This window comes from Pseudochaenichthys georgianus, chromosome 12 (assembly GCF_902827115.2).
Source record: "Pseudochaenichthys georgianus chromosome 12, fPseGeo1.2, whole genome shotgun sequence".
NCBI classification, from domain to species: domain Eukaryota; kingdom Metazoa; phylum Chordata; class Actinopteri; order Perciformes; family Channichthyidae; genus Pseudochaenichthys; species Pseudochaenichthys georgianus.
This window is the reverse complement of record NC_047514.1, coordinates 12,029,368-12,173,546: the sequence shown is the minus strand read 5'-3', so window position 1 is coordinate 12,173,546 and position 144,179 is coordinate 12,029,368. Positions and strand designations below refer to the sequence as shown.

General features: G+C 40.3%; 4 protein-coding genes and 2 long non-coding RNA genes across 7 annotated transcripts in view; 2 read left to right on the top strand and 4 right to left on the bottom strand.

Moving 5' to 3' along the window:
* The window catches only part of LOC117456554 (papilin-like), an 18,257-nt gene extending 1,108 nt beyond the window's left edge, over positions 1–17,149 (bottom strand). The window contains exons 1-7 of the mRNA XM_071205081.1: positions 16,910–17,149; positions 16,597–16,693; positions 16,250–16,449; positions 11,108–11,224; positions 10,831–10,894; positions 10,495–10,650; positions 2,044–2,549 (exon numbers count right to left, since the gene is read on the bottom strand). Of these exons, the coding sequence (XP_071061182.1) occupies positions 2,044–2,549; positions 10,495–10,650; positions 10,831–10,894; positions 11,108–11,224; positions 16,250–16,449; positions 16,597–16,693; positions 16,910–16,996 (1,227 nt within the window). The 5' untranslated portion in view covers positions 16,997–17,149. The remainder of the gene's footprint in view (positions 1–2,043; positions 2,550–10,494; positions 10,651–10,830; positions 10,895–11,107; positions 11,225–16,249; positions 16,450–16,596; positions 16,694–16,909) is intronic.
* A 15,136-nt stretch (positions 17,150–32,285) lies between these two features.
* Positions 32,286–33,359, bottom strand: LOC117456619 (kunitz-type serine protease inhibitor PPTI-like). Its single transcript, XM_034096553.2, has 3 exons — positions 33,064–33,359; positions 32,787–32,850; positions 32,286–32,606 (listed from the first exon to the last, which is right to left on the bottom strand). Exons 1-3 carry the CDS (start codon positions 33,151–33,153, stop codon positions 32,440–32,442), a joined length of 321 nt encoding a protein of 106 aa, XP_033952444.1. The 5' UTR covers positions 33,154–33,359; the 3' UTR covers positions 32,286–32,439.
* Positions 33,360–36,725: 3,366 nt separating this feature from the next.
* LOC117456618 (uncharacterized) lies at positions 36,726–37,546 on the bottom strand. The gene is made up of 3 exons (XR_011644187.1): positions 37,277–37,546; positions 36,997–37,060; positions 36,726–36,814 (listed from the first exon to the last, which is right to left on the bottom strand). It is a non-coding gene; the product is annotated as an uncharacterized lncRNA (long non-coding RNA).
* A 3,434-nt stretch (positions 37,547–40,980) lies between these two features.
* Positions 40,981–41,751, bottom strand: LOC117456617 (uncharacterized). The gene is made up of 3 exons (XR_011644186.1): positions 41,493–41,751; positions 41,213–41,276; positions 40,981–41,030 (listed from the first exon to the last, which is right to left on the bottom strand). It is a non-coding gene; the product is annotated as an uncharacterized lncRNA (long non-coding RNA).
* Positions 41,752–66,485: 24,734 nt separating this feature from the next.
* exd3 (exonuclease 3'-5' domain containing 3) lies at positions 66,486–128,576 on the top strand. 2 transcript variants are annotated; one of them, XM_034096349.2, is made up of 21 exons: positions 66,486–66,781; positions 67,875–67,933; positions 72,307–72,371; positions 74,517–74,678; positions 77,346–77,531; positions 77,624–77,677; positions 77,831–77,970; positions 79,077–79,183; positions 79,273–79,346; positions 80,191–80,229; positions 80,545–80,711; positions 80,913–81,060; positions 83,485–83,683; positions 83,772–83,881; positions 84,892–85,075; positions 85,229–85,383; positions 86,541–86,654; positions 87,114–87,167; positions 87,274–87,405; positions 127,015–127,081; positions 127,519–128,576. In XM_034096349.2, exons 2-21 carry the CDS (start codon positions 67,906–67,908, stop codon positions 127,854–127,856), a joined length of 2,523 nt encoding a protein of 840 aa, XP_033952240.1. In that variant the 5' UTR covers positions 66,486–66,781; positions 67,875–67,905; the 3' UTR covers positions 127,857–128,576. The 2 variants fall into 2 exon arrangements, with proteins under 2 accessions (XP_033952240.1, XP_033952238.1); XM_034096347.2 differs by having other exon boundaries at positions 86,436–86,654.
* Positions 128,577–134,501: 5,925 nt separating this feature from the next.
* On the top strand, positions 134,502–138,983 carry nrarpa (NOTCH regulated ankyrin repeat protein a). Its single transcript, XM_034096068.2, has 2 exons — positions 134,502–135,055; positions 135,236–138,983. The coding sequence occupies exon 2, from the start codon at positions 135,697–135,699 to the stop codon at positions 136,033–136,035; it is 339 nt and encodes a 112-aa protein (XP_033951959.1). The 5' UTR covers positions 134,502–135,055; positions 135,236–135,696; the 3' UTR covers positions 136,036–138,983.
* The last annotated feature ends 5,196 nt before the right edge of the window (positions 138,984–144,179 follow it).

The following is a 144,179-nucleotide window of genomic DNA, read 5'->3' as shown; positions in this document are numbered from 1 at the left end:
ATGTCAACAGAATGTTTCAGGGAAAATGTGTTTTTGAGGCCACCCAGTTAGCCAACTATCACCGTCACTGGAAACGCACCTTAAGTGCACGTTTTATTGGCTTGTTTTAACAATTTGTTCGCATTATTCGTTCTGATATTTTTGCAGATCTGCTGTGAGCTAGCTATCTAGCGAAGCTAACCTATTCACTTCAGATATGACAAAAACACTTCCATTTATTACAAAACAGACTTTCTCTGCCAACATTGACAGTTGGCCAACTTTATAATCCCCAAAGTCATCAAGCGCTCTGGTCCCAGATGTGTGTGTCACTTTTTAGTGTCCCCGTATCTGTTGTGTTATAAGTTTCTTTTTTATTTGCAGCATTTTGTAATTGAAAATGTCTTCTTAATACTGCACGTGTTGTCAAGTTAGTGAAGAAGTCCTCATTTGGATGTATTTTGGTCATTTGTGTTTTTAATAGTTTTTCAATTGCAGCAGGTTTCTCCTAATGGAAGTGATTTGGGCCGTTTTTAGCTCGTCGGCCACCGCATCTCACTCTCAACAACAGGGTTCTTTAGAATAACTTCCATATAATGTTAACTCATTCAACTTAGAGCTGTTTATTTATCCACATTTTCTACAGCTATCGTGAAGATATTGTTACCATGAATTTGTTTGGCAATGATGATATTCAGTGAACCTGATACTGTGATAGCCCTGAGGTACAATAAGACACAATCATGCAGGATTAACAGTAATTTACATGTTACTGATTAGCTACTCTTTCGTCTGACTCAATATTAGTCTAATGTTATGTGGGGGGGAGGCTCTGTGTGGAGGGTGGGGGGGGGCTATAATGTGTGAGGCCCTAAGTAACTTCTCCATTATCTGTATCATATCGGAGCAGAGACACACGTTCATTTAGCCGAAAAACTATATCCGGTCACACAGATCTGCTATTTTAAAATAAAGTCAACACATATAGACCTTAAATATATAGTCTAAATTAAGAACGAGAAAAGTTTTAACATGTCGTTTTTTGTAAACATTTGGCAAATGTGCGTATGTGTGTACAGCCAAGTCAAAGGTTGGGCAGAACTTATCTTATCTGCTAAAGAAGTAACATAAGGACATGCGGGGGAACCACAAAACAAACAAGTTACACGTCAATGCCTTATTTGGGCGTAAATTAGGGTATAAGAAACAGAGGCAACAAGAAAGATGTATTGCCTTTGATTCAGACATTTTACAAACAGGCTAACACAACATATTGTTAAGATGGAGAAAGCAATGATTCTGATTTCTGTGCTGCTGCTGGGATGGACCTGGACCCTCCAGGGTGTCCCTGTTGATATGGATCAGGTGAGCTTAACTTAACATCTGTCCATAGAGGATTTTCAATCATTCTTTCTTTTCTTTTTTAACTGTCCCTTGAGGTTTGGCTTTTTTGTTTTATGTTGACACATAGCATCAGTGAAATAACATATTTGTGATGCTGCTAACCACATTGGAGAACGAGTTTGAGGCAATCTTGAAGCAGATTCCACTGAATGTTATGTTTTTCATTGTGACGGAGCGGATCACATGAGTGACTGACTCCGCCACTGACAGCCGACACACACACGCACACACAGTCACACACCAAACATGTCCTGCTCTCTTCCTAAAAAGGAACCATGCAATGTATTATTTATTCTGTGTTTGTTAATTTGTTAAATGATTATGTTAACCTGTTTATGTTTGGGTCGGATTGTTATATTGAAATGTGGTTTGGAGTGTAATTGTTGTCACCTGTTGACGGTAAGCCTGGTGGGAGGGGCTACGGGTTAATAAGGGACGGGGTTGGCCCTGGAAGGGGAACTCAGGGAATGTTGCAGAGAAGGCAACAGCTGGGACGTGTTCGAGAGATCGTTGCAGAGAAGGCAACAGCGGAACACGTTTACTCTCCGGGAGTGATGGACGTTTGATTTGGACATTTATTTATTATGTTTAAGTTGTGCTGGTTCGTTATTTTATTTGTTTGCTGCTGTTATTAAAATGTTGGAACTCAACCCAACCGACAAGGCCAGTGTTTTCATACGGACAATAGAACCCCGTCACATATGGTGTCAGAAGTGGGATGGCTAGTCGGAGGAAGCTGGGCGGCGTTGCTGGGCGGTGCTGCGGAGCGGCGCACGGGACTACGATTCCGGCGTCAGCAGCAGGAGGAGAGCGTGGCTGCCGGGTCGGAGCGGGCATGGGAGACGGAGGACGATGATGAGGACGGGTCCTGGGTGGGCCCAGCGGCTCCTGCGGCTTCGGGATCGGCCAGTGAACCAGGGCGAGAGGAGTTCCTGTTGGCGGAGCTCCGGGACCTACAGACTTCGGTTCCGGTTGGTGGTCCGTTTCCTCAATCGGACTCCGGTGGCCAGCCTGATCGGCCGGCGCCTGGGTGGAGGCACTGTGCGGTGCGGAGATTCCACAGTACCAGAGCGGTGAGGACATGTGAACTGTTTGGTGCTGTTTGGACGCATTGCCAAAGCGTGAAGGTGGCTGTTTGCCTTTCAAGGTTGCCGCACATCGCCAACCTTGGGGAGGGAGAGGATAATGTGACGGAGCGGATCACATGAGTGACTCCGCCACTGACAGCCGACACACACGCACACAGGGTGACCAGATGTCCCGCTTTGCGCGGGACTGCACAGCATTTTCACGACTTTTGGTGCGTCCCGCAAATTGAGACGATGTCCCGCATATTTCATTTTGATTGGCTAAAACGCTTTTCTTTAAAATCAGATTCATCCAATGGCTGTTGAGAAAGCAGGGAAGGCTATCATCAGGGGGCTGTGTTTGCTGTCAATCAAACTGTAACACACGGCAGGTGCTTGCCAAGTGTTAACCAATGAGTAACTCACTCACACACACACCCCTCACCCCGCCAAACAACAACAACGAACGCAAGCGACGCAGCAGGTTATGGAAAATGGAGGAAACTGAAACTACAGCTAAGGCTGCGGCCCCACGAGGACGAAAACGGCTAAACGCATAGGATTAACGCAAACGCAATCGCAAACGGCTTCCGTCCACATGCAATAATTATCCGGATAGTGTCTGCCCACACGAGACCGCTCCGTTTAGCTCCAACCGATGGAGAAGCTGCAGTACATATGCAGGAGCCTCTACGTGGCGCTGTAACTTCCTCCACAAAAGCAGCGAAGAAGCATGGTTGTCATGGTTGCCCTTCTGTTTATTCTCCGCGGTGGGGGCCGAGGGAACCGGGCAGAGTTTTTCGCCAGTCAGTGTATTAAAGTTGAAATCTTCCGGACAAAATTATAAAAGTGCCGGTCAAAGGTCTTCTTTGTTATTTATTGAGCTTTAAAACAAATGAATAACGACTCTATATAATATAATGATAAAATACACGGAGCCTCTCTTTTTCCTCCCTCTCTTCGGACAGCGCCAGTGTCTGTCTCATGCAGCAGCTCATCCAGTAATCAGTGACCCGGCCGACTGTAAAAATAAACATATTTATAACTAGTTTAGGGAGTTTGAGAGGTAATTAAAATAGCTAAGGGTGATGATCTGACTTGGTGTGTGTTTTGCTGCAGCGGGAGGAGCTTCAGGTGAGCAGAGCTGCGTGTCTCCGTCCTGTCAGATTAGACTTCACTCGCGAGAGAAAGATAAATAATCTGAATTCAGGGTGCAGTTTACTTTGACGTGGGGGTGAGCAGTAGAGGCGGGGCTATTGCCTCATCATTATTGCTGTAGATGTTGCACAAACAACTGTAGCATGGTCAATAGCGTCCGGAGCACGATAGCAACTCTGCGATCCACCATTGTTGTTGTTGTTGGTGGCGAAACACTTCAGCACTGGCGCGGGGTAAACGGAGGTGAGCAAAAGAGGTGGGGAGAGGCGGGGCTATTGCGCAATCACTATCAGTGATCTGAAAATGTCCGTATAGGGCGCACACACGGAGCTGTTTGACCCCCCAGAGAGTGGCGTATGCATTTCTATCCACCTTGGGACCCGTTGTCCTTTCCTCAGTCGTTTAGTGCCATATTCGGTCGTCCTCGTGTGGCTGAACGGTCTATATGACACTAAACGGTAACGCAAACGACCGAATTCGTCCTCGTGGGGCCGCAGCCTAAGAAGATGCACATACAACAAAGACTGGGAAGACACTTACCCGTGGGTGAAGCCAGTGCAGGGTGACTCTCAGAGATTTTGTTGCAATCTTTGCAAGAGTAATTTTTAAATTTCACATGGCGGTGAATACGACGTCAAAAGACACAGAGAATGCGATTCTCACAAGAAACGTGTCGCTCAAAAAGAGACATCCCACTCTATGGAGACATTCCTACTCAAACCAACAAATGATGGCCACTCAGACAAGGTAACAGCAGCAGAAATAACCAGTGTTTACCATACGGTGCAACACTCCCATTCATACCGGTCAAATGACTGGTAACAAGCTAGCGCCGACCATTTTTCCAGACTCTGAGATAGTAAAGAAAATGTCATGTGGTCGTACAAAAGCAGCGTCCATAATAACAGATGTGCTTGCCCCTGCCTCTGTGGAGAGTTGTTTGACTGAGTCAAAGACACCAGTGGTTCTAGGTGACAAAATAGCCCACACACTGTGTGGGGGCCCACCTTCTGTTGCTGTGATGGACAAAACTGAAAGCTATTTTATTTGATGTATTATTATGTTTCTGTTCCCTCCTGGCCAGTGTTGGTTTTATTTTATCTATTAATTTATGTTGTGCCTACTTGTACAGGTAATACACTAGTTGAATTAAGAAGATGCATTTCTAAACACTTGAAGTGAATAATGCCTGCTACCTTGGTTAGCCTTAGTTTACTTTTCTTTATTAAAAAACTGCATTTTGACTTCACTTCCTGCTCTGTTGTTATATATTTGTTGTTACGTTTTTTTTTCTTCTGGGGGTTGGGGGGTGCTGTTGAGAGGGTGTCCCACATTGTCCCACACAACCATACTCCTTGTCCCACATTTGGTTTGTTGGGATCTGGTCACCCTAGCTGTGACTGTGTGTGTGCTCAGGGTGAGTTTGGCTGTGTTTCGCTGTGTATCGCTCGACAAGGAAATCACACCTCCACGGAGCTCAGCGCGATTCACAACGTCCCGACTGGTCCCGACCAATCGGAGCACACTGTTCTCACAGGGAGGGGGGGGGCCAGGCCAAGAGCTGCAAGAGCCGTTTAGTGGAGAGAGTGAATACACATACTTTACAGAGATGCTGTATGCGAAACCAATGTGAGTTTGGAAAGTTGCACAGTATAAATCTATTCTAGTAGACCTCAACAATGGAATTCTGATCAGTGGAAATGGCCATGACATGGGACCTTTAAAGTCTACAGCACATTAGAGTAGACAACCCTGTCTCCTAAAAATTGCGTTCCCACAGAACTAAACTGCATTCTCAATTACGTTTAGCTAGAAACGTATTTTCTCCCACGTTACGTTTCTTATGAACGTATCTTAAATACGTTTATTTTCTACATATCTTCTAGAAACATATTTTCTCCCACATCACATTTCTTATGAACGTATCTTAAATACGTTTATTTTCTACATATCTTTGCCATTTATTGTCTTGCTTATAATAATGATAATAGTCATTTATAAATATCATTTTAGAGCACACATTTGAAATCAGTAGGCGAGGCCGTAATTTCGCCAGCTGTTACTCTCATGAGCGAGACAGAAAATAATAGTTTTAACATGCCAAAAAGCTGCTGTGTCGTTTATTGCACCTCAAACATTAAAACAAATCCAGAGTTACGTGTTTCTGTACTTCTTCTAAGAAGAAAGGACAGTAACAGAAGATTTCTGTGACTTCAGGCTTGATCGCCGTTCAAATGACTGCGTTGGTTTCCCCAAAAGGGGGCGGGGCTGTAAAGTGACGTAGATTTTACTCTCATATATTATTCAAAACCATTCTATTTATTCTAACGTAAATTACATGCCAGTGTTTTATCTTTTTATTTATTTGTTTTTATTTTAAATCGTATAATGTCAGACTTTTTTTTCCCGTCTGTGAGGAAAAGAAATGGGGCTTAGAGCCTCAAAATACTGAAATCTGTATTTTGAAAATCTTTTTTTCCTTCTAATTTGTTATTCTTTTCTAAGTAACACACTGTTATTTACTCAACAATAACACACAATTATCCTTGTTTTTATTTATTCGTTTCATTCTATAATCTTGGGCTTTTTAGCATGCTTTCTAGCCATAAATAAAGTCACCGGAAACAGACGTATAGGCCTATAAGGGACATTTCGAACGATACACACCACCAGCGCCATATAGATAGATTATATATTAGATTATATGGCTCTGCACAACACAAACCCACTGAACAGATTACCCAAAATCCTCAGCTTGAAGCTCGTTGATTGGATGTTTTAGCCGCAATGCATGTTGGGATATGATGTTAATGTGATATGTTATCCGAAATCATTTAAAAAAAAAAAAATAATACTTTATTTCGAGTGTTCTTGCTTTTCTATTTGGAAGTCATCACATAACGGCATTGTAATACACGGTTCGGCTGCATTAAATATTACACATCTGCCGTAGTTCTTTATTTAAAGAGCCCTGATGAGAAGACTTCTGGACAAACTTGAAGAACTGCCGCCAAAACTGAATGTGTGACGTGGATCATAAATATATCAACAATTAAACAAACATCTTGCATTTCTTTTCACAAAATACGTCTCCTTGCAGTATCAATAGTAATTTGGCTGACTTATATATTTGATCCAATTGGTAGATAGGTTATATTTACACCATAACGGTACACAGTTTAGAGAAAAGGACTTGTAGTTTTTAAAGATACTGATTTTCTTTGAATATAAGAATGTAAATACTGAGTTGAGAGAATAGTCAGGGGATTTGGGTGATGGGAGACACATCTATGGAATCACAATTTCAATAGCATACCATTAAATGACGGATATACCTTTCTGTCTGTGATGTTTTACAAATCAGATATTAATGTGTAGAAGTAAAACATGAGAAATAGTATACAGTAGCAATATCCTCTAAAATTATGTAAAAACATGAATAAAACTAGTAAACTACACATCTTCAGATGTTATACATACATAAGTGTCCTACATAATACAAAGTTATTATTAGTATGCAGTGTGTACCTTGTGTGCACCGCCTAGTGGTTAAAGCACGTTATTGAATTATTTTTGTTGAATAATGTTATTTTTGTTGAATAATGTTATTTGATGAAAAAAATATTAAGAGTACATACTTTTAGGGGAAAGTAGAAGGTCAATGATAGAAATATAGAATATAAAAAATCAAGAAGATACTGTAAGTGATCTCTACAATAAAACAGTTTAGTGCTGGATGTACAAATATATTAATATGAAGATGTGCAAAACAGACAAACTAATTAACCTTTATTAACACATTAAAGAATACTTTAGGTTAAGGTCTTCTTTCAAATAAGAAAAAAGCTTTGGGTTATCTATCTACAGATAAATATTAAGCCTGACAAAGTACTTAACATCTAATATATTTATTTCCTGCAATGTTAACTATGTTGAAGCACTTTTAACTGATATTATACACATTAATTATACTCTTATGTATGTAGATAGTATAAGAAATGTGCAGAATTTGACAGTTTAATGGTGGAGGTATACACACATATTGATAGATTGTAATGCACTGTTGAGGAACCTGTGACCCAAGTTTTTCATTCATTGCATAACTACACCGTAGTTGTGTATATGATATGTCAATAAACCTTAGAAAATCTTGAAAGGGATGTGCAAAATAGCAATTATATACAGTTTTTAATTAACTATTAGTAGAGAATAACGAGTAATGAATATACTTTATAAAGATCTGCAGATAAATGTCTAGTCTTCTCAAGTGCCAAATATCTCTCCTGATTGTTGGCACTTGTCCTTTCCCTGAATTTTACTCAGGTGTAACTAAAGTCTGCTTTAAGGGTTGTTTATATTTCACATCATTAATCAGAATCTGCAAAGTAACTAAAATAAATGTAGTGGAGTAAAAATACCAGGTTAACCTCTGAATTGTAGTGGAGTAGAATTACAAAGTAACAATGAGCTGTCATGTGATTGGCTTAGAATTGAGGAGACATCTGATTGGCTATAGATAGAAATAATTACAAGTACGAATCGGCTGACCGTCAGGGGAGTCTCAAAAAACCCACACACGAATGCACAGTGATCCGTGCACAGAAAGCTGTTTGTGTTTGCAGGTTCAGGGGTTTTAAACGGAAAACAAATATGTGAGGATCAAAAATACACATGTAAAACTTTTTTCTGTATTTGGATTTTATTTACATGTATATGAAACGGAATACATTTGTGTGTGCATTGAAAAACACCGGAAATACAAGTTTGAATCCTTTTGCGGATCATGAAATACAAGTGTGAATCCTTCTGTGCGCATGTGTGTATTAAGAGACTGTTCTGAGCCATAAATAAACGACACAGCTGCTTTTTGGCATGTTAAAACTATTATGTTCTGTCTCGCTCATGAGAGTAACAGCTGGCGAAATTACAGCCTCGCCTACTGATTTCAAATGTATGCTCTAAAATGATATTTATAAATGACTATCATCATTATTATAAGAAAGACAATAAATGGCAAAGATATGTAGAAAATAAACGTATTTAAGATACGTTCATAAGAAACGTAACGTGGGAGAAAATATGTTTCTAGAAGATATGTAGGAAATAAACGTATTTGAGATACGTTCATAAGAAACGTAGCGTGGGAGAAAATATGTTTCTAGAAGATATGTAGAAAATAAACGTATTTGAGATACGTTCATAACGAACGTAACGTGGGAGAAAATATGTTTCTAGCTAAACGTAATTGAGAATATAGTTTAGTTCTGAGGGAACGTAATTTTTAGGAGACAGGGTTGCATTGGAATATGCGTATTTGAAATAATACGTAGTATTTTTTTATAAATAAATCAATAGGGAAGAGTTAGCTCTGTCGCCAGTTGTTTACTGGTTCACCAGTTTTCACCCCAAATAAGTAGGCTTCTGTACACCAGTGCTGAAATAAGTTCTCAGATCCTTTAAAAAAGTAAAAGGGGCTACGGGTGGGGGGAATATTTCATCTTTTAATTATTGTTACCATCAATTTGTAAAAGACACATCACAAACGTTTGGTTTTTTTCTCAAAAATGTAATCCATTAATATGATTTTGTTATTTGAATTAAGTCCTTCAAGATGTACATTTAGCCAGCCTTTCTTTTGCAAAAGAAAGAAGAAAGAGTTGTGATACACAAATCGGAAGGCCTATGTTTTTGTGGACTTACAAAATGGTAGGTCTTGTGAAAAAAGCCTAAATATTTCCATTGACCAGAGGATGGCAGTAGTGCACTTTCAGCCTGCAAAGACAGCTTCCGCTGAAAACAAGCAGTAGAGTAGAGCAAGAACTTCCAAAGGGTTACCTCAGAGACATATATTATATATATATACAATAACTGTATTGATCACAAACACTTTCATATGGTAATTTAATCACATTACACCGTTCCATATTATCAGTTTCTGCCCAACAGTGGAAGTTATATTATAGCAGACCTCCAATAAAAACAATGGATGACTGTTAGTTGTTTCTTGTTTGTTACTGTTATCTGCTGAGGTAGTGCTTCTTTGCTTTTTGAACAAATCTAAAATTATTTCCCAGCTCCTTATTTCAGATAGACGGTATGGTACAGTCAAGTTAAGTTATTTGTATTCATATAGCCCTATATCACAGAAAGGACTTTTTGAAAGACTCGTTACTCCTAATGTTTGATGTGTGGTGTTGTGTCCCAGTAATCAGATCAAGTAGTATATAACATGTTCTCATTCTGTATGTGTTTTATATATTCTGATATTCGAGTATTTTCACGTAAATATTTTAGGTTTACAATATTTACTGTCAGTAGCAGCAGATGTATACAGTTGTACAGTTTCATGTTTTATTGCAGCTACAATTAAGAACACGTTGCTTCCTGCTTCCACTCATCAAACACACACGATTGAGGAAAGTTTACCATTACTCACTTTTTCACAGTTAACTTTTTTGACATTGATGTTTAAACATATGAAACCCTACTTGTGAAGGACACATTTGTTTTTTGGTTTGTTTCATGAAGCAGGACCATTCTTGACCAATTTTTAAAAATGGTCTTTTGATAGGCTGCCACACTGGTTCTTTATAGCAATGCCAAATATGTTTATTGATTCAGGCCGTTCCCTGATTAAATACTATTTTGTAAAGCATTTTAATGATGTTACTGATCCAGGTTAAATAAATTAAAATACTTAAAAAACAGCAAACAGCACAAGTAAAATATTAAACTTTAATATTGTTATACAGACAGTCAAAACGCTGAGACAGATAACATTCACACAGTGTTTAACACTTGGCAGCTGCAGACTAAATTGGTGTGTGTTTTCAAAGCAACATGGGACAATTAATCAGAGCCATTTTGTGTCATCCTCATCTTCTGCAGTGTGACATACACTTTGCCTTATCTTCAAAGTTGTTCAGGTTGCCCAGACACCCTCCATAGATGAAGATCTCACAGGTCATTGAGGAGGGGTTGTAGAAGTACCTTTCCATGTATGCCTCACAAGGACCTGTTTCTGGTGCTTTTTTACAGACCTCTGCAGGGAGAGAGAGAACAGGAAGGGGAAGACAACATTAGTTAGTATTTTAACATCAGATTCAGGATCTCTAATGTACTACCATACAGCACTCAGTTAGCCTCACTGCACATCAAGTGTACCGGGGTAAGTACACTAATCTATTACCGATTGCATTGAACAAGGTTATATTGGGCATACTTGAAACAGGATTGAAGTCTTCCACGTGTGCAGGATCCACAGTCGTATTCACAGGTTTCTCCACCTGTTTCCGAGCCAAACAGTCAGACAAGACATTTGAAAACTTTTATACAAATATTCCACTAAACATTCAATTCAACATGTTTCAAGATAAGGGTAAACATGAACTAAATGTTTGCACAGCAGATCATTAATATAAAGAACCAACAGCAATACAATATTCCACAGAAATGTACATGTAACCAACATAATGTTTAGTAAGAGGTCAGCCAGTCACCTCATCCTCATCAACGTCTGCCTGGATGGTCCACGTGCACCCCAGCAGCAGCAGTAGCACAGCAAACACAATCGGTTTTTTCTCCATCATGTCTGTCTGTATGTCCAGCTGTCTCTTCTAGAATTGATGGAAATATAGCCCCCTTGTATTCTTATTCTCCTTATTTCAGCCCAGGCAGTGCATTGACCAATGACTACCCTGCTTAGACCAGCTTAAGATGGTTGCTGGTTTTAGCTGGTGTTAGGCTGGTTTAGTTGGTTTACCAGGCTGGACAAGCTTGCCAGGCTTGTCATGCTGGTTCAAGACCAGCCTGGCCAGCTAAACCAGCATAGAACCGCTCTGACAGCTCTGTCTACTGGGAAAAGCGCTAAAAGTCAACACTGCACAATTCCACCCAATCCGTGTCTTAAAACAAGAAAATGCAAATAGTGTAAATATGCCACATTTTAGCTTGGAGCTAATTTCCATCCGCAGTCCCTCACATAAAACATTTAAGAACATGACAATTATACACATAGCAAAGACAAATACATGATATGCAAAAAGTGCAAAATAGCAAGAGCAGCACACACAAGTATTTATGACATGGTAATACAATATAGCAGCAACGAGAGAAGATAAAAGAGATACATAAAGTGCAAGAGGAGAAACCCCAGTTTTAAAGTGCATTTAGCGGTGATTGCACGTCTGTTATTGTCACGGTGTGTGTAGGAAGCAGGACCCAAATGCAGATAACTCTGATAAACCTTTATTTCAAGGATAATGAAACTAACATAGTCAAAACAGAACACTCACCGGTGAACTCAGTCACCAACAAAAGACGAACCAACACTGAACACAGGAAGAGACAAGACTAAATACAGGGAGGGGTGAAACAGCCGGGCAGGGGAGGAGAAACACAAGGACAACAGGTGAACACAATCAGACAACTAGACACACCAGGGAAACTAACGACAGGAGGAAAAACACAGGGAAAAGGACCAGACAATAACCCAGGAGGAAAACATGACCGCAAACACCCAAACATACAAAACTACAAACGTGACATAACATGAGAATCGTGACAGTTTGTTTCTCAACCATTCTTTTAGTTGACCTTTAAAACTATTGAGAGTGGGATAATCTCGTATCTCAGTTGGGAGGCTATTCCACAATGAGCTGCCTTTAATGGAGAGAGTACATTTAGTCCAAAAGTGGTCCGTCTACGGTGGACCTCACAATCTCCTCTGGTTTCTTAGTGCAGCGTCCTGTGTGTTTTTTGTGGATTAATTCCCCTAAGGGAGGGGGGGGGGGGGCAGTCCATGTAAACATTTATAAATAAAACACATACTTTTAAAAGACTTACAATCGTCAAAACTCAAGAAATTGTGTTTTTCAAGGAAGGTACAGTGGTGGTATGAATAAGGCTTTCTGTCAAAAACCTTGATAGCTCTCTTGTACAGCTGTTCTATTGGTTTCAGGTTTGTGGCACAAGCAAACGACCAGTTTGTAAAACAGTATTCAATGTGGGATAGAATCATACAGTGGAGGTATGACTTTGCAGCATTGACAGTTAAGAAGGGTCTGATTTGTTGTTTGTAACATTTTGCAAGTTACGTTTAACTGTAAGCAAATGTTTTTCAGCCAGTGTTGAACCTTGTCCAATGCATTAGAGAGACAAGATGAGATCATTTCAGTGTTTTTCCCGTGTATAAAGATGTCCGCATCATCGGCATACATTTGCACATTCAACTCAGGACATACATTAGGCAAGTCATTAATGTACAGTGAAAAAAGTAACGGTCCAAGAATGGAACCTTGTGGATCCCCAACAGGGTTGACAAGGTAGGGCGATTTCGCACCGTTGACCAGAACACACTGTTTTCTGTTCGATAAGTAGGACTTTAGCCAATGTATAGAAACTGCAGAAAAATTGAAATAGGTCAGCTTTGTAAGGACTAAGCACTTGGTGGTCAACTGTGTCAAATGCCTTCCTGAGATCAAGGAAGACAGCACCTACATCTGGGCTCGTAGCCCATTCTAAGGGCTCTTAGATTGTTTATAATTTCTTTGTCTCTTAACATTCCTATAATATTTTGTTTTTTTATTGTTGGTATTGTTTTGCTCTTTATTGTTGTTGTGAGAATCACTTTGCAATTGTGTAAGTGCTATATAAATAGTTATACTAATATTAGTGTTGTTACCATCATTACTATTATTAAAGATGTTTTCTTTGTTTTTTTAATTTATCGCTGCAGAAAGGATCATGCCAGCCCACATCAAACACCTGATCAAGAAGTTGTGAATCTTCAGGCAGAAAAGATGAAAACACCTGTTCAAAGTTCCAGTTTCCTGTACATCGAACCATGCCTGTCTGGGACTCTGATCCACATGTCTTCAGTCAGTTCTGGACCCCATGACTCGGGACACTAGTTCTACCAAGGCTCATTAGAGGTAAGAGCGGTAGGAGAGGAGTGGAGTTATCTTTTTATTTAGGCTGCAAGTCGACAAAGGTGATCAAATGCTGATGCTAATAATGATCCGATTCATTTGATATTGATTGTCTGCCAATACCGAATCCTGATCCGATTCTTCTATTTCCCAGATGATACAGCTGCACTGTGTACATTAGCTCTATTTGTTTTTGCCATTGTAATTCACCATAAGCAATTGTTGACTGTAACGTCTATGCCAACCAACTGTAATTTGTAATGTATTTTACCATACTTTAACGGTCAAGTTCTGGCAACCCCAGCAGCCCAAATGTTAACGTAAATGTCAAGTTTTCTTTTTGCAGTGTACTTATATCTGTACATTTCTTTTCAGTTTTCTTCAAAAAAGGCTGGACGCTACACAACGGGAAACATTATGGACATGAACACAAGGAAAAACAAAAAACACTTTCTTTGTTGCCTTTTTCTTATCATATGTGTTACTGTTTTTGTTACAATTTAAATATTGAATTATATTTATTACTTTTATTTTAAATCAAATGCACCTGTTTTAGATCATATATGTATTTGTTGATGTATAGGTTGATTTGCAGGTTGGTTTTTTATTTGTATAATTATTATATTGTTACTGTGTATTTTATTACATTAACTAGCTATTTATTGCTATTTATTCAATTAAAAATACTGTTATGAACACTTTACAATGTCTTTATTTTGGTAGATACCAGAATACATGACACAATCAATCTTTGTAATACATTTATGTTATCTGGTTTGAATAATCAAATGAAATCAAATCAAGTTTTATTTATATAGCACATTTATAAACGATTTTTGGTCAAGCCAAAGTGCTGTACATATAATAAAAATAGCCTACAGTAGAGACACTTTACAGCAAATACAACAGCACAGATTGTTCAGAATATCAGTATGAGAAAAACGACACCCTCTATCCTTAGATAATAAATCCTTGAATAATCACCAGTATTTAAACAAAGTATGCTGGTCACTTGGAATCCTGGTAAGCTTCCAGCATGGTATATTTAATTATTAAACATAAGCTGGTGATAGATGGATGCTGGTGGTGACCAGCCCAGCATACCAGCATACTATGCTGGTCTATGCTGTTTTTTTTAGCTGGCCAGGATGGCTGGTTTAGCTGGTGGCCGGTTAAAGTGTCCAAAACCCCTCTAAACCAGCCATCCTTTCCAGACTAATATCTACTGGCTGCTCAGGCTGGTCAATTGGTCTATGTGTGTTTTATATATATTCTGATATTTGAGCATTTTCACGTTTACATTATTTACTGTCAGTAGCAGCAGATGTATACAGTTGTAAAGTTTCATGTTTTATTGCAGCTACAATTAAGAACACGTTGCTTCCTGCTTCCACTCATCACACACACACGATTGAGGAAAGTTTACCGTTACTCACTTTTTCACGGTTTACTTTTTTGACATTGATGTTTATTCATGTGTTTAAACTAGGGCTGTCAGTCGATTAAAATATTTAATCGCATGATTGTCCATAGTTAATCGCGATTAATCGCAAATTAATCGCACATTTGTCATCTGTTCTAAATGTACCTTAGAGGAATATTTTTCAAGTTTTTAATACTCTTATCAACATATGAGTGGACAAATATGCTTTATGCTAATGTTTATTATCATTTGAACAATGACATTCTCATGAATATTAAACACAACAACCTCTGAACATTACAAATATTCGCCTCAATTCAACCTGGAACCTCTCTCATACAATACAAATGGTGTGTGCGTGTGCGCGTGCGCGTGTTGGATCGTTGGAGCTATGTGCAACTCAAGGCATATGCTCGAACGGGAGCTGCCTGGACGCTGCGATCATGTTGCTGCAATCATGAGTGTGCCGACTTCTCCTACAATGTCCCGCTTTCTGCTTCCTGCATAAAGTCAAGTGCTCGGTGCAGTTGTGTGGATAGAGCGCTCCTCTGTTTTCATTTAAACAGCTCCTTATATCCGCTAGCGCAGCTAGCTAGCACCCGATGCTAACAACAACAATGCACGTACGGTCTCTCTCTTGCTCACTCGCGCCACACAAACACACACCCTCCCGGTCCTCCCGATGGCCAGTCGGTGCCTGCCGGTGAGCGTGGAAGTGTGGTCTGCCACAAGCGGGCGGCAGGAGCGGGGCTGTCAGCAGCATCAGTTTGTAGATGGTATTTTAAACTCGATGCGCTCTGAAACTACGGGGCGGCCGAGGAAAAAAAATACACATGCGTTAATCGCGTTAAAATAATTAGTGGCGCGTTATTAACGCGTTAACTTGACAGCCCTAGTTTAAACATATGAAGCCCTACTTGTGAAGGACACATTTGTTATTTGGTTTGTTTCATGAAGCAGGACCATTCTTGACCATTTTTAAAAAAAAGGGTCTTATGATAGGCTGCCACACTGGTTCTTTCGAGCAATGCCAAATATGTTCATTGATTCAGGCCGTTCCCTGATTAAATAATATTTTGTAAAGCATTTTAATGCCGTTACTGATCCAGGTTAAATAAATAAATATACTTAAAAAACAGAAAACAGCACAAGTAAAATGTTAAACTTTATTATCATGATACAGACAGTCAAAACGCTGAGACAGATAACATTCACACAGTGTTTAACACTTGGCAGCTGCAGTCTAAATTGGTGTGTGTTTTCAAAGCAACATGGGACAATTAATCAGACCCATTTTTTGTATCATCCTCATCTTCTGCAGTGTGACAGCTCTCCATACACTTTGCCTTATCTTCAAAGTTGTTCAGGTTGCCCCCACACCCGCCATAGGAGAAGATCTCACAGGTCATTGAGGAGGGGTTGTAGAAGTACCTTTCAATGATTAACAATGGCCGACAAGGCCCGTGTTCTGGTGCTTTTTTACAGTCCTCTGCAGGGAGCGAGAGAACACGAAGGGGAAGACAACATTTGTTAGTACTTTAACATCAGATTCAGGATCTCTAATGTACTACCATACAGCACTCAGTTAGCCTCACTGCACATCAAGTGTACCGGGGTAAATAAACTAATCCATTACCTATTGCATTGAACAAGGTTATATTGGGCATACTTGAAAAGGGATTGAAGTCTTCCACGTGTGCAGGATCCACAGTCGTATTCACAGGTTTCTCCACCTGTTTCCGAGCCAAAGACAGTCAGACAAGACATTTGAACACCTTTATACAAATATTCCTCTAAACATTCAATTCAACATGTTTCAAGATAAGGGTAAAACACGTTCTAAATGTTTGCACAGCAGATCATTAATATAAAGAACCAACAGCCATACAATATTCCACAGAAATGTACATGTAACCAACATAATGTTTAGTAAGAGGTCAGCCAGTCACCTCATCCTCATCAACGTCTGCCTGGATGGTCCACGTGCACCCCAGCAGCAGCAGTAGCACAGCAAACACAATCGTTTTTTTCTCCATAATGTCTGTCTTTATGTCCAGCTGTCTCTTCTAGAATTGATGGAAATATAGCCCCCTTGTATTCTTATTCTCCTTATTGTAAGGTTTTAGCGCTAGGATCCTGTTAGCTGTTGTGTTTGTCTATCTGTCTTATGAGGTTAATTACTCTACACTCTCTCTCCAGGTGTCGGCACTTCCTGTCCGTGTGGCACCTGCTAGACTGATTGTTGTTCCCGCCCCTGATTGTGTCCACCTGTGCCCCATTACCTAATGTGTATATAGTCCTTCTCTCTCTTTGTCTTGTGTTGGTTCATCCAACCCTGTCTCCTAAAAATTACGTTCCCACAGAACTAAACTGCATTCTCAATTACGTTTAGCTAGAAACGTATTTTCTCCCACGTTACGTTAGTTATGAACGTATCTCAAATACGTTTATTTTCTACATATCTTCTAGAAGCATATTTTCTTCCACGTTACGTTAGTTATGAATGTAACTTAAATACGTTTATTTTCTACATATCTTTGCCATTTATTGTCTTGCTTATAATAATGATAATTAGTTATTTATAAATATCATTTTAGAGCACACCTTTGAAATCGACAATCGGGCTCGATATATGGTTAAATTAAAATCAGTAGGCGAGGCTGTAATTTCGCCAGCTGTTACTCTCATGAGCGAGGCAGAACATAATAGTTTTAACATGCCAAAAAGCTGCTGTGTCGTTTATTGCACCTCAAACATTAAATCAAATCCAGAGTTACGTGTTTCTGTACTTCCTCTAAGAAGAAAGGACAGTAACAGAAGAGCTCTGTGGCTTCAGGCTTGATCGCCGTTCAAATGACAGCGCTGGTTTCCCCAAAAGTGGGCGGGGCTGTAAAGTGAAGTAGATTTACTCTCATCTATTATTCAAAACCATTCTATTTATTCTAACGTAAATTACATGCCAGTGTTTTATCTTTTATTTATTTGTTTTTATTTTAAATCGTATAATGTCGGACTTTTTTTCCGTCTGTGAGGAAAAGAAATGGGGCTCAGAGCCTCAAAATACTGAAATCTGTATTTTTTAAAATCTTTTCCTTCTAATTTATTATTCCTTTCTAAATAACACACTGTTATTTACTCAACAATAACACACAATTATCCTTGTTTTTATTTATTCATTTAATTCTATAATCTTGGGCTTTTTAGCCGTAAATAAAGTCACCGGAAACAGACGGGACATTTTGAGCGATACACACCACAAACCCACTAAACTGATTACCCAAGATCCTCAGCTTGAAGCTTGTTGATTGGATGTTTTAGCCGCAATGCACGCTGGGATATGGTGTTGATATGATAAGGAGATATGATAGCCGACAACGAAAAATAAAATAATACCTAATTCAGAGTGTGCTTGCTTTTCTCTTTGGAAGTCATCACATAACGGCATTGTAATACACGGTTCGGCTGCATTAAATATTACACATCTGCCGTAATTCTTTATTTATAGAGAGAGACAAACAGGAGAACTGCTGCCAAAACTGAATACTTGATGTGGATCATAAATATATCAACAATTAAACAACATCTTCAATTTCTTTTCACAAAATACATCTCCTTGCAGTATCAATAGTAATTCGGCTGACTTTTATATTTGATCCAATTGGTATATAGGTTATATTTACACCATAACGGTGCACAGCTGATCGAAAAGGACTTGTAGTTTTTAAAGATATTACTGATTTTCTTTGAATATAAGAATCTAAATACTGAGTTGAGAGAATAGTCAGGGGATTTGGGTGATGGGAGACACATCTATGGAATCACAATTTCAATAGCTTACTATTAAATGAAGGATAGCCTATGCCTTTCTGTCTGTGATGTTTTACAAATCAGATATTAATGTGTAGAAGTAAAACAAGAGAAATAGTATAGCAATATCCTGTAAAATTATGTAAAAACATGAATACAATTACACATCTTCAGAGGTTATACATAAGTGTCTACACTAATAATACAAAGTTATTATTAGTATGCTGTGTGTACCTTGTGTGCACCGCCTAGTGGTTAAAGCATGTTATTGAATTATTTTTGTTGAATAATCTTATATGATTAAAACAATATTAAGAGTACATACTTTCATAGGGGGAAAGTAGAAGGTCAATGATAGAAATATAGAATATAAAAAGTCAAGAAGATACTAAGTGATCTCTACAATAAAACAGTTTAGTGCTGTATGTACAAAGATATTAATAGGAGGATGTGCAAAACAGAAAAACGAATTAACCTTTATTAACACATTAAAAAATACTTTAGGTTAAGGTCTTCTTTTAAACAAGAAAAAAGCTCTGGGGGTATCTATCTACAGATGAATATTAAGCCTGACAAAGTACTTAACGTCTAAAATATTGCTTTCCTGCAATGTTAACTATGTTGAAACACTTATTTTAAATGATATTATACACATTAATTATACTCTTATGTATGTAGATAGAATAAGAAATGTGCAGAATATGACAGTTTAATGGTGGAGGTATACAGTACACACATATTGATAGATGTCTGTTGAGGAACCTGCGACCCAAGTTGTGTATAAGATCAATACACCTTAGAAAACCTTGAAATCTTGAAAGGGATATGCAAAATAGCCATTATACAGTTTTTAATGAACTATTAGTAGAGAATAACGAGTAATGAATATACTTTATAAAGATCTGCAGATAAATGTTTAGTCTTCTCAAGCACCAACTATCAAATATCTCTCCTGATTGTTGGCACTTGACAATTACCTTCCCTGAATTGTATTCAGGTGTAACTAAAGTCTGCTTTAAGGGTTGTTTATATTCCACATCATTAATCAGAATCTGCAAAGTAGCTAAACTAAATGTAGTGGAGTAAAAATACCAGGTTAACCTCTGAATTGTAGTGGAGTAGAATAACAAAGTAACAATGAGCTGTCGTGTGGGTATATATTAATGCTGCCCATTATGGATACAAGCGATTTTCACCCATTTAGTAATTAGATGTTTTAAATGTGTACACACCAATGTGTTTCCTATCGCCTAAACCTCCAGGGCTGTACACAGTTTAATACTGTCAACTTCTACATTTGGGAAAAACGTCTTTTAAAACTACAATTCCCAGTAGAGACGTGCCATAGAGAACATGTTGCGAAACACAATAGCCAGCATGTGTAGTTCTGGTGGGGCGTTCGAGTCCAGTTTTGAATAGTCTGCCGTGGTTTCGTTCCATTTCAAAGAGCTTGACGCTCGGCGTAACCTTGGCGCAACATCACGGGGTTTGTCAACGGGACTGTAGTCCCAAACGATAGCTGGGGATTATGGGTAGTGTAGTGTCTTGGGCCATCCTAAATCTCGAAATGTCCCGTCTGTTTCTGGTGACTTTATTTACGGCTAAAAAGCATGCTAAAATGCCCAAGATTATAGAATTAAACGAATAAATAAAAACAAGGATAATTGTGTGCTATTGTTGAGTAAATAACAGTGTGTTATTTAGAAAAGAATAACAAATTAGAAGGAAGAGATTTTAAAAAATACAGATTTCAGTATTTTGAATCTCTAAACCCCATTTCTTTTCCTCAAAGACGACAAAAAAAGTCCGACATTATACGATTTAAAATAAAAACAAATAAATAAAAAGATAAAACACTGGCATGTAATACGTTAGAATAAATAGAATGGTTTTGAATAATAGATGACAGTAAAATCTACTTCACTTTACAGCCCCGCCCACTTTTGGGGAAACCAACGCTGTCATTTGAACGGCGATCAAGCCTGAAGCCACAGAGCTCTTCTGTTACTGTCCTTTCTTCTTAGAGGAAGTACAGAAACACGTAACTCTGGATTTGTTTTAATGTTTGAGGTGCAATAAACGACACAGCAGCTTTTTGGCATGTTAAAACTATTATGTTCTGCCTCGCACATGAGAGTAACAGCTGGCGAAATTACAGCCTCGCCTACTGATTTTAATGTAACCATATATCGAGCCCGATTGTCGATTTCAAAGGTGTGCTCTAAAATGATATTTATAAATGACTATTATCATTATTATAAGCAAGACAATAAATGGCAAAGATATGTAGAAAATAAACGTATTTCAGATACGTTCATAAGGAACGTAACCTGGGAGAAAACATGTTTCTAGAAGATATGTAGAAAATACACGTATTTGAGATACGTTCATAACAAACGTAACGTGGGAGTAAATACGTTTCTAGCTAAACGTAATTGAGAATGCAGTTTAGTTCTGTGGGAACGTAATTTTTAGGAGACAGGGTTGGTTCATCTTGTGTTGTCGTTATATCCATGCCTGTTTGCCAGAGATCTATGTTACATTACCCAGTAGGAGAGTAGAGCCTAGAAGTAATTATTGATGGCTTTGGTTTCTTTACAATAAAGAATATTACCAAGCAACGGAATCGAGCATCTGAGTTCTTACGAGCCCATCGTATCACTTATTTCAGCAGGCAGTGCATTGACCAATGACTACCCTGCTTAGACCAGCTTAAGATGGTTGCTGGTTTTAGCTGGTGTTAGGCTGGTTTAGTTGGTTTACCAGGCTGGACAAGCTTGCCATGCTTGTCATGCTGGTTCAAGACCAGCCTGGCCAGCTAAACCAGCATAGAACCGCTCTGACAGCTCTGTCTACTGGGAAAAGCGCTAAAAGTCAACACTTTCACCCAGTCTGAGAGTAAAAGCTTTCTTGAAGGTTCGTTTTGCTTTCTTACAACGTTACGTTAACATTAACTTAACCTTAATTTTGTTAGGAGGCTATTGTTACTTCCCTAGCTCTAATTGTAAAACACATCTTAATTGTAAAACACATCTTAACATCCATAGTAGTTGACATCCTCGTGGATTCATCTTCTTATTACAGACACATGCATTTCCTAACTATTGGACTACCTATGCTGTAAAATGTATTATCTCTTCGATTTACACACGGCATCTATTGTACGTCTGTCCGTCCTGGGAGAGGGATCCCTCCTCTGTTGCTCTCCCTGAGGTTTCTCCCATTTGTTCCCTCTAAACTGTGGGTTTTTCTCCGGAAGTTTTTCCTTGTACGATGTGAGGGTCTAAGGATAGAGGGTGTCGTTTTTTCTCATACTGATATTCTGAACAATCTGTGCTGTTGTATTAGCTGTAAAGTGTCTCTACTGTAGGCTATTTTTATTATATGTACAGCACTTTGGCTCGACCAAAAATCGTTTATAAATGTGCTATATAAATAAAACTTGATTTGATTTGATCCATCAGCAATCAATAAAACAAATCATCCAACACAAAATAGAAGAATTCTGGACCTATTCTATTTCTTTTTATACAACAACATCTATTGGGACTGCTCATTGATGTCATCAAGAGCCATTGAGTCTACCTTTTGTAGTCGGTCTCTTTTTTTTTGTTATCGTTTATTCAGCAGGGACAATGCACATTAATGAACACTTAAAACAAGAAAATGCAAATAGTGTAAATATGCCGGATTTTAGCTTGGAGCTCATTTCCATCTGCATAAAACATTTAAGAACATGACAATTATACACATAGCAAAGACAAATACATGATATGCAAAAAGTGCAAAAGATCAAGAGCAGCACAAACAAGTATTTATGACATGGTAATACAATATAGCAGCAACGACATATAAAGTGCAAAGTCAACACATATCGACCTTATATATAAATAATGATCCGATTCATTTGATATTGATTGTCTGCCAATACCGAATCCTGATCCGATTCTTCTATTTCCCAGATGATACAGCTGCACTGTGTACATTAGCTCTATTTGTTTTTGCCATTGTAATTCACCATAAGCAATTGTTGACTGTAACGTCTATGCCAACCAACTGTAATTTGTAATGTATTTTACCATACTTTAACGGTCAAGTTCTGGCAACCACAGCAGCCCAAATGTTAACGTAAATGTCAAGTTTTCTTTTTGCAGTGTACTTATATCAGTACATTTCTTTTCAGTTTTCTTCAAGAAGTGGTTTCAACAGACAGAAATGCAGGCCAGATTGGGAAAGGCTGGACACTACACAACGGGAAACATTATGGACATGAACACAAGGAAAAACAAAAAACACTTTCTTTGTTGCCTTTTTCTTATCATATGTGTTACTGTTTTTGTTACCATTTAAATATTGAATTATATTTATTACTTTTATTTTAAATCAAATGCACCTGTTTTAGATCATATATGTATTTGTTGATGTATAGGTTGATTCGCAGGTTGGTTGTTATTTGTATAATTATTGTATTGTTACTGTGTATTTTATTACATTAACTAGCTATTTATTGCTATTTATTCAATTAAGAATACTGTTATGAACACTTTACAATGTCTTTATTTTGGTAGATACCAGAATACATGACACAATCAATCTTTGTAATACATTTATGTTCTCTGGTTTAAATAATCATACCAGTATTTAAACAATGTATGCTTGTCACTTGGAATCCTGGTAAGCTTCCAGCATGGTATATTTAATTATTAAACATAAGCTGGTGATAGATGGATGCTGGTGACCAGCCCAGCATACCAGCATACTATGCAGGTCTATGATGTTTTTTTTAGCTGGCCAGGATGGCTGGTTTAGTTGGTTTAGCTGGTGCACCAGCTAAACCAGCTAAACCGGCCAGCTGTGTCCAAAACCCCTCTAAACCAGCCAACCATTCCAGACTAATATCTACAGGCTGCTCAGGCTGGTCAATTGGTCTATGCTGTTCTTTTTCGCAGAGTAATGGCAAAATAAACTGTTTGAGGCCCCTAAGTAACTGCTCCATTATCTGTATCATATCGGATCAGAGACACACGTTCACTAAGCCGAAAAACTATATCCGGTCACACAGATCTGCTATTTTAAAATAAAGTCAACACATATCGACCTTAAATATAGTCTATATTAAGAACGAGAAAAGTTTTAACATATCGTTTTTTGTAAACATTTGACAAATGTGCGAGAGTGATGACGTCAGAGCACACTGGCCCAATTTAACCCCTGGTTATGTGTACAGCCAAGTCAAAGGTTGGGCAGAACTTATCTTTGCTGAAGAAGTAACATAAGGACATGCGGGGGAACCACAAAACAAACAAGTTACACGTCAATGCCTTATTTGGGCAGAAATTAGGGTATAAGAAAGAGGAAGAGGCAACAAGAAAGATGTATTGCCTTTGATTCAGACATTTTACAAACAGGCTAAGACAACATATTGTTAAGATGGAGAAAGCAATGATTCTGGTTTCTGTGCTGCTGCTGGGATGGACCTGGACCCTCCAGGGTGTCCCTGTTGATATGGATCAGGTGAGTGGCTTAACTTAACATCTGTCCTTAGAGGATTTTCAATCATTCTTTCTTTTCTTTTTTAACTGTCCCTTGAGGTTTGGCTTTTTTGTTTTATGTTGATACATATCATCAGTGAAATAACATATTGTGATGCTGCAAACCATATTGGAAAACGAGTTTGAGGCAATCTTGAACCAGGTTCCACTGAATGTTATGTTTTTCATCTATAAGAGTTTTTAAATGTCTTGTCTGGCTAAGTCTGTCTGTGGCTGTGATGCAGGTGGATCGCCGGAGGGCGCCGGAGGGCGCCGGAGGGCGCGCAGGATGGGGCCGGAGGGCGCGCTGGATGGGGCCGGAGGGCGCGCTGGATGGGGGAGGGCGTTCTCTCAATAATACTCGAAATACTCAATAATATCTTTATTTTTCAAGGTTATGCACGCAAGATATATATTCTTGTTAAACAATATATACTTAGCCTCTTGGTATCGTCAATTGATGAATGAACTCTGAATATATAAGCTTAGGTGTTTCATTGTGTTTTGTCATATAGGCCTATTCCCAAAACACTGCTGTTTTTGGGGCTGTTTTGGGTGTTTCGACGGACTGCTGGAAGAGACCACTGGAGACCCCCCAAACAAAAATCAAAGGTCCGTCCGTTTTTTTTTACATATAATTGTAAAGCAATACATGATTGTCACTAAAAGCCTTGTCTCTACATTACAATAAAATATAAAAAATAATAGATTAATAAGGGCAAAGAGGCGGAGCCGAGGCGGGACCTGCTGCCTCCGAACTGGAAGTAAACAGAGCTAGCTCAGGCTAAGAAGCTAAGCTAACACGAAATACATGCATACCAAGTTACTGCTAACAGTGTAATTCCCCTATATAAACATTACATTCATAATCAAATGAGACAATCTGCAAGAGAATTAGCTATATTTTGTTATTCTTAATGCTTGTCATTCACACGTTGAGAAAAGACGGACTCCACCGCCCGGACCTAACGGAGCCGCAGTGGGCTAGCTCCGGGACGCCGGCTGGAGCTAGCCCCCTGCGGCTCCGTTAGCTCCGGCGGCCACCACTGGGATAATTGGGTCCCCTATTAACATTTGCTCCCGTTTAGCATTATGGGCGTCATAGCCATAGACTATAAAAGTATTACCCAAGGCTGAATCATAAACTAAAATGTATATGTATGCATAAAGGTTTACGTCCTTAGCTGGCTAATAAGTAACAAACTAAGGCTAAGCTACCAAGCACACAAACACCTGCGAACGGGGTTAACATATATAATATTATCATTTTAGAACTACTTGGAAGTTCTGTTAGTACATTCAAGCGCACAGCACGACATTTTAATTGTCTGGTATTTGTAACAATATTCCCTAAAAGGCACAATCACCACGAACACGGCTAAAGCTAAAGGGTCAAGTACAGTACTATGACTAACTAACGTTGTAGCCTCTATGGTTGTAGCCAGAGCCATATAATAGAAGAGTTATGACATCTCCGTTCACTCCAATGGACCACTTTTTTACAGCAATGGCGGATCGTGGAGCCTCTCAATCGTTCCCCGGAAGTTAGCGCCAAGGCTAGTAGAGCTGTAGAGTTGCAGCATAATAGACCGTTCGTGACGGACTTTTAAAGGTAAGAAGAAGTTTAAAGATTTATATTGCGGATATTATCAGTACATCTTATTCAAATTAACATGTGTATTAAAGGATGTCAGTGGATTATCCCTAAATTAGTAGATTTAGGGAACGTTTACAGATAACAGATCAAGCTAGGATACCGAAGCAAGTTAGCAACACACGTTGAACAGCCTTTCAATTGTAAATTCCGTTCTCTTAATGTCATTTGGTCCAACGTTGTTGAATTATAGAAGAGGGTTTTCTAAACGGGATTGTATGCGGGGGTGGAGGGAGTTAAATATTAGATAAATATAACTTTGGTGCGTGTAAGAGTGAGTGTTTTTAGCAGAGCCATATTGTGTCCTTGTGATTATGTTGATTATTACCTGTCTGTATAATGTTGCAGTATAATGTTGTCTGTATAATTTTGAAACTCCACATCAGAATGTCCTATTCTTTTCTGGGTGAGTAGATGGGGTGTCCTTCTATCACCCTGCAGTGAGATGAGTCTTGCATCAGGGAGAGATTTCGTTTTATTCTTATCTAAACACAGGGCTGATAGCTCATATATGGGATTTCAAAGGTCTTTTATTTTGAAACTCCACATCAGAATGTCCTGATTTTTTCTGGGTGAGTAGATGGGGTGTCCTTCTATCACCCTGCAGTGAGATGAGTCTTGGATCAGGGAGAGATTGTGTTTTATTCTTATCTAAACACAGGGCTGATAGCTCATATATGAGATTTCAATATGAGATTTCAAAGGACTTTTATTTTGAAACTCCTTACATTTTACATTTACTCGTGGTAGTTATACGTAGTTTGTTTTAAATAATTATTGATCACATTATATAGTACATATTTCTTAATTTAATATGTGTGGTTTGTTTTTATAGGTGCTTTTGTTATTGACCGAGTAAGCGCTGGGATTTTACCGTAATGCTTCTAATATTCGCGCACCCCAATATCACGTGCGGGCTGGCTTGACTGTGTTTTCCCAAGTGGAGGCTGGCTTGACCGCAGTGACTATACTGTATGTGTGATCTCCTTTTACATCTCGTTGTGTCATTTGAGTTTATTTGCTGTGTGTAGATTCAAGGGTTTTGGTTATCTTGTCAATTTGTTTGGTTATCCAGGCACAGCTGTGTGTGACTCCCTCGGGTACACTGGTATGTGTTTTCCTAATGTAGAGAGCATTGATTAATTAATAAACTACACACTGAGTCTAGATCCTAACCAAATCCTTTTTTATTGTTGATCAAATGTTTTTCAAAAATGTATTCATACACATTTAGAAAAATACAATGTACAATCACAACCAGTACAACACACATTACAAAAAATACAGAAAAAACAAACAATAACAACAATCAGACAAAACTATGGAAAAATAACCCCTCCCACCCCCATATCCGGACCAAGAGCTGCAACGAGCCGTTTAGTGGAGAGAGTGAATACACATACTTTACAGAGATGCTGTATGCGAAACCAATGTGAGTTTGGAAAGTTGCACAGTATAAATCTATTCTAGTAGACCTCAACAATGGAATTCTGATCAGTGGAAATGGCCATGACATGGGACCTTTAAAGTCTACAGCACATTAGAGTAGACAACCCTGTCTCCTAAAAATTGCGTTCCCACAGAACTAAACTGCATTCTCAATTACGTTTAGCTAGAAACGTATTTTCTCCCACGTTACGTTTCTTATGAACGTATCTTAAATACGTTTATTTTCTACATATCTTCTAGAAACATATTTTCTCCCACATCACATTTCTTATGAACGTATCTTAAATACGTTTATTTTCTACATATCTTTGCCATTTATTGTCTTGCTTATAATAATGATAATAGTCATTTATAAATATCATTTTAGAGCACACATTTGAAATCAGTAGGCGAGGCCGTAATTTCGCCAGCTGTTACTCTCATGAGCGAGACAGAAAATAATAGTTTTAACATGCCAAAAAGCTGCTGTGTCGTTTATTGCACCTCAAACATTAAAACAAATCCAGAGTTACGTGTTTCTGTACTTCCTCTAAGAAGAAAGGACAGTAACAGAAGATTTCTGTGACTTCAGGCTTGATCGCCGTTCAAATGACTGCGTTGGTTTCCCCAAAAGGGGGCGGGGCTGTAAAGTGACGTAGATTTACTCTCATATATTATTCAAAACCATTCTATTTATTCTAACGTAAATTACATGCCAGTGTTTTATCTTTTTATTTATTTGTTTTTATTTTAAATCGTATAATGTCAGACTTTTTTTCCCGTCTGTGAGGAAAAGAAATGGGGCTTAGAGCCTCAAAATACTGAAATCTGTATTTTTGAAAATCTTTTTTTCCTTCTAATTTGTTATTCTTTTCTAAGTAACACACTGTTATTTACTCAACAATAACACACAATTATCCTTGTTTTTATTTATTCGTTTCATTCTATAATCTTGGGCTTTTTAGCATGCTTTCTAGCCATAAATAAAGTCACCGGAAACAGACGTATAGGCCTATAAGGGACATTTCGAACGATACACACCACCAGCGCCATATAGATAGATTATATATTAGATTATATGGCTCTGCACAACACAAACCCACTGAACAGATTACCCAAAATCCTCAGCTTGAAGCTCGTTGATTGGATGTTTTAGCCGCAATGCATGTTGGGATATGATGTTAATGTGATGTGTTATCCGAAATCATTTAAAAAAAATAAAATAATACTTTATTTCGAGTGTTCTTGCTTTTCTCTTTGGAAGTCATCACATAACGGCATTGTAATACACGGTTCGGCTGCATTAAATATTACACATCTGCCGTAGTTCTTTATTTATAGAGCCCTGATGAGAAGACTTCTGGACAAACTTGAAGAACTGCCGCCAAAACTGAATGTGTGACGTGGATCATAAATATATCAACAATTAAACAAACATCTTGCATTTCTTTTCACAAAATACGTCTCCTTGCAGTATCAATAATAATTTGGCTGACTTATATATTTGATCCAATTGGTAGATAGGTTATATTTACACCATAACGGTACACAGTTTAGAGAAAAGGACTTGTAGTTTTTAAAGATACTGATTTTCTTTGAATATAAGAATGTAAATACTGAGTTGAGAGAATAGTCAGGGGATTTGGGTGATGGGAGACACATCTATGGAATCACAATTTCAATAGCATACCATTAAATGACGGATATACCTTTCTGTCTGTGATGTTTTACAAATCAGATATTAATGTGTAGAAGTAAAACATGAGAAATAGTATACAGTAGCAATATCCTCTAAAATTATGTAAAAACATGAATAAAACTAGTAAACTACACATCTTCAGATGTTATACATACATAAGTGTCCTACATAATACAAAGTTATTATTAGTATGCAGTGTGTACCTTGTGTGCACCGCCTAGTGGTTAAAGCACGTTATTGAATTATTTTTGTTGAATAATGTTATAAAATATTAAGAGTACATACTTTCAGGGGAAAGTAGAAGGTCAATGATAGAAATATAGAATATAAAAAATCAAGAAGATACTGTAAGTGATCTCTACAATAAAACAGTTTAGTGCTGGATGTACAAATATATTAATATGAGGATGTGCAAAACAGACAAACTAATTAACCTTTATTAACACATTAAAGAATACTTTAGGTTAAGGTCTTCTTTCAAATAAGAAAAAAGCTTTGGGTTATCTATCTACAGATAAATATTAAGCCTGACAAAGTACTTAACATCTAATATATTTATTTCCTGCAATGTTAACTATGTTGAAGCACTTTTAACTGATATTATACACATTAATTATACTCTTATGTATGTAGATAGTATAAGAAATGTGCAGAATTTGACAGTTTAATGGTGGAGGTATACACACATATTGATAGATTGTAATGCACTGTTGAGGAACCTGTGACCCAAGTTGTTCATTCATTGCATAACTACACCGTAGTTGTGTATATGATATGTCAATAAACCTTAGAAAATCTTGAAAGGGATGTGCAAAATAGCAATTATATACAGTTTTTAATTAACTATTAGTAGAGAATAACGAGTAATGAATATACTTTATAAAGATCTGCAGATAAATGTCTAGTCTTCTCAAGTGCCAAATATCTCTCCTGATTGTTGGCACTTGTCCTTTCCCTGAATTTTACTCAGGTGTAACTAAAGTCTGCTTTAAGGGTTGTTTATATTTCACATCATTAATCAGAATCTGCAAAGTAACTAAAATAAATGTAGTGGAGTAAAAATACCAGGTTAACTTCTGAATTGTAGTGGAGTAGAATTACAAAGTAACAATGAGCTGTCATGTGATTGGCTTAGAATTGAGGAGACATCTGATTGGCTATAGATAGAAATAATTACAAGTACGAATCGGCTGACCGTCAGGGGAGTCTCAAAAAACCCACACACGAATGCACAGCGATCCGTGCACAGAAAGCTGTTTGTGTTTGCAGGTTCAGGAGTTTTAAACGGAAAACAAATATGTGAGGATCAAAAATACACATGTAAAACTTTTTTCTGTATTTGGATTTTATTTACATGTATATGAAACGGAATACATTTGTGTGTGCATTGAAAACACCGGAAATACAAGTTTGAATCCTTTTGCGGATCATGAAATACAAGTGTGAATCCTTCTGTGCGCATGTGTGTATTAAGAGACTGTTCTGAGCCATAAATAAACGACACAGCTGCTTTTTGGCATGTTAAAACTATTATGTTCTGTCTCGCTCATGAGAGTAACAGCTGGCGAAATTACAGCCTCGCCTACTGATTTCAAATGTATGCTCTAAAATGATATTTATAAATGACTATCATCATTATTATAAGAAAGACAATAAATGGCAAAGATATGTAGAAAATAAACGTATTTAAGATACGTTCATAAGAAACGTAACGTGGGAGAAAATATGTTTCTAGAAGATATGTAGGAAATAAACGTATTTGAGATACGTTCATAAGAAACGTAGCGTGGGAGAAAATATGTTTCTAGAAGATATGTAGAAAATAAACGTATTTGAGATACGTTCATAACGAACGTAACGTGGGAGAAAATACGTTTCTAGCTAAACGTAATTGAGAATATAGTTTAGTTCTGAGGGAACGTAATTTTTAGGAGACAGGGTTGCATTGGAATATGCGTATTTGAAATAATACGTAGTATTTTTTTATAAATAAATCAATAGGGAAGAGTTAGCTCTGTCGCCAGTTGTTTACTGGTTCACCAGTTTTCACCCCAAATAAGTAGGCTTCTGTACACCAGTGCTGAAATAAGTTCTCAGATCCTTTAAAAAAGTAAAAGGGGCTACGGGTGGGGGGAATATTTCATCTTTTAATTATTGTTACCATCAATTTGTAAAAGACACATCACAAACGTTTGTTTTTTTTCTCAAAAATGTAATCCATTAATATGATTTTGTTATTTGAATTAAGTCCTTCAAGATGTACATTTAGCCAGCCTTTCTTTTGCAAAAGAAAGAAGAAAGAGTTGTGATACACAAATCGGAAGGCCTATGTTTTTGTGGACTTTTCATTTTGTAGGTCTTGTGAAAAAAGCCTAAATATTTCCATTGACCAGAGGATGGCAGTAGTGCACTTTCAGCCTGCAAAGACAGCTTCCGCTGAAAACAAGCAGTAGAGTAGAGCAATAACTTCCAAAGGGTTACCTCAGAGACATATATTATATATATATACAATAACTGTATTGATCACAAACACTTTCATATGGTAATTTAATCACATTACACCGTTCCATATTATCAGTTTCTGCCCAACAGTGGAAGTTATATTATAGCAGACCTCCAATAAAAACAATGGATGACTGTTAGTTGTTTCTTGTTTGTTACTGTTATCTGCTGAGGTAGTGCTTCTTTGCTTTTTGAACAAATCTAAAATTATTTCCCAGCTCCTTATTTCAGATAGACGGTATGGTACAGTCAAGTTAAGTTATTTGTATTCATATAGCCCTATATCACAGAAAGGACTTTTTGAAAGACTCGTTACTCCTAATGTTTGATGTGTGGTGTTGTGTCCCAGTAATCAGATCAAGTAGTATATAACATGTTCTCATTCTGTATGTGTTTTATATATTCTGATATTCGAGTATTTTCACGTAAATATTTTAGGTTTACAATATTTACTGTCAGTAGCAGCAGATGTATACAGTTGTACAGTTTCATGTTTTATTGCAGCTACAATTAAGAACACGTTGCTTCCTGCTTCCACTCATCAAACACACACGATTGAGGAAAGTTTACCATTACTCACTTTTTCACGGTTAACTTTTTTGACATTGATGTTTAAACATATGAAACCCTACTTGTGAAGGACACATTTGTTTTTTGGTTTGTTTCATGAAGCAGGACCATTCCAAAACAGCAAACAGCACAAGTAAAATATTAAACTTTAATATTGTTATACAGACAGTCAAAACGCTGAGACAGATAACATTCACACAGTGTTTAACACTTGGCAGCTGCAGACTAAATTGGTGTGTGTTTTCAAAGCAACATGGGACAATTAATCAGAGCCATTTTGTGTCATCCTCATCTTCTGCAGTGTGACATACACTTTGCCTTATCTTCAAAGTTGTTCAGGTTGCCCAGACACCCTCCATAGATGAAGATCTCACAGGTCATTGAAGAGGGGTTGTAGAAGTACCTTTCCATGTATGCCTCACAAGGACCTGTTTCTGGTGCTTTTTTACAGACCTCTGCAGGGAGAGAGAGAACAGGAAGGGGAAGACAACATTAGTTAGTATTTTAACATCAGATTCAGGATCTCTAATGTACTACCATACAGCACTCAGTTAGCCTCACTGCACATCAAGTGTACCGGGGTAAGTACACTAATCTATTACCGATTGCATTGAACAAGGTTATATTGGGCATACTTGAAACAGGATTGAAGTCTTCCACGTGTGCAGGATCCACAGTCGTATTCACAGGTTTCTCCACCTGTTTCCGAGCCAAACAGTCAGACAAGACATTTGAAAACTTTTATACAAATATTCCACTAAACATTCAATTCAACATGTTTCAAGATAAGGGTAAACATGAACTAAATGTTTGCACAGCAGATCATTAATATAAAGAACCAACAGCCATACAATATTCCACAGAAATGTACATGTAACCAACATAATGTTTAGTAAGAGGTCAGCCAGTCACCTCATCCTCATCAACGTCTGCCTGGATGGTCCACGTGCACCCCAGCAGCAGCAGTAGCACAGAAAACACAATCGGTTTTTTCTCCATCATGTCTGTCTGTATGTCCAGCTGTCTCTTCTAGAATTGATGGAAATATAGCCCCCTTGTATTCTTATTCTCCTTATTGTAAGGTTTTAGCGCTAGGATCCTGTTAGCTGTTGTGTTTGTCTATCTGTCTTATGAGGTTAATTACTCTACACTCTCTCTCCAGGTGTCGGCACTTCCTGTCCGTGTGGCACCTGCTAGACTGATTGTTGTTCCCGCCCCTGATTGTGTCCACCTGTGCCCCATTACCTAATGTGTATATAGTCCTTCTCTCTCTTTGTGTTGTGTTGGTTCATCTTGTGTTGTCGTTATATCCATGCCTGTTTGCCAGAGATCTATGTTACATTACCCAGTAGGAGAGTAGAGCCTAGAAGTAATTATTGATGGCTTTGGTTTCTTTACAATAAAGAATATTACCAAGCAACGGAATCGAGCATCTGAGTTCTTACCAGCCCATCGTATCACTTATTTCAGCAGGCAGTGCATTGACCAATGACTACCCTGCTTAGACCAGTTTAAGATGGTTGCTGGTTTTAGCTGGTGTTAGGCTGGTTTAGTTGGTTTACCAGGCTGGACAAGCTTGCCAGGCTTGTCATGCTGGTTCAAGACCAGCCTGGCCAGCTAAACCAGCATAGAACCGCTCTGACAGCTCTGTCTACTGGGAAAAGCGCTAAAAGTCAACACTTTCACCCAGTCTGAGAGTAAAAGCTTTCTTGAAGGTTCGTTTTGCTTTCTTACAACGTTACGTTAACATTAACTTAACCTTAATTTTGTTAGGAGGCTATTGTTACTTCCCTAGCTCTAATTGTAAAACACATCTTAATTGTAAAACACATCTTAACATCCATAGTAGTTGACATCCTCGTGGATTCATCTTCTTATTACAGACACATGCATTTCCTAACTATTGGACTACCTATGCTGTAAAATGTATTATCTCTTTGATTTACACACGGCATCTATTGTTCGTCTGTCCGTCCTGGGAGAGGGATCCCTCCTCTGTTGCTCTCCCTGAGGTTTCTCCCATTTGTTCCCTCTAAACTGTGGGTTTTTCTCCGGAAGTTTTTCCTTGTACGATGTGAGGGTCTAAGGATAGAGGGTGTCGTTTTTTCTCATACTGATATTCTGAACAATCTGTGCTGTTGTATTAGCTGTAAAGTGTCTCTACTGTAGGCTATTTTTATTATATTTACAGCACTTTGGCTCGACCAAAAATCGTTTATAAATGTGCTATATAAATAAAACTTGATTTGATTTGATCCATCAGCAATCAATAAAACAAATCATCCAACACAAAATAGAAGAATTCTGGACCTATTCTATTTCTTTTTATACAACAACATCTATTGGGACTGCTCATTGATGTCATCAAGAGCCATTGAGTCTACCTTTTGTAGTCGGTCTCTTTTTTTTTGTTATCGTTTATTCAGCAGGGACAATGCACATTAATGAACACTTAAAACAAGAAAATGCAAATAGTGTAAATATGCCGGATTTTAGCTTGGAGCTCATTTCCATCCGCATAAAACATTTAAGAACATGACAATTATACACATAGCAAAGACAAATACATGATATGCAAAAAGTGCAAAAGATCAAGAGCAGCACAAACAAGTATTTATGACATGGTAATACAATATAGCAGCAACGACATATAAAGTGCAAAGTCAACACATATCGACCTTATATATAAATAATGATCCGATTCATTTGATATTGATTGTCTGCCAATACCGAATCCTGATCCGATTCTTCTATTTCCCAGATGATACAGCTGCACTGTGTACATTAGCTCTATTTGTTTTTGCCATTGTAATTCACCATAAGCAATTGTTGACTGTAACGTCTATGCCAACCAACTGTAATTTGTAATGTATTTTACCATACTTTAACGGTCAAGTTCTGGCAACCCCAGCAGCCCAAATGTTAACGTAAATGTCAAGTTTTCTTTTTGCAGTGTACTTATATCTGTACATTTCTTTTCAGTTTTCTTCAAAAAAGGCTGGACGCTACACAACGGGAAACATTATGGACATGAACACAAGTAAAAACAAAAAACACTTTCTTTGTTGCCTTTTTCTTATCATATGTGTTACTGTTTTTGTAACCATTTAAATATTGAATTATATTTATTACTTTTATTTTAAATCAAATGCACCTGTTTTAGATCATATATGTATTTGTTGATGTATAGGTTGATTCGCAGGTTGGTTGTTATTTGTATAATTATTGTATTGTTACTGTGTATTTTATTACATTAACTAGCTATTTATTGCTATTTATTCAATTAAAAATACTGTTATGAACACTTTACAATGTCTTTATTTTGGTAGATACCAGAATACATGACACAATCAGTCTTTGTAATACATTTATGTTATCTGGTTTGAATAATCAAATCAAATCAAGTTTTATTTATATAGCACATTTATAAACGATTTTTGGTCGAGCCAAAGTGCTGTACATATAATAAAAATAGCCTACAGTAGAGACACTTTACAGCAAATACAACAGCACAGATTGTTCAGAATATCAGTATGAGAAAAACGACACCCTCTATCCTTAGATAATAAACCCTTGAATAATCACCAGTATTTAAACAATGTATGCTGGTCACTTGGAATCCTGGTAAGCTTCCAGCATGGTATATTTGATTAAACATAAGCTGGTGATAGATGGATGCTGGTGACCAGCCCAGCATACCAGCATACTATGCTGGTCTATGCTGTTTTTTTTAGCTGGCCAGGATGGCTGGTTTAGCTGGTGGCCGGTTAAAGTGTCCAAAACCCCTCTAAACCAGCCATCCTTTCCAGACTAATATCTACTGGCTGCTCAGGCTGGTCAATTGGTCTATGTGTGTTTTATATATATTCTGATATTTGAGCATTTTCACGTTTACATTATTTACTGTCAGTAGCAGCAGATGTATACAGTTGTAAAGTTTCATGTTTTATTGCAGCTACAATTAAGAACACGTTGCTTCCTGCTTCCACTCATCACACACACACGATTGAGGAAAGTTTACCGTTACTCACTTTTTCACGGTTGACTTTTTTGACATTGATGTTTATTCATGTGTTTAAACATATGAAGCCCTACTTGTGAAGGACACATTTGTTATTTGGTTTGTTTCATGAAGCAGGACCATTCTTGACCATTTTTAAAAAATGGTCTTTTGATAGGCTGCCACACTGGTTCTTTATAGCAATGCCAAATATGTTCATTGATTCAGGCCGTTCCCTGATTAAATAATATTTTGTAAAGCATTTTAATGCTGTTACTGATCCAGGTTAAATAAATAAATATACTTAAAAAACAGAAAACAGCACAAGTAAAATGTTAAACTTTATTATCGTGATACAGACAGTCAAAACGCTGAGACAGATAACATTCACACAGTGTTTAACACTTGGCAGCTGCAGTCTAAATTGGTGTGTGTTTTCAAAGCAACATTGGACAATTAATCAGACCCATTTTTTGTATCATCCTCATCTTCTGCAGTGTGACAGCTCTCCATACACTTTGCCTTATCTTCAAAGTTGTTCAGGTTGCCCCCACACCCACCATAGGAGAAGATCTCACAGGTCATTGAGGAGGGGTTGTAGAAGTACCTTTCAATGATTAACAATGGCCGACAAGGCCCGTGTTCTGGTGCTTTTTTACAGTCCTTTGCAGGGAGAGAGAGAACACGAAGGGGAAGACAACATTTGTTAGTACTTTAACATCAGATTCAGGATCTCTAATGTACTACCATACAGCACTCAGTTAGCCTCACTGCACATCAAGTGTACCGGGGTAAATAAACTAATCTATTACCTATTGCATTGAACAAGGTTATATTGGGCATACTTGAAAAGGGATTGAAGTTTTCCACGTGTGCAGGATCCACAGTCGTATTCATAGGTTTCTCCACCTGTTTCCGAGCCAAAGACAGTCAGACAAGACATTTGAAAACTTTTATACAAATATTCCACTAAACATTCAATTCAACATGTTTCAAGATAAGGGTAAAACACGTTCTAAATGTTTGCACAGCAGATCATTAATATAAAGAACCAACAGCCATACAATATTCCACAGAAATGTACATGTAACCAACATAATGTTTAGTAAGAGGTCAGCCAGTCACCTCATCCTCATCAACGTCTGCCTGGATGGTCCACGTGCACCCCAGCAGCAGCAGTAGCACAGCAAACACAATCGTTTTTTTCTCCATAATGTCTGTCTTTATGTCCAGCTGTCTCTTCTAGAATTGATGGAAATATAGCCCCCTTGTATTCTTATTCTCCTTATTGTAAGGTTTTAGCGCTAGGATCCTGTTAGCTGTTGTGTTTGTCTATCTGTCTTATGAGGTTAATTACTCTACTCTCTCTCTCCAGGTGTCGGCACTTCCTGTCCGTGTGGCACCTGCTAGACTGATTGTTGTTCCCGCCCCTGATTGTGTCCACCTGTGCCCCATTACCAAATGTGTATATAGTCCTTCTCTCCCTTTGTCTTGTGTTGGTTCATCTTGTGTTGTCGTTATATCTATGCCTGTTTGCCAGAGATCTATGTTACATTACCCAGTAGGAGAGTAGAGCCTAGAAGTAATTATTGATGGCTTTGGTTTCTTTACAATAAAGAATATTACCAAGCAACGGAATCGAGCATCTGAGTTCTTACCAGCCCATCGTATCACTTATTTCAGCAGGCAGTGCATTGACCAATGACTACCCTGCTTAGACCAGCTTAAGATGGTTGCTGGTTTTAGCTGGTGTTAGGCTGGTTTAGTTGGTTTACCAGGCTGGACAAGCTTGCCAGGCTTGTCATGCTGGTTCAAGACCAGCCTGGCCAGCTAAACCAGCATAGAACAGCTCTGACAGCTCTGTCTACTGGGAAAAGCGCTAAAAGTCAACACTTTCACCCAGTCTGAGAGTAAAAGCTTTCTTGAAGGTTCGTTTTGCTTTCTTACAACGTTACGTTAACATTAACTTAACCTTAATTTTGTTAGGAGGCTATTGTTACTTCCCTAGCTCTAATTGTAAAACACATCTTAATTGTAAAACACATCTTAACATCCATAGTAGTTGACATCCTCGTGGATTCATCTTCTTATTACAGACACATGCATTTCCTAACTATTGGACTACCTATGCTGTAAAATGTATTATCTCTTCGATTTACACACGGCATCTATTGTTCGTCTGTCCGTCCTGGGAGAGGGATCCCTCCTCTGTTGCTCTCCCTGAGGTTTCTCCCATTTGTTCCCTCTAAACTGTGGGTTTTTCTCCGGAAGTTTTTCCTTGTACGATGTGAGGGTCTAAGGACAGAGGGTGTCGTTTTTTCTCATACTGATATTCTGAACAATCTGTGCTGTTGTATTAGCTGTAAAGTGTCTCTACTGTAGGATATTTTTATTATATTTACAGCACTTTGGCTCGACCAAAAATCGTTTATAAATGTGCTATATAAATAAAACTTGATTTGATTTGATCCATCAGCAATCAATAAAACAAATCATCCAACACAAAATAGAAGAATTCTGGACCTATTCTATTTCTTTTTATACAACAACATCTATTGGGACTGCTCATTGATGTCATCAAGAGCCATTGAGTCTACCTTTTGTAGTCGGTCTCTTTTTTTTTGTTATCGTTTATTCAGCAGGGACAATGCACATTAATGAACACTTAAAACAAGAAAATGCAAATAGTGTAAATATGCCGGATTTTAGCTTGGAGCTCATTTCCATCCGCATAAAACATTTAAGAACATGACAATTATACACATAGCAAAGACAAATACATGATATGCAAAAAGTGCAAAAGATCAAGAGCAGCACAAACAAGTATTTATGACATGGTAATACAATATAGCAGCAACGACATATAAAGTGCAAAGTCAACACATATCGACCTTATATATAAATAATGATCCGATTCATTTGATATTGATTGTCTGCCAATACCGAATCCTGATCCGATTCTTCTATTTCCCAGATGATACAGCTGCACTGTGTACATTAGCTCTATTTGTTTTTGCCATTGTAATTCACCATAAGCAATTGTTGACTGTAACGTCTATGCCAACCAACTGTAATTTGTAATGTATTTTACCATACTTTAACGGTCAAGTTCTGGCAACCCCAGCAGCCCAAATGTTAACGTAAATGTCAAGTTTTCTTTTTGCAGTGTACTTATATCTGTACATTTCTTTTCAGTTTTCTTCAAAAAAGGCTGGACGCTACACAACGGGAAACATTATGGACATGAACACAAGGAAAAACAAAAAACACTTTCTTTGTTGCCTTTTTCTTATCATATGTGTTACTGTTTTTGTAACCATTTAAATATTGAATTATATTTATTACTTTTATTTTAAATCAAATGCACCTGTTTTAGATCATATATGTATTTGTTGATGTATAGGTTGATTCGCAGGTTGGTTGTTATTTGTATAATTATTGTATTGTTACTGTGTATTTTATTACATTAACTAGCTATTTATTGCTATTTATTCAATTAAAAATACTGTTATGAACACTTTACAATGTCTTTATTTTGGTAGATACCAGAATACATGACACAATCAGTCTTTGTAATACATTTATGTTATCTGGTTTGAATAATCAAATCAAATCAAGTTTTATTTATATAGCACATTTATAAACGATTTTTGGTCGAGCCAAAGTGCTGTACATATAATAAAAATAGCCTACAGTAGAGACACTTTACAGCAAATACAACAGCACAGATTGTTCAGAATATCAGTATGAGAAAAAACGACACCCTCTATCCTTAGATAATAAACCCTTGAATAATCACCAGTATTTAAACAATGTATGCTGGTCACTTGGAATCCTGGTAAGCTTCCAGCATGGTATATTTGATTAAACATAAGCTGGTGATAGATGGATGCTGGTGACCAGCCCAGCATACCAGCATACTATGCTGGTCTATGCTGTTTTTTTTAGCTGGCCAGGATGGCTGGTTTAGCTGGTGGCCGGTTAAAGTGTCCAAAACCCCTCTAAACCAGCCATCCTTTCCAGACTAATATCTACTGGCTGCTCAGGCTGGTCAATTGGTCTATGTGTGTTTTATATATATTCTGATATTTGAGCATTTTCACGTTTACATTATTTACTGTCAGTAGCAGCAGATGTATACAGTTGTAAAGTTTCATGTTTTATTGCAGCTACAATTAAGAACACGTTGCTTCCTGCTTCCACTCATCACACACACACGATTGAGGAAAGTTTACCGTTACTCACTTTTTCACGGTTGACTTTTTTGACATTGATGTTTATTCATGTGTTTAAACATATGAAGCCCTACTTGTGAAGGACACATTTGTTATTTGGTTTGTTTCATGAAGCAGGACCATTCTTGACCATTTTTAAAAAAAATGGTCTTTTGATAGGCTGCCACACTGGTTCTTTATAGCAATGCCAAATATGTTCATTGATTCAGGCCGTTCCCTGATTAAATAATATTTTGTAAAGCATTTTAATGCTGTTACTGATCCAGGTTAAATAAATAAATATACTTAAAAAACAGAAAACAGCACAAGTAAAATGTTAAACTTTATTATCGTGATACAGACAGTCAAAACGCTGAGACAGATAACATTCACACAGTGTTTAACACTTGGCAGCTGCAGTCTAAATTGGTGTGTGTTTTCAAAGCAACATTGGACAATTAATCAGACCCATTTTTTGTATCATCCTCATCTTCTGCAGTGTGACAGCTCTCCATACACTTTGCCTTATCTTCAAAGTTGTTCAGGTTGCCCCCACACCCGCCATAGGAGAAGATCTCACAGGTCATTGAGGAGGGGTTGTAGAAGTACCTTTCAATGATTAACAATGGCCGACAAGGCCCGTGTTCTGGTGCTTTTTTACAGTCCTTTGCAGGGAGCGAGAGAACACGAAGGGGAAGACAACATTTGTTAGTACTTTAACATCAGATTCAGGATCTCTAATGTACTACCATACAGCACTCAGTTAGCCTCACTGCACATCAAGTGTACCGGGGTAAATAAACTAATCTATTACCTATTGCATTGAACAAGGTTATATTGGGCATACTTGAAAAGGGATTGAAGTTTTCCACGTGTGCAGGATCCACAGTCGTATTCACAGGTTTCTCCACCTGTTTCCGAGCCAAAGACAGTCAGACAAGACATTTGAAAACTTTTATACAAATATTCCACTAAACATTCAATTCAACATGTTTCAAGATAAGGGTAAAACACGTTCTAAATGTTTGCACAGCAGATCATTAATATAAAGAACCAACAGCCATACAATATTCCACAGAAATGTACATGTAACCAACATAATGTTTAGTAAGAGGTCAGCCAGTCACCTCATCCTCATCAACGTCTGCCTGGATGGTCCACGTGCACCCCAGCAGCAGCAGTAGCACAGCAAACACAATCGTTTTTTTCTCCATAATGTCTGTCTTTATGTCCAGCTGTCTCTTCTAGAATTGATGGAAATATAGCCCCCTTGTATTCTTATTCTCCTTATTGTAAGGTTTTAGCGCTAGGATCCTGTTAGCTGTTGTGTTTGTCTATCTGTCTTATGAGGTTAATTACTCTACTCTCTCTCTCCAGGTGTCGGCACTTCCTGTCCGTGTGGCACCTGCTAGACTGATTGTTGTTCCCGCCCCTGATTGTGTCCACCTGTGCCCCATTACCAAATGTGTATATAGTCCTTCTCTCCCTTTGTCTTGTGTTGGTTCATCTTGTGTTGTCGTTATAGCCATGCCTGTTTGCCAGAGATCTATGTTACATTACCCAGTAGGAGAGTAGAGCCTAGAAGTAATTATTGATGGCTTTGGTTTCTTTACAATAAAGAATATTACCAAGCAACGGAATCGAGCATCTGAGTTCTTACCAGCCCATCGTATCACTTATTTCAGCAGGCAGTGCATTGACCAATGACTACCCTGCTTAGACCAGCTTAAGATGGTTGCTGGTTTTAGCTGGTGTTAGGCTGGTTTAGTTGGTTTACCAGGCTGGACAAGCTTGCCATGCTTGTCATGCTGGTTCAAGACCAGCCTGGCCAGCTAAACCAGCATAGAACAGCTCTGACAGCTCTGTCTACTGGGAAAAGCGCTAAAAGTCAACACTTTCACCCAGTCTGAGAGTAAAAGCTTTCTTGAAGGTTCGTTTTGCTTTCTTACAACGTTACGTTAACATTAACTTAACCTTAATTTTGTTAGGAGGCTATTGTTACTTCCTTAGCTCTAATTGTAAAACACATCTTAATTGTAAAACACATCTTAACATCCATAGTAGTTGACATCCTCGTGGATTCATCTTCTTATTACAGACACATGCATTTCCTAACTATTGGACTACCTATGCTGTAAAATGTATTATCTCTTCGATTTACACACGGCATCTATTGTTACGTCTGTCCGTCCTGGGAGAGGGATCCCTCCTCTGTTGCTCTCCCTGAGGTTTCTCCCATTTGTTCCCTCTAAACTGTGGGTTTTTCTCCGGAAGTTTTTCCTTGTACGATGTGAGGGTCTAAGGACAGAGGGTGTCGTTTTTTTCTCATACTGATATTCTGAACAATCTGTGCTGTTGTATTAGCTGTAAAGTGTCTCTACTGTAGGATATTTTTATTATATTTACAGCACTTTGGCTCGACCAAAAATCGTTTATAAATGTGCTATATAAATAAAACTTGATTTGATTTGATCCATCAGCAATCAATAAAACAAATCATCCAACACAAAATAGAAGAATTCTGGACCTATTCTATTTCTTTTTATACAACAACATCTATTGGGACTGCTCATTGATGTCATCAAGAGCCATTGAGTCTACCTTTTGTAGTCGGTCTCTTTTTTTTTGTTATCGTTTATTCAGCAGGGACAATGTACATTAATGAACACTTAAAACAAGAAATGCAAATAGTGTAAATATGCCGGATTTTAGCTTGGAGCTCATTTCCATCCGCATAAAACATTTAAGAACATGACAATTATACACATAGCAAAGACAAATACATGATATGCAAAAAGTGCAAAAGCGCAAGAGCAGCACAAACAAGTATTTATGACATGGTAATACAATATAGCAGCAACGACATATAAAGTGCAAGAGAAGATAAAAGAGATACATAAAGTGCAAGAGGAGAAACCCCAGTTTTAAAGTGCATTTAGCGGTGATTGCACATCTGTTTGTTTCTCAACCATTCTTTTAGTTGACCTTTAAAACTATTGAGAGTGGGACAATCCCGTATCTCAGTTGGGAGGCTATTCCACAATGAGCTGCCTTTAATGGAGAGGACATTTTGTCCAAACGTGGTCCGTCTACGGTGGACCTCACAGTCTCCTCTGGTTTCTTACCTAGTGCAGCGTCCAGTGTGTTTTTTGTGGATGAATTCCCCTCTTTTTATTTATGCTGCAAGTCGACAAAGGTGATCAAATGCTGATGCTAATAATGATCCGAATTAATTTGATATTGATTGTCTGCCAATACCGAATCCTGATCCGATTCTTCTATTTCCCAGATGATACAGCTGCATGATACAGTGTACTAGCTCTATTTGTTTTTGCCATTGTAATTCACCATAAGCAATTGTTGACTTTAACGTCTATGCCAACCAACTGTAATTTGTAATGTATTTTACCATACTTTAACGGTCAAGTTCTGGCAACCACAGCAGCCCAAATGTTAACGTAAATGTCAAGTTTTCTTTTTGCAGTGTACTTATATCAGTACATTTCTTTTCAGTTTGCTTCAAGAAGTGGTTTCAACAGACAGAAATGCAGGCCAGATTGGGAAAGGCTTGACGCTACACAACGGGAAACATTATGGACATGAACACAAGGAAAAACAAAAAACACTTTCTTTGTTGCATTTTTCTTATCATACATGTTACTGTTTGTGTTACCATTTAAATATTGAATTATATTTATTACTTTTATTTTTAAATCAAATGCACCTGTTTTAGATCATATATTTATTTTTTGATGTATAGGTTGATTTGCAGGTTGGTTTTTTATTTGTATAATTATTATATTGTTACTGTGTATTTTATTACATTAACTAGCTATTTATTGCTATTTATTCAATTAAAAATACTGTTATGAACACTTTACAATGTCTTTATTTTGGTAGATACCAGAATACATGACACAATCAATCTTTGTAATATATTTATGTTCTCTGGTTTAAATAATCATACCAGTATTTAAACAATGTATGCTTGTCACTTGGAATCCTGGTAAGCTTCCAGCATGGTATATTTAATTATTAAACATAAGCTGGTGATAGATGGATGCTGGTGACCAGCCCAGCATACCAGCATACTATGCTGGTCTATGATGTTTTTTTTAGCTGGCCAGGATGGCTGGTTTAGTTGGTTTAGCTGGTGCACCAGCTAAACCAGCTAAACCGGCCAGCTGTGTCCAAAACCCCTCTAAACCAGCCAACCATTCCAGACTAATATCTACAGGCTGCTCAGGCTGGTCAATTGGTCTATGCTGTTCTTTTTCGCAGAATAATGGCAAAATAAACTGTTTGAGGCCCCTAAGTAACTGCTCCATTATCTGTATCATATCGGATCAGAGACACACGTTCACTAAGCCGAACAACTATATCCGGTCACACAGATCTACTATTTTAAAATAAAGTCAACACATATCGACCTTAAATATAGTCTATATTAAGAACGAGAAAAGTTTTAACATATCGTTTTTTGTAAACATTTGACAAATGTGCGAGAGTGATGACGTCAGAGCACACTGGCCCAATTTAACCCCTGGTTATGTGTACAGCCAAGTCAAAGGTTGGGCAGAACTTATCTTTGCTGAAGAAGTAACATAAGGACATGCGGGGGAACCACAAAACAAACAAGTTACACGTCAATGCCTTATTTGGGCAGAAATTAGGGTATAAGAAACAGAGGCAACAAGAAAGATGTATTGCCTTTGATTCAGATATTTTACAAACAGGCTAAGACAACATATTGTTAAGATGGAGAAAGCAATGATTCTGGTTTCTGTGCTGCTGCTGGGATGGACCTGGACCCTCCAGGGTGTCCCTGTTGATATGGATCAGGTGAGTGGCTTAACTTAACATCTGTCCTTAGAGGATTTTCAATCATTCTTTCTTTTCTTTTTTAACTGTCCCTTGAGGTTTGGCTTTTTTGTTTTATGTTGATACATATCATCAGTGAAATAGCATATTGTGATGCTGCAAACCATATTGGAAAACGAGTTTGAGGCAATCTTGAACCAGGTTCCACTGAATGTTATGTTTTTCATCTATAAGAGTTTTTAAATGTCTTGTCTGGCTAAGTCTGTCTGTGGCTGTGATGCAGGTGGATCGCCGGAGGGCGCCGGAGGGCGCCGGAGGGCGCCGGAGGGCGCGCAGGATGGGGCCGGAGGGCGCGCTGGATGGGGCCGGAGGGCGCGCTGGATGGGGGAGGGCGTTCTCTCAATAATACTCGAAATACTCAATAATATCTTTATTTTTCAAGGTTATGCACGCAAGATATATATTCTTGTTAAACAATATATACTTAGCCTCTTGGTATCGTCAATTGATGAATGAACTCTGAATATATAAGCTTAGGTGTTTCATTGTGTTTTGTCATATAGGCCTATTCCCAAAACACTGCTGTTTTTGGGGCTGTTTTGGGTGTTTCGACGGACTGCTGGAAGAGACCACTGGAGACCCCCCAAACAAAAATCAAAGGTCCGTCCGTTTTTTTTTTACATATAATTGTAAAGCAATACATGATTGTCACTAAAAGCCTTGTCTCTACATTACAATAAAATATAAAAAATAATAGATTAATAAGGGCAAAGAGGCGGAGCCGAGGCGGGACCTGCTGCCTCCGAACTGGAAGTAAACAGAGCTAGCTCAGGCTAAGAAGCTAAGCTAACATGAAATACATGCATACCAAGTTACTGCTAACAGTGTAGTTCCCCTATATAAACATTACATTCATAATCAAATGAGACAATCTGCAAGAGAATTAGCTATATTTTGTTATTCTTAATGCTTGTCATTCACACGTTGAGAAAAGACGGACTCCACCGCCCGGACCTAACGGAGCCGCAGTGGGCTAGCTCCGGGACGCCGGCTGGAGCTAGCCCCCTGCGGCTCCGTTAGCTCCGGCGGCCACCACTGGGATAATTGGGTACCCTATTAACATTTGCTCCCGTTTAGCATTATGGGCGTCATAGCCATAGACTATAAAAGTATTACCCAAGGCTGAATCATAAACTAAAATGTATATGTATGCATAAAGGGTTACGTCCTTAGCTGGCTAATAAGTAACAAACTAAGGCTAAGCTACCAAGCACACAAACACCTGCGAACGGGGTGAACATATATAATATTATCATTTTAGAACTACTTGGAAGTTCTGTTAGTACATTCAAGCGCACAGCACGACATTTTAATTGTCTGGTATTTGTAACAATATTCCCTAAAAGGCACAATCACCACGAACACGGCTAAAGCTAAAGGGTCAAGTACAGTACTATGACTAACTAACGTTGTAGCCTCTATGGTTGTAGCCAGAGCCATATAATAGAAGAGTTATGACATCTCCGTTCACTCCAATGGACCACTTTTTTACAGCAATGGCGGATCGTGGAGCCTCTCAATCGTTCCCCGGAAGTTAGCGCCAAGGCTAGTAGAGCTGTAGAGTTGCAGCATAATAGACCGTTCGTGACGGACTTTTAAAGGTAAGAAGAAGTTTAAAGATTTATATTGCGGATATTATCAGTACATCTTATTCAAATTAACATGTGTATTAAAGGATGTCAGTGGATTATCCCTAAATTAGTAGATTTAGGGAACGTTTACAGATAACAGATCAAGCTAGGATACCGAAGCAAGTTAGCAACACACGTTGAACAGCCTTTCAATTGTAAATTCCGTTCTCTTAATGTCATTTGGTCCAACGTTGTTGAATTATAGAAGAGGGTTTTCTAAACGGGATTGTATGCGGGGGTGGAGGGAGTTAAATATTAGATAAATATAACTTTGGTGCGTGTGAGAGTGAGTGTTTTTAGCAGAGCCATATTGTGTCCTTGTGATTATGTTGATTATTACCTGTCTGTATAATGTTGCAGCTCAGCTGATTTTGGATTGATGGCAAAGGGAGAGGGACTTAAGTGAGAGTGAAAACACAAGGTAAGTTTAATACTACTGTTTTATATAAGTAAGCATACTAAACATGTATTCTATCACTGTATTATATAAGTAATCTTGTTAGTAACCTACTGTATGGCAGGTGGAGGGGCAGTGATGTTACAGGTGGAGGAGCAAAACTGCAAGACTGCAAACTCACAAGACAGAGAAATCAAAGTTTGTTCTCCAGAGAAGAGGTTGATTTCACTTCAATTTTTTCATATTTTCTAAAGATGTGGAAATGGCACCAAAAAAAACTTGAGAGCTGTAACCAAGACAACTGTAACAACATGAGTAGAGAGCCCCCAAGGTTTTTCAAGTCCCTCTCTTACTCCATTTTGCCAACCCAAACTTCCAGGTACATGACGGGACACCTTGCTTGTTTTTGTTGTTTGCGCTCCTCTGTCTGGGTGCTGGCAGGTGGAGGGCAGTGATCCCTTTCCTTCTTCCTTCAATCTTTGAGACTAATGTAAGTAGAAGACATGGCACTGTAAATGTTCGAACATTTAAAATATTATACCACTTAAAAATAAGAAATATTACTTTTGTTACTAAGAGTTCATACTTATTATACCTGTGTCACCTTTCACACTATCGCTGTGATCATGAGCTATGGGCTTTGTAGATACAGGGGCCCTTCTCTTTTTGACCACAGGTCGATGCACGAAGATGGTGGGTATAGCCTCTGCTCTCAGCCTAGTCTTGCCCTTTTTTGTCTTGACAAACGAGTGACTTGAGGTTACTTCACACTAGGGGTGGGCGATATGACGATATATATCGTCGTGACGATATTAGGTCTCCACGATATGCTTTTTCAGAGATATCGTCCTATCGTGATAAAATTGAAAAAAAAATTTGGAATTTTTTTTGGAAAAAAAACAAATAGCGGGAGGGGAAGAGGCCCTCCGTGCGCGGCGCAGGGGGCTATGACAGCGGACGGAGAGCCTCTTCCCCTCCCGCTCCCCCAGCCTCACCTACTGATTTTAATTTCACCATATATCAAGCCCGATCGATTTCACAATGTCAGCGCACCTCTGCTTGCATTCAGTCCGAGTTGTTTGACACGCTCCCAAAGTCCCCGCCCCCTTTCTTTGCAGCGAGCAACCATAGGGCAGGCATTTCATAAAGGGGCTCCTGATGAAAAGACTATCAAACGGTGGAAAGACATAACTGACGCTGTGGCGTTTTATGTTTTTCCCTTCAGTTATGCTAAAGTCTTTTATTACACTTCAAGTCTACTCTAAAGTTTACATTTTAATTATTTGGCACTGACTTTTCCTCATTGATGTTTTACTTAGTTATGTTTTACCCTCCTTTTCATGTTTATTGATGTTCACTGCTCACTTGTTCATTCAGGGTTTCATTTCTGAAATAAAACTAGCTTGAAATGCTATTTTGGTCTGTTACTCCTTTTTGCTTTAGTTTCTGTTACCTTGTGCTTGTACTGTTAAGTAACTTGAAAAATAACCATAATAACCGACATGAAAAAATATCGTGATATATATATCGTCTATCGTGATACTGCCTGAAAATATCGTGATAACATATTTTTCAATATCGCCCACCCCTACTTCACACACAGAACAACTCAGTTTTGTCTGCCCACATACATATTCCATAGTGGTTGAATACACAGTATTAGGAAACACATTATACTTACTGGACATGTTATACTCATTACATACTGTATATAAAATATGACCAAGAATGTGAGACAACTTTATAGGAATTCATATCACATCTGTTACTGATGCCATTTGTCATACTTTGTTAAACTCACAAATAATAAAGTTCCATAACTTCAGTTGGGAACAGAGACCACACCTTATCTCCCCAAGGCAATTTCCCATCCAATAGGTGTGCTATATAGGTGTGTATAACCCTTTCTCCTGTCTGTTACTCCCTCTTTCAGCACAAGAACCAGAGGGGGATTCAATGGAGCCTGAATACCTGCACGGAGACCCTCACCCTGCACCCTGAGTCTCAACTCTGTGTTTTTCAAGCCTTTCCCTGTTTTTTTTTGTATTAAACAAAACATTAAGCTTTCCCAATGGTGTGGTTTTCGTTTTGTGAAAAAGTGCAAATGCAGTGTTTGTATATCAATCACATATTTTTTTGCTGTTGGTCGTGAAATTGCTCCTGCTTCCTCCGCTCTGTATCAGTGGGGAAGCTGTACATTCGTACTCCTTTCTCTGAGCGAGAGAGTATAATACATTATAATACATTATGTATAAAGTATATGTATAGATTATGTATTATGTATACATTATGTATACATTATGTATAGAGTATAATACATTATGTATAATATCAGTTAAAATAAGTGCTTCAACATAGTTAACATTGCTGGAGGTATGCACAAATATTGATAGATGTCTTGTAATGCACTATTGAGGAACCTGCAACCCAAGTTTTTCATTCAGTGCAGAACTACACCACAGTTGTGTAGGCCTATAATGTCAATAAACCTTAGAAAATCTTGAAATCTTGAAAGGGATGTGCAAAATAGTCATTACATACAGTCTTTAATTAACAATTAGTAGAGAATAACGAGTAATGAATATACTTTATAGGGATCGTATTAATATCTAATAATAAAAATATTGAAATTCAATAACATGCTTTAACCACCAGGTGTCCCTTTATATCAGCTGTGCACCTTTATGGTGTAAATACAGCCTATCTACCAATTGGATCAAATATAAAAGTGAGCCGAATTAGTGTTGATACTGCAAGGAGACGCATTGTGTGAAAAGAAATGTAAGATGTTGTTTAATGGCTGATATATTTATGATCCACGTCACGTTTTCAGTTCCTCATGTTTGTCTTCTCATCAGGGCTCTATAAATACAGAACTACGGCAGATATGTAATATGTAATGCAGCCGAACCGTGTATTACAATGCCGTTATGTGATGACTTTCAAAGAGAAAAGCAAGCACACTCGGAATAAGGTATTATTATTATTTCGGTCTGTTTCCGGTATTTGTTAATGACGATGTGCTGTGAGATGTGAGACTGGAATTGCACAGGGGAAAATAACGTAGGCTATCTTTAGATGCGGATTTTGTTAAACTAATATGTTTAGGCTGTGGACCAACACTATACATTGACGGGGAAGGGGGTAGCAATAAAGATAACACCATTAACAACATAACAGAAATAATATCGATAGCAGCGTCCCTAGCAACCACCTTGGTAACAATGAAAACGTCGCGATTTCCTGAAGTAATCTTCGTAATAACTAGCAAACTAAAGATCATGTACATCCACTGCACACATAATCTGAAATAACAACTCATATTTCTCGCATCAAATGACATCAAAACGCATTTTAATGGCCAAACTAACTTTAAAATAGGCATTTTACACCTAGAATAAAACGAAGTTCGGCCATGTTTTCTTTTTCTGCAGGGAGACATTTGAAGATCATGTGACATAGACGCCAGCCATCGGAATGAATGGTGAAAAAAACGGGGTTTGTCAAACAGAGCACATGGTGTAGGCCAAACGATAGCTGGGGATTCTGGGTAGTGTAGTGTCTTCTGCCATCCTTTACTCAGAAAACATATTTGTTTCTCCGAATCGAAGGGGAAAAATACAAAAACATTGTACACAATTTAAACCAATCAATGTTGTGTAATTAACAAGGATAATCTGGTGTTTTTTAGTCGATGAGTAGTGCAGATATCACTGTAAAATCAATCGACAGTAAGAGGAGTACTTACTTCCGGGTGTAAAATTCTCCGTTATCCAATGGGAATGGATGCTCACATTGCCTTTAAAGAGCCTGTGACACGGTTTTCCCCCATCATCCAAACCCATCAATTTGAGTACATATTGTCCCCTTGAAAACCGTTACTGAACTGATTTTGGATATTTGTACTTTGATAACCATTAATCTGCCTTCAATGTTGACAATTTTCTGGATCTTCTCGCGGATTCTTCAAGTCCCGCCAAATGATGGGTGACGTCATTGCGGGCACAGCGCTCCAGCTGCACCGTCCAGGATCCCAGCATCTGCATGTAAACCTTTATATATATACAGTCAGATGTAAAAACGCACGACGGCGCACACAGCAGCAAGCTCAGACAGCGATGACAGGTTAATGTTGAACGTGTCTGAGAGCTCATATGAGGCTGAAGGATCGGTTTATGTTGTATCTGTTAGAAGTTTAGGAATGAGGTGCGTCAATATGGGCGATCATATGGTCATGTAGCCAGTGGTGGAATGGGACTAAAAATCATCCCGGGACTCTCGACCGGCCCACTTCGGTACCGCTAGTAAATTGTCAACGGGGGGAGCGGGGGATGTAAAATACAAATATAATGTATAATGTCTGTGTCTTTGACATTAGCGCTGCTAGCCACCTGTGCCCTGTACTACGAAGCCAGTTCAACAGACCCTGGATATGTTTGAGTAACAAACAAACTAACAACAAACTAACAAACGAGATCTCGCTAAGCGGTCCTACGACGCTGGTTATCAACTCGGTAAATCAAGCCAGGGTTTCTCTCTCCAGCTGAGAGCGCGTTCACGTCTAAGACACGAGTGGATCTGACTTTAATTACATTTGTCTCGAGTGTTTCGTCAACATAATGTGTTAAATAATACTTCTGCATACAGTCTGTGACACTGTGAGTGTTGCACGGCCAGATGAGGCTGGAGAAGATGACTCAGATAAGGAAATATATGATATATTATGATATTATATGATCGATGATCTGATTGATGATGTAATATGAATGATAAGTGCGACACGTCGGCGTCTTCTCTGCATACGGCAGTTTAAACTGTATTTCCTTTATCCTGTAATATGACTTGAGAGATTTAAACTCCGCACACTGAGTGGATCTCTTTTCTATAGACGCCGGAGGCGGGCAGCGTCAGGTAAAATAAGTTATGTAGCCTTCTCAAACCTGAGCCTCACGCGCCGCCTATGGGGGATGTGCTAGTTACTTATCCGACCGGCCCACTTCGGTACCGGCCCATCGGGATTCGTCCCGATGGCCAGTCCGCCACTGCACCCAGCCCACGTAAACTGTCAACGGGGGGAGCCTCGCTGCGGGGAAACGGTGGACCTAGTGTCCCGATCGGAGTGGGAATAATAATAATAATCCGTGCATTTTATCCATTAATTTCCCCAACATTGTGGTAAAAAACCACACGTTTAATCCACGTTGTTGGTGTACTACAACTACAAAAAGCATCGGTTTGTTTTCTCATCAGTAAATGCAGACCGGCTCAAACAAACGATTTTTAATCATCATCCTCACTCATCATTTAATGTATCATATGTTCGCCGAATTGACATGAAAGCACTAATACATGTAGTTTCATCCACTTGAGTTTATAACCACAAAAATAATCGATTTGTTTTTATATCACATCCGACGGGAGGAAATTCAGCAGCTCTCACTCCCGATTTGTAATCCTAATGTAATCATCATCTTCACCACGATCATTTATGTTTATGTCGCCGAATTGACATGAAAGCACTGACAAATATGAATATACTGTAGTCAACTTCATTAAAACGTTATTAACGTGCCTAAACTCAGTAATTCACAATTTCTACGCATGACACAACACACTTTGTCCGTGTTTGGCTCTCGAAGCGTTCCCGCATTGACGTCACTTCCGGCTTCCCCCAAAACTTCAAAATGAGTGAAGGAATTTCCCCGCGATGTTCGAAATTATTGATATTTAACGAAACGGTATCGCTTTTTCTTTTTTAAACTGACGGTTCGAGATTACTAGTAGCCCAATATTTCATTGCACAACAGTTGTTGGGATGGTGTCACAGGCTCTTTAAGGGCAGCCGGCATAAACGAATGCCGTGCTTCCATGAGCGTCAAATCCCGACGCAGATGGGAATACATTGCAATCAGTTGAAAGCTATTTGCGTCCCTTTATGACGCTGAAGGAGCCTAGGAGCGTCACAATTGGACGCCACGGACACTGACCAAACGTCGCTATTGGACGCTTAGGGAGTGAGAGTGTGTTGGGATGGAAGACATTTGTCACACAAAACGGGCATTTTCACATTTTCACATTTATCTGAAAAGCTTTGGCTAGGGGACAGTTAAAAAAAGTACAAAGTCACACAAAGGGCATGTGGGAATAAAAGAGAAAGCAGAGGGAGATAAAGCAGAGGGAAAAAAGGAGCAGTGGGTGTTTTGCTATCACCAATAGTCGAGGGATATTTCCTCAGCCGGGTCGCTAATCCGGCTAGCATTAGCATGTTCATGAGTCCTGTATCCGGGGCTTGGCAGAGCATGTCACTGCCTCATTTGGTCACACACACACACACACACACACACACACACACACACACACACACACACACACACACACACACACACACACACACACACACACACACACACACACACACACACACACACACACACACACACACACACACACACACACACACACACACACACACACACACACACACACACACACACAGGGCTGAACGATTAATCGATATTAAATCGAAATCGCGATTCGAGATGATGCGATTATTAAATCGCAAACCCTGCGATTTTTTTTTAAACTTCATTTTTTTTTTTTACATTTTTTTTTTTTTCTTCTTGTGTGTCAGTCATCCACACCAATCAGAAGTGCTGTGCTCCACATGTACCAGCCATTGTTAATCAATCAGAAGTGGTCCATGATAGAAGGTGATAGATAGATTGATCCAATCACCTGCTTTTGAAAAGTGCTTTTGAAAGTGCCTGCCCTTTCCAAATGGCTTCCAATGGAGCTTTCCTAGATAGTTTGGTGAAACAAACCATCTGAGTCAGGTTAGTAATCCTCCATCACATGTTCTACATCTAAAAGGGTGAATCTTTAACTGAAGCCTGACTTTAAAGCAACCCAACGGAAGTTTCATGTAAGTTTAGTTCTTTCACTCGTAGCTCGGGCTGCGGGGGTGCTAGAGACCGCATTTTAGAGACCGCATTTTACAATAAACTTCCATTGGGTCTCTTAAAAATAAATATCACAAATCGCAATCGCAATATTTGTCAGAAAAATCGCAATTAGATTTTTTCCCAAAATCGTGCAGCCCTAACACACACACACACACACACACACACACACACACACACACACACACACACACACACACACACACACACACACACACACACACACACACACACACACACACACACACACACACACACACACACACACACACACACACACACACACACACACACACACACACACACACACTTTTTCAATACCCCAACCTGTTGACCGACACACTGCACACAATCGCTCGCAGCCCCGTTTGTGTCTGTGTGTGTTTATGCGTCATGCACACCCATATCGCGCTCTGAGCAATACGACAGAGCCGGGGACTGCTGGCAGCACTTCCCCTTATCTTTCAAAGTACTTCTCATTCCTTCTTTAAAATGAATTTCTCCTCTTCACTGCTTTCCAGCCTGAGTTGTTTATGAATTATACGCGTCTTGCTTGTTATTATGTAACCTTCTGCAGCCTAAGTGAAAAAAACGACTTACCACATGACTGCGGAGGCCATCATTTAAAAAAATAACCAATTCATTAACTTGACTTTAATGCTTGATTCTTACATTTAGTATTACTAAAATGTGCTAATACTGCAGCTTGTATTTGGCACTTGTAGTGAGAAAGCAGACCTTTGATTTGCGGCTGTCACATCCCGTCCAAGCCTCAATTAAATAGTGTTTGCTGCACAAAAGGTTCAGAGGTAGTGTGTGTATTATCTAGTGCCTCCAGTAATGACCTATAGGCCTACAGATGCAGGACTTGTACACGCCTGTTATCTAAGCGATAGGTCCGCACGCACTCTCCAGCTGAAACTCTCTGGTCTTATTAATTTAAGCATTTTCTTATTCATTTATGCCAACCTCCCCCCACCAATGCAATACCAGCCGCTCAATGCAGATTCGGTAATTAATAAATAAGAAGCATTCATTCACAAACTAAATCAGGAGACCTTTAAAGTTGTACGTTCACATCAAAGTATATGCGTTGTGTTGATAATGGACGAGACCCGCCGAGTCAGCGTAAAGTTGAGACGATCTCTGTTTAATGTCTGAATCTGATAACAGATAAAATGATCAGTTTTACATACATTTCCCTCAGTGACTCCTCTCATTGCTTGGAACGTTTACAAAAAGGGAAGAGGAAACGTGAGGGACACAATATATACAAAAAGTAAAATCACAAAGAAAGGAAATGAAAGTCCTCACAACAATAAACTCCTGAGCACAGCTTTCCGACCTTGCCAGGTATTTAACATTCAATAAAATGAAGAACACAGAATAAAATAATATAAAACACAGAATGTGTGTGATTATACCAAATTAAATTAAATAAACCCCACTGCATATGTACATCTGTTACACTAACACACACGGCAAGTGCAGCAACAGTCCTCGTCTCTGTAATTAGTTCAGTCCGTAGTCCAAAAGTAACACAAAAATATAAACAATCTCATCTATTCAGGTGATCGGGCCCTATATGGCATGCTATCTGCAGTGCTGATTTTCGGATAGCAGCACCCTGTGCTAATTAAACAACTGCAATAAAACAACTACTTCAGACCAGGCAAGCAATGCACAATAACCAACAGAACCATATCAGAAATTGCACACATAGCTACACGGGCAGTTCAGGCAACAGGTATGCACAGAGAGAAAGGGGTGTGCATTTCACTCACCCTATTTGAAGAGGAAGGCCATTCTCCTGTCTTTCATGGTAGCGAAGTAGTCAATAACAATGTCATAGAACTTCCCAGCGGCCTTTAGGCCCTCCACAACAACAGAGTCAATGTATATTGTGGCTAGGTTGACAAGTCTGTCCTGTCCACACGTGTTCCTCAGATCCGTTTTGATCCTTTTTAGACAGGAAAAGGAGCGCTCTGCTGATGTGCTGGTGGCTGGTATCGTGAGCATGAGCTGGAGCAGCTTGTAGACCTCGGAGAGCTCTCCTGGTGGCTTGTGAAACAACCTGTTGTTGTACAGCGTGTGCAGCAATCCTGACGCGTCCAAAAAGCTTTAATTTCACAGCACAATCTATATGATTTTTAGATTTACCGTGCCTCTCAATTGCCCGTGACAGGTTGGCAAGGTCGATGAATCCTGAAGTTGCCCAAGGATTGTTCAGGGAGCACGAACCCTTGTCAAAAAGAAGACATGGCCAGCAAAATAGACGCTGAAGTTTAGCGCTTCCAGTTAGCCACTCCGTGCGGACATAATTGTCCTCATTGAACGTCCGATTAGATCCCTTATTCCTCTGTGTACACAGCTCGAGTGTGGGCGTTGTCCTGCCATCTGCTTTCATTTGTAGTTGCTGCTGTAGCGGAAGTTTAGTGAAGTTATGCTTAATTAAGTACGCCAAATCTCCTCCCTCCATAATGCTTAATTTGCTTGATAATTTCTAACGGCGGTGATGACAGTTACGGTATAGAGAGGCGAAGTCCCTCCCTTTCCGGGAGCCTCCATGGGACCCCGGAAGCGTAAAATTATACATTGAAGTCAATGCAGAGAGAAAGGTTATCTTTTGATCCCGTTTGAATTGTGCCACGAATGACACATATGATGTTTGTCAATTTAAAAGAATATTTTGCAAGTCAAAAAAATTAAAATGTGTCGTAAAACTGTGAAGTTACACATTTTTTTGTGTGAAACCGCTGAGTGAACTACAGTTATCTGGTCTCGCACAATACGCGTCACCATCACAAAGACGGCCGTCACGTTAGCAAATTTCACCTGTTTCTTTCAGAATGAGAATAAAAGTATAAAACGAGGTGACTACAAGTCTGGACACGTTGAGAGCTGTACATACACGAAAGGGGAGTTATTCGGTTCTGTAGGAGCAGCGGGACCGGCTTTACAAGATGTTGGTGAGTAATATGAGTGCAATGTGTAACGTTAATGTCAGCTAGCTAACATTAGCTAACAAGGTACACTAACGTGTTTTGTTTCAGTAACTAGTGTTCTCCTTTAGAACTTCGTGGTCTGTGTGTATGCTGTGGATAACATTAGTGTTCACAAGAACAAGGTAAACTCCCGTGTTTTGTTTTAGTTGCTCTTCAGATTGAAGCGGCCAGTTTTATATCGACTATACTGTATGTGTGATCTCCTTTTACATCTCGTTGTGTCATTTGAGTTTATTTGCTGTGTGTAGATTCAAGGGTTTTGGTTATCTTGTCAATTTGTTTGGTTATCCAGGCACAGCTGTGTGTGACTCCCTCGGGTACACTGGTATGTGTTTTCCTAATGTAGAGAGCATTGATTAATTAATAAACTACACACTGAGTCTAGATCCTGACCAAATCCTTTTTTATTGTTGATCAAATGTTTTTCAAAAATGTATTCATACACATTTAGAAAAATACAATGTACAATCACAACCAGTACAACACACATTACAAAAAATACAGAAAAAACAAACAATAACAACAATCAGACAAAACTATGGAAAAATAACCCCTCCCACCCCCAGATCCGGACCATCCTTGTATTATTGCTCATTCAATCTATTATAGCATGCTAACAAACATGGTACTTACTTTATTTGTACAGATCTGCATGGGAGACGATGGCGCGATGCAGAGCGCTGTCTGTGATTGTGCACGGGGGATGTACAAATGCAGCCATGCTGCAGCATTGGCAATATGTGCCATGTGGCAAATCGCTCCACAGATGTTGAGTGCCAGTGGAGGAAGCCTGGCACTTCCAAAGTAGTCCAGCCGGTGTCTCAACTCTACCAACAGTGAGAGGAGACATAAAACCCACTGGCCAGAGACATCGCCACTCAGGATGTAGACTGGTTCAGGTCTGCACTGAGGGGCGCACAGTGTGGCATGGTATGGCTTTTGTCACCTGAGCCAGAGCCGCGGCCTCAACATCAGGCCATTGTCACCGTGCCGGAGCTGGTGAAGGGGCATGGGGGTCGGTGGCTTGAGGCAATTCTTGCCTCAATGCGACTGAGCAGAGACCAGCAAGCTGCCATCCAGACAGCCACCGGAGGACAGCGGACAAAGTGGCAGTTACACAGGCGGGGCAGGTTGACAGCCAGCAAGTTTGGTGCTGTGGTCGGGACTTTCATCCACTCCATGCGCGTCCCTCATGAAGAGGGTGCTCGGGGGGTACAACTTGGACGGAGTCATGGCTGTCAACTGGGGGGTTGTAAATGAGGCCGAAGGGGTGAAGGCTTTTGTGCAGGCCTGTCAGGAGACAGTGTTCGAGTCTGGTCTCTTTGTGAGTGAGTCGGTGTTTTGGGAGCATCCCCCGATGGACTTGTGCAGCCATCTGCCCTGCTGGAGGTGAAGTGTCCACCATCATTATATAGGATATATATATATATATTTGTATACATATCTGTAAATTGTATAATTTTATTTGATTTAAAAGTATTTTTGATCTCTCTGTCTATAAACACAAACTGAGTAAGATTGACAATAAAGTTGACTTTGAAAAATATATATATTCTTTATGAAAATAGTTGACTGTTGGAGAAATGAATCCAAATGAAACGTTGGACTGAACTACAACTACGCCTTTAAATCTCTACGGACTGTTCTTCAGTGGGATGGCAAGTTCCTATCTTTAAACATTTATTAGTTTTTTCTCAGAACAGATTTGATTTTCTGAAGTTAATTTAACTTTGCCGACCATGTAAGGTCATTATTAAAAAGGTACAATCAATTTGTTTAGGGTTGACTAAAATAATGATAAACATTTGGATAATTTACTGACAGAATAAGAAACTCAATGATGCTCAACTCACCTTTTTATAAAGTGAAACAGTTGAAACGATAGATTTGAGTAAACTTAAAAACAACCTTCTCCAAAAGCTATCAAGGAATATACCGAATACTTATTTTAGAACTTTATTACATATTATTTGTATATAGTTTGAATGATCCATAATTGACAGAAGCTTGTGTTTACACTGACCTGTTACTCGTATATTAATGTCTTTGTAACTTCAGTAAACCACTACCTCACTAATTTCTTTCATTCATCACGGTTCAGTAAACTAAGTGACACATGAACCAGTTTAATAATTATAATAACGTAGGATTGCAACTCTTTGAAACTGTAGGTGGCTCTTAAAAGAGCCGTTGTGTTTGGGTGTGCTGGTCTCAGGTCAGTTTAAGCCCTCTCTCGCGGATGCAGCTGGATGTCCTTGGGCATGATGTTGACCCTCTTTGCTTGGTTCATCTTACTGGGGGCAGCTACATGGATGTCGGTGCAGTCCACAGTCATTGTGCAGTTGAAGGCAGAATGGATGAAGGCAGAATGAATGTATTATTGACTCCGAATGAAGCACAACTTCATGTCATACAATACATTGACTTTATTTGTAATTGTGTGAAAACATATGAGCATAATGATTAGCAAGCAGGACCTGCAGGAACAGAGCATGGTGATGGATGGAGCTGGGAAGAGAGAAGAATAAAGAAAACAGATCAACGTCATTTTCGGATATTAAAAATTCAATTTCAAAACAAGTTGCCGCTCCTACAGTTTTCTAGTGTGTAAAGATGATTTCACTTGACCTATGCACAATATCACACTCAATACATGTGTGTCTCTGGGGGGTGCATTGTGCCTTTGATGTATATAAATAATATACCATAACCAAATACTATTACGTACAGTGGAAATCAGGTTGCCAGAGCAGGTCAGTGTGCATGTTCCTCAGGGTCTCAGCAGTTACAGGTGAGGGAAAGGAAATAAAAGAGAAAAAGGTCAGTAACAACACTTTAAAGTAACAACACTTTGAATAATTATCCCTTCTAATAATTTTCTCTCAGTAATCACTCAACTACTGTCTTTCCAACAAACAGATTGACTCACCCTTACTGTCATCACAATGAAACACGTCCAGAAGAATGTCATGCAAAGCTGCCTGCCTGCCTTCGACTCTCCCTGACTGCTTCCATAGCACCCGGTGGATGGCGCAGTAGGCTACTCTTCAAATGTTTCACGGAATACTTACCATCTACTCTTACTCTTACTTCATGTAATAAAATAATAACTTCATGGTAAGGCTACTAAAAATGACAAGGCTAAGTAATGTAATGCTAACTAACGTGCTCGCTACTCGTCGCTACTAGCTAGGTAGCTAACTTGACTATATATGTTCCATGCACAACATGTATATTACCTGATATGTCTGATCCAGCGACTCCTGGTCCTTTCATCAGACGGGAATCGATAGAACGAGCAAGTGGTTTGATCACTTATGTGATTACAACCTGGTACAAAGCACACATGCATCTTGTAAAAGTGAATTTATTTTTAGCAATCTCTTATTTATTGGAGGGAATAAATCGGTTATGAGATCTTCTTCTTCGCTTTAATTACGAGTCGCAACCACTTGGAGAATTATCGCCTGTGACATCACTTACGCGAGCCAGAATGGGATTTGTAGTCTTTGTAGTCGCGTATTTTTCATAGTCTTATATTTCAACAGTTTTACGACAAAATGTGACTTTTTTGACATGGAACTTATTGTTTAAGATTGACAAACATCATATGTGTAGTTCGTGGCACAATTCAAACGGGATCAAAAGATACGTGTTCTCTCTCCATTGAATTCAATGTTAATTTTTCGCTTCCGGGGTCCCATGGGCGTGACTTCGCCTCTCTATTAAAATTGATGTTGATGTGATTGGATGGCAGTGTCCAATCAAATCGCCAGCCGCCCCTGAAGGGAAGCTGGAGGCGGCTGGCTTCCCCTGGCATGGCCCTGACCAATCACAGGTTGGCAGGGGCATCACGTGGGCCTCATCTGATTGGTTAATCCCTCAATTTTTTTTCACCAAGGGAAACTAGATTCTGCTGGCCTCCTCTCGCAACAGTGAATGCAATATACTGTTTCACCATGACATCTAGAGGGGCGCTGTTTCACTCTTTGTAAAATACTCAATGAGAATGGGGGAGAGACGGAGAGACGGTCCGGCAGGAACACACATGAAAGGAGAATTACAGAAACAAAACAGTGTTTTTATTTATTTATTTAAATTATAACTACAATCCGAAAAAACAGGGGAAGCCTTGCTTCCCTTGGCCTCCGGGAGAAAACGCCACTGGTTGTTAATGCGATATGATATCCGAAAAACATTTCAGTTTAGGATGGCCGAAGACACTACACTACCCATAATCCCCAGCTATCGTTTGGGAGAACCGCAGTGACGCGTCCTAAAACCCGGATGTAAACTTCTTCCGGTTCCTTCGTCAAAAACGCAATGCAATTTCTCCATAGGATTTTGGAAAATAGCTCGAAATAAGGTCTGTGGTTAACACACATTTAAGAGAGGAATCACGTTTTGTTCAGCCGGATAATATCCACATGTCTCCCCTACTTTTATCATTTTTGAATCATAAATCTAGTCGCCAAAAGCGAAATGCTAACGTTATGCTATAAACGAACTACAAGCCAGTACAGCAGCAGGGTCGCACGACTTCAACGTCACGCCAATTTAAGATCGTTTCAACTGACTTGCACTGAAACTGCACTTTGAACACTTTAAATATATTAACATTTTAAACTGTATACCCCGTTTATCTAGGCCCTTTTTGTTTTGTTTTATGTATACCACGTTTATCTAGGCCCTTTTTGTTTTGTTTTATGTATACATGTCACACTGTGGGAAACGATATTTCTGGATGTATAACACATGTAGAATTTTTTTACAATAAAGCTGACTTTGACTTCTGCGTGCTTGCATATTTTAACAAAGCTTTTCATTTTAGCCACACTGAATTTAACTAGAAGTCATGGCTGTGTCAATTACCAGTCTGATATCGTTTTACACAGATGACAAGAAGATTGGAGATAGAGGAGAGAACCACTACAAGTCAGGACACGCACAACAGTGCAGCCTAGATGAAGGTGTGCATACCGGTGTTGTCAGGGCTAGCATGAGGGACAAGGTTTATAGAGTGTCGGTGAGTAGTGATAGCAAGAGTACCGTTAACCTAGAGTTAATTTATTCACATTAATTCCCATCAACAAATCCATTTTATGTGTCACATGAAATCTTTATTAGGCAAGGCAAGTTTATTTATATAGCACTTTTCAACACATGGCAATTCAAAGTGCTTTACAAAAAATGAAAGACATTAAGAAATGGCATTTAAAACCAGTCATTAAAAAGAAAAGCTAATAAAATAAACATTAAAAGAAAAAAGACATGGATAAAAGTTACAGTGCAGTCTAAGATATGAATAGTTCAATTCAAAGCAGCGGCAAAAAGAAGCCTGGATTTAAAAGTAGTCAGAGTTGCAGCGGACCTGCAGGTTTCTGGGAGTTTGTTCCAGATATTTGGAGCATAATAACTGAACGCTGCTTCTCCATGTTCAGTTCTGACTCTGGGGACAGAAAGCTGACCAGTCCCTGACCTGAGAGATCTGGATGGTTCATAATTTAGCAGGTCAGAAATGTATTTTGGGCCTAAACCATTCAGTGCTTTATAAACCAGCAGCAGTATTTTGAAATCTATTCTTTGACACACAGGAAGCCAGTGTAAAGACTTCAGAACAGTAGTGATGTGATCCACTTTCTTAGTGTTAGTGAGGACTCGAGCAGCGGCGTTCTGAATCAGCTGCAGCTTCCTAATAGACTTTTTAGTGAGACCTGTGAAGACACCATTGCAGTAGTCGAGTCTACTGAAGATAAATGCATGGACAAGTTTTTCCAAATCCTGCTGTGACATTAGTCTTTTAATCCTAGATATGTTCTTTAGGTGATAGTAAGCTGATTTAGTAATTGTTTTAATGTGACTGTTGAAACTCAGGTCAGAGTCCATGACTTGGCTCCAAAAACCATTACCTCAGTTTTATCTTTCTTTAATTGGAGAAAGTTCTGACACATCCAGTCATTGATGTGTTCAATGCACTTACTCAGTGTTTGAATTGGAGCATAGTCTCCTGGTGAAATGGTTACGTAAATGTGTGTGTCATCTGCATAGCTATGGTAACTTATTTAGTCGTTCTTCATTATCTGAGCCAGTGGTAGCATGTAGATGTTAAAGAGAAGAGGCCCCAAGATTACAAATATTACACACCAGAAAACACAGAAATATCCATGAAATAAACATACAGTAGGCTATAAACAATTAAAGGGATAATTGGGAAGGCATTACAAATGTAAATATATTTTAAATAATAAAACAATTCCACCACCACAGGTATCTACAGGAGAAGAGGGAATTCTCTCCACAAAATGTGAATGCCCACGTGGAAAATGGAAATGCAGTCATGCGGCTCATTAACCATCTTTGCCATCCACAGTTTCAGCTGCACTGACACCCCCTGTCAGTGGAAGAAGCCAAAGGCAGCTAAACGTACGCATTCAGTGGAGGAGCTATTTCCTCCAACCAATAAGTCATTCAACCCGCTGACAAGAGAGCCCACCTCCGAAGATCGTGACTGGCTGAGGGACAGACTCGGGGGCAGGTTCTCAGGAATGTCTTGGCTTCTCTCCCCCGAGCCAGAAGAGGAACACTACAGCTTGGAAACACTTACTGTTCCTGAAATTCTCAAATCTGTTGGGCATCAGGGACCTGAGGCAATTGTGGCAAGCATGGCATTGTCTGAGGAGCAACAGAGGGCAATTCAGGTGGCTACACTGGTCAGCGAACCAACCCAAACTGGCATTTGTTCAGGAAAGGAAGGTTGACTGCCAGCAACTTTGGAGCTGTCCTGAGGTCAAAGCGTGTGACTGCTTTCCTTATTGCCAGGGTGCTAGGGCAACAACAGGCCCTTGATGGTGTTTTGTCTGTACAGTGGGGGACTATGAATGAATGTGAGGGTTTCAGGGCATTCACCACTGCAACCCAGATGCAGGTCCATGAGTCAGGTTTGTGGCTCTCCCAATCAGGAGTGTTGGGGGCATCTCCAGATGGTCTGGTAGGGTCTCCCGCTGTGCTGGAGGTAAAGTGTCCCTACGGAGCCAGGGAAATGACAATTAGTGAAGCATTGCAAATCAAGGGCTTCTGTGTCAGTAAGGAGGGAGAAACATTCAGCCTGCGTGAGGAGCATCCTTACTGGCACCAAGTGCTTCACCTCACTGCAAGAAAGAAGAAGAAATTAAGAAATTGTGAATCGTTTTTAATTTACATTTACTCGCCTTTGCAATGTTGTGGTTGTTAGAGTGTTAGGCTTCCTGTCAGCTCGTCTGTTGGGAAGATATAAAATATTAGTTTCATGGAAGTCACACCGTCACATATAAGAGCATTAAGACATACAGTACATAGGCTAAAACAAAACATCTAAAGATATAACCTTGCACTTTGTCTCGTGAACATTTTCACTATTTTGACATTTTTATAGATGAAAATTGAACTAAAGAAATAAATGGTAGATTAATCCATATTGAAAATAGTTGTCAGCTACACTAATTATAATAGTTATATTTCTTAATTAATTAAGATAAGATATTACTGTATTGATCCCAATTTGGGAAATATTTGTGTTGCAGCAGCATAACAAGAAAAACCAAATATAAGTTATTATATATACAAAAGTATGTGAGGGATGGTATATTAAATTGAATATAAATGTAAAATGTACATGGAAGAAGCTATGGAGCAGAGAGTTCTCTGCCAGCCAGAGGTGATTTGTTATTAGTTCAATATGTCAAACTGATTTCCCTGAATACAATCTTTAGTTACATGGTGAAACGTTATGCTGCTTGTACTAATTATACTTATCATATAAGCCACACAGGTTTTAATAGGATGTATTCATTATCTTTACTTATGTTGCGGTCTTTTCAGAAGCGCCATCTCTAAAACAGCGATACAGTCACTACCCATCATTTACATTTCACCGTGACATGGACAAAAATGTAACGTCAGCTTACCTCATGGCACGAATCCAGACTATCCTTTGGAAAACATTGGCCGGGAAACGATAGAACGAGCACCTTTCATGCAAAGACCTGTGGCTGCAACCCGGAGCAAAGCAACAAACCATTGCGTAGCTAACTAGTAGCGCTAGCTTTAGCTGACGTTAGCTAACGAAACGAACTGCCGAGTAAAATTGGAAAACACTGGTAATTAATTATTCTATAATTTGTAAAACTACGGTGTTAAAAACGACAATTTCAAAAATACAGATTCTAATGGTCAGATATAGATATACGGATACTAAAGATAGGCAGGTACTTGCTTTCAAGCAGAACACAGGGGAAAACAAATTTAGCGGGAGTGTTTACGTGTGTAGGCGTAATGACGTACACCGGCCTCGACAATTTCTGTAGTCCTATTCAGCCACTCGGTAACAACCATCGTTTTGCAGACACGTAAACTCTTCAAAAATCACCAGTGGGATCACTGCTGATGTATCTACTGTCGTAGAACAAAACGTGATTTATCTCTTAAATTTGTGTCAACCACAGACCTTATTTCGAGCTATTTTCCAAAACCCTATGGAGAAAATGCATTGCTTTTTTGACGAAGGAACCGGAAGTGCTAAAAATGCTAACTTACTTCCGGGTTATCTCTCTATGGCTCTGGACAGGGTTTGAGGGAAAGAAATACATATTCTGAACGTGAAATCAATAAAGTATGCTCTCACATTTAAAGACCACGCTCTTGAATAAAGATAGGGAATAACCCCCGTAGGCTGCGGGTGTGTGTGTGCGTGTGTTTCGGGCTGGGTTTCGCTGTGTCTCGCTGTCTCGCAGACGGCCACTGGGCTGAGCTCCAACAAGCCGTTTAGGACAGATTGAATTCACATAGGCCTACTATACAGAGATGCTGTATGAGACACCAATGTGAGTTTGGAAAATTGCACAATATAAATGCATTTTAGTATACCTCAACAATGGAATTATGATCAGTAGAAATGGCCAAGTCCTTCAAGATGTACATTTAGCCAGCCTTTCTTTTGCAAAAGAAAGAAGAAAGAGTTGTGATACACAAATCGGAAGGCCTATGTTTTTGTGGACTTTTCTCTGATCCTTCTCTTTTGATGACTAAATAATAAACTAACCATTTCAAATGTTTAACTTTTTAGGTTTTGTGGAAAAAGCCTAAATATTTCCCTTGACCAGAGGATGGCAGTAGTGCCCTTTCAGCCTGCAAAGACAGCTTCCGCTGAAAACAAGCAGAAGAGCGAGAACTTCCAAAGGGTTACATTTTCCCCAAGTACTGAACTACAGGCAGCTTTACCTTAAGTGTGTTTATATCTCCCGATAAACACAAGTAAATAATTGTCAGAAAGGTTTGAAAGTCATGTTAAATGTTAAAGGTATGGTTTTGCAGAAGTCACAGTCCTCAGACCGGCGATTAAATCTGCATTTGTGTACAGTGACGGCAGTGTGAGCCTTGGATTATTGACTCAGGGCAAAGAAAGCAATCATCACATTGGGTCCAATCAGCGCCATGTTGCTCACAAACTAGCAAGGTAGCTTTCATACAGTCCACCTGACGACAGCTAATTGAAGAAAGTAGCACATGGTGAGTTCATACGCATCAATAAAATAACTTAACATTAGCGTAATTAAATATATTTCGCTTGTCTGAAACATAAAATGTATGGTGTACTGGGAAGCAACATGACAGTGACGTTTTAGCTAGGCTAAAGTGAGTCACCAGCTAAAACAAAGAACGACGTCGTCCAAACTACAAGCATTATGTTAGCATTGCATTAGCTCGAGAAGTAATCATTTTACCGCACGTGTGGGTGTCATTAGGTAGTTAGCTGTGTCAGACAAGCTAATGTTTGCTAACAAAGTATGACAACAAGCACTAAGGAAGTAGGGTGTGTGTTGTATTACCACTAGGTGGAGATAGAAGATAATAAAAACAGTCAAGACGCAATTTTCTCATCCTCCACTATCCCCTGAAAACGTGCTGTTGCCCGGATAGTGCAAGCCGGTCTGAGAGAAACAGACTTCAGTCCTAAAAAAACATCCTCAGCCTAAAATCAAGTCTCATAGCCAGCTGGCATCTTGCCATTTCTCAGGATGCTGTTCCCACAAGTTTCTGTGTGTGTGTGTGTGTGTGTGTGTGTGTGTGTGGGAATGATATCATGAGCGAAACTGGTTCATAACCACTACAGTTTTCCTTGAAGTTTGGATTTAAACTGCTGCATTAATTACACATCTTTCTTTTTTCTTGGTTGGATTATAACTAAAGCTTTGACATAATTCAAGACAATGGAAAGTTGTTGCTGAACAAAACAGAGCAAATGCATTAGGTGAAGCTATGTGTAGGGTGTCATATCTTGACCTACATACTTTAGCTTCTTTACCATATCATTGTGTGGCACATAAATAAATACTTTCTAAAAAACATCTCATAACTGCCTTTATTGTTATTCAATGTTGTTTTTTTCTTCACAAGTAAGGTAGCAAAACATGGTATTTCCAGGCTTCTCATAACATTTCTTTTTAAAACACAAGACAACCATTCAAAATAAAAGCAAATAGAACAATAAGAGAAAACGACAATAATCATAACAAACTAATCAAATAAAAGTAGTACAAAGCAAATGGATTTGAGCAATTGTGGTGTTTTTTTTAACAGTGTTGTGTGTCTTCCTCAACAGAGGGACAGCAGCACCTTTTCATTGGACTGAAATGAACAACACTACTCCAGAGACAGTGGGTATGTATCACTTAGTTTACACAGACAGTTCTTTCATTATTTACATCATAAATAAATATATATATATATGCCTAAAACAAAATATGTTTACCGACTATAAACAAAAATCCTAGGTCATTTGATAAATTACATTTTAATTTCCAACCAACCGTTTTCAGCACTTGTTTAACTACATCTTTTTACAAGTCATCTCTTTTATAGTGACATATACATGTGGTGCCACTGTGTAGTTACTAACTTTGACTCATGTCTGTAAGTAGCTTTGTTTACAATTGGCTTCTTAGCAACATTAGTTTTTCTGTACACAATGAGCCCACGGGGTGTACAATGATATCATCAACCTTGTTTGACTGTCTGTTGGTATGTTTCATTTGGATAGAAAGTCCAAGTTGTATTCAATTCTGGAGAAGGAATTGACATGCATCAACGCTTTAACAAGAAATGCATTTTGTAAGTGCTTGTACTCTCCTTATTTTCGAGATTCAGTCAAAGCACCTATTGACAGGTTTTTTAGCTCAAACAACCAAATACAAAAGGAGAGAAGTACTTGTAGGAGAATGTGATGGCATCCTTCCAGTAGAGTTAGCCCACTCTCTGCCAAGTCACACTGAAGCTGTTCTGGTGGCTGTAGTGACACCAAATGCCCCATTTAGACACTTGATCTTTGTGTTTCTGGCAGTTAGGCCCGCTTGTAGATTTAATGTCTGTCAAATTGTATTGAAATGTATGTCACCTTTATTGTTTTTTCAAGAGCTCGAGGATCGGATAGCTTAATAAATAACGCAGACCTAACAACATACAAATGTAGATTTAAAAAAAAAAAATTAAACCCGGTATTTTTGCATACTTGCTGTTAAAGATAGGTTACACTTTCATTACTCTTTTTTATATATTTAAGTGGTCAGTGTGTAGTTTTGTTTCTGACTCGTGTGATCCAAACATTCTCAAAAAAACCATAGCCTTGATGTTATGTAATTTAAAAATGATATAATTTTCTAAATTCCCAACATTTTGGTGTTTAACAATATATTCTGCTTCAATACTAATTTAGCCTCTGAAAACTATTTTTGATGTGGTTAAAAGACAGTTTTCTCTCCGGCTGCCTGCACACAATGGGAGATAGGACAAGTTATATCATTAAGAGATTGTCTTCATAAAAAAACGCAAGACTACTTCATATAATCTGATTTATCTCCTTATTAAGATTAACGATTTAGTTTGAATATGTCAACTGACATTCAAAGCTTCATTCAAAAACCTCAATAGAAGCTTCTAAGGTTTAAAAAAAAAACTAAATCTATACAGCGGTAATCGAGACTCAATTCATGAGTTGTAAATGTTGTTTTCTCATATTTCAAATGAATAAATTCTCACAAAAAGGTGAATGAGTGCATGTACTGTATGTGTGTCCGTGTATTTATACGTGGTGATGGAGGTTATTATGTCGCAATGAATGGGGAGCCTCTAGCTCTGTCATTCATCCAGCAGCCTGGACTCTAAAGAAGCTACATGCTCCACATTCCTCACCCAAACAGTGAGACTGAAGTGAAGTGGGCTGTTTGTGTTTGTGTGTGTCCCTGTGCATGTACGCATGGTCGTCAGTGGGTTGAATGGGCTGGAGTGGGGTGTATAACAGCGGAGAAGCACAGAAAACAGCAAAGGAATCTCTGTCGCTATTCAAATGCTTGAAATTAAAGGACCTCTCAGGGGACCATTGCAGGGTTTTTGCACATCTTAGCCCAATTACTACACTGGTGCAGTGCATGTTTGTTAGGAAAGGGCTGAAAGCTTGACCCTGGGGTGTTGCTGTTTGCAGCTTTCTTGAGAATCTCTCTTACAAACAACTTCACACTCAGGGTGCCCCTCATCTAAAGGGTCAGAACAAACATAGGTTTATTTCCATGTGTAGCTATTACAAATATTAAATGATGTTACTATTCTTTCCCGAAATACCTTCCAAAGAGCTTCCAAAGCACCTAACAATATATATAAAATTAAAGTATTCTATTTACTAACTGACTACTTCTGCTTCAGAGAAAAACATTGTACTACTACATTTAACTGACAGTCCCAATGTCTGTCGTCCTTGAGTGTACTTCATTGTAACAGTCCCTTGGTTAAATAACACTTAGTCGATCATTGAGTTGGCAGTATGTAGTCTGTTGCCCCCGGGAATAGACCCACCGAGGGTGAAGTAGATCGGATGGTCAGTTCTGGAGAAATGTCAGACGCAGGGATTCCTCACTTTCCAGCCTCCTTTGCTGTTGACCGTCTTCCATAGCATGCTATCATGTTACTATCAAAGCTGGCCCCATTGTGAAATAATAATGTGTTGGTCCATTGTAAAAGCCTGTGCTGCTTTACCATGCAACTGTTTCTCATGATTCAGTTATTATAGTCATTTAAAGTGGTTTAAAAAGCAAATTTTAAGTAAATGGAAACAAACATATTTTCTGGATGGTATCGGAAACTGTTGTATATTTTGAAAGCGCCTGCCACATATATATATATATATATAGAACATGCAAAAAGCATAGCATGACTGGAATTTTGTAAAAACGCAAAACAGATAATCAATTTATTTTTTGGTTTTTGGCAAGGATTATTTATTGAGTCTCTGTGTAATATGAGACAAAGAACAGAGAACCGTCATCAGGAAAGATGGCAAACTTAGAAACAAGTGATACTTACTTAAAGTGATACTTAATGCACATGGTTTTAAGATAAAGTGGGTGAAGCACAGGGAAGCATAGGGACTGAAAAACAATCTGAAGTAGAGAGGGTGCAGCTAGAAGATAAACATATATTAAGATTCTCAAGCAAGTAAAGTTCTTTAAGAGGCAACATGAAAGAGACCAAAAGTGTCAGCAGGGATCGAGTAAAGAAAGAGGGCCAACACAGAGGGAGTGGCCTTCTGCTTTGCTTTCCCAGGCTATGCATCAGGAAGGTTGTCTTTTTTACACCATGACCACCGCATAGCCCTTTCCTGGGGAAATCCGAGACACAATCCAGAGAGGCTGCTGCAGGGAGTGAGAGGAGAACAGGAAAACTAGCCATGGGAAGAGGGAGGGGGGGCAGGTATTGGTGAAGCCCACACAGCATGAGCGACAGAGAAAGAGCTTTTTCTCAGTGGAACACACCTTCATGCAGTTAGACACTGACATGCACACAATCTTACATCTCCTCTCTTTTCTAGAGTATTTCACCCACTGTGTCCTTCCATAAAATGTGCCCCGAGTTTCCTCTGGAGTATTTTGGCTGCAGATTCAGCTGGAATGCAGATCTAATGCCCGGTTCCTCCACCATCCAACCAGCCTCAGCTGTTCATCCCATGTTATGGCTGCTTTGCCATGCCTGTTAAAGAAATAATATTTGACGTTATGGCTACTCAACTTTGCCTATTTTCACTAACAATAATTCCAGGATATCAGATTACCTGAATCTAAGATTAAGGTTGGACACTAAAGAAGGTGTTTCGAGACAATTTTGACTTTTTTTATGAACATCACCAGTACAGCAAATCAGCATTGCGTATTTGCAGAGTAGAGCTGCAACAATAAGTCAATGTGTGGGTTAGTCTATAGTCAGAACAATTATTACTAACTGTTTTGGTAACCGATCAAGTTATTTTTCATGCAAAAATGGAAATGAATTGGCAAGGTAATGGTAATTACAGCTTGGGGACATAGTTTAAAAGAATTGCTAAACGTTTGTCCATGCAGGTAATTGTTGTTACTGTTTAAAATACTTTGTCAATGGAGGCTTTGGTAGAAAAATAAAATGGGTTTTCATTGTAAGCAAAACAACCCAGTTGCATAACTGGTTTGATTTTGAGAATGAGAAGATAAGATCTAGACTTATTCAGTTTGAATAGTTGTATTTTCCCAAATCAAAACTCTTTACTGTCCATAACGGAGCTTACACACGGCGGCGTGCTTTGAAACTCGCCGGCGGGCATGTCTGACGCTCGACCAACAACCAATCACATGAATCTCCCGCCCCGGACACCCAAGCAGCGGTTTGGTTGGCTAGAGCTTGTTCTGGCATATGATTCGATTGGCTGACGCTTCCGTCGAAGCTTCAAAAGTATAACATTGCTCTACTTTTGAAGCGAGCAAAGCTATGCTTTGCTCCCACAATGCAGTTCGTCGAAGCGTGACGTCACCCCATTCAAAGTGAATGAGCAGAAGCGTTGAAGCTTCAACGCACGCCGCCGTGTGTAAGCTCCGTAAGACCCTAATAGAAGCCATCGGGTGTCTTGCATGGTCAAAAGAAAAAAATAAACTATATAGGCTGGGGTTTGACAGGTTGATAGAGGTCAAAGGTCAGAGTGAAACCCCACCTCATCTATGGTGTGTGTGTAATCCCCTCAGGTCTTGATCCCGTCGTGCTGAGAGACCAACTCTTCATGCTATGGAACCAGAAAGATCTGCAGACGGTGAGTCACTTTCACTGTGTGTGTGTGTGTGTGTGTGTGTGTGTGTGTGTGTGTGTGTGTGTGTGTGTGTGTGTGTGTGTGTGTGTGTGTGTGTGTGTGTGTGTGTGTGTGTGTGTGTGTGTGTGTGTGTGTGTGTGTGTGTGTGTGTGTGTGTGTGTGTGTGTGTGTGTGTGTGTGTGTGTGTGTGTGTGTGTGAAGAGAGAGAGCTGGGCCTGTTTAGCTCGCCAGTGTGTGTGCTTGTGTGTGTTGATGAGGAAACCAGAGTGTCTGTCAGTAGGAAGGAAGGAATTTGCGTTGCACTGAATGAACTCGAGATCTGTGTGTGGAGGATATTGAGTGAATGACATCTGTTTTGCAAATTAAGACACGGCGCAAGACATTCTCACACAGATATTATTTTCCTGCCAGAGTTTGCATTCTTTAGCTCAGACTTCAAATGTGTCACAAGCCTCTGGGTCTGCTTGGCGCAAAAAGGGAAGTTAGCCGTTTGTCTCCTCAGGCTCTAAAATAATTCACATGTCAGTTACCAACAACTTTGACTCATTTATTAGTAGGGTTGGGTATCGTTTGAATTTCCACGATTCCGATTCCGATTCTACTTTTCGATTCCGGTTCTTAACGGTTCTCGATTCCGATTCTTTGAGGGGCAGGGTAAACAAATGATACATGCTTCTTCCACCAAAAAAATTACATTTATTTGAGAAACTTTTACACAGGTTAGTTTAAAGTAATATTCACATTAATCAGTCTATTTATATTCACTGCTATGTAACTTTAACCTGAGAACCACTGAAGCTGCAACAGTCCAACTTTTAAAAACAGTTCTTGTTGAGAAAAACAAGCATATCTGCCTCTCAGGCATACCGGGAAGAAATGTTTGAACATTTTGAAGTAAAATGCTTCAATCTGGTGCACACGCAGAATTACTAGAGACTAGATCTAGGGGGTACAACTCTAAACACCCATATGAAAAAGATCAGTTTACATTTTAATAATTAAATAACAAATAGCCTACATGTAATGCATTTTATTTTTGTTGTTCATTCATATCTTATTTTACTATTTTATTTATGCATATCTTTTTATCTCTCCAGTTTAAAACGATATGTCTGGTTTACTGTCCTATAGTATACATTGGAATGATTTCAAACCTGTTTTATCCCAATAATTATAAAAGAGTGCCTTGGAAATATGTGTTTACATAAATTGTGATCAAAACGTTTGAGACCCACTGAGATAACTTAGACTAAAGTGAACTATCTAAACCCTCAGAGTCCTTTACCTCACTGAGCTGTAGTTATCAGCCTCTCAGTCTGACTGGAGAGGACTCTCCCTCCACATCATTGTAGAAACATCTTCTTCTTCCGTCAGAGCAGCTAGCACCAGATGCTAATAACAACAGCGCCGGTTCCAGTGCACCCTCCCTTTCTCCCTCGCTCACGCGCACTTTGGCTGTGAGCTGCGGTTGCCAGATAAGCCAACATCCCCCATTTTCATCACTTGCAGCGCCCATCGTACAGGGCAAATGAAAAGTGTAACCGGGGTGAAAAGGGTGTTACATTTACTTAATTATGAATGTTGTTACATCAAGGCCGAAAATTAGGATGAGCACCAACGGTCAAAACATTTATTTTTTCTCCCAGAGCTGTCAGCGCAGCGCCTCCACAGATCTGGCGCCCTAGGCGAACATTTATAATGCCAGTGCGACGGGCCGGCCCTGGTCTCAGGTTACACTGTAGGAAATGTAGATACAACGCTACATTTCCCGCCCCGCCGCAGTCATGCAGCAGGCTACGGAGAGCGGCGAGAAACATTTCCTCAGGAATCGAAAAGCGGAACCGAAATTCACATTTCTAAATGATACCGTTGGAATCGAAATGTTGGAACCGGTTCCGAACCGGAACCGGTTCTCGGTACCCAACCCTATTTATTAGTAATATTTATAAAATGTTTTTAAGACTTTTTATTTATTTAAAAATCAACAAAAACAACTGTGGTTAGCACACATTTAATTATGATTTTAAAGTTCCACCCAGAAACGGTATTAAAAAGACGTTTAAAGTGTAATGTTTTAGACATTTACCTTATCCTCCCTCTCCTTTTAGTTTTAAATCACACCACTTCCTCCCCTTTCTGCCCCCACAGCTACATTTGGCGGCCCTCCAGGGATTTTCAAAGCAGTCTGAGCCTCTGGAGGCTTTACTAACAATCCTGGAGGGCTGTCCAGGCAGACAGAAGGGCCGCAGTCACACCCTCGGACACCACGTCCTCTTCGAGTTCCAGACATGGATGAAGGAACTTCCTCAGGTAGACAAGCTTCATCAAACAAAAACATTAAAGTAAAGAACTAATGTTCTAGACGTGCAGTTCTAGACGCTGCTTCACCTTAGTGGTTTAGTGACCTCTCCAATCTGTTGGCAGAAAAACAACTGCAGACAGTTAAAGGTATCCTATTTCATTTAATTTCAAACCTTTATTTAACCAGGTGAATCCCATTGAGATCATCAATCTCTTTTTCAAGGGAGACCTGCTGCAAGTAGGTTCCACATGAAGACATAAAACAACAGAAAAACAAAAGGACAACATATATACAGGGATTTACAATTGAAATACCTAACGAAATGTACAGGTACCAACCGTGTCAGCTTGCATAGCATCTATCCGAGCTTTAAAAACATGTAGTCGAATAAAATTGCTCAGTTTCCATTCTTTTTGCAGACTGTTTCAAGTTAGAGGAGCTGCACATCTAAAAGCTTTCGTCCCTAAGACAGTCCTAGCACTTGGCACATTTAACAAAACCACAGCATGAGATCTCAGGCAATAGCTACCTGCAACCCTCTGTGTGATCAGAGAGCAGATGTAAGATGGGAGTTAACCCAACATGGCTTTGTAGATGAACATGTACCAATGACTGAGCCTCCGTACAGTAAGTGAAGGCAGACCTGCCCTGGCAGACAGGGTACAGTGATGAATTAATAATTTACAGTTAGTACCTAATCTTAGTGCACTGTGATAGGCGGCATCTAACTTTTGCAGGTAATGGGCAGGTGCATTCATATAAAGCAGATCACCATAGTCCAGCACAGGTAAAAAGGTCACAGAGACTAGCCTTTTCCTGGCCTCAAGCGAGAAACAGGGCTTGTTTCTGAAAAAGAAACCTAGCTTCACCCTTAGCTTTTTAAGCAGATTAAGATTAAGCAGAAGTTTAAAAGAGACAATCATCAAGCCAGATACCAAGGTATTTATTACAGGCAACCACTTCAATTACAATATCCAAAGTGGTCTCCGGTGTCTTTTTGGCTTTTGAAAATAGGCATTATGTTAGTTTTATCAACATTTGAAATACGCTTAAGCCCAGAGAGCTGAGTCTGAATAATATTAAAAACTGCCTGTAATTTAAAGGTGGGGTAGGTAATTTTGGAGAAACCAGCTCGAGTGCGCTAGAATTTGAAAATACACAGCCGGAAAAAATCTGCTACTTCCTTACAGAGCACCTCCTCCAACACACACGAACGCGCACATGACCAATGAGGGCACGAGATAAGTTTGTTCACAGATGGAAGGCTGACAGGCAGGTAGGCCATCCAGTTATTTTAGGCGGCCCGGCTAAAATGATTGGTCGTGCTTTTTACAGTACTACGGCTTCCACAGATGAAATTTTTGTATGGATTTTTTGTCAAAGCACTTAAGATATTCATTGCTATCGGGATGTTAAGAGCATTCCATGGAATATAACAAAGTGTATCTCGAGCCGGTTTCTCAAACTTACCAACCCCACCTTTAACAACAGCCTCCTTAATGGAGGGACCTGCACAATACATCACGGTATCATCTGCATAAAAATGTAAAGTTGCTCCATCCACATTTTGACCTAAACTGTTGATGTAGATGGAGAATAATAATGGACCTAAAACAGAACCTTGGGGAACACCATTAGTAATGTTTAAGAGAGCCCATCAAACTGAACACATTGGGACCTTTCAGAGAGGTAGTTCACAAACCACCCCACTCCATGGCCGGATATGCCAATAGTGGCCAGCCTCTGCTTCAGGATATGATGATCGACGGTATCGAAAGGTTTGGAAAGATCAATAAACAGAGCTGCACAACTCTGATTTTTGTCTAAAATATTAGACCATTCACCACTTTCATTGTGGCAGTGATGGTGCTGTGTTGCTTTCTGAAACCTGACTGATGTTTACATAGGATGTCATTTTTACATAAAAACTCCTTTACCTGCTCACTCACTAGGCTTTCAAGAGCCTTGGCCAGAACTGATAATTTAGAGATGGGTCTATAATTATTTAATAAGGTGGCTACCCCTCCTTTTAGTAGAGGAAGGACATAAGCTGACTTCCATACTTTTGGAATTGTGTTTGTGCTGAGGGAGAGGTTAAAAAGAGAAGTAAGAGGTGGTGCAATAAAATCTGCAGCTATATTTAAAAAGAAAGGTTCCATGTTGTCCGGACCAGTCGGTTTCTTTGGATCTAATTTGGTTAAGGCTCCATGAACAACATCAATAGTAAAAGGAGAAAAACTGAAAGGGTTTACCAAACCACATTTATTTCTTGATTTATAAGTAACAACAAGGATATATCTTTTCTGTGTACACATTGTTATTAAGCTGAATATAAGAAACTTAGAATGTTAAACACTGCCATGTTTCTGTACTGGTAGAAAGCATACATCATACTGTATAATATGTGCACTTATACAAGTATTTATATCAATATATTGTGTTTACTGTAGCCATTAATGTGAAATCAAATATTTCTGAGACAAATGTAGCCGACTCCTTATTTAGACGATTGCATTTACAGAAAAGAGAGCAGAAACTATTATTACTTAAAGTTTGTGACTGTCCTTTTTTTCATATTGTTTATGTTTTCATTTTCAGTATAGAGGAGGAGAACATATTTTTCTCTTAATGTTTTGAGAAATTGTTTACATATATGTTGTTGATTCCTCCAACAGGTGACGCTGAGCTCACTGTCAGAGCAGCAAGCTTTGGCGCTTCAACGTCGTGCTCTGAACTTACTGATAGATACCCAGGCCAGCTTTGTAGACGGCCTCATAAACATCTACCAGCTGAATTCCCTGGACCCAGCCATACTCGTACTGTACATTATGAATTTGATGTCTCTTCGCTGCTACAAAGAGGTGAGCTCCCCATTTGCTGTCAACTTTAATTTTAAAAGCCAAAAAGATTTCAGACATAATAAACCACATTTTTATACTTCATTGTATTTCAGGCTGCAGTGCTTAGTGTAAAGCTGAAATTACAGAAAGATCTGAATATGGAGGAGGTGAGACAAAACATTTTGCTGGAAATGACTGTCACTTTTATTCATAAGCATTGAAACCATACGCATGCTTAAGATGCATTAAATCTTTTATTAAAATGGCCTCTCTACAGTCATAAACTTCAAAGGTGTGTAATCTACGATCTTCTTCTGCAGATGTGTGTACCACTGATCTTGCAGAATAAGTTGCCTTTGGCAGAGTCCTTCGTCACTGGCCACTATCATCTGGAACAACAGCTGGTCACACTGCTGGACTCCTGGTGCCACGCTTACTTCAGTGTGGACGAGATAAGCAGGTATGGGACACGTATGAAGGGCTGTCACTTAAACACGGAACACATTTTGTGCAATTAGAGAGTCAAATGAACTAAAATCCATAACACATTTTAAAGCACAGAGTATAATAAACAGAAATGATCAAACACTAATAAAATAACATGAAAGCAATTCGAAAAAAGTGTTTTTAAGTCATTTAACAGTTCAATGCCGGGGCCCGATTCAAAACCCGTTTTTTTATGTTTCCACTGAAGCGGCTCTGGCTCTCGGCTCCGAACAATTTTGAGTCAGGGTTTATTTTTATGTGTTTATTTGGCAGGGACAATGCACAGTAATGAACACTTAAAACATGAAAATGTGTCAAGCGTAACTGTGCCAGATTTAGCTTTGAGCTCATTTCCATCCGCAGTCCCTCACATAAAACATTTAAGAAGATTACATTTTACAAACATAGCAAAAACAAAATACATGATATGCAAAAGAGCAAGAGCAGCATACACAAGTATTTATGACATGGTAATACAATATAGCAGCAACGACATATAAAGTGCAAGAGAAGATACAAGAGCTACATAAAGTTACAAGAGCTACATAAAGTGCAAGAGGAGATTCTCCTTTGTTAACGTGCATTTACGTGTTCAGGGCAAGAGTAGAACTTTGTTACAGAAGCAGTTTGTGCCTAGATCGCCATACAGCTAGAACCCGACCACACACTTATATATAAACATTGCCCAACATTAAATTAAATGTCTGACATATTATTTATTTTTCAACATACCTTGAACGACAACCTGTTTGCTATGATTAACAGTTTAAAAAGGGCATAGCGCTCACAAAAAACGTTTTGTTTTGTGTTTTCAAACCAGCTATCAGGTGTGATCAACACATACACAAGTTGTCATATATCAGGCTGACATCAAATAGATCGTAGTGAAAAACACGACAATAAAGGAGTCTGATAAATAACTAGGGGTAAGGCATCTCAAGGCTTTGTAATGAATTCAATCATAATATAAATTCCTTTAAAGATAAACAGATAGCCTTAGCCAGTGTAAGGAAGCCAGGCATATGGGCCCACGGTGTGTTCAGGGTGCGGCTGTATGAACTCATGGTTGTGTTTCCTCAGGCGCTACCCTCGCCTCTCTCTGACCAAACATTGCATGAGCCAGATCCAGCCCAAATTGCTCGCCAAACATGTCTTCAGACTCATGGAGAAATTCAACATCGACCAAGGTGTGTGTGACTGGGCATGTGTCTAGTTGTTCATTTATTTGTGTACACACCGCAGGCAGAAATGAAAGTGTTCTCATCTTTTCACTCAGGACTGTGTCCCAATGCTCTGCACAAGAGGAGGCTGGACTCTTTACGTTTCCTCATGTACAAAACATTCGTGGAGGTAAGTGATGCAGCAGGGTTTTACATGTATTAATTATCACAATATATAGATAAGATAGACTTTATTAATTATTTTATAATGATAATACTTTTTAGATGGAAGACAGACTTCCTTTATGTTTGGTTTCCAAAATACACATTTTCCCAAACTTTCTTCCATCACCTGTGTAGTTCAGTTTTGTTTCCTTAAATTAACAAACTGATATCCTCATACTATAAACTTTTCTGGATTGACAAAATGTATGTGAAAGACAAGTGGGGATGTGGCCTATTGTGACTTTCTCAGAAGTATCGCTACATCTCCAAGAGTTAAGACAAACATAGCTGGCTCATAAACTGCTATGAAAAATGTATAGCCCATGGGTTTCTTTCATGTGATTTTACCACAACATTCAAAACCCCCTTTTGTCTAGAAAGTATTTGTTCTTCTTTTCAGATAATGTTCTAGTTTTACTTTCACATATTCCAACTTTAATCACGGATACATTTGTAATTCTGCATTTTTAGCCAAAACAAGCAGGTAACAAATCTCTGTGGAATCTCTGTTGATATTTCAAAGTGAAGAATAGTAGACTCTCTAAACATGAGCAGATGGCAGCATGTGAAGCTCTCTTTCTGAAGGATAACTTACAAAAGCCTGATGAGAACAAACACTAATCAATACCTAATTCACTCATGATGTCAGAACTGATGGGAAGAACCATGTTTGTTTGTTTGTTTGTTTGTTTGTAAATGTTGTTTTTATTTATTAACGGCACAATAGTGTAAATTAAATTTTTGAGTCAGCTTTCCTAGTAGCATAACTAATTAATAACACTTGTGGCTATGGCTTTTTTTCTTTCTAGAAAGGCATGACGGAGGAGATCTGGAGTGACCATGTGCAGGTTGGTGTTAATGGATATGTGGGAGGCGTGTGGCGTAGTGGTCTAGTGCGTTGGTGTTCGGATCAAGGGGGGCATAGGTTCAAACCCCACTGCCGTCAGCATGTCGTTGTGCAAGACACTTCACCCCAAATTTCTCCTGTGGGGATTGCCCACAGTATTGAGTATGTAAGTCGCTTTGGATAAAAGCGTCTAACAAGTAACATGTAATGTCATGTAATGTTTGTGTAGAGATGTATGTACTGTATGTTAATATCAATAAGGTATTTATGATGTGTTTTACGTGATGACGTTTTGACTCCACTTGTGTATATACAGTACGTCGTGGCAGATGACCTTGAGCTGAGGATATCATTGGTGGAGTTGTTAGTGAGGTACTCTGATATTCAGAAAGCCGCTCAGTGGGCACTGCGATACAACATCCCCAGGAACAGACTGCCCTGTGGGGTCTGGGAGACGCAGCAGGATCTACCGCCTGATCTACAGTGAGTTGGCCAACATATGCATAAACATATTCTATAGGCTCCAAGTAATATGCACAGGAGGCAATTAAAGATGACCAGTTTCTGCCTGTTTCTCTGCTGTCTTTCTCTGTCTCACTCTTTATCGGCTGATATTGTGCTATTCTCTTTTCCCAAACTCCTTTGTTCACACTTAAATAACACACATTTGTTGCCTCTTCTCAGACATATTGGTGGTTCAGCACAAACTGAAGACTGGATACCATCTCAGTCTCACTGTCAGAAGTTCTACCAGGTGCCGCTTACCAAAGACAAGGTTCATTACGTGGACTCGCCTGAAGCTCTTCAGAGATGTCGAAACATTGTGCTGAAGGTACAGAGAACCAAAACAAAAAGGAATTGTGTCCATTAATGTAAATCTCTATAACTAATGGGTTTCAAAATGTCACAATATCCTACAATACAACACCATGGGGGATACAATGCATACGACACATTTACAATACCTATGTCCAACACTTAATTTGCTCTACATTCATCTACAGCTGTTGCTTAAAGGACACTACAGTTATCCCTCTCCATATATTGTCTTAGACCAGGGGTTTTCAAAGTGTGGGAAGCTGAGCCTCCCCTCAGAGAACATCAGAACAGCCGTTCCCCCCCCCCCCCCCCCCAATTATTATTGCTATTATTATTATTGTTGTTGTTGCTACAATGCAGAGGTATTCAATTTCAAAGAGGTCCAGGAAGAGAACAGTTCATTAAATGCTCTGTTTTCGCTGTCCACCTTTCTCTTTTTTGAGCACGCCATTTGAAATGACTCTGACTGTTTCTCTCTTATTGTCTCGTCTCTCTGTGTGTTTGAATCTATCGTGCTGACTCACTGACTGCACCGATTTGATTGGCTGAGTAGCGTCTCCTCCTTAAAACATTAAACAATAACTTTTTTTAACCTTTTTATCTTTATGTTTTACATTTTTTCAACATCGTGGATAAATCCTTATATGCTCCCGGCAACACACTGATCGTCAACTTTGCCTCCTTATTACACTCACCCCTACTTTAGTGGGAACAATGAGTCTGAACAGGCAGATGATGCGGGGATGCAATGGAGACAGGAATAAACGCAGATCATCCTCTGGCTGCAGCCTTGACCGGTACTTGCTTTTGATCAATGCGGAAAACCCGCACTCACACAGGTAGGTGGAGGTGAAGGGAATGAGCACTTTTACAGCCTTTTTGGCGAGGTGGGGGAACTCGGTCTCCACAGGGTGGACTGGGACTAAAAATCAGCCCTGGAATCTCACCCAGCCCACGTGAATTGTCAACGGGGGGGAAGGGGCCTCGCAGCGGGGAAACGGTGGACCTCTGTCGCCTGTCAGCGCAACTTCAATGATGCCGTTTAAAAACATACAAAATGAAGGGCGGTGCCGGCCGCCAGCGAACCGAGCCGGCCGCCAGCATACCGAGCCGGCCGCCAGCATACCGAGCCGGCCGCCAGCATACCGAGCCGGCCGCCAGCATACCGAGCCGGCCGCCAGCATACCGAGCCGGCCGCCAGCATACCGAGCCGGCCGCCAGCATACCGAGCCGGCCGCCAGCATACCGAGCCGGCACTTTTTCTGTCAGACGCTGTCTCCTCTCTCACTTTAGGCAACTTCACTAAAAATCAATCCATGTTGCCGCTCGCATAAAGTTAGCTGAAGTTAACTAGCTAGATTTAACTATTTCTCGTTTTGTTTTTTTCTGACGTTGCGCCTCCCCAGACGCTCTCTGGCGCCCCCCTGGGGAGGCGCGCCTCACACTTTGAAAACCGCTGTCTTCGAGTGTATATGTGACCTGCTCCATCGAAATCAGTCGCATTGACCCGAAGACACATTTTGAGTTGTATACACTGTTGGAAAGAGGATATTCCTAGATTTCTAATGATATCAGGATTGTTTTTGTACTCCAAATATTAAGCGAAATATGTCACATTATATAATGACTGTCACCGAGTCATCATTTTGAGAGTTGAAGTTTCCTCTTCTCTGGAATCCATCGATCTGATTGATTATTAGTGGAGCAAATGATCAAAATACTACGGAGGGAAGATATTTTCGTTTGGAGGGGAAGCTCGCGAGTGTGTGTGTATACGTGTGTGTGTTTGTGTATACGTGTGTGTGTTTGTGTATTTTTGCATTTGTGTGTATTGTGTTTGTTTCCCAGGGAAAACCCTCACGAGAAACACCGGCTGTTGTTATGCCTGCTGTGACGTTAAATTACTCCGTTCTCCGCTTGTAATTATGCCGTCACAAGCTTCAAAGTTATATTTATCATCTGAATTTGCCGAAACAAGTTTAATATTCTGAAAGCCAAGACTTTGTTTAATTTAAATCAGATGGAAACAAACTGTAACGGACTCTGCCGTGTTATCTATGATTACTATACTCTTACGTTCATAATTTCAGCCGGAGGGAGGGGGGGCGGCGGCGCTGCTGAAAGAGCAGATTGCGAGGGAGAGGTGCTTGTCTTCGTCCCTTTACAAGCTTCAAAAATGTATTTATCGTGCGATTTTGGAAATAAAAGTTTCATATTCTGAAAGCCATGACTTTGTTTGTTTAAAATCAAACAAAACACCCGAACCCTGAAAAAATTGTTTTTTACGTAAATCCACGTTTATTCTGAAATGAGCCGTTGCGACTTCCGACTGATTTCGATAGAGCGGGTCACATATATCCTTTTACTTTTTGTATTGTTTTAACTTGTTGCTGCAGTCTTAACCACCCCTGTCTTTGTTTACCTATGATTTCTCCAGGAGGGTGGTGTGGTAGGAGTTGACATGGAGTGGCAGCCCACCTTTGGCTGTATCTCCACTCAGAGAGTGGCCCTGATACAGCTTGCAGCTTTGGATCAGGTTTTCTTATTAGACCTTTGTGTAGCTGGATTCTGTCAACACCCTGGGACTGTTAGTTTCATCAGGAGCTTGTTCTCTGACAGGAGCATCATCAAACTGGGTAAGAAACATACTTAAGTAAGGTTAAATCAATTTCATCTGAGGCATTTCTGTTTATAATTTCCATCTCTGACATTCTTCCTATTCAGGTTATGGTATGTCAGGAGATATCAAGTGTCTCCTGGCCACTTGGCAGCAGCTTTTAGAGGAGCCATTAAAGATGGAGGGGGTGCTTGATCTTCTTAAAATACACCCAAAGGTAAAATTCACATACATGTTCACAATATATTTACATGTTCTGACATAGATAGAACAACCTGTCAATCGATAAATCTAGAGATTAATCTGCAGATTCATTGTAGCCCTGCTGTATTGTTTTTACTTTATTTGTTTCAAAACAGCAAAGGTGGGTGCTTATGAATTGGATTTGTGCTTCTATTTCCTTTTTAGTTTTTAATTATTATAACATTAAGCATACTACAGAAGGTGTCAGGCAAGATTCTCAGGCAAGAGAAATGTGACACAGAAGTATGGCGTGGGTTTTGATACTTAAGAGTGTCTGGAACTGAGTAGCCTGGTTCAGCTCAGCAAGCACCAGTGTTGGCATTGCCACTGTCCCCCATCCAACTCAGTTAGAGGACGAGTGGATTGTAACTTTTGGTTCTGTGTTTCATTGCATGGTCATAACTCAGGTACATCCTGCAGCTGTGGCCCAGTAGTTTGCCTGACATATATGTAGCTAAGTCTCTGAGGTGGATAGGAATGTGGAAACGGAAACAAGGGTCTGTTACCCATGAGGTCACCTCACCATCTGCTGGAGTACGCTGCATGCTGCAGGATCTGAGGAATCCAAGAAATGTTTTTGAAAATCACAGAGAAAGGAATGTCTGAGTGAAAGAGGATGTTGTAACAGGACATTAAAGCAGTAGGCATCTGCCACTAAATGGATGTTAAAAAGTGGAGTGGTCCCACTTTCAAAATGAGGTGTTCTACTGACTTTGGTGTCACATCATTGCAGCAATGATTACATAATTAGAGTAGCCACCTCTTAATACAGATCAGCTCTAAAATGTAATGAAACATACTTCACCCTTCCATCAAGTTTCATCAAAATCAAGCCTTTACTGGAGTTATTTCATAATCCTGTTGACATAATCACCTTAGCCGAGGTCATTCATAGATTTGCTTAACAGCTCTTTAGTCGATGAATCTGAAGTATGGACCCAACCATGTTATTCTGACTTTGAATTTCTATAATGTTGTCTACAGATCCAGCGTCAAAAGATCAACAGGCCTCAGAATGGACCCAAAGAGGTGCTGGTAGGAGAGGGCTCTTCAGAGAAAGGCCTCAGTCTGCTGGTACAACAGGTCCTCAAAAAGCCTCTGGACAAGACCGAGCAGATGTCAAACTGGGAGAAACGGCCACTGCGCATCAGCCAAATTAGATATGCAGGTACGGTATAATGCACACACAGACAATGACACTGAGACAGATGGTTGATGCTCTTTTCACTATAGAACAGATTATTTCGTTATCCCCTGACGAGCTGCAAACCAATACATTCACCCCTCTTCCTCTCTCTTGTTTTTTTTAACGTCTATCTAGTGGCAGATGCCTGCTGTTTGCTGGAGGTGTACTCAGTCCTATCCGGCAATCCAGATCAATTTGGGTTACCCTCGGACCTGCGCAGCATCATGTCCCGCCAATCAGAGAAGAGAGGAGACAAAAAGAAGAAAGAGGAAAAGTCCTGTGACAAAGAGGTCAGGAGTCAAATCTTCCAGCAATAGTTGTTTTTGATGGTTTTCAACTGATACCAAATGGCTTGAGTAGTGGATGTAAGGACAAATAAATCCTTCAACATTTCGACTTATACAGAAAGGCTGAAATGAAGAGCGGGACATTTCATCATGAGATTGTGGAAGAATCCATTAGGTGCCTGAGCGGTTCCTGACCCTGACATGTTCATGTTTGACTCTGAATACGTTTGATATGGTCCTCCTCTCATAGTTCTGTGCAACTTCTCATGAATAAACAACCTGAGAAAAAACCAGCAGGTAACTTTAGAAGGGCCTTGTATCAGAATAGTATTTGAAATGCTTCATGTCACCCCACAATCAAAAAATAATATTTACCAGTAGACCTTTTTTTCATTCTAGATAGTTGTTCTGTGTGAGTTGCAGAGTGTTTGAGGCATCAGCTGTAAAGACCTCTGCTTCACATCAAATGTCATGGAACTAGATGGTACTTGGCTTGTGGTGCCAAAAATCATCCATGTCTCCTTCCATAAATCATGACCCTAAGTAGATGCACACTTTATTCTATGTGGTGGTATGGTTGGCGGATGTAGTTTAGTAAAATAAATTGTTTCTTTGAGAACATTTTAGCACCAATATCAGTTGATCATCTTGAGTAATTGGGTCATGATTTCTGCCATTAAGAGCAACACAAACAGCGTGCCATGTAGTTCCATTATTGAGTAGGCAGTCAACTCTAAGGGCCATACTTCAAAGACACAGCAACTCACACCAAAGTCAACAGAGTTATGTTTGATGTTTGTTTAACTTCACAAACTGTAATGAATTGGATCAAACCCGCTTACAGAACAAACTGAAAAACCTAGATTTGAGCGTCTAACCTGCATGGGGAGATAATATGTGTTTGACCGAGACACTTCAGCAGCTCCTCGCAGCTCCAGGGGTGCGTTTGTAAAGCTCACCCTGTGCTTTGACCTCCCTGCACTGCGGTGCAAGTGAAAAGAAAATCCCCCTGTGGGGATCAGTTAAGTATCACATTATTGTCTCTGTCCATTTAGGAATGTCAGGGGGCTCAAAGGGTCAGCCCCCCTCGCTCCGACACAGAGAAAGGCCTCCTGTGTGGCGAGAAGCCTTCTGAAGACACCCCCCCTCTGCCCCCACAGCACTTGCGGGTGGTGTGTGACAACATGCTGCAGGGACTCGGGAGGTACCTGCGCTGCCTGGGAGTCGATGTGATCATGTTGGAGAACACTGATGATCACAGAGTCGCAGCAAAGGTTAGTTAGACGTCCCAGCTTAAGACACATACCTTTTTATACTCATTAAACTAGTTTTAAACTAAATTAAATATTTATGTTAAACTTCTGTTGAGGTTTACGAAAGGAAGCTTTGAATGTCTGTCATATTTTATGATGTCATCACCCTAAAAATACAAAAATTAAATGTGGTGATATAAATATAATGTATACTATGTTGCTTAAGGGCCGCCTTGTTAATACAGGTATGTTCCCCCCTAATGTGCAGCACGAAGGAGAGCAAACTGTTTTTAGAGCGCAGAAATAAAAGTGAAGTTTTTGAAGCACGAAGCGCTGATGGATGGATCGATAGATCATGCAAATATTGGAAATTATTATTGTCATTTTGTTTTTGATAAGTTTCGTCTTTTGGATAACCTAGAATAAAATGAGTGTATATATTTGTTGTTTATGTTCTAATGTGTATTTGTTGTGTGTCAGTTAGCACAAGCTGAAGGCCGATTCATTCTTACGTGTGGACAACCGTATCAAACTGTGAGTACTTACTAATATCAACAAATCTGAAGTCTACAAACTGATGATGAACATGTTTATGTATGTTCCTTGTTTGCGTACACACTGCCTTTGGCTCCCCTCTTAGCTGCGGTCCCAGGTAGGAGAGGGTCGCTGTCTGTCCCTGGACTGTGCCGAAAAGGCCCGAGACCAGGCCGCTCGAGTCCTCCGACACTTCAATGTGCAGCTCAAGCCCTGCGACATCTTCAGCCGCTGCCAGGTAAGGAAACTCACGCTGTTTCTCAATGTATTTATTAAATGAACTGTGTATAGTCTTTCGCATATAGTGGTCCATTCCTTATTATTTCCTGAAATTCAATTTGTATTTCCCAATATGCATCACCTTATTTACAGTATTGAATACATCACAATATATTGAAGTAATCCAAGTATCATAATATGCATCCTACTGACTTATTTTTGCCCTGCTTTACTTTCAATGAGAAAGAGGAAAAGGTTTGCGTTTCTATATCAGGAAGTAGAACTACTAATATGAAAACCCATGCAATATTTCTGTGGTTATAAAAAAGAGCCGAAGTTGAGAAAGGGGAAGTATTAAGCATTTAATACAAGGAAATGGAGAAGTGGGCCATTAGAATACCAATAATAACTTAACTTTTCTGAGAAGATGGTGTTAATGACTAAGATGGTGACAAAGAGAAGGAAATGTCATCAACAAGCACTCCGTACTGAAAGAATAAGCTAATCGGCTGCACCTTCATGTGAAAGGTGGCCTGTTGAGGTATTCTGGGTATGTTCAGACCCCGGGGCTGACCCAGGAGACACTGAAAGGGATAGCGTATCCCATATGGCCTTAATTGCCTCGGGCGTCCCAGGGGAGAGTTGAAGGAGAGATGAGGGGAGAGATGTCTGGGTTACCGTGTGAGCATTATATTTCTAGTCTGGGCATTTGAGTCAAAGGAAAAACATCTTCATTTTTGTTTTAAACAGTCAATATTGAATTAGCCTAATCTTGGTTAGATTTTTTAATTCTTTTCCGTCCTATCACCACCTTGTCTTGGTCGATAGAAAAAAGGGTTGTTGACAAAATTAAACTGGATGTTATAATCTTCTTTCCTCAGAAACAGAACATAAACATTGTCTACACACACACACACACACACACACACACACACATACACACACACACACACACACACACACACACACACACACACACACACACACACACACACACACACACACATAAAGGTGCACTGCGTAATTCTAATCTGATGTGATCATGTTTGTGGCGCCGGGGAAATATGTTTGTTAGTCAGTTTGTTGCAACCGATCATTGTTGTACCTGACCTGTAGATATCTCCATGGGTGGCTGTTTGGGGAATTCTGTGTTTGTGTTTGTGTGTCTCTAGTGGAGGTTGAGATTTAGGGGGCTGGCTGGCTGGCTGGCTATCTGCAGGACAGTTTCTAAACTTGGGTGTTCTGCTGGCATGCTCCTGGTAGGGGGCCTTAAATGTGTCAAGATACACCACTGGGTACATTTGTCTCACAGCCAAGATGTACAAAACTTGGACCACCTTGATGCTACCTCCTGTCTTGATAATAAGATGATGACACACACACACACACACACACACACACACACACACACACACACACACACACACACACACACACACACACACACCACACACACACACACACACACACACACACACACACTCAGACCCCATTTACACGCAAACTAACCAAATGCGATATCAATAAAGTATTCCGTTCACACGAGACCGCGCTGGAGACACTGTAGTACATATGCCGGGCCTGTAAGTGGCGCTCCCCACGAGACCGCTCGAAAGCGCTGGAGAAGCTGTAGTACATATGCCGGGCCTGTAAGTGGCACTGTACTTTTGCCACAAAATACACCAAAAGCAGCGAAGAAGACCCCCGATCATGGTTGCCATGGTTGCCCTTCTGTTTATACCCCGCGGTGGCATAAAGTGTAGTTAAACTGGTCATGCAATTCTCCATGTCCACTTGTTGCTGATGGTTGTGGTAGAGGAGCTGTAGATTTTGCACTAACATCTGTAGAATGGTCAGTAGCAGTAGCTACTGACCATGCTACAGCAATGAGCAGGAGAGGTGGGGCTATGGCTTCATCGTTATCAGGAAATGATCGTATAGGGCGTACACACAGAGCGTTTTGGCCCGTCAGAGTGTTCGGTTTGCAGATCTATCCACCTTGGGACCCGTTATCGTTTGCGGGGTCCGTTTCCGCGTTTCCGTTATGGCCTCGTGTGAACAAACAGGCTCTACGAAAGAAAAAAAGTAGCGGATACAACCGTTTGCGTTCTCGTGTAAACAGCACATCACTCTGGCCAAATGGTCATCACCTACCTTTCCCATGTATTGGTCACTCCTGATACCACTTCCAGGCAGAGTCACTTTGATATATTATGGCCAAAGGAAGGCCAAATGTGACTTTAGTGTTAAACGGCTCCAGTCACAGCTCTGTGCCTTAGATCTCCCCTTCAGTTCAGACGAGAAACTTGAGAAAAGTTTTGCCCTAGCATGTGGATACACTTTTATGACTTATTTGGGATGGGCAACTTAGGGCAACATTGTTGGCCCCCCATCATTTTGTTGAATTGCAGTTTTAAAACATTTTTATCAAGGCCCTTCAATAAAAAGTCAACAAGTTACTATATCAAATAATCGTGACCATTTCAATCAATAAAGGACACAAATAATTGTGATTCTAATTTATGCAAAATCGAGCAGCCCTATCTCTTCTCGCTGTGTGTGTGTGTGTGTGTGTGTGTGTGTGTGTGTGTGTGTGTGTGTGTGTGTGGTGTGTGTGTGTGTGTGTGTGTGTGTGTGTGTGTGTGTGTGTGTGTGTGTGTGTGTGTGTGTGTGTGTGTGTGTGTGTGTGTGTGTGTGTGTGTGTGTGTGTGTGTGTGTGTGTGTGTGTGTGTGTGTGTGTGTGTGTGTGTGTGTGTGTGTGTGTGTGTGTGTCACCCTGGGGGCTGCTCTCTGTGGCCCACCCAGGCGAAGTTAACCCCTTTGTTATCTGATTGTAAAGCTCTCTGATTAGCAATGGCTGGGTTAGTTTCTCTCCCTTTGTCTCTCTGTGTTTCTCCCTCATGCACATACACCACTGATCAATGTCATGAGGAGGGAGAAGTAACAACAACAAAAAAGACAGAGGAGATTAACTGCAGACTTGTGTGTGTTAAGATTGTGCAGGGAAAGGGTTAATGTTTGTATATGTGTATCAATAGGCCCAACACAGATTTTGGAGGCATAGGAATGTGTGTCCACTATGGCAGTGGTTCTCAAACTTTTTTCAATAATGTACCCCCTTTGAAAAATAAATGCAGCCAAGTACCTCCTGATCAGTGCAAAAAAAATTGTTAAGGAAAAAATGCCTATAAAGAGGTACAGCGCTGCACCATCAGTGTCTGATTTATTATAACAACCACCTTGTAACTGAGAAACACTTAAATGCTACATTTCAAATGTTTACAATCCATCACTAAATTCATGGCAAACCAATTTTAACATCATGCAATAACACTAAGACGACATTAGTTGCATTGAACTGATCTTTTTAATAAGTTGTACTTAGTGAGAAACATGGGCTTGAGCTTCACTGAGGATCTTTGTCATTCTCAGTGACAGGGAGGCAACTGCAGTTATTACACTCTGCGTTTTGAAATATGTGTAACTCTGTTAATATAAAACCCACACTGCTCAAACTTCGTTACTTTTCCTAAGATTAGTATATTTATTTATTTTGGGGCGTGGGGAATGAAGAGAAAAAGATATATGAGCATTTTATGAGCATGGGATTTTGACCCCTCATATAAACATATGCATAATGCTATACTTTGCGGCCACACGCCGTTGCCAAGCAACGCTTATTGTTTAGGTCCTTTGATAAGCAGGCAGTCATATCATTAACTATAACTAGCTAGATCTGATAGATTTGGACATAAACGCGAGTGAAGTCTAACCGGACGCGAGAGAGAGAGAGAGATCAGAAAACAGATCAGCTGCTGCTGACAGAGAACACGCAGCTCTGCATGATCACAGCTCGTCCGCTGTGACGGACCGTTGAGTAGAGCAAAATACACTAAAAGTTAGACCTAACACACTTGGCTAGTTTATCTACTCTGGAACAAGCTAAACTAGTTATACATATATTTTAGGGCTGTCAAACGATTACAATTTTTAATCAGATTAATCACAGCTTAAAAATGAATTAATCATGATTAATCACCATTCGAACTATGTCCAAAATATGCCATTTCTTTATGTATATTGTTGGGAATGGAAAGATAAATGAAAGAAGGCGGATATATCCATTTAACATACAGTATCTATGTTTATTATAAAAATGTCTGCGTGTCAAAATGAAAGACAGCCCACACACCTATCAATCATCAAACCGTGGGGACTTAATTCATTACGTGTTGATTTCTATCAACAGGGGAGTACTTCAAGAAAGTCGACAGGGGGGGGGCTAGTGGAGTACTTCGTGACCACAGAGTGTGAAAGTTGTGATCAGCTGTTTTAGCGCAGTTCTCCAGTGAAGGGGGGAGTCTCCCTCCGTAGCCGGTTGGCGTACTTTTGGCACAATTCCATTGTACAGACCGACGTTAACAGCAGCCCTGTCTGTGCACACGGAGACCGACTCTGTCCGTCCGGTGATCTAACCGCCTTCTGGAAAAGCTTCACAAGTACGTCGGTACGCAAATGCACTTTGTGACACAAGTAACGGTACGCATTTCAGATTACGCACATAACCTGCGTACCAGTTATGTGTTACCTGTACTACAGCAAAAGTATTCTCCGTCGGGACTTCCTGCAACAACACCACGCTGTTATCTTGATTCTGATTGGCCAGAAGACATTAATAATAATAATAATTCCTTACATTTATTATAGCGCTTTTCCAGATGCTCAAAGCGCTTAATCAATCACATTATCAAAGATGTTCTATTGAGAAGACGATCACTACGTGACAAAAGTTTTCAAAACCGTTTCTGGCCTTCGGTATTTCCAGACAAGTCGCTACTGAAATCAATCTTACTAACTGCTGTCTGTGCAATTTACTCCGCGAGTTGGCTGACTTTATTTTGCTTACTTTAACATCATTTTTCATGGTGGGGCTAAGCCATTTCTTGTTATGGCTGTAGCCTACCCCAGCCATACCCTGGCGCTGCCACTGGTGGGACGTATGGGGCGGGCCATTCTGCACATGCGTTAAATGCGTTAAATATTTGAAAGCAATTAATTCAAAAAATTAATTACCGCCGTTAACGCGATAATTTTGACAGCATTAATATATGTATTCTTTACTGTCGGGTCACTTATTACAGGTTCAGCGAGCTGCACGAAATTGACGAGCTGTCAGGAGAAGGAGAGGAAAAGAGAGCACCCCGTTTATTTCCCCCATTTTATTATCCAGAATGACTGTAAACTTTTGAAGAAAGTAGTTAATCTACTATTAGTAGTTTGTTTAAATGCATTACTTCTGTTTTTTTTTTCCATTAACATAAAATAAATCTCACGTACCCCCTACAGTACTCCCTAGGGGTCCGCGTACCCCCATTTGAGAACCACTGCACTATGGAGACCCCAAAAGGAGAGGGGGGCAGAAAAGGGCCTCCTGTGTAACTGTCTGCATACTTGCCTGTACTTGCTTACGATGCAAGGGTTAAAATAAAAAATAAAAATGTATGTTTCAATCAATGATTCAATCCCTATTCATGTTGTTGGATGGATTTATCTACAATCTGTTTATTATCAGTATGGCTCCGAGAGAACTTGACTCTCAGCTGACCGTTTTTTTATTTATTATTATGTCATTACTCTATTACTGTTACTTTATTTTATTATTATTTATGTTTACTACCTTGAAAAGGATGCATGGGATGGTTAAATAAAAATAAACCCGAGAGTTTCCTGGCCAAAACAATTTGCCTAAAATTGCACAAATCATGTTATCTTATATTTTGTAAAGAAAAATATACTTTAATGGGACAAACAGCTTTTTTAACAACCTCTTTAGTAAAATCAAACTATCAAATTATACTCAAATATATAAAAGATACATTTAAAAAAAACAATGACAATGGCAACGTTGTGCGACTCCGCTCTTTTCCGATTCGTGATAGAATCTTATATTAACCCTACTTGAAAAAAGTATTTACTGTAAAAGAGGAAGAATCTTGCTCACTTTAAAGGCACTTCTGCCTGCAGTAAAACTGGATTCTGTATTTAACAGCGTTGACATGTGTCACGGTGTTAAACCTCTGTCTTCAGTCCTTACATTTCATCTGTGTGGATTCCTGCACCGGTTTGGGTATGAAGGTGGAGTTGGCTATTGGTCCATGACAGTTTCCTTATTCAGCTCTATCCTATCCCTACCACTAATGCCTGCTGCGTCTATACTTTCCATGAAAACACACACAAACACACACACTTCCGTTGGGCTATGCAGTTCCATCAGATGTCCTGTACTGGCCTTTTATAGACATGTTGGGATAGCAGAGATATCCTGAGAGATAGACATTAAGCCAGCCACACACACACACACACACACACACACACACACACACACACACACACACACACACACACACACACACACACACACACACACACACACACACACACACACACACACACACACACACACACACACACACACACACACACACACACACAAAAGACAGTGAACTTACCGGTATAAAGCATACAGACACCATCATACACACACTGTCACCTCAGCACCTTAAAACACACACACTCAGAATCAGTACTAGACGCTATTGCAGCAGAAAAACGCTGGTTCCCACGCACCAGACTACTGGGGAAGTGAAAACAAGAGCAACAGGAACCGCCACACCGTGAGAGGGAGGGGGGAGGGGGGGCGGCGGTTAGGGAGAGGAAAAGGGGGAGGGAGGGAGGAAGAGAAGTGAGGACAGAGGTGATGGTAAAAGGGCAGACTGAGAAAGGGAAGCAAATGAGAAGAAGTTCAGGAGAAAGACAAAAATAACATGGAGTCATTGAGGTGTGTGTGTGTGTGTGTGTGTGTGTGTGTGTGTGTGTGTGTGTGTGTGTGTGTGTGTGTGTGTGTGTGTGTGTGTGTGTGTGTGTGTGTGTGTGTGGTGTGTGTGTGTGTGTGTGTGTGTGTGTGTGTGTGGTGTGTGTGTGTGTGTGTGTGTGTGTGTGTGTGTGTGTGTGTGTGTGTGTGTGTGTGGTGTGTGTGTGTGTGTGTGTGTGTGTGTGTGTGTGTGTGTGTGTGTGTGTGTGTGTGTGTGTGTGTGTGTGTGTGTGTGTGTGTGTGTGTGTGTGTGGTGAGGAAGAGAGTGTCTGAGAAAGGTGGCATTGAGGGAAGAGGAGGGGGTGAAGGAGGGCGAGGCGATAGAGAGACTTGTTGTCCGTCCTTTGATCTACAAAGAGGGCCGCGGGCTGAGAGACGGGAGGAATGTGAGAGGTTGAGACACGTTTAAAGTTACCCTGCGGTGGATCTGTGTGCAGTGTTGGAAAGTAACTAAGTACTTTTTTCAACCTGTTAAGTGACTATTTCCATTTTGTGCCATGTTCAACTTCTACCTTACTACATAGACAATAATGCACATTTTACTTCACTTGAATTTTTGAAAGCTTTAGTTATATGACAAAGTTGCACACTCAATTAATTTGCTCAACGGACATTGAAATGAATTGGCATTATTGCATTGTTTTAATCCCAAATGATTGAATTATATTATTATAAGTGTAATGATGTGCTGCTTCCCTTTGTAGTTAATACTTTTATATACACATTTATATTATGAGGTTTTAATTGATAACTTTAGTAAAAAGGTTACATTTCAGATTTTGATTTAATTCAATAATCTCACATACCTTTCCCATATCAAGAACTTTACATACTTTGATTCTTTTTTGATGCTAAATGTATTGATCTTTCACTTTAGTAAGACTTCGTATTTATTTATACACTGTGGAACTACCATTTACCAAAGTAGAAGTTCTAAATACTTTCATCACTGCGTGTGATTGATACAGTCTTAGTCTGTATTAGGGCTGTGCATCTTCACTGGTATCACGATTTGATTACGATTATCCTGTCTTCGATTCAATTCGATATCCCAATGCATCACGATTCATACCAATGCGTTGCATCCTCAATTTTCTATATTACTGCACATGGCTTATGCATAAATCCCATGAATGTATGAGATTAAGTTAGCTTCATTATATCTCAGTGATTAAGAGAATAATAAAGTTTCTATCGGGTCACTATCAGCCTGTCACTCATTATTTTCAGGGAGGGGGCGGGGCTTGGAGGAACGGAGAGGAGACGGTGAGCGGAAGCTTTTTTCCTCCTGCCTTCACAAACTTTACACACGTATATATCGTCTGAAAATTGCTAGATATTTTCAACACCCCTAGTCTGTATCAGGATGTACGTATTTGTTAAAATGCAGTGGAAAACAGAAGACATTATTTGTAATCCTCACACCTTGATTCATATTTGTTTTGTTTAAATGCACACAGCATTTGTCGGTAACTACAAATATGCAGAGAGTCACTCTTTGCTCACACGCAAGCTGTGAAACGACTTTGAGCTCTGCGGCTTCGTCTGCATCTGTGTGCCGTCTGTAGTGTTAGTCGTAGCCCGCCGTTTTCCCACTCTCCCTCCCCTCTCTGGAGAAGAGAGGGGGGGGGGACTGGGGAGGGGGGCATTCCATCGGCACGCCAAGACATTCCGAGGGAAACCATCCCAAATATTTCCCACTGTGTGTGGCGAGGGGCTCTGCGTCTCCTGTTACACACATACGGGTTGGAAAGTGCTAAGAGGGAATATACACACACACACATGATAAAGTGTTGCTCACACACACCGTCACAATGAAGGAAGACAGTTAGTGGGTGCAGTTATGAGTGAGAGATGGGCAGCATGTCTGTCTGCAGGGGAGCCAAATCATAAATGGCCATTGTGATTGTTGTGTCACTCCAGTGTGAGTTAATGAATGAGCGCGCTTTAAAGGGAAATGGAAACACTTTTCAAACTGCTTTCCATGCGACAATATTCCCATTAGGAAATGTATTTATCTAGTCTATTTCCAATGTAAACGATCGAGATACGCAAAACTATTTTTTTAAATACGTGCCTAATGACCATGGGCGCTTCCATTGCTCCGGGACTTTTCCAGTGACGTCACTGATTGGGTACGGCTTCCTGGGCCAAAGCTCAATAACAAACAACATGGCGTGCAATGCACCAGTAGTTTACATTACAAGAAAACGGTCGTCGTCAGGAGTTTATTGTATTGCCCCAGGCTGCACAAATGGATTTTATACGAAGAAGGAAGAAGTACATTTCCATAGGCTGCCACTAACGGATGAGAAGCTGCTCAAAGTCCAGTCTGGATGCCTGGTTCAATACAAAACATCGGATTTGAAGCCAGGATCTGTTCCCACAATATTCGATTTCTCAACGTATGCAGTCGGGAACACCGACCGTCTCAGCACGTCGGCCGCGCAAGACAATGACAGTGTCAACAAACGTGAAGTTCGAGCCACCAAACGAGTTGCTTCAACTGCCGAGAGAGAGGTAAATATTGCAGCACTACCAGATTACTAGCTCACACATGTATTTACTGACACAGTGTGACCTTATTAATTAACGCAATCGCGTCCAAACTAAATGGTAGCTATTATTATGACGTACAATGGAGAATTGGGGGTGTTCTATAGCTCAACTAATTAAACTGGCATACACACGCTAATCTGTCGAAAACAGCCCTAAAAAGGCTAGTATTGCTGGACTAGGTGTTCAATGGATGGTATTGCAGGACCCAGAGCGCACGGAGCACAGAGCGGACTGCAGATAACGGAATTGCAGTTGTATTGCTTATAGATTATCAGAACATTTCAAAGGGGACACAGCCCCATTGGATATTAACCTATGGATTAACTACATCATCGTTTTTATCGTTGTAATGCCATTGAAGACCAGTTTAGACCAGACAATGAGGAAGGTAAGCCGTTAGCCTAGCGCATGTTAGTACCTAGTGCCACTTGTTTTGATGTACGTTTTTGTTGATAACCTCGCAAGTTTGTATCTTTCAGTGTTGAGGTGAGATTCTGTGTCTTTACGATCATAAACAATGTGTTGGATGTGCAGCGAGGATAAGTAATAAGGGAGCTAGGAGTGATTTTCGGTGCAGTAATAGGTTAGCATTTTTAGCTCGGGGCTAATTCAGAGGCTCACTGTTAGCATTGTGTGGTTTTTTTGAAAAAATAAATGAAAAAGATCAGTTAAATTAAATTTTTTCCCGTTATATGGATATAAAATATTCATAGTTTATTAAATATTAAGGTTCCTTAGACGTTGTTTCCTGCAAATGACGCAATTTCGGTTCCGTGGGGCCTAAGAGGATAACAGAGTATGTTTTTATTTTTATTTATTTTTTTGACATTTTCCGATGGCATCACCACACAATTGTTACATGTACACCAATCTGTGTTGTCCATTCGTCCCGGGTTTTGAGCAACATCTTCTTCCTCTGAGACCGAGTCGGTACTGGAACTGGTGGTCCCACTCAGCGAGTTCAGAACCGTCGGTACTTTCGGCGGATTCCGGATCGTATGCCACTCTATTCGACCGAAATGGTTCATAAGCATAGTCCATGGGATGCCTGGTAACTGTAGATGCTTCCACATCAATGTCATCTCCCGACAAATAGTCAAATTCATCGTTCAAAACGTCCATCTCATTGCAAAATGTCTCCATCGCTGCCATATCTGCTACGTTGTGTTGACTTCCGGTATGGATACCCGGAGCGAAGACCCATCCAGTGACGTCACCATTTGGGACTCCCCTAATGGCGGCGGCCTGGTCCCGGAATTCCCCACCCGGCCGGCGGATAATTAATTTTCTTTTGGCGTGTAATATCATATACAATAAATATTACGATCAATATCCATTCTAAAATGAATAAACTACCGGAATATTATAGCTGTAATTGGTGTTTCCTTTCCCCTTTAAGACATGACCACAAATATTTAGCTTTCACTTTGCTGTTCTGGGGCGTTACATTCCTGTGGAGATGACTTCTTTACAGGAATGAGATGTAGACACATGGAGTGATCGCTCAACAGAAATATGAAAGCTTTCCTGTGAGCTTCACTGGAATTCATAAGCAACTCAATTATAGGGAAAACACTGTGGCTCACACTAATGAAGAAGTCCTATGCAAGTGGAACTGTCACTAAGATGAAACGGTGCCGTGTGTATTGGTTTTGGACTATTAGGCTAAATCGCAATCTGTGTCGCATTATAGGATAATGATACTGCAAAATCACATACTCTAAGAATCATATAATATATAATAATAATAATAATAGATTTAATTTGTTAGCGCTTTTACAGGTTCTCAAAGACGCTTTACAGATATAGTGAAGGGAAAAGAAAGGGAAGGAACAACAAATAAATATATAGTTAAAGTTAAAGTCAAATAATACTAAAACAATCACACATTAAAAGCCAGATTGAAGAGGTGAGTTTTTGTGAGTTTTTTGAAGGTGGTGAGGTCAGTGCAGTCTCTGATGGGTTGGGGGAGTGAGTTCCAGAGGGAGGGGGCAACGACAGAGAAGGCTCTGTCCCCCCAGAGCATATATAGTGATCACTCAAAAATCACTCAAGCATGTTACAGGAGATCTTAGCCCCAGCTTTCTTTGTAGAGGTATGTCATCATAAGATCATTTCCTCAGGATATAATTTAGCTGAAATGCCATAAATAATGACGAGTCTGGACCAACACATTTGAAAATGATTTTAAACAATTACTGCACAGTTTGTACATAATATTGCCATAATGATCGTCGGGTTAATCCCTGGCTTAATTTTAAAGTGTCCCCAAAAACTACTTTTCCCTCAGTGTGAATGTGTTTGTGAACAAATGCTGACATGTTGTGTAAAGGCGCTAAATAAATGCAAATCAATTTAGCTTCTTGATTGATCTGTTCTAAAGGAATTCAAGTTCATAAGATAAGGATAAGTCAGGATCACATACACAATAATTGTCTCTCGCTCAAACACACACTTGTTACGCTTGTTACTCTAATTTCACCATGTTTCCATTGAATTATCTAAATAGAAAAGCTTGGTGAAAGCAGCCACACTAGCAGAAATTCCCATAGCTCTTTCAAACACAGCGTAGCACACGCACGCAGACTTCTGACAATAAATCAAGAGACATGTTCTCGGCATCTCTCTGTCACCGTCTTGCTTTGTAACAAATATGGTCTCATAAGAGCTGAAACGGAAGAACCTGCAGAACAGCAGGTCTACTGCCAAGAATTTTTTTTCCCAAATTGGGATTAGTAAAGTACATCTTATCTTATATTTTTTCCATGTTTTTCTAAGCTTGGGGAAATGCAACTAATTCACATTTATATGTATTACCACATTTGAAAGATTGGTTGTAATATTATAAAATATACTTATTGTCGAACCCAATAATTATGCAAAATGATTGCTGTCAGCTCATGGCATCAGGCGATTATGTTTTAGTGACAGGCCTATTCGGAAGGGGAAAGCTTACACTGTATTTTAAGGAGTTTTTAAAAAATCCCCATTCAGCTAAAAGTAAAGATAATTAGTTTTTGAGCTACACTAAATTGCTACAACTTACACTTACTCTGATGGGTGGATAATTGTTGCAATTGTGAGAAGCAGTAAGCAGTTTTTTTTTAAGTGGTGTGAAAATCTCAACTGTGTGCATGTAACCTGTGAGACGTGTCTTCTTTAGTGTCCCTGACTCTTTCTGGAGTTGATTCTCATGGCTGTCTGAGCAGACACAATAGCAGCCACACACACACACACACACACACGGATAAGTACAGAAGAAGATGAGCCATCACTCACCGAGTGCCTGTTCTTTAAAAGAGATCAGGCCTGCCTTTTTCCCACAGTCTAGTTGGCCCCAGGAAAGCAGAGCAACACAATGACACCTGTATTTGCGTGTGCATGCATGATGCGTATCTGCACGTGTGGTAGTGGGTACATATTTGTGTGAGATTTTTATAGTTACTCCGAACCTTGAGGATTCACTTAGCATTTAGAGGGACGGATGAATGCAGGTGTTGTCATTGACATTTTCTTTTGTGTTTGTTTAACAATTTCACCTAGTTTGATCAGATGGGCACGAAACATCTATGACTTCAATCCAGAGGTCGCGTTAACCGAATATTTTCCATCTATGACGGATTTTTTTTAACAATGACGGACAAATCTGAAAGCAGTCCGTCATTTTGACAGATTAGAACAAACTCGGAACAGCGCCAAAGTTTCCCCGCAGCGAGGCTCCGGTGTTATGCCGTGTTATGCATGCCCTCCAAAAAGAAAATTATACCGTTTCCAAACCTAACTGTGCCGTACAAATCATTGAAATGTCTGTGAGTTTTGGCTTTACACTGTGCACGCTCCCGCGAGGTGCAGCAGCCATGCATAACACGGCGCATGTGAACTGTCCCCCCCCCGCCGTTGACAGTTCACGAGCATGCTTCTCTCCCCCCCCCCCCCCCCCCCCCCCCCCCTCGTCAGAGTTGTGTAAAGGCCGACGGGTAATTCTGGAATGACGGGCAGCGAAAAAGTCTAGCGCAACCTCTGCTTCAATCATATGATGGTGTTATGGTGTCTTGGAAGTAGGTGAGCACCTGTGCGTATATTGAAACAAGGGATCAGAGAGAGAAACTAAACTTTGTTGTATTGTTTGTCAAAAAAGGTCTATGTTATTACAAACACTTAACCTGTTGGTTTGCAAACTGCTTTAAAGACGAGTATTGCAAACCTTTTGCACGGAAACCTTCACATTTTTCTTTTATTTATTATATTTGTATGCTGTTTTTGACATGTACCTGCAGTAGGGCTGTGCAATTAATCGTATATTTTAATCGCAATTACGATTTTGGCCTGCCACAATTACGAAAACAACATAATCGAAAAAAACGATTATTTTGCTTTGCTTGGTTGTGACAGTGCACTGCAACATATTTGATCTAATTTATTTTTAGTATTTATCATATTTACATATGTTTAGTAGCTTGTTGAAGTGCACTGTTGATCTTGTTTATTGGTATTTATATGTATCATTTATTTTTGTATTGGTTTTTCAGTTGAATTATACGTTCAGGGCAATCAACAGTTAAAAAGAGACTGTTGAAATTATTATTTGGATTTGTTTTAAAGTTCAATAAATGGATGTTTTCAAAGTCAATGAATAATCGTATTTAATAATCGTGATATCAATCATTGACAAAAATAATCGTGATTATGATTTTTGCCATAATCGCACAGCCCTAACCTGCAGCACTGCAGATGGGACCGCAGTATTTCTCCCTCTGCCTCCACTCCCATTTTCTCTGCTTCAGCTTTATTTCAATTCCACACTTTATTTAAACACTCCTCTATTTGGTAGATTATTTTCGTTTTTTTCACAGCAGATCATTTGTGCTTGCTTGATCATTTAAACTAAACATTAATTTGAATCTCTAATTGACACAAAATAATATAATAAACGATAAAGCTGAATTGTCCGACTGTTATGATAATAGATTTTAGATTCAGTGATTTTTAAAGCAGAATCAGAGAAAACTGTTCACAGTTTTCTCTGATTCTAGCCTGGACAAATAAGAAAATGCTTTTTTGTCATCATTGTTACATTTGTGTTTGTGTTTGGACTTTTTGGTCAACAAACAAGAGGGTTGAAGAAGAGGTTTAGTTTATGAAGTTAGATTAATTGATTATGAAGGTAATTAGTAGGGATGCTCCGATCGCCAATTTTGGGGCTGATCGCCGGAATCAGTATCGGCCGATACCGATCGCCGATCTGATCGAGTGGGTGGGGCCTATGGGGATCTTCCATTTAAAGTGATGTTTAAAACTCAGTTAATGGGGCTCATTCACTGGCGCTTCCACAAACAACAACCAACATAATTATTACATTCAAATTAAGTACATTATTCAAGTTTACATGGATAATAACACGGGAGTAATATGTGGTGTGTAAGGTCTAACTCTTAGTGTGTGTTTTGCTCCGCTCACCGGTCCGTCACAGCGGGTGGAGTTGCAGGATTTCTGCTTCACACACGTTGCATTTATTGTCCTTTTCGGATACCTTAAAATACTGCCAGACTGGTGAAGCCATTTTAGCGAGCTTGTTTTGCCGCGCACAGAGAAAAGTGTTGTGTATTTTACGTCATCATTTTACGTCATGCGATCGGCTCTCGCGATCAGCATTTTTAGAGAACCCCGATCGATCGGTAGAGAGTGAGTATCGGCGGGCGATCGATCGGAGCATCCCTAGTAATTAGTAGTTGCTGCCCTAATTTTGCATATCAGTATTTGAAATCATAAACCTTAGACGACAAGAGGACACCGTTTGACGAATCCATTTTCAGGCCTGCTTCACCTTTCCCCTTTTTTGCACCCTGGCATTTCTCTCTCTCCCTCTATATTTGGTTCTACCGCTCACCCTCTTCCTGGCCCTCTTTCTCCATCTCCCCTGCAGCGAAAAAGTCTAGCGCAACCTCTGCTTCAATCATATGATGGTGTTATGGTGTCTTGGAAGTAGGTGAGCACCTGTGCGTATATTGAAACAAGGGATCAGAGAGAGAAACTAAACTTTGTTGTATTGTTTGTCAAAAAAAGGTCTATGTTATTACAAACACTTAACCTGTTGGTTTGCAAACTGCTTTAAAGACGAGTATTGCAAACCTTTTGCACGGAAACCTTCACATTTTTCTTTTATTTATTATATTTGTATGCTGTTTTTGACATGTACCTGCAGTAGGGCTGTGCAATTAATCGTATATTTTAATCGCAATTACGATTTTGGCCTGCCCACAATTACGAAAACAACATAATCGAAAAAAACGATTATTTTGCTTTGCTTGGTTGTGACAGTGCACTGCAACATATTTGATCTAATTTATTTTTAGTATTATCATATTTACATATGTTTAGTAGCTTGTTGAAGTGCACTGTTGATCTTGTTTATTGGTATTTATATGTATCATTTATTTTTGTATTGGTTTTTCAGTTGAATTATACGTTCAGGGCAATCAACAGTTAAAAAGAGACTGTTGAAATTATTATTTGGATTTGTTTTAAAGTTCAATAAATGGATGTTTTCAAAGTCAATGAATAATCGTATTTAATAATCGTGATATCAATCATTGACAAAAATAATCGTGATTATGATTTTTGCCATAATCGCACAGCCCTAACCTGCAGCACTGCAGATGGGACCGCAGTATTTCTCCCTCTGCCTCCACTCCCATTTTCTCTGCTTCAGCTTTATTTCAATTCCACACTTTATTTAAACACTCCTCTATTTGGTAGATTATTTTCGTTTTTTTCACAGCAGATCATTTGTGCTTGCTTGATCATTTAAACTAAACATTAATTTGAATCTCTAATTGACACAAAATAATATAATAAACGATAAAGCTGAATTGTCCGACTGTTATGATAATAGATTTTAGATTCAGTGATTTTTAAAGCAGAATCAGAGAAACTGTTCACAGTTTCTCTGATTCTAGCCTGGACAAATAAGAAAATGCTTTTTTGTCATCATTGTTACATTTGTGTTTGTGTTTGGACTTTTTGGTCAACAAACAAGAGGGTTGAAGAAGAGGTTTAGTTTATGAAGTTAGATTAATTGATTATGAAGGTAATTAGTAGGGATGCTCCGATCGCCAATTTTGGGGCTGATCGCCGGAATCAGTATCGGCCGATACCGATCGCCGATCTGATCGAGTGGGTGGGGCCTATGGGGATCTTCCATTTAAAGTGATGTTTAAAACTCAGTTAATGGGGCTCATTCACTGGCGCTTCCACAAACAACAACCAACATAATTATTACATTCAAATTAAGTACATTATTCAAGTTTACATGGATAATAACACGGGAGTAATATGTGGTGTGTAAGGTCTAACTCTTAGTGTGTGTTTTGCTCCGCTCACCGGTCCGTCACAGCGGGTGGAGTTGCAGGATTTCTGCTTCACACACGTTGCATTTATTGTCCTTTTCGGATACCTTAAAATACTGCCAGACTGGTGAAGCCATTTTAGCGAGCTTGTTTTGCCGCGCACAGAGAAAAGTGTTGTGTATTTTACGTCATCATTTTACGTCATGCGATCGGCTCTCGCGATCAGCATTTTTAGAGAACCCCGATCGATCGGTAGAGAGTGAGTATCGGCGGGCGATCGATCGGAGCATCCCTAGTAATTAGTAGTTGCTGCCCTAATTTTGCATATCAGTATTTGAAATCATAAACCTTAGACGACAAGAGGACACCGTTTGACGAATCCATTTTCAGGCCTGCTTCACCTTTCCCCTTTTTTGCACCCTGGCATTTCTCTCTCTCCCTCTATATTTGGTTCTACCGCTCACCCTCTTCCTGGCCCTCTTTCTCCATCTCCCCTGCTCTCCCTCTGCCCTCTGTTCTCACCCTGCCTCCCTGCTCCGCTCCACTCCCAGTCTCACTCTCCTCCGTTTCAGATTAGCCAAGGCAAGGAATCCGGTGCAGCCGGCAGCTGGAATGTCCTGTTTGTCTTGCTCTGCGCGTGTGTATGTGTGTGTGAAGTTGGTGAGGCTGGTGCTGCTTTTTGATGTGTTCCATTGTCCGAGAGCCAAGCTGCTTCCTGCCCTTGCTTTCCCCAAAAGCCTGAGAGCAACGGAGACGGGGAAAAAGAGAGGGGAAGAGAAATTGCAAGAAAACATTACAGTGACAGGTTGTGATGCAGAGAGAGAAGCAAGAAGGTGGAATAAGAAGGAAAAAATAGAAGTGAGACATGGGGGGGATAGCTAGGAAGAGAAAGATAAGGGAGGAAGTGATGGAGGGATGGAAAAGGGAGCAGGGAGGAAGAGAGGTGAGAAGGAAGGAGGGAGAGCTTCAATAGGGCTTTTCCTCCAAACACCAATACAATGAAGTAGTGCGTAATTTCCCATGTCACCCACACCCACAAACACACATACACACACACACACACACACACACACACACACACACACACACACACACACCACACACACACACACACACACACACAGTTTATCATAGGTAGTGTTATTCTCCATACTCAGACGGTTATACTTGAGTGTTTCTCAGTTCTCTCTCATGCCTGTTCTCTGTCTCTGTGGTCTGTGTGTGGTCTGACAATGCGGACAGCGAAGAGACGGAGAGGATGAGAAATGATGGGGAAGAACGAGCAAAACACGCGATAATAAAGATAAGGAAAGACGTGCAGAAGAAGTATTCTGCATGCGGCGAGAAAATTAAAAGACAGTTGGGAAGTATGAAAGGAAGTTGGAAAGATCCGGAGGAGAGAAAAATAGCTCTTAATGCCTTTTGCGTGCACGTTGTATATGCAGTACACTTCCCTGTGTGTGTGTGTGTGTGTGTGTGTGTGTGTGTGTGTGTGTGTGTGTGTGTGTGTGTGTGTGTGTGTGTGTGTGTGTGTGTGTGTGTGTGTGTGTGTGTGTGTGTGTGTGTGTGTGTGTGTGTGTGTGTGTGTGTGTGTGTGTGTGTGTGTGTGTGTGTGTGTGTGTGTGTGTGTGTGTGTGTGTGTGTGTGTGTGTGTGTGTGTGTGTGTGTGTGTTGGCCAGTGGAGGGGTTTTGACGGGGCAGAGCATTCCTGCTGGGTAGTGATGTCATGAGAACTAGCTCTCCGCTCGCAGACAGACAGCCCTGTTTATGTTCCCCTCCAGAGGAGAAACCACACTGTGTGTGTGTGTGAGCATGAATGTGTGTGTCTGTCTGACTGCGTTATTGGCTCATGGGGGAGGTGGGGAAGCCGAGAGGCACTCGAGAGGGTCTACTTTCCCCTGCCGCTCGGGGAGAGGGAACCACTTACCGATGCCTTCCTCTCAAACATGCACACAGAAAGAGGAAGTTTCTCATGTTTTGCAGAGTTCAGTAGCTGCACAGCCAGACTGCGCCGCTGTGAGTGATTGGCCTCCGCGTCTAAATGGTCTCCAAAGGGAGGCAGAATTCTTTGCAGTATAATAACAGATCTGGGGTCAGTGAATGACAACAGTACCACACAGAAATCAGATAGGAAACAGTTAAATATTCATCATTGTGCACTGGGAATAACCTGAGAATGGGTGCATTTTTAAGTAAGTCTGACAACATAATTGGGGCATGCTGAGACCGTGATTATATGATAAATTGCAAAAGTAGGTCAGAATTGTGTTTTATGAGAAATTATATTTGTGGACAATTGAATTACAGCACTTAAGCATGCAACTATCTTTCCTTTATTTACTTAAAGGTCAAGTTTAGATCCACCAATGATAGGAAAATCAAGTAGGTAACTTTAAAAATAAATTGTGAGAACTAGCCCCAGCAATGGTGTTTTCCTCTCACAGATACTGCTGGTATGACTGTCTTTGTGTCTGTGGTCATGGTATAATGGTTTCCCTTGCAATAGTGAAATGTGATCTTCGGTCTTTTGCCGCTTAGCGAATCATAGATCATTCTCCCACACTCAACGCGCAGTGCAACACAGCACACCATCTGATCTCATTCTGCCTGCGCTGCACACAACTCCCATGATAGAGAACGCTTGTCAGCCACGCTAATACCTGCCGGTGAGAAATGGCGCAGAGGTTCGGGGTCGTTATTATCACAACCCTGTGGCACACGGGCCCACTTTAGTAGCTTGGGTAACTCCTCCACATGCAGTCATGCTTTTGAGGCTCGTTCACATGTGATATGACGAATTAGTCTTTTTGGCAGAAGTCCAGTTTCTTTTTTGCACTGTGAGTTGATTGCTGTGACTTCCAGGATAAGTTGATTGTAGGTTTTAGCAAAGCGTGAGGGTTACATCAGTTTGTCTGGAGGCAAAACACTTAACAAGCTAACATGGAGCCAGTGTTCTGTTTACTGATTGATTCAAGACTGCTTATTACCCTGTTGTCATTTTACCCAATTTGAAGTTCGTAGGCTTTACTTTTAGTTTAACTACATGACCACGATGTATTGTATCGCCCAGCTCTATAATACAAAACGGAATGTCTATGGTTAGATGTGTGGTGGCAATGTTTTTCTCATATTGTAAGCTCTGGTAGACATTAGATTCTTACAGTTTCTCAAAGTTCAAGGAGTCTTTAGATTAATGGTTTTGTCAATCGAAAATCCAAAGATATTTAGTATAGTGTAATATTCATCACAGAGAAGCAGGAAATCTTCCCTTTTGAGAGGCTGAAAACTGATTTTGTTTTGCATGGGAAGGTTATTTGATAATCATTAGTTATCAAAATAGGCAGTTATCTTTCTATCAATTTATCAACTGGCAGCTCTGATCAAAATGTATTAAAACATTTGAGAATGAAATATACTTCATCCCGTGCAGGTATTTGCTTACAATAACAACATCCAGTATGGCTTGAAGGAGTTTAGGAAACAAGTTATCCTTCCCTGATGGGTTTTGCTAATGTCGGGTTATTAACGGCATCATTTTAGCTCCCTCTCAGCTGATGATTGCTGCCTCTCTGTGTGAAAAGTGTGTGCCGTCTGTGTTCTTACATTCGCCAAAGAGTAGAGGTATTGAAAGGATTTGGTTTTACGAGTCTTCCTGTCTCTTGTTTTTAGAGTTTCTAAACTATTAAGATAAAAAAGATGACAGAATTCTGTTGAAGTTAAAGGTGGATCCGCCAGTTCCTGTAAAATCTGAATGGCAAATTAGATCCTGCTCCAAATGATCCATCAATCATAAACTAATCTATAGCTTCAGTGTCCCTTAAATGTAGTTAATACAACCAATGGGATTTAAAACCCACAGCAAAACTGGGAACCTCTCACCTCTGTCGCCTTACAACAATAACCCCATCCATTGTGGGCTGAGTTTGTTTTTTTCGACACCCCTGTGTATGTGCACGCTGTGTGTTAGTTTCCGAGAATGGGTTGTGTCAACAATTCAACTTAAACCTAATTGAGACAGAGATAATAGATGGTAACCCCCCACACAGTCTGTGGTTTGTGAACTCATCTACTGTACTTTGCATGTGTTGTTTTTTTTACAGTTGACGCTGCTCTGATATATCGCTGCTTTCTCGCTCGTCTCTGATGTGTGAAGCTGTGTCGCAACTGCGACCGCGTGTTTTCACAGTTTACGTTCTGGGTGTAGGCCTGTACATTCTGTGAACATTCTTTACATTTCTGACCTGCGTTCACTTCATGTGGCACTGCTTGTACGTTCATGTGTAGGTCTTGGGAATGTGAGTTCGGCTCTGCCCTAAAAACGTTTAACTAAGTCTTGCCGTGGCTCTTCCCAAAGCCTGTAGTTTGCGTGATGTGATGCTATCAGGAGGTTAGAAGTCTGTTTGCTTTGGGAACTGCAGGCTTGGCAAGCACACACACTCACACACTTTTTCTGTGTTTTGTTCTCTTCTCTCTCCTCTGTTACTCACAGTCAGATTAAAGTGAAAGTCCTTGCGGGTGGGAATGGTCACAGGCAACACCCCCAACTTCCCCCCTCGGGTAGGAAAGAGGTAGAAGGCTGGGGAGGTCAGGCTGCTTGGCCTGGGAAAGGCCGGAAAGAGCAAAGGGGGCAGTGTGGATGGATAGATAGGGTAAATGGATTGATAGAAATCAGAAGAGGAAAGGGCAGAGAGAGGGTTCAGAGAAAAGATGATAAACGTTTTGGTGAGAGAGAAAGGGAGATAAAAATAAAAGCGGAAGCCAAAAGTTTGCATTTCTTTGACTTCTAAGCTTCTGAGAGACATGCAGGATATAAATGGGATGGAAAATTAGACCCACAGTTGGGTTAAAAAAAAAAAATGATGATGCGCAACTTGCGTCTTTTCCCCATTTCCTCCTCCTCCTGTTTCAGGCAAAGGAAAGCCAATGTCCAATGTTTCTCATAGGAACTGCAGCCCAGAATTTTAACTCATGCCAGGAGGTCTGAGAAGCGTGTGTTCGTGCATGTATTCTTGTGTGTAGTCTCTAGAGACCAGCAGATTTGCTATGTGCCAAACATACCTTTCTGCTGTGTAAATGCATTAAGAGCAATGCAAAAAAAAGTCCAATTCCTGATTTGTATAGCCATACTTGGCCAACAACGGTTATTGTGATACCAGCAATAAGTATGGAGTTATAATACACGGATAAGCTATAGTATTTTGTAATCATCCTGATATGTACAAGAGTGTGTATTCAAGCAGGTTATTATCATTTGAGGGAATCACGTCCCTGATGTCTACCATCATTTCTATGGTTATGAGCCCCGTTAAATCCTTAGATTATAAACTAAGGATTTAAAATCCTTAAATTATAAACTAAGGATTGAAAAAGTTCGGCTCTCAAATATAAGAACCAATTGCAGACGATATGCAATGAGATGATGATTAATGTGGAGAGACCTTGTTTAAATAAAAGGCAACAAGCTAATATAATATTATTATAATATTACTTATCCTAGTCAAGACTTATTTTCGATTAAGAGTATTTTAGTGCCTAATTTGTAATATTTTCGTTGTTTTCGGTGTACAAATCTCTTCTTGTACAAACCTTATCGTGGCCCCATCAAACGTGTGAAAGCCAATCATTCCTGTTATCTCATTCCTTCTGATGTAAACGTTTACACTGACTTCCTGTGTTCCACGTGTGCTTTGAGAGGTGCGTGGTTGCGGGCGTGACTGGGTGTGTGTTAGTGTAGTATTAGTGTTCTTTAGGGTGTGGGTGTTTGTGGTTTAGGGTGTAGTTTTATTTTGCATGGGACGCTGCTATCTAGTGACTCTAGGCACGTTAAGAGTGTGTGTGAGAAGGAAAGCGCTCGGTTTGTCCCACCAACTCAAACCAAAGCTGCGTATCCATAAATGAATTAATGTAGCAACTCAAGCTACTCAGCGTCCGTTTGGTTGCCTGGGGAAACCAGAGGTGACTGGAGCGCTGGGTACCTGTCGGTCTGGATGATCCCATGGACCGCCTACACACACACACACACACACACACACACACACACACACACACACACCTCCTTGGATGTAGCCCTTTCTTTCCCTCCATTTTCCTGCTGTCTATTTTGGTCAACTGGTGGCCCGTTCCCACAGTGCTGCTGTTCCCATGGTTATCGCCGCGGAGATAGCGAGCGGGGGGGGTCAGGGTGGTGGTGGTGGGCTTGACAGAGAGCGGGGGGGACAGCGTTGCTCTGTTCGAAAGAGATAGGGGACTCTGTGGCTGTAGAGGAGGCGGAGTGAGGTGGGGGGTGAATGAAGGGTAAGGGGTAGAGTGTGTATGTGTGTGAGTGTGTGTGATGTTTAGCTCCCATGGACATCACAGGTGGCCCATGAGGATTAGCCAATATGGGCTCTCATTAGATTTAATTGAATCAGTTAGTAGGTGATACATTATATCAGTCATTCTAAATCACAACTGTATCTAAAGTAGGGCTGCCAAACCATTAAATTAATCACCAACCATTTTTATAGTTGACGAATCAGGTTGAGTAATATATATTTTTAAGTTGAATTCATCTACTTACATTTTTTTTCTTGTTTCTTTACTGCTTTATATGGGGGGGGGGGGGGGGAAGACATTTAAGGACGTATGACATTTTTCAACATTTTCTGATGTTTTATTGACCAAACAACTAACTGATCAGTGTAGCCTATATATCAACAATGAAAACTATAAAATATCAGAATATAAAATGAAATATAAATGAGGTCAATATCCTCCAAGTATATCACCAAATGTCCTTTCTAACCTCATGCATCATTTCTTTCTGAGGGCAGATGCTACTTCCTGAGAATGAGAGCTAAGGTGGGGTGCAAAAAGAAGAGGTGGCAAAGGAAGTGAAGGAGATGGGTATAGGAGCCGGGACCTGGAAAGGAGGGGGTGAGGGCCAGCGAAAGGAGGGAGGGGGGGGGGGGGGGGGGAATGGGAGTGCGGGGCTCAGAAACAGGGACGAATTCAGTTCCCACACTTCTAATTACTGTGTCACTGGAGACTGAAAGGGGACTGCCCCTGGCCCTAGGGAATTTGCTGGGGCCGGTCGCAGAGAGGGAGCAGCGGCGGTGCATGGGGAGGGGAGGGAAGGAAGGTTGGAATTAAAGTGGGTGTATGACACAAGAACCCTCTCCACCGTCCTTTCTTTTGGTTTTACCTCATTGCATTCACACTAGAGGTGAACCCTCTTTTACCGCGAGCCCCCTCCCCTCCGCTTCCCTAATACCCCAACCTCTCACCTCCGACCCACTTCTCCTTAACCCTCCCTTACCCTCCTCCACCTCGGTCCTCTCTTTCCCTTCAGCCTTTGTTCCCCATCGTGTACTGCTTCCTTTTTACCCCCTCTTCTTTTCATTTACCTCCCCCTCTACCTCTCTGTGTTTCTAATGCTGGTTCCTCTCCCGTGTCTCCTGTTGACATGAACAAGACTTCCACAGACCCTTTGATGTGAGGTTCAACACAGTAACACAGTCACACACACACACACACACACACACACACACACACTCACAACACACACACACACACACACACACACACACACACACACACACACACACACACTGATGTCTTATTCTACATCATTATTGCCACTTAACCCCGAGCCCCTTTCCGCTTTTATTTGCCTTCATCTCAACCTCCCATAATGGTGTGTGTGTGTGTGTGTGTGTGTGTGTGTGTGTGTGTGTGTGTGTGTGTGTGTGTGTGTGTGTGTGTGTGTGTGTGTGTGTGTGTGTGTGTGTGTGTGTGTGTGTGTGTGTGTGTGTGTGTGTGTGTGTGTGTGTGTGTGTGTGTGTGTGTGTGTGTGTGTGTGTGTGTGTGTGTGTGTGTGTGTGTGTGTGTGTGTGTGTGTGTGTGTGTGTGTGTGTGTGTGTGTGTGTGTGTGTGTGTGTGTGTGTGTGTGTGTGTGTGTAATACATATGATGACTCTGAGACAGACGTGTGTGTCAGTAGATTACGCTTTGAAGCAGTAATGATGTTGCTATCTCGCTCAGCATCTCTCCTCATTGTCCCACGGACTATTTGGTAATTTGTGGTCCCTGTAAAATCCTTTCTTCTGAGATTCACCCCAGCTTGTTTTGGTGTGCCAAGACGTATGTTATCTTCTTGAACCCGTTTTTGGTCAGCTGAGGTATTGATACAAATTGAATGCACTGGGTTTAGTGTTACTCATGTGTTGTGCTCAGCTATAGCAGCCTTTTAGGAATTTCATGCGTACCTAAAACTCCTAATGACTAGGGCTGCACGATTTTGGGAACAAATCTAATTGCAATTTTTCTGACAAATATTGCGATTGCGATTCGAATTGCGATATTTGTTTTTAAGCGACCCAACGTAAGTTTATTGTAAAATGTGGTCATAACTCCGGCTAGGAAGGTCGTATCAACGTGCTCCCGTCTCTAGCACCCGCGCAGCCCGAGCTACGAGTGAAAGAACTAAACTTACATGAAACTTCCGTTGAGTTGCTTTAAAGTCAAGCTTCAGTTTAAGATTCACCCTGTCATAGATGTAAAACATGTGATGGAGCATTACTAAACTGACCCAGATGCTTTGTTTCACCAAACCATTTAAAGCTCCATTGGAAGCCATTTAGAAAGGGCAGGCACTTTCAAAAATACTTGGCAAGTGATTGGATCAATCTGTCTATCACCTGCTATCATGGGCCACTTCTGATTGATTAACAATGGATGGTACATGTGGAGCACAGCACTTCTGATTGTTGTGGATGACTGAAACACAAGAAAAAGAAAAAAAATGGTAAAAAAAATCGCAGGCTTTGCGATTTGATAATCGCATCATTTAAAATCGCGATTTCGATTTAAAATCCATTAATCGTTCCGCCCTACTAATGACCCATAATATATCAATGAAAGACACTTTATAATGTAAATGTAAAACTCTTGTCCTTGTGCAATTTCAATTTCTACATATATAGAGTGGAAACTAAAGACAATTTGAAAGATAAAAGTACAATTGCGTGTTTTAGGCTGCAGCCACACGAGGACGGAAACGGCTAAACGCATAGGATTAACGCAAACGCAATCGCAAACAAGCTTCCGTCCACACGCAATAGTTATCCGGATAGTGTCTGCCCACACGAGACCGCTCCGTTTAGCTCCAACGGCTGGAGAAGCTGCAGTACATATGCCGAGCCTGTACGTGGCGCTGTAACTTCCTCCACAAAAGCAGCGAAGAAGAAGGTTGTCATGGTTGCCCTTCTGTTTATTCTCCGCGGTGGGGGCCGAGGGAACCGGGCAGAGTTTTTCGCCAGTCAACGTGTATTAAAGTTTAAATCTTCCGGACAAAATTATAAAAGTGCCGGTCAAAGGTCTTCTTTGTTATTTATTGAGCTTTAAAACAAATGAATAACGACTCTATATAATATAATAATAAAATACACGGAGCCTCTCTTTTTCCTCCTTCTCTTCGGACAGCGTCAGTGTCTGTCTCATGCAGCAGCTCATCCAGTGACCCGGCCGACAGTAAAAATAAACATATTTATAACTAGTTTAGGTAGTTTGAGAGGTAATTAAAATAGCTAAGGGTGATGATCTGACTTGAAGTGTGTGTTTTGCTGCAGCGGGAGGAGCTGCAGGTGAGCAGAGCTGCGTGTCTCCGTCCTGTCAGATTAGACTTCACTCGCGTTTAGGTCCATATCGAGAGAAAGATAAAATGAATTCAGTGTGCAGTTTACTTTGACGCGGGGGTGAGCAGCAGAGGTGGGGAGAGGCGGGGCTATTGCCTCATCATTATCAGAAAATGATCGTATAGGGCGTACACACGGAGCCGTTGGACCCCCCAGAGCGTTGCGTATGCCGTTCTATCCACCTTGGGACCCGTTATCGTTTCCTCAGTCGTTTAGTGCCGTATTCGGTCGTCCTCGTGTGGCCGAACGGTCTATATGACACTAAACAGTAACGCAAACGACCGTTTTCGTCCTCGTGTGGCCGCAGCCTTAGAGAGTTGTTGGTGTTTTGATGAAAGCAAAATGCGAGGAAAAACTATTTAGCAAATGAATGATAATGCAAATGAATTGTGTGACTTTAAAAACCACTGATGCTTTGTTGAAGAGATGGAAAAAAGCGTCAGATTGAAACGATCTCCTTATCGTGTCAAACAGATCTAACATAACATTCCTGTCATAAATACCTCAAACAAACGTAAATGCTATTGTAATTCTGAGACAACCAAGAACATTGCAACTGGCAACCCTAAGTAAGACGGGTACAGAAGCTAAAATGAGCTCCCAACAGCTTGGGTTGGTACCATTTTGTGCACACAGAAAAGGATAATGGTCTTTCACTGAGCTGTATAAATACAAAAGATTAAAAAAGATACCAGCCTAGACATGTTTGAATCTGGCCAGCAGTGTATACCTCTAGCTGCAGAATTCGCCGATTCGAAGGTCGACCTGTATGTAAAATGAATTGCTGACACCTTTTCCGTCATTTGAGAGAGCCGTTTTCCTCTCCATTCCCTCAGAGCTCCTCAGGAGAGAACAGACCGCAGAGGCAGCCACAACGGTCACCACTGTCAATATTTACAGTCCTGGGTGAATCACTCTGCATTACAATAACATTCCCTGCGTGCCTTCACATCAGGAAGACATGAGAAAAAAAAGAATAACACTAGAAAACGAGTGAAGAAGGGGGGTTGCACGGGGAAATATGCGCCAGCAAAGGAATCTGCTGGTGGCTCTCCCATGACGTGTGTGTGTGTGTGTGTGTGTGTGTGTGTGTGTGTGTGTGTGTGTGTGTGTGTGTGTGTGTGTGTGTGTGTGTGTGTGTGTGTGTGTGTGTGTGTGTGTGTGTGTGTGTGTGTGTGTGTGTGTGTGTGTGTGTGTGTGTGTGTGTGTGTGTGTGTGTGTGTGTGTGTGTGTGTGTGTGTGTGTGTGTGTGTGTGTGTGTGTGTGTGTGTGTGTGTGTGTGTGTGTGTGTGTGTGTGTGTGTGTGTGTGTGTGTGTGTGTGTGTGTGTGTGTGTGTGGTTCAGATTGAGTCGATGTAATTTCAGTTTGCTAAGTGTGGGTGGATTGACAGTTTGAGAACTGTCAGTGCATGTCGAGGAAATAACTGCATGTCATAACCATCTCGGGTTAAATGGGTGCAATGAAGCCAATCAGAAAGATGCGCATAATATTTCAGTTGAGTTTAAACATCACATTGCATAGACAATGTCTGCTATAAAAGACCAATATTAACTATCAGCTGCATGAATGTTTTATATTTGAGAGAAGCAGTTATTTTTATTGCACATATGGAAGAATCACAAAACCCACCAGAGAAGGATCCCACAGTTTCCCAAGATTATGCAGACAAGCGTTAAACATTATTCTTTAGGTTGTGAGAACAATTTATAGTACTGTTTTGTTTCTTGTATTAAAATAAGCTAAGATTATATCTGATCTCTCGGGGTCAGAGGGCTTATTTCCAGTTTATTTTTCCAGTTGCAACACTTACAGGAGACTATGTCAGAGTTATTAGAAAGTCCTGATGACACACAGGCTCGTTGCTGTTTATGTAATGTCTGCAACAAAATAGGTCTTGTTTTTTATTGCCGTTCTACAATTCTGACATTTAATATCTATACACCTAAATTACTATCCATGATTTTCAAACCTTGGTGATGTTGACAAATGCTACCAATGATGGATTTGTAGCTTTCAAAAAGACTACCGTGTCCATTAAAGATTGTAGGCGTTACATTCATAAGTCTGACTGTAACGCCTAAAAACAAACTGTTGGTGCCACCATTTCTACTAAAGTATTTTTTTTTTTTTAAATCACTGACTAGTTGACAAATAATCCTCACAATTTCAGAGCTAATTATTTACAACTCCTAGGGTTGAGTTTCTGTCCAATCAATATTTGACTATTTGTTTCATCTTTGGCTGATGAAACAAAATGCTCTGAAGCACCGAGCATTTTTTCATTTGTGACCCAACCCAACACTGACATGGAAATGAACTAGTGCAATTGAAAAGCACAGTAGGGCAAGTGTTTAATGTCATGTGCCTCCTATCGCATTGTCCCTCCAACTTCAATGTTTAGTCTGGCTGTTTTAACCCATAATGCACAAAAAGCTACATATCAATAGAGGCTGGCTGGCAGTTTAATCCATCTTTTTTATGTTTTTGAGATTAGCTGTTTTCATCCCTCTTCAAACCCCCACTACCCGGTGAGCAGCATTGTCAACGGACCTTTTCAGAGCGCTGCTTTCCTCAGCTGTTTGGCTCAGAGCGGCCCCAGCTATCTGGCGTCTGGAGACAGAGAGAAAAAGAGTACTTGGAGATGGAGAGAAAAGAAGGAGGTTAGAGGTGAGAGACAGCTAGAGAGAAGGAGAGAGAGAGATTGAAGGGGACACTGGAAGGGGGTAGAGGGAGCTTCAAGCAAGAGACCGAACAAGAGAGAAGACATGGGTTCAGTGGGAGAGAGGGAGATATAGAGGTTGAAGGTTGAGTGGGTGAAAAACAGAATGAACTGACTGTGCCAAGCCAAGGGAAAGCATTAGTACTATTTGTGTGACGGCTAGACTGTTATCTGTTAGACTCTGGACTATTATCTTCTTCATTACCCCTTTTAGTGAGCTACAATAAAGAGGGGCTAAAGGAAGGAAGAAAAGGCAGAAATGTTGAGGCCAAGGGTGAGAAAAAATGGTCGAAAGTGGATAACAAGGTTGACAACAGAACAAAAACGAAGAGGGATTGAGCAAGAGTTAATCAGACTGAGGAAGCAACGCATAACATTAGAAAAGTTTCTCTGTTTTCTGGAGGACATAAAGTCATCTTGTATTGCCTCTAATAACATGTTACAACTCTAAATTAGGGCTGGGCGATTTTTTCGGTTTTCAGGATTAATTTGCATTTTTACTTTCCTACGGTTTGTGAAATGGCTGAACCGAAAAATCGCGATTTTAAAACATTTCTAGACTCCGCAGATTTGTTTTGCTTTAAGGGACTCCGTAGTAGCTTACTCTCTCACTTTCCAGAACGCGCTCAAAACTCAGCCACATTGCCTGTGACTACCCGATCTGCAGCTCTGCCCAATCTGCTGTTGTTATGCTGTGTTCGTTGTTCGTTGTTGAGCATAACAGAGGACTCAGACATTGTACATTACATATATAACTAGGGATGCACGATAATTATCGGTCCGATATTAGGAATTATGACGTCATCCCGATAAACCCGATACCAGTATTAATAGCCCCGATAATATACAATATGTTTTTTGGGTAAAAAAAAAGAAAAAATACTGCGGTGTGGGTGGATTGGGATGAGGGGCGCTTGTTTTTCACTCGGCTCCTCCCGTTTTGCCAGTACTGTGGTTTAGGAAGAGGGGAGTTCTTCACAAATCCAGCGCTCCCTAATACTTCGAACCTGATCAGTCACCTGAAACATCAGCATCGCTACGATGGTGTGTTAAAAGCGTACGAAGACAATAATACAATACAAAGTGTGTGTGTGTGCGTTGGAGCTATGTGCAACTCAAGGCATATGCTCGAACCGGAGCTGCCTGGACGCTGCAATCATGTTGCACTATCCGTGCTGCTGAGTATGCTGACTTCTCCTCCAATGTCCCACTGTCTGCTTCCTGCATAAAGTCAAGTGCTCTGCGCAGTTGTGGCGAAAAGTCGCTCCTCTGTTTTCATTTAAACAGCTCCTTATATCCGTTAGCGCAGCTAGCTAGCACCAGATGCTAACAACAACAATGCACGTAAGGTCTCTCTCTCGCTCGCTCGGGCCACACATACACACACCCTCCCGGTCCTCCCAATAGCCAGTCGGTGCCTGCCGGTGAGCGTGGAAGTGTGGTCTGCTGCAAGCGGGCAGCAGGAGCGGGGCTTTCAGCATCAGCTTGTAGATGGTATTTTAAAGTCGATGCACTCTGAAACTACGGGGCGGCCGAGGAAAAAAAATACACATGCGTTAATCGCGTTAAAATAATTAGTGGCGTAACATTTTTATTATCGGTTATCGGTATCGGTCTTGAGAAGCAGGAAGTTATCGGTATCGGTTTCAAAAAACCAATATCGTGCATCCCTATATATAACTAAACACGTCTTTTCTCCTCCTTATCTCTTTCATGACTTTTCATTTAATATGGTTTTGAACACTGTAATCAATACTCAATACAGGAAAAACTTCACGGCTGGTTTCATTTCTGGTAGTTCCGGATGTTGTCTCATGCTACCCACGTCTGTAAACAAACGTATTCAAATAAACTGTACCTTCATTTAATATTCAGCAATAATAATATCTCGACATGTATACAGTAGTTGTAGTGTTGAAATCAGTAGGTTTCGGTGTGCAACACCCTGTGTCATATCGCTACTAAATTCACCTCTATAGTAAATGGTATATTAACCACATGCTAAATGCTAACTGGAGATGAAGGATTTTCAGAATAAAAGCTTAACAACTGCGCACCAGAACTTCTGTTTTTTCAGTATAAAACAGCATTTAAACTGACGGTATGTTTAAGGTACTTTATGCCATCAAAAACATTGATTTTAATTTATAACACTGTGCGCATGTGCAGAGCTGCAGATCGGGTAGTCACATAGCCTACTGCAATCACATTCACCGCTTCACCGACAGACATACCATAAAAATGTCCACGAACACAGATGAAGAACTCATTCCTAAAAAAGGTGCTACTTCAGTTGTATGGAAGTGGTTCGGGTACAAGCGGTCATACATAGAACAAACAACTGTTCTGTGTAAGGTATGTAGAAAGACAACTTCCTAGAAAGTTAAAGGGATGTTATTTTGTTTGAGGGTATTTTTTTATTATTCATTTCATTATCATTATTTATTATTTGTTGTATTTCATTTTACAAGAGATTTTTTTTCCAGTTTGATTTAAAAAAAATCTTTGCACATTAATGACAGCCAAGTGCCGTGATGCTGTTTTTATTTTATTTTTTTTATTCTTGAACAACTGATTTGTTCACATAGGCCTAGACTACTTGGTAATCTCATTTACTTTTATTGTGTTAATAAAGAAAATATGTATTGAAATGTTGCCTTGGGCTGGTTTGTTTAGAAAAAAACTGAAAAAATCGAGGTTTAAATCGAAAATTGTCCATTAGTTAGAAAAAATCGAGATATTATTTTTAGGCCAAATCGCCCAGCCCTACTCTAAATGTATAATATTGATGGTATGGTAAGCGTGAAACGATCGATATAATACATTTCACAATATTATTTGCCAACTAGAATATCGTTTGGTAACACTTTATATTAAAGGTGGGGTAGGTAAGTTTGAGAAATCGGCTCGAGATACACTTTTTGTCATATTCCATGGAATGCTCTTAACATCCCGATAGCAATGAATATCTTAAGTGCTTTGACAAAAAATCCATTAAAAAATTCATCTGTGGAAGCCGTAGAGCTGTAAAAAGCAGGACCAATCATTTTAGCCGGGCCGTCTAAAATAACTGGATGGCCTACCTGCCAGTCAGCCTTCCATCTGTGCACAAACTTATCTCGTGCCCTCATTGGTCATGTGTGTGTTGGAGGAGGGGCTCTGTAAGGAAGTGGCAGATTTGTTCTGGCTGTGTATTTTCAAATTCTAGCGCACTCGAGCTGGTTTCTCCGAAATTACCTACCCCACCTTTAACAAATATGATCTATTCTTATGCAACAAGACATGAAACTAGGTGTTAATTGTGTCTAAATAACTCAAAATTAGATATTTATATCTAAGAACATGTTCCCTATTTTAAAGTGAAGTCTTGTTCATAACCAATAAGCTAGTCGTTTGACTCTAATTAGGTATTTATATCTAAGAATATGTTGCCTATTTTAAAGTGAAATCTTGTTCATAACCAATAAGCTAGTAGTTTGACTCTTGACCTGAACAGGATCCCTATTCTAAAGTTGCCTCCTCTTCACACTTTGTAAATACATTATAGCACAAACCTACTGAAATTAACCTCAACAGTAAAAGATCAAAGTAGGCTCACGTTGAAATATCTGTTTTATTAATGAACCACTATAGAGAGGTTCAGACACATACCAAAACATGTCAAGTTTCTCCAAGGCTGAGAACATATGCAGCCTGTACTTTTTAATAAAAACAGATTTTTAACAGATGTGATGTATTTGTGATCATACTGTGTGACCTGCTTGTATGTACTTACACAATAGGTGTACTGTTCTCTCTGTGTGTTGTACTGTCTCAGTGTGAACATAGATTAAACAGCCAGCCAAACTCTTTTGAGAGCCATGGAATGAGCAGCCATGCTCCTTTATTGACTTATGTGCTGTCCACTGACATCCAAATGGAGTGAAACTATAAAAAAAGAAGTTACAAGGCACTTAATGATCTCATACATGCAAGTGTAACATGCACAGATTAACACATAGGACCGCTAAGTGTAAACAAGGTAAATATAGCTAATGCTAGCTGTGCAATAAGCATGTATACAGGCTAGTATGGCTAGCCTGTATGCCAACGCATTTTTTAGGTTTAGGTTTAATACAGGGCTGCCAACCCTCACGCATTGAGCATGAGTCACGCAATTAACCCATATCTCACGGACTCACGCCACACATGCCTTTAGGTGCGGTGGCGCTGGCGGGGGTTGTGTGTGTGTCTACAGAAGGTCCAGTTGTGATAGAGACTGTTCGCCACTGACAAACATAGTAAACATTAAAATACATACATAGTTAGACGGCATTATAGCATCAATATTTTCCTACTGGGTAGAAAGACCTTCTTATTTTTGAATATAAAGGGAAATAAGCAGATTTAGCTCTTGACCTGCTTGTTCATAGAGAAACATTAGGGAATGTATTCATGGATATTATCTGCAAAAATAAGTGGCTGTTGACGGTCGGGGTCACAGCCCCTCCACCCTCAGAGAATTGACTGAGTGGAGCACAAGGAGCAATTAAGTAGTGTTGAAATAATAAAGCAACGTGACCAAGGCACCTCTGTCGAGGGTGAATTCAGAACCCTTTCACTGGAGTTGAGCATGTATGCACGAAGTAAAACAAACATCAGGCGTTCAGTCATATGTAAATCAACCTGATGCATCCCTGGGAAAATCAGGAAGGAAATAATGTGGTTGCAGGTGAAATGAGTGGGTGCAACGTGAGTCAGTGAAGGGTGTTTTTACATCTTCTGCATGCATGCGAAGTATGTGCGAGTGTGTGAGTGAAGTGAGTCACAGGAAGGTGTGTGTGATGTCAAGCCCAGACAGGCTTTACTGTGGTCCAAGTTCAGGTTGCTGTCAGGTGGTAATGGTTAGTTAACAGCCGGTAATTACCTCAGACTGCAGCACAGAGACACTGGCCAGATACCCTCAGGATACTGTGGGAAAGTACATTTAGTAGGTCACCGCAGCAGGAGAGTGACCCCTGCTCCAGGTGTTTGGGTACAGCATTTACTGGAAGAGTTTATTCTACAGTTATAGTTAATAGCCAAGCTGGAGACAGGATTTATTTTTTCTTTACATTTGTGTGAATCATATTCTACAGTGTGGTAAACATTTCATTCCAATTTTTTTGTAAAATCCTGTCTTTTTGAGTCGATTCAGATAAATAATATGGCCATGAAGCCCATCTGAATTGACTAAGTTATTCACTCACTCATGTACCCTCATCTTATCATTTCAATTTGTATTTAACATTATAAGAGAGGTATCAATTGTTTAACTTTACCATTATCTGGCTACATTTCCAACTCTGGTGTCTTGTAGCAAATGTAAGGATACTTTATTTTTCATCGCAGGATAGTGTCTTAGCAGGAAAGCCTTTTAGATTTTAATTCAACATATTTATGACTGCAGTTTATAAGTGAAGAGAATTTATTTTCTTTGGTCAGCTGTATTCAATTTCAGACTTTCGACTGGTACTCAGCTTTATACTCCGTCAAAGATAACTTGATTTAATGATTAACACTGAACTGATGTCAGCTTTTTCAGTGGAAGAGTGCTAAATGATGCAAGATGTTTCCACACTTTCTCCTTCCTTCCGCCCTGCCAATTATAATGAAAAGGGGTCACTTTTCTGCCGTTTGCATTCGTCAGTAAAGAGTCCATGTGTGAGAGTGTCGATTGCTGTTGGAGGGAATCCAAGTCACCTAGCACGACCTTGGGACTTTTCGGGAAAGGCAAGAATAAGGTCAACGCTTCCACACCCTTAGTCATCATTTTAACAGCATTATGAGGCTGATTTTTCCAGTTCAGCTTGCCATCCCTCTTAAAATGGACTTGTATCATTTTACAGTGGCAATACATATTTATATCTGCCTGACAGACTGACGGGGAACTAAATATGCCAGAATCTCCCAGACATAATGATCGGAAAAAACAAAGAATCTCTGTTGTTGTTTCCCGGGAAGGGATACTGTAGTTTCTAGAAAAAAAAAGCTGGCCTTTTCTTATATACTGTATATATGTTTTAGACCACAGCAACCTTGGACAGTAAAACAAGTATTTTTAACCTTTACTTGGACCTGAGATTTACATCGAAAAAGGAAAAGACAACATTTTCAAAGGGAAACGACATTTCTTCCTCCCCTCTCGTTCTTCTCCAGTTCCCACGCTGCCCCTTACCTGACTTACCACAATTTGAATCAAATCACTAGAGCCCAATTGGCTACTGTGACCATGTGACCTACATTTGCCCTAAAAGCACCGCCTTGTGAGATTGGTCTAGGATTTTCCCATGGGAGCTGCCTACAGAGCCAGTTTGTGTGCGTGCGTGTGTGTGTTTGAGAACGTTAGGGGAAAATCTCCCACCCCCCTCCCTCCCTCCCTCCCTCCCTCCCTCCCTCACTTTCCTACCTCCTCTCCACTATCCCCCTTTCTCTTCTTTTTTTTTCCACCACCTCCCATCCTTTGAAACACAGTATCACACTTAGATAGCCTTTGTTGTCAAGGCAAGGAGCATTCTTTCTCCGGTGCGGCCACACGGAGTGTGAGAATGCAGGAGGTTCCCTAAAAAACACAGAACAAAAGAGAAGCAGAGTAAAAATGCAGCAATGTAGCAACTGCCTCAAATGTCTTAGGGTAGAATAAAACCATTTGAATACAAGTTTGTATCCGTCTGCTGATTTCATTTATTAATGTGCTTTTGAAACGTTAGGCCCGTTGGCTTTGACTTCCAAGGAAAAGCCTGGTGAGAACATTGACGGGAAGATAGTATTGAAATGTTATTAGTTGCTGTCAAACTGTGAGGAAAATACATTATCATCACTGCAACTTGGTTGGTACATTCACTGCCCAAGGGGAAAGCTTGTGATATGCGGTTAGAGAAGAAATGCACCTGAAACTTTAAAACTTGTGTTTTGTAACAGTGTGGTCCGGTTGAATGCATCGGCTCATTCCAACTCGTCAGGTGACAGAAGCTGAAGATGTCGTGCATCGTTATAATCATGATATTGTGCTTGTGCAAACATGCAAAACTATGCTCTGTTGACAATGCTGTCACTCTAATGCTTTCTGTCACTAGACATGCAATTTGTCTGACGGATAGCATCAAACAAAGTGGATCTTGGGAATAAGATGCCAACTTGTAAGGAATGAATAGTGCTAACTTTAGTTGATTGATGAAATGTAGCGAAATAAATTGATTCATGGCACACTTTTCAATAATCATTTTAGTCTTCAATGAAAGGTACCAAGTATTTTCAAATTGATAGGCTTGAATCCACGTGAATTCCCGAGTCATTATTGTCCAAGTTAAAGTAAAAAGAAATGTATCTTGTCAACTCTAAAATCATCAAACTTGTGGCCCTCACCTCTGCTTTGATGTGTGTTACCTTAATGCAACATTTGTCATAATTTTTTCAAATTTAAATAATTTCACTTCTTTCATGTATATTTTCTTTATTTCCTTGTCTTATTGATCTCTTTAGGATCTTTTCATTTGTAGCTAGTGTTGGAATAATCACAGAAAGAGTGACTTCCATCCAGGTTGCGTGTGTGTGTGCGCCGCTGTGCGTGTGTGTGTGAGCCGCTGTGCGTGTGTGTGTGAGCCGCTGTGCGTGTGTGCCTGCCCGTCCGTGGCCTAGCCTTGAGAGTTCAGAGCAAGTTCTGGCTTGCTCTACTCTGGGAAACTGTGAGCTGAGCAAATAGCTGGGTCTGTTTTCCTATGTGTGAGCCATGTGTATGCGCTGCGAGCACTCGTATGCTATGCGCACTGTAGTGAAGCCTGTGCGAATTGTAAAGTGTTTTGTCTGTGTGGGGAATTTGTGTCTGTGTGTGTGAGGCATAATACAAAGAGGAGAATCCAGAGTGTGCTGAGGGAGAGATGAGCTTCATTCCCACAGATAGGACAGGAGATGACACCTCTGCTTTTCCCACACCTCCGCTGTCTAGCCGCTTTCTCCTGTGCTGACCTCACTCACCACAGAGGCAAACAGCGCCCTGCGTGTGCACACAGAGGAGAGGACGCACTGTCGCTAGAGTGGGTGCTACGCTCCTGATTTGCCGTTGTTGTCTAACTTTTTCTGGGCAAAGACAGACGGACTGGCTTTAGGATCTGACTCTTTGATTTACAGCCCACTTCTAAGTGGAATGCTGTTTGCTGGGTGGAGCTCAGGTGTGTTGACAAGGCTTTTAGCACTGAGGTGCTGTCAGGACGGCTCACAGACGAGTGTGTGTGTGCACGTTAGGGGCCGGCAAACAAGGGGTCACTAATGTCCCACCAGAGAGCTCTTTACCACGCAGAGCCGGTGTGAACGCCACTGAGGCGTAAACGCACACACTCACACACTGATCTGATCTTTCTCTAACACTTAGCTCCTTTCACACCAAAGCTGCCACTTAGGAAACATTTCTGTTTGCCATCAGTGTGAATTGGTCAACACATGGTTTTAAGACCCTCGTCTACAGCTGGATTCTAACAAAGGTCTGACAGGTGAACTCTGCTAGCTACAGTTAACATAGTGTTACTAAAGTAGACTTACAGTTTCACACACATTGCTGCAATATGACTGAGGAGCGTAAAATACACTATACACATATACTCCAGTAAAAATGAAGCCCTATCACCTATTTCTCATTTCAAATCTGGGGAGGGAGGGAGGTGTCAATATCTTTGTAATTTTCGAAAACCGAGCACAGCCATGTTATTGTCTTTCAATGGATTTGTATCATGCAGGGTTCCCGCGGGGTCTTAAAAAGTCTTACATTTGATCATCAGAATTTAAGGCCTTAAAAAGTCTTTTAATATGATCAAAAAAATAAGAAAGGTCTTAAATATGATTTAGAAGGTCTTAAAAATGTGTCTAAACGTGTTTTGGGTGAAATGTCCGGGCTGCAAAGTAACCAGTACGTTAATAGCCTTTCAGTTCCCCCAAACTATTTGTATTGAAATAAATCAACATGGAACCAGTAATCACTAACTTTGTTTCCCCCGGTCCCTTATCGGAGAACACCCAGCTAGTAACGTAGCAACCATCCAAGCTTCAGCTAGCGGCTATCTTCGAATCTACTTACAAATAATTATGGGGAAGTGTAAGTTCAACCGTATTTGGTTGGAAAACATCACATTTAGTGCTTAGTTCAAACCAGTGGAGGGGAACGTGTTTGAAGCCCGCTGCACCTTTTGCAAACAAAATTAGCTTTTGTTTTGCTAATGCAGCGTTAGCTAGTGCAGCGTTAGCTAGTGCAGCGTTAGCTAGTGCAGCAGCTGCCGCAAAAACACCGGGGGACCTCCGGGTGACGTTTGGGTCTACGTCAACCCTAAAAGCAGAGGTTCTGCGGAGGATAAATAACGTAGCTAAACACCAATCATACAACAGCATGAAGGCAGCAGAGCTCTGAATATAGCTCTTGTCACTCACTCACACACACACACCCACCCACAGGGCCGCCCCTCCCTACAGGCAGATCACGCAGACTGTGTGGGGCCTCATCTTGCGGAGGGAGCCTCAACTGAGCCGCAAATACAGCGTCGACGCTCGCGACACAGAGGGCCTCATCATATAACTTTGCGTGGGGCCACAAGTTGGCCCTGCACACACACACACACACACACACACACACACACACACACATACACAGAGACACACACACACACGTTTGGTCTAACACGCTAACACAGTTCTGTGTACTGTTATGCTGTTATGTTCAGTCATCGTTCTTATGTTGAACATGAATACATATTTCTTCTTTCATAGCAATTTTGCTTCATACTTTCTTGCCTTGAAATAGATCTTAAATTCTATTCAAAATGGTCTTAAAAAGTCTTACATTTGAGTTGGTGAAACCTGCAGGAACCCTGTCATGGTACACAATGATGTTGTCTAAAGTGACAACAACTCTTTTCTAAGAAAACTCTTAGAAAAACTGATATGAATTATTTTAAGAGAATAGTATTTAAAGATTGACGTGTTTACATCACATCTCATATTATCTCTGTTCAATGCAAAGTAACTAGACTCCGATTAAATCAAACTATTACCTTAATCTGATTACTCTGTATATGTGTGCATGCATGTAAACAAAGTCAGTCTACAGCTTGAGCCACATTTCTTAAATAATTTAGAGAATACTCATAATCTTGTCAGGTATTAAATTCACACTGGAGAAATAATATATGCTCTTTCACTTTGGTCATTATAAATGCTTATGAGGAAATATTGTTTAACAATGGCCACTGTTTTTCCTTGAGTAATTTTATCATCACTTCACCCTCTCTCTGTTGGCAGGATTTTCAACTTGCCATTTAGGTTGTACACAGTCTTGCCTTCAGACAAACACCAGGCTGCAAGATGTCTAACATATTTTCTCTCTTTCCTTCAAATCTTCAAGACTTTCTGGGGTTTGAAAACACTTTTTTAACCCTGCTGCTTTTATCTGTTTGTCCAGGCATGTAACAGTGATCAGTACACGGCGGTGCCCAGGAAGGACATGGTCAGGATGCTGAAACAGAAAGGTCAGAACAACCGTCCCGGTGGATACCTAGTAGAAAGATAACGTATCTACACAACATTACTCCTTAAATCTTTGCTTCAGTTTTCTGTATTTTTTAAGTAAGTATCGTAAGATAAAGGATAAACAGACATGTGCATACAAAAATGGAAGTAAATGCAGTCAAATATGTGCTTCAGTTTTCATTGCTTTTTTACAGTTTATAGACCCAAGCCATTAATGTAATAATCTAGAAAAATTATTTCAAAATGATTAAACTCCTTAGCAGCCCTTAATGCTAATAAGGCTGTCCTCGTCAGGTGACATTTCTTACAATCTTTTGTTTGCAAAGAATTAGCTCAGCGCCTGGAACCAAAACAGCCTATTGGATGAGTTTTCACCTCACAAGCAGCATCCCTAACTTCTTTGAGAATAAAGTCATTATTTGTGTTCTGTTTGTAGGATTCCTGCAGGACGACAGCGACCACACACACCAGCAGGAAGAGGGGAAGCTCGATGACTTCCCGACCCGCGGTGTGATCCCTGAAATCCCCAGGTATGTTGAGTGTCAATGGGCGCCCCTCTCAGAGCTGGACCCCGACACCCTGACCTTTCCCGGGGGGGCACCCATACAGCTCCACACCGTGCCCCCTGCTCTCCTGCCGAGGATATCGCTCTTCTATGTCTGCACCAGATGTGGCAAGGTGTTCTGGGAAGGCACTCACTATGGCCACGTCCTCTCCATGTTTCACGACATCTTGCACATAACAGACACTGAAGCCGAGGCGCAGCAGCACTGACTGATGTTGCGCTTTACCGGACCCTCAAAGACATCCAAAAATAATATTCACTCAATTAGATCCTAGCGTCCGTGAAGTGTCACCGAATTGCCTCGTATATATTAGCTTTCCCCTTTGTAATTGACTTGATAAAAGTTATAAAAGAGACTGAATGTCCTCTGAATAACCATTTTGATAATAGTTAGGTGATACAGTTAGTTAACACTAAGCCCACTATTCTTCTTTGAGTAAGTTCATTTCTTTCTTTACCCCTGAATCAACAGACTGTTTCATTTTCATACCAGATGGTTTACAGTCATACGAAAAACTGATGTGTATAATTACTACGGTTTTAAACCTATTGCGTTTATAAGAGTCAATGAACCAAAGACGCGTAACGCTGCGTTTGTGTTTGACTTTTGTTGTTGTTTACTCTTCTGCTCAATTTGTCAGGATTTATGTTATGGGAAGTATAGAGATTATTTGTGAATTTGTTCCTCTTGAGTTTTCCCTTGCTTGAGAATTATATCTTAAAACTACAACGCGGTACATTAAGTTTGCAATGTTTAAACATTTTTAAACATTTTAATTTTCTTTTATGTTAAAGCTGCAGATACATTTTTACAGGACTCTGTTCTTTGGCCTTTTAAGCAGCCTGTCGTACTGTACATTTTTATTTTCCTGTAAATTCATCTGTATGCTAAATATGTGTCAATAAAGAGCTTTCATTTCTTTTATTAACCTGGTGGAAGTCTGTAGAGGTATTTCTGGATGTTTTTCAGAAGTGAGAGAACAGATGGTAAAGGACTAAGAAGGGACAGATTGATGAGATCATCTGAGCTTCACTGATGTCTGTCAGGTGTAACACTAACAGTGTGGGGGTTTCCTGCCCCCAGGCTAAAGAGCACACAGGTCACAGAGTAACCCAACGCACACACCGCCTCAATCCCTTCATCTGTTCTCATACCTTTCTACCTCTCTGTTCACAAAGCCTGCGTTGGATGCAGAAAGTCAGATTGCCCAAAACCGTTTTTTTCAGATCTAATGTGGAAAATTCTGCAATTAAAGATGTTCTGGTGTTTTCTGGTCAACTGCTTAGTGTGAGTTTAGTCGAGAGTTTAATCTTTTTACCCTCATAAAATCCAACCACAGCCAGATGTGCACTTTATTTAATTGATGGTTTAACTTGTATCAAAAAGGCCACAGGTATTTCCAAAGACAGGTCACACTGAGTCAGTTCAATGTGTTGTCAGCGTGTTTGATGCAGTAGGAACTCAGAGATTGCCCTTTCCAAAATAATTACATTCTCAACCTATATCGATTATCGACGATGATATATGGACATGACCTTCATAACCTGTGTTTGCGTACATGTTTAACGCTGCTTCACTGTTAGACACTGCACAACTTTGTTTACATATCTGCAAGTTGCTTATATTTGTTTAGTTTATGGTTTTAGCTATTTATTTAGGATATTTAAAGTCAGAATATTCTTAAGAATGAACAGGTCATTGCTCTTTGTAGTTGCATTTTTTAGTCTTAACATTTACATGATACTGTATGTATAATATTGTCCATAGTTATCTTGACTGGCCTGCTCAGATATGTGGACCTAAGGATGATCCAGTAACACCAGAAAAATGAATAACATTTCCATGGAACATTTAAGCTTTTCTCTAGAACACACGCACACTGTAACCTGATTATCATATCATGAATAACAACATGTGTAAACGATAAAAAAATCTTCAGTAACTTCACAAGCTGTCAGTTTGCAGGGAGCTGAGCTGCAGCCCAATCTGTATCCCAGCAAGCAGTGGAAATTGAAATTGCTTTGGAATGAAGTGTTATATAACCAAATGTGCTTCCTTTCCAAAGTTATTTGAAGGAAGAGGACATTTCTCAGCATCACATGTTTCAACAGCAGGTCAGGACCTCCACTTGTAAGTAATGTAAAACCATTAACCAATTGCATAACCTTTGATTCAGTAAGTGATATTACACCATAAATAATCCACTTAACTCTTAAGGACATAACGATTGTCGCTTCTAAAGAATAATGTTGTAAAAGTGAGTGTATATTGGAGTTCACTGTATTATAGTGCATGCTGGGTGATCCGGACCTGCTCATATGTCGGAGGTAAATGTAATGTCTTAACCAGAAACTGTCCTGGAAAAAGAGATCATGTGGATTACTGTCTCAGACATGACTTAAGGGTCTCAAACAATTCTATCCTGCAATAATACGCCATGTTTATGAGCTAATCTTGAATGTTTTAGTTGAAGATATTAAGGGTTATTCTCTTGTGAGCTGTATAGGTTTGAGAGGCATTTCAGCAACTTTAATACCACTTTCTAACAAGGTACCAAATACAAAAAATGTGACCCGACTTTGACCATTGTAACCTAAAGTCATGATATTATGTTTTTCAGTTATTCCTAACTGTAATAGTTTAACCAATTTAGACAATCCTGTTGTGATTTTTTAGTAATATTTGGCATTTTACCAACTTTGGTAGTAACAAGGCACCATAGACAAAGAAATGCCCCCCCAAAAAACTGACGGACTAAACACATTAATAGTTGTACAAAATATGCAGTTCGATTGTATTATTAGGCCTTCTTAATGTTTTCTTCATTTAAGCATTTAGAAAAGGGAAACAGATTTTCAGCAGTTTATTTAATTATTTCAATGTCAGACTTTCAGGTGTGGAAGAGGTTGCTGATAAACTGGATGCATGATGTTGCCAGTAGCAGAATGCTTCTGAAATAAATCGGGAGGAGAGACTGTCCTGAATCTTACATTAAAGGTAAACAAAACAAAAGTCTTCATCCGCAAATAAGGGTTGAACAAGTTGCCTAAGTTAGTTGCATCACCTATTTCTTCATACTTCCAGGAATACAAAAATATTGCCACGTAGCCTTGCGCTTTCTCTTTTTTTTAAGAAGACTATAATAACTACAGTAACATTAATCCACCCTGAAGTATTTGTATTGCTCAATAAGTAAAATCGACACCCTAGCTCCCAAAATAAGCCCCTCTCTGTGTGTCTTGTCCTGTCCTTGTCCGGGTGGTCGCAGCCCCTGCCTCTGCGCAGAGCGCGAGCTTTCTGCTGCAGCACCGTGTTATTTGATCCTTGCTCTTTCTTTGCTGGGAAGAAAAGCTCGCCTCTTTCCCACGCTCTGAGGACACGTGGTGCCCGGAATGAATTGGATTCAGAAGGCCCTCCCTCTCCCGGTAAAACGTCACCTCTCTCTCAACATGCTTTCTGGCATGAATGTAAAGCGTAATGATAAAACGTTTTTTTTACATTTTTACATGACGGTTTTCCTCCGTGTGTCCCAGTGTGTGAGTTTTCCGATCCGGACTCCCCTCTCAGGCGACCCGCATTCAACAGGCTCCTCCCGTCTCGTCTGGCCCCGGCTGCCCCGGCTCTCGGCGCCAAATCTCGACGCAGCGCACCGATCTGCCCGGCGCTCCGTTTACAACACTGCACCAATCTGGGCTCAGTCTATGTTGCTGGGAAAAAAAACACGACTTGTTTATCAACACACAGCGATAGAACAGAGATATGGCTGCAATAATAGAACCAGAATAGACTTGTTTTATCTTTGTGTCACCACCAGCACTGACTCCACAAAACCTCTTCGATAACGCTTTAAAAAACATTATTTGGACGTCGTTTATTGCAAAAAATGACGCTTTTACGCACGCATGTAATACTCCATTGCTCCCTGTAAACTGAATGGTAGTCTTAACAAAGCTGTGTTGATAATTAGACCTGTCAAAGAGAAAATCAGAGATTGTAAAAATAAGTAGATGACTTCATCACTGCTTAAAGTGTACAAAGCCTCATAATTGTATCTGTTATTGGCTGCTTCCCAGACACACATTAGATTCAGGAGCAGCGGGTGGAGGGGCGGTGCAAGGCAAAGAGAGGAGAGCAAATGCCACAGAGTTTGTAGGAGAAACTCATCTAGTCAGAGAAACGTTTGGCTCCTGCGGTCTGTGCAAATGTTTTCCAAGTGTCCAGACACACTGCAGCCAAAGCTCTGATAGCCAACAGATGTTCCTGATTTTCCAGAAGATGTTGCGCACCATTCACTAAACCAAAGAAGAAAAAATCCCATATATATACAACACATGTAATAAAAACTTGTAGTGATCCTAAAATACCAAATCTCAATACGCAACCATAACCCACAACCTTTGAACATTTCCTAATGTACTTTGAGTTGTTTGAACTAAACTCCAGTGTGCACATGCAGGTCTGTGTCATATGAAGCCTGGAGAGAGGAAAACACACATATGTTAGTGTAGCCTACGGTAAGGGGTCGGAGTTAGGTATTCACCACATTTCTATCAATGAGTCAGAGCCACAGTCTTTGTTTTAGAGCATTTGCAGCTGTGGGCCACTTGTGTGGAACAAAACTTCAAAAACAGTCAGTGTCTAAAACAACTGAATCACATTAATTGTTTGCCACATTTAAACAATTCTATGACACATCTGAGATTATAAAATTGAATTACGTGTTTCCCATTTGTTGGCAGGTGTTTGGCTAAAGTCCATTGGTTTGAACATCAGGCCAACAGTTGGATGAGTGTATGTTAGCATAAATAGCAACATTAGCACTTCACTCACCTTGTCATAGGTAAAAGTCAAGTCGATTCCATTAAAAAAGCCGAAAGACACAGATTTTCCTTTTAAGGCTTTACAGTTTGTACAGTATTCAACACCTTACCAAACTTGTCAAAAGTGGTGTGCCATGATGCTCCCAAGGGTGTAGAAATAATGGAACCAAGCAATCCAGTTTATTTACATGTTCCCTTGGTCATTCTTTAGATAAAATAGACAGACACATTTGATAAGTAAGACAGTGCCTGTACCATCACTGGTTTCTATAATGTGTGTATTGATTAAGAGTCTGTATGAACTATATGTTTAAAGTGCTACAACTTAATGGACACATGCCAACCAAAGTCTAAAACAAAGGTTACCCATGACCATTGTAATGCACTCCAAATGTGATTAAGATGTCATTATGTTCCTCTTAGTCGACTTAATGCAGTTTTTTGTCATAGTTGACCTAAAGTTTATTCAGTCAATTAGACATTTGTAAATGTTTGTTTAATGCTAACTGGCTTATCTCCAAGAACCTTTAAGTACAGCTCTGATAAATACACTATTTAAAGTGTAATTCACATAATTGTATGAGTGTTTAGGTCCATGACAGCTTTAGAAATAATGTAGCCTACTTGGCTCCATTAAAAAATATTGCTGTACGTAACTGCTGAATGTGATCATTAATATGTAGCCTTCCTGTTGTGTTAGATTATACAAAACAGGTTGTGACCTTCATTTGTGTGATCTCTGCTGCATGTCTCTCACGCTGACTGACGCACATATGCACATAGACAGATGCGGCCACAGACGTGCGCCAAATGTACAGTTCAGAGTGTGGGAAAACGAGGACAGTGTGAAAGCCACCAAACCATCAGAGCGGTTTATAAAGTGTAGCACAGATGAGATAAGGTTTACGGTCCGCCAAACGGAGCAGACGCCCCGGGGGACGCTGAGATGTACCTGCTGTGGTTTTCACATGATTCTCTTTTTTACTCCCATCCAGGCAGCTCTGTGATTTTCTCATGTATTCTTTCTGTCAAACTCCGAGTCTATATCTATCAATATCTCTCACCACCTTCAGGCTGCCTTTCACACACTAAAACACACACACACACACACACACACACACACACACACACACACACACACACACACACACACACACACACACACACACACACACACACACACACAGGCACCCAGTTCCCACGGTGGTGGGGGAAGCTGAGCGGCGTGTCAATCTGCGCACAGCGTCACCTCTTTCACTTGCAAAAAGGAAGTAGCGCAGGGGCTTTTGTTATTCAAAGTCCCACAGTCTAAAACAACTGGAATATATCCGCAGTTTATGATTCAAACAGCCACCTATAATCTCCTCCCCAGGGTGTGTTTTGAGATGGAGCGGTTGTGATTTTTCTATTTACTGTCGTTACCATTTGGTTCGGAGGTAATCACTGTTTTAGGGATCTTTGAGGTGTAAGATGCGTTCACAGACTGTATATATCTATATGTATATATATGTATATATGTTCACACTTGAGACATACGCTGTTAAATGCTACTTGTATATGTCCCCCTTGAGCCCTATGGAGAATACAACTCTTTATTTCAGCGTTAACTGCACGGATAGCCTCTCGGTTTTAAATAGCATTTACGCAGAAGAAGAGCAAAGTCAGGTTCCGCCCATTTTTATTTCATATTTGTGCAAACAAATCCCTGTTGTGTTTTGACAGTGAGTGTCTTTGTGAAATTACAGATAATTCTGGCCATGTAATAGCAAGACATAAACCCGAGCCTCCCCTGGACAGCATGTCATTATCAGCCCCTTTTCTTAACATAAAAATGTGTTAGAGTCCAAGTACCCCCTATTTAACAGAAAACCACCATCTTAATCAACCATGTCTTCTCACGGATATGTAAAGTCCAGAAACTACCTTTTCCTTTTATGAAGTTGAACATTTTCTCAATATCAAGAGGAAATCAAGTGAAGTTTTCTTCATCAATTTAGTTCTTATTTAAAAATAAATGTGCTATTTTGTTTATTTTCAGCACGCTTTTTTTCACATGAAAGAAATTATGTATTATTCTCTCGCTGTCACTGAGACATGAAGACATTGACTTTTTGTGCGGAGTTCCTGTTGATGTTAATCCAGCGGATGATCCTTTACAACGTGCCCGTTCTCTCAGCATTTTACAGCCCCGGCAGCTCCATGCCTCTGGCTTTCAGAGCTTCCTGGGGTCTGCTACAGGAGATCGGATATAGAGCTCACCATTGCTGCGGGCGGTTTGTTTAATATTTCTGCAGCAGCAACGTTTGGCTCCCTCCTCGGAAGACCCCGCCTCCTCCCCGCAGATTCACAGGGGCCCGTTTCCTCCCCCTAACCGAGCCGGCAGCCTATAACCTCCCCGCGTTTCCGCCCATTCCTCCACAGTTGATTCTTCGGGATGTCATTGTCATGCAAATAGAGGACGCGTAAAATATTCCCCCAGAGCGCAGCGCAGGGCAGAGACTCACACGGACCGCGAGGAGGACACAGCCCGGGCCCCACGGTGGATTTGTATCATTTTCGTCGCTTCGGACCCGTCCATCTGTCACAGGTAAGTCCCAAATCTGCAACGGCTCACATTGTCTATTAATTTAGTGGCAAATATCAAGCAGTGTAACTGTGCGTAAACGTGTGCGCACGGAGGTCTCCTCTCGCACTCTCGGATGTGGCGGAATGTGAGGTCTCTCGCAACCGGGACTCATTCGGATGTTTTTTCTATTGTCTTCCGCAGACCCCCTGGCCACATGAGCAGCGACACAGCCGGGACGTGTAGCCGGGAATCAGGTCGGAGCGTTTAAGGAAAACCTGCCCCGTGGACCATACTTCCAATCTCCCCAAGAGAAGCCGGAGGTGTCTCCATCCCCTGCTACAGGCTACCTGCTGCTGCTGCTACGGAGGGGGAACTACGTCTACAGAACCCTGGATCGCACCCTTTTTATGTTTTAGGGATTTCAGGATCTCTCAATATTAACATTTTTGCACACCAAGTGTGTTATTTCCTTTCTTGTCCTTTTTGGGATATACACGGTGATCTTTTAGTAGGCTACTTTAAAGTGCTTTAATAACTGGTTGTAATCCAGTTTAACTGTGGCATTGTCACCAGACCAGAGACGCTCAACAGGACGATTATTATCATCTTTAGAGCCCGGGCAGGATTACTGGTTCCCCCCCAACCTCCAGAGAGCTGCAACCATGAGCCAGGCGGATGTTTCGACTTGCTCCGCGCCGCAGAGGGTTTTCCAGGAGGCAGTGAAGCAGGGCAACACCAAGGAGCTGCACTCTTTGCTGCAGAACATGACAAACTGCGAGTTCAACGTCAACTCCTTCGGGCCTGAAGGGCAGACGGCCCTGCACCAGTCTGTCATTGACGGCAACCTGGAGCTGGTAAAACTGCTGGTGAAGTTTGGTGCAGACATCCGGCTGGCCAACAGGGAAGGGTGGAGCGCTTTACACATCGCCGCCTTCGGGGGCCACCAAGACATTGTGCTATACCTCATCACCAAGGCCAAGTACTCCTCTGGCGCCCGGTGATATGTCTCTGCTGTCAGGTAAAACAAGAAAAAACAACAAGTGGAAAATAAAACTGCAACACACGGGAAAGCCAGGCTCTTGTAAAAGGAAAAAAAAACTGCCAATATCGTAGTTGTGCCAAATTATATTTAAAAAAAGGAAATATAAAGACCTGCACAATAATCTTCCCTCATTGTAAACCAAACGGGGTCCTCTCTGCACTCCTGAGTGTGGCACCTCATGCTCCACACACAGCTACAACACGAATCTTTTTAACAAAAGAAAAAAAACGCCATTGTTGGTGAGTTTGTTGGTACTAAAGCTTTCCTCTTGAATGTGTATACTAGATCTTGTCGTCCACTATAAAAGAAGCCAGTGTGTGTGTATCACATGTGTGTGTTTGGACTCCAGAGTGCAGATGGCCCAGTTTCTTTTTCTATCCATGACCTCCCATCCCCGGTTATACAGTTGAATAGTTTCTTTGTGGGGAGGGGTGGGGGGGAGACTGTTGCTCCTCATTGTTCACTTGTAAAAACCCTTTTTAAGTTATTTTATATGAAACACGGCACTTGATGCTCGATGGCTGCATGCTGGAATATCTGAAAGGGAAGACACAGAACAAGAGAAGAAGGGTTGCCCTCTGTTGGCTACCAGAGGTCTGTTTTCTTTAACTTTTTTTGTTTTACTCAAAGAGCGGCATTATGGCTATCCAACACGCTTTCAGATGTGTAATCATGTAACAACAAGGGACTCCATCATTGTTGTGAAGTACTGTACACAATAGCTTTACTTTTGTTTGTTTTTTTAAGAGAAAAAAGTAGCTGAATGCGCTCTTCATGCAGATCTTACCTGGCGTCCAACTTGTCAGGCCAGTTGCGACCTTTGGTCATTGTGTTAGAGAGAGAGAGAGAAACCGCTGCTTTCGCTTTGTATAAAAAAAAAAGTCGCATTTGGAAATCACTTTATAATCTCCTTTCAGTATTTTATTAACATCCTAGTCATCACTGTGAAAGCAGGCTGGGTTTTTATTTTATTTATGAAGGTACATTGAGAAGATGCATTTTGTTGTTGTTGTGGTTCTTCTTTAACAAAAGTGTCAGAATATAGGGTGACTCAAGCTGCTTCAGACTCGTAGTATAAACTGTCCCGTGTGGAGGTAGACCTGCCACTCCCCCCCCCCCTTCCAAATACTCACCCCCACCCAAAAAAAACCTCTGTTAAAGCATGTTGACCCTCAAGAGGACTTTCTCCCCCCTCCCCTCTCCTCCTCCCATTAAAAGGACTTTGTTTGGTTGCCTTTTGCCAGCTACCTCGACTATAAAGTATTCTCAAGTTGTTCTCACCACTCTGCCACGTTGTTTGGAGTCTGAGGAGACATTCACAATGTGTCTGTGATCATCCACATGCCAGTATGTTTTTTTTGTAGCCTATAATAGACAGATGGACTTCATTACAGAAGATGCAAAGACTCCATTCCTGCATCCTCAGTCGGGACAGTTTATTTTACACAACCAAACAAATTCTGTCAAGCAATGCATCGTTTCTGCAAGGGAGTCTCTGTCTCTCACACACTGCCATTGTTTTCCCTATAAACCTCCACTTTTCCCTCTCTTTCTGTCTTCATCTTTTCCAGTAATACAAAAAAAATGGAATTGTATCGCATGACTTATAAATGCAGGGAGTTTTATTGCACAAAAATGCGGAGCCTTGTGCGCCCCCAGTGTTTTTACGGGGTAACTGCAGGAGCCAAGGCTTTGGAATAGTTACTACTACTGAGCAGGACCCTAATACTGTTGGACGATGAAGACTTTTAAAAAAAAAAAAAACACAACGCCACATGACTATTGCAGGAAGTCACAGAAAAGGAAATTGGTTTCATCAACTTGCCTGCTGCATTTTGAAAGTCATGGCACCCTAACATTTGTATCAATGCTGCTTGTATGTTTCTTTTTTTGTTTTTAAATGTTTTTGTTTTTTTACTGCTCAAGTCACAGCAGCACCGGGTCACCACATGAGAAGCTTTTGAAAGAGAGTATGTTTGTGTGATTGTGTGCGTCTCATGAGGGGCTTGGTGTTGTTACAACTTCCCATTTTAAACCTGGAATAACCACAAGTAAACTGAAGCGATTCTAGATCCACTTCATCATGGTATACATTGGTATCAGGCAACAAATTAAATATGCATCGCTTGTCTTAAACTTGATGTTTTTTCCTTTTTGTTTTTTTTGTTTCGAATATTGCACTGATGACTGTTGTTAAAAAAGTTGGCTTTTATGTGTCAACATTTAATTTTTTTCTGAATAGAAAAAAAAACAAACACAACAAAATACTATTGTATAAATATATGCTCCAGGTGATAATGTCCTAATGTGTGTATTACTTTGTGGAAAGAACATGATGTTTTTTTTAACAAAGATGCATGTATCTCTGTGATTGGGTGAATGTATATATACATATGGATATATATATATATCGACTCTGATGATGATGATGATGATGATGATGATGATGATATCTTGGGGCACTTTCTTTTCTGAAGTGCTGTCTTCCTGTTTTTTTTGAAAGGGGAATAATACATTTGATGGTAAGATCATTGTAACATGATTAAAGATTGCACGGTTGTGTGGTTGTTTGGCTTACCAGGGTCATAACATTTATGACGTAAGGAGCCAGTCGCCGTTGGTGTGCATGAGTGAGATGATTTTTTTTTTTAAAGAGAAAAAAAAAAGTGATGACTTCTTTGGACCAAGTTGTTTTTCCTGGTCTCGCTTCATTTCAAGCGAGAGGAAACGGCTGATTTTTTTTTCATGAATGATGCAGATGTTCCATCATGTTTGATTTAGTTTGTATTCTTTTATTTTCTGAGCGTTTGTAACACTGTGATGATGACGTGACGTCATGTGGAGATGAGTGCTGTATTATTTTTGTACGTTTGTGTACAAGCCAGTAAAGAAATCATTAAACTCAAACTCTCTGTGTTTGCATACATTTCTTCCTCATCTCCCAAGTAGAAAGCTACACCCCCCCCCCCCTCCTTCTCCCGCCTCCCCCTCCTGCATATTTCATAAAAGGTTGGTTTGGGAAAACACCCCTTCTCTCTCTCTCTCTCTCTCTCTCTCTCTCTCTCTCTCTCTCTCTCTCTCCTCTCTCTCTCCATCTCTCTCTCTCTCTCTCTCTCATCTCTCTCTCTCTCTCTCCTCTCTCTCTCTCTCTACTCCCTCCCTGTCTTCCAAGCCGGGCCCAACCCAGATCCCCATTCTCTCCCTTTGTCATTCATCTGGCCTCATCCTTTCACTGCCAGGATAAAAGAGCCCAGTGCATTGTGGGTAGGCTCAGTTTAAAGAAGGGTCCCCTCCCCTGTGTGTGTTGTGGGAGAGCTGGTTTTATGTTACCCCCACACACTCAAAAACGTTCCAACACACACTCCTCTCTTGTGCTCACTTTCCAAGCTCTGTGCCGCAATTCAGCTCAATGCTAACAACCTGCTTTTGCACACACTTGAATGTATCTTTCAATCATTCATTTATAATAATTCCCTCAAATGATCTTTCACGTCACTAACCCCTTCCCATAAGCCGTGTACCACTACAAATTAAATAAACACTGTTAAAGGTGGACATTCATGTCAATTTCTGTGATCTTTCTTGTAAAAGATGTACTTGTAATGGTGAAATGACCCTACAAATGGTTGGTTGAACTGTTAAACCACTCACACTTCATCTGACTGGCCATGAGGCAAAAAAAGTGGAACACAATGATTCATTTTGAGCCAAGTAATACTGTGTTAGTGTTTCCAATTTCATTAAAAAACAAAAGCTTATGAGTGAAGCGAAGCCTTTAAATGAACATTTGCAGTCATTTCTTTCTTCTATATTACTTGTTAAACCTATAAAGACCGAAGACACTATTAGTTATACGTCTCAACACCTATATATCTGAGGTTAAAGCTCTCATTGAGTCACGTTTTGCCCGTTTCATTGAAATGCTGTGTTGCAACTGATATTACGCGACTGTGGGAGGGTCGTGGGAAAAGGGACACTACAATACGTCTTCTTGCATGTCCAACCTGTTGGTGTTGAAACATTTGCTGGGTGTCGTCCTGCTGCAAACGTTTGAGCAATGAGGGTTAGAAATGTGCTTTAAACAACAGTTTGTGGTTTGGGAGTTTTCATTTCAGTGTGATGCTGGATTTAAATTCTCAAGGGGAAAAAAGAGTTATTGTTATTATTGAAGCAGCTGTTTCTTTCTGAACTGCTGCTGAGCCATCACTGACCTCAAATGTCCTGATGCATTGATTTGTCGGATCCAGACTCCAGGAGAGTTAGATGTTTTGATGCTGTGGCGGTCCGAAGGGGCTCGCTGCTCGCCCGCTCGTCCTTTCCTCTCTCCCTCCCAGTCTCTCACTTCTGCAGGATGTTTTTGTTGAGCTGGGTTCCCTATTGTTCACACACTGAGTTGGCTGGCCTCCCAGGGCTGCTGCTGACTGCTATAGGCCCCCTAATAGGTTCTTCATGTGCTTTGGCTTTCCTCGCTCCTCTTGGTCTGGAGCTTCAGTGAGCCAGACAACACAAGGCATTTTGGAAGGAATCCTGCAGACATGACTGTGAGAGAAATCAGATGAAGAAATATCCAGACGACTTAAGAGAGCAGCTTTGAAATTACATTATTAAAACAGCGTAACTGAAGCAGGACGACACCCAGCAAATGTTTCAGTTTACAGTTTATGTTGTCTGTTTTCCAATTTTAGACATAAATGTATAAAATATAGTTTTTGCGTCGATGTTACAGCAGCTGCAATCAAGTGCGTCTGTGTGATAATCTTCTATCTCCATTCAAAAGGCCATTGTTCTGCGTCTCATCAAATATTCATATCCATGCTTACACCCCTCATTTAAAGGGTTACACTTGATCTGTGGGACACAAATTTAACTGAACATCTTGTGATATGTGTGAAACGCAGTTTAATTGGTTTCGCACCTCATTCTTTAACGGCTCCTGTACAAAGAGGCGAGCTTTGTTTGTGAGACTGTGTAATACTTCCTCAAAGGGCCTTCGTATTGACATGATTGCCGTCTGATTGGGAAATAATGTAATACAAACGGCTCTTCTGAATTAGTTTTTTATTTAGGACGAGAACACGTATGAGGAACTTGCTGCAGGAACCTGCGGCCACATAAAGAGGAACTAGTGCAAGTGTTGAACAGTTTTTCCCCATCTCTTAGTTTTGTAGCACCTGTTATGGTGGGAAAATGTGTGTTCTTATCATCATTATTGGTAGAGTTTGGTATTTCAATAATAAATGAACTATACGGCACAGAGCTATAGCAGGCCGAGCATGTTGTGACACACCTGTAAGTTTGAGATTTCCTTCATGAAGTTGCTCTTATCCCGTGTATGCTCCACGTTATTTGTAACTGTACATTGCAATTAGCCATAAGTACACATTTGGCTCTATTTGAGTATTTTTACAGTGCAATATTAACCAAAATATGGGTCCTCCTGCACTGATGGTTATACCATATTTATACCTACTATAATTGAGTATATTGGGCAATTAAAAGGGCAAAAATACTCCACTTTCATATTTTCACCTGATAAATTGATATGATGAACCTGTTGGCAAACAGTTTGCCCATATGCAGATCCAGCAGACTAACATAAGCATTATATGGGGTTGTTTTTGTACAAAATAATGTGAATCCTAAATCCTCTCTACTTTATTCTCTGTTTTGGTCTCCACCAACTCCTCAGGAAGATATGTATGTAAACAAAGCAGCCTCGATAATGTCCATTTGAATTTTCCTATGTAATTTATTTCAGAAACACTTTTTGTTATATTCCATGGAATGCTCTTAACATCCCGATAGCAATGAATATATTAAATGCTTTGACAATAAATACATAAAAAAAATTCATCTGTGGAAGCCGTAGTGCTGTAAAAAGCACGACCAATCATTTTAGCCAGCCCGGCTAAAATAACTGGATGGCCTGCCTGCCTGTCAGCCTTCCATCTGTACACAAACTTATCTCGTGCCCTCATTAGTCATGTGCGCGTTTGTGTGTGTTGGAGGAGGGGCTCTGTAAGGAAGTCTGAAGGAAGAGGCACATTTTTTCCGGTTGTGTACTCTCAAATTCTAGCGCACTCGAGCTGGTTTCTCCAAAATTAACTTCTCCTGCTACCATGAATTACCTTACGGATTATCCCAAATTCACAACGAATTGCGATAAATGTGGGCCACATTTACACAATTTGTGAAGTACAATCCAAGTCTCATGTATCAAGGCATTTTCATTCAAACCTTACTATTCAAATTGTTTATGTTGGGAGCATATGACTTAATAAATGAAGAGTCTGATATTTTTTAGGATAATTTCGCTGTTAAATGTGGCTCCCATTTTAAGACTTTTTTCTTCACATATTCAGGGTTACACCGGGTGAGTAACTGATACACAAATCCCAATTTGAGGTGAAAAGTGTTCCTTTAATGTTCAATTTCCTAATTCAAATGTTCAAAGGTTTACTTTCTTGTAATCACAGGTAAAGATCAGAGCCGGCCCGACCCATTAAGCGACATAAGCGGCCGCTTAGTGCCCCGCAGCCACTAAGGGGCCCCCTAGCAACAAAAAAGAAATAAAAATAAAATGTCTTTTTTTCAAATAAAAAATAAAAATAAATCTCAGTACACTGTTGACGTGATAAGTATGTTTAATTTATTGTGTTAATATGCCAGATTCCCTACTCTCAAAGTAATGCATTATGAGTCAATAATATAATACATTAACCGTGCTTTACCTGAACCTCATCATGACACTAGAGAGGACGGCAGTTATGTAATTTCCCATGTTCAGTGAATGCAACAGAAGGCAAGACACCAGACCAACCAGAGAGTTGAATGGAAATAAACATCTGTCTTATTGGCTGGCAGGTGTTTAATATAAACTGTCAGTCAGACTCAGAGTTTTTGAAGATGGACATAAGAAAATGTTTTCTTAAAAAAGACGACAATTCTCAAGTGGTGGCTCACGCAACAACCCCAGAGCCACCACTTGAGCCAGGTAAACAAGGTATGTAAATGTAAGTAAACTTCCAAGTTATGCGAACATGTAAGCAAAGCATACATTACAGCTACGTTGACGTTACTTTGAATCGCGGGGTAAGCTAAACCGTTAGCAAGTAGCTATAGCTAGCCAGATATATTAAATAAACACTTAGTCATACAATCTAAATGTAATGTTTTTTAGCATTACCTGGTGATTTCAAAGAAAGCTCTCTGGGAAATGTTGACTTACTGTTCGACATGAAGCTAGAAGCATACCTTACAGCAGTGATTCTCAAATGGGGGTACGCGGACCCCTATGGGTACGTTGGGGTACTGCAGGGGGTACGTGAGATTTTTAAAAAAGAAAAGAAAAAAAGGTTAATAAAAACCCATGCATGATTACAAAAATAATCTTAGTACAATAAGTTAAATATAAAACACAATTTTATATAAAATATTCCTAGAACCACCAAGTGGGTCCTCATATAAACATGTCAAATGTGTGTATTGTATTTTATAGTTTTTCACAATATATCATTTTGTTCATTAGTTTGTTAAACATATTACTTCAGTTGAAAAACTCCTTGGAAAAATCTGTTTTATAAAAACGTTATATCAAAAATGTTCGGGGTCGGTCAGGGGGTGCACTGCCTTACCCCCTAATCCCACCAGGAGCGTCTGCGCTGCGCTGCGGCGTTTTTAGCGATCGCGGCCACTCTAGACAATGGGTGCTATTCCACCAGACCCGCTGCGCCGTGGCTCGAAGCGTCCCAGAAGCTCTTCGCCGCAAGGAATTTCTAAAATATAGGATGAATCCTATTTTTGACACGGCGCGGCGCAGGCAGCGCAGGCAGCGCAGGCAGCGCAGGCAGCGCAGCGCAGGCAGGAAGTGGAACATTCATCCAACAACTGCGAGGCTGCACACACGACGCTCCGCTTCCGCAACGTTTTGAAACGCGCCTGGTGGGTTATGACACAGGAGGAGGTCGCAGCAGTGGCAACTATGCCACCATTTCAGCTGACTTTTTCTCAGAAATACTGTCACATAACATCCATATATTTCAGTGCTAGGTTGACTTAACTATGAAACACTTTAACTGACAGGACTCCAGATGAACTGTGTAC

What these genes read in the sequence shown, in the direction of transcription:
- exd3 (XM_034096347.2), top strand. Translation starts at nt 67,906, where the DNA reads ATGAACAACACTACTCCAGAGACAGTGG. An exon ending in AAGATCTGAATATGGAGGAG is followed by an intron (nt 77,678 to 77,830) that starts GTGAGACAAAAC and finishes CTTCTTCTGCAG; the next exon opens with ATGTGTGTACCACTGATCTT. An exon ending in GTCGAAACATTGTGCTGAAG is followed by an intron (nt 81,061 to 83,484) that starts GTACAGAGAACC and finishes TGATTTCTCCAG; the next exon opens with GAGGGTGGTGTGGTAGGAGT.
- nrarpa (XM_034096068.2), top strand. Translation starts at nt 135,697, where the DNA reads ATGAGCCAGGCGGATGTTTCGACTTGCTCCGCGCCGCAGAGGGTTTTC.
- LOC117456619 (XM_034096553.2), bottom strand. Translation starts at nt 33,153, where the DNA reads ATGATGGAGAAAAAACCGATTGTGTTTTCTGTGCTACTGCTGCTGCTG. An exon ending in CAGACGTTGATGAGGATGAG is followed by an intron (nt 32,851 to 33,063) that starts GTGACTGGCTGA and finishes GCTCGGAAACAG; the next exon opens with GTGGAGAAACCTGTGAATAC. An exon ending in AGACTTCAATCCTGTTTCAA is followed by an intron (nt 32,607 to 32,786) that starts GTATGCCCAATA and finishes CTCTCCCTGCAG; the next exon opens with AGGTCTGTAAAAAAGCACCA.